Consider the following 144,179-nt stretch of genomic DNA (forward strand, 5'->3'; position numbering starts at 1 on the left):
TTTCAAGGCATAAAGCAAGGTAGAATCAAGGATTTATTTAAGGAATCTCCTAGTTAGCTGAGAATTTTTCATTGTCAAAACAATGAGAGTGGAGGTATCTCATGTTGAAATATTGAAAGCCATGTGCAAGCTGGCTATGGTGGATCAAATACTAGTGCTAGGTTAAAACACACGATAAAGAAGAATATTGTAAAATGATGTATACACACAAAAGAGACAATAATGTTGGGAAAAATGATTGGTTGATTACTTCATAGGCAAGTGCCCTTTTATAGATTCCATACAACTCAATACCACCTAGTGGTTTATTCAAAACAAATGGTTAAACACAAAACTATGTGCTAGAGAAGCTTCACTGTGACCACAAGCTAAGTGACTTGGTCCCTTTCATAGGTACATGATCCATTTGGCCCCATCCTTCTAGAGATGTGTTTGGTGCATATTTCAACACCCCCCTTCAAACACATAATCATTGCAATGGTATTGATGACCTTTGATGACTCACCACAACTTATGCTTACCTAACATCCATGCTAGATGATTTCCCTCTTACTAAGGTTGCTTACCATGACCATAAAAGTTTAGGATGGCAATTTAAGCTTTAGGCTAGTTAGGAGTAGCTGGGCTAGAGGTTTAATGTGGTTGATTTACAAAGATTTACAACACTTATGTAAAGTTGGGCAATAAGAGTTTGGAGCGCCAGGCCCAAGACATGATCTAGAGAAGATATTCACTATGCATTGTGAGGACTTCATGATGCCCCTTGTTGTCCTCCTTTGGTTCTCCAATGCTCTTCTTCTTTATCTCCAAACTCTTCATGCATAATGTAGGACTTTTGAGCCTTCTTTTGAATGAAAAAATCTTTCTTAATGTGTCCAGGTTTGTGACAAAAATCATAAATGATTGAAGACTTGTACTTAGCCTTCCCTTTGTAGCCTTTGTTTGATGTGTAGAGAGCCACTTGATTTGGTGAAGTGTTGGACAAGGTGTTCTGTTTATTGATATGCATATAATGCAAGCTAGGGTTGGGGCATACCCTATCATATTAGGTAGGCCCTGGCTCATTGCTATGAGGTCCAGACGAGACTAGTACAGAGGGCGTATAGACCTATTTGTTGACAGACCCAAGGGGAAAATAATAAGGTATGATTTGAGGGCAGGTAAAGTACTGGAGATTGGGAAGAAGCTGGAGACAGAGAGGGAAGCTTATTCAACTTTTGCTCATGGTCAATAATTTCATGAGGTATTAATTGCTCTTCATCATCGACTAGCTCTGGAGGTTCTTCATAAATAGGATGAGTAGGGATTGGTCCTTTAAAGGGTCTCAATAGACTAATATGAAAGGAGTTATGAATCCTCTAATGGGACGAAAGATCTAGTCTATAAGCCAGGTCATTGATTTTGTTTACTATCTTGAAAGGACAATAGAATCTAGGTGCTAGTTTGACAACAAGATTCTTTTCTACACTCTAAAGTCTCCTCAAAAGTATTTGGTCTCCTTTTTTAAAAGTCATGGGTTTCTTTTCTTATTGGCCTCCTTTACATACTTTTCCTGAGCCTTCCTAATAACCTCTTTAACTTGGTCATGAATAGAGCTAAAGTCTCTAGTAAATTCATCAGCAGCTTCTATAATGCGGGAAACACGAGTCATCGCAGTGGGAAGGGTCTTTCCATACACTATCTCAAATGCTTTCTTAGTGGGCAGAGTGAGAAGTGTTATTGTAGGCAAATTGGAGAATATGTAAATATTTATCCCATTGCCTAGGCTGTGATGAAACATAGGTTCTAAGAAGGTCTAGGATAGTGCTATTGGTCACTTTGGATTCAGGGTGAAAAGCAGTAGAGAAATCTAATTTTATGCCTAAATTATCAAACAATGTTCTCCAAAAATCGCTACAAAATTTAGAATCTCTATCTGACACAATGACTTTAGGCAAACCATGATGTTGCACAAATATATGCTTTAAAAATAAATGAGCAGCTTGATGAGCAGTCAGTTTCTTTTTACATGCAATGAAATGAGCCTATTTGCTAAATCTATCTTCTATCCAAATCATGTCATTCTGATTAGTAGTAAGTGAAAAACCAGTTATAAAGTCCATTGAAATCTGCTCCCATGGTTCATTGGGAATTGGGAGTGACATAAGTAATCCTTGAGTTTTCCCCTTATAGCTTTTAATATTCTGTTGGCAAGTAATGCATTTAGCCACAAACTTGGCTATATCTTTCTTCATAGATTGCCAATAAAAGTCTCAGGCAATGGTCTATAAAGTAGATGATACTCCTCTATGCCCTACATATGGGGGTTGGTGCAACTCCTCCATCACAGACTATCTGAAAGGTCTCGTGATGCATAATCTCCTCTGAAAGAAGAGATATCCATCATGATAAGGGTAATCTAAGTGGGGAGTCCACCCATTATTTCTCATTTTGGTCCAAGTGTCTGAAAAGTCTGGGTCTTGGTCATAAGAGTCTTTTATAGCATTGAAAGTCGAGCTATCTACAGCCGTGATGTGATGAACACTAGGCCGTCGACTAAGGGCATTAGCGACTACATTCTCTTTTCTAGGCTGATAGAAAATAGTAGGCTGGAAACTCTGAATAAAAGCAGCACATTTGATGTGTCGGTCAGATATCAAAGACTGGGTGAGTAGGTGCCTGATACTTTGCTGGTCTATTTTAATGATGAATTATGATCCCATCAAATAGTGTTTCCAAATCTTTAGGGCATGGACTAGAGCAATCAATTCTTTGTCATAAGTCTTGTATTTGAATCGGGGGGTCTAAGTTTCCTACTCTCAAATGCTATGGGGTGACCATCTTGCATTAATAATGCCCCTATGCCTGTACCACTTGCATCAGTTTACAACAATAAAGAAAGGTCTAGCAAAGTTTGTTGGTAATTGCAGAACACTGGTGCTTTAGTGAGTGCTTCTTTTAAAGCATTAAAAGATTTTTCCTATTTATCAGTCCACACATACTTGTTTGTTTTCTTTAAAAGAAAAGTTAAATAATGAGAAATGTAAGCAAAATTTTTCACAAAACGTCTATAGTAACTACACAAACCAAGAAATGATCGGAGTTCATGAATATCTTTGGGTCTCGACCAAGTCACTATAGTCTCTATCTTTTTGGGGTCCACACGAATACCATTAGCAGAAACAATGTGACCAAGGTATTCAATCTTTGAGAATTTTTTGAATATTAATTCCCATGATAAAATTTAAAAATATAGCTCACATGAATTTGATTTACCGAGCTGTAAAATAATTAATTCAAGAACACAAAATATACATGCAATAATTTTAATAACTAATCAAGAGTACGAGTGATGAAAAACTTAGCTCATGACTTATCGAAGTTGAGCTGCAAAAATTAAATTATTTGAAAAATATAGAAAATTAAATTGTTCAAAGTATAAGAAAGAAGGACTTATCTCATAATTTGTCGGGCTGTAAAATGTGAGTATCTCAAAAAAGAAAGCAAAGTTAGAAAAAATAATTTCAACTTTTTCCACATGAATTTTCTATAAAATTTCAAACTTAATTTAGCTCAAGAAATAATTTTAAATATGAATTTTAATTAAATTTTAATTAAAAAATATCTTGTCAGCTTGAGCTGCAAAATGGAAATTTGAAAACATTTTGAGAAAGCAATAATATATATATATATATATATATATATATATATATATATTCAAAATAAAAGAAAAATGAAGAAATTGATACTTAGCCCGTATAGCATCGAGTTAAGCAGTAATAATTCTCCCGGAGTTTCCGAAAGCAATTTGGATTTTTTTTTTCCAAAATAGTCTAAGTTATTCGAAATCTTACTGTAATTTTTCAAGAATTTTTTGCACATCTGAAATTTCTGCAATTCTGAAATTTTCTACAGGCCTTCAGAAATTAGCCCTGGCCCTCCATGTGCATGTGCTCCCTTGGTTTGGCTTGAAAAGTTTTGGAAGGTTTGAAATTGGAAAAATTTAATAGACTTGAGATTTGAATGGTGTAAATAGACTTTATATGATTAGACCTTGAGATTAATTATGCTAATCCATCAATTTGTGAGCCGATTATCTTGCTAATCATTTTGCTAATTAGGATTAGTAGAAAATTATAAATTTTCTCTCTTTTTTCAACTAGTCTCTGCACCCCCATCCCCAGTGGGCGGAGCTCCCTCTCCTTGCACACTAAACCATTGCCCAAACCCTTCTAGCCCAAGATAGCTAACCCAATGGTGCTCCAGCCAAGCCAATCAGAAGCGCAAAACTCACCGGCGGAAGGAGGAGAAATCGTGTTTTTAGCCAGTGCAGTTTTTTCTGAGAAATCTGGAGATCTTGTCTTCATCCAATCAAATTGGTCTAATTCCTCATAGCTCCAGGGGTTTTCAAGCATGCTATACAAGCTGGTGAAGTCAGAATTCAATTTGATCAAGTCTACACTGAGATCCAAGCTCTTCACCAAATCTGCACAACAAGTGACTTTGGTAAAACAGAGACTTTGGTAAAATAGAGATTAAGCATTCAATATTTGGTCAAATCTTGTGTTTATTAGCTTAATCCTCTACTAGACTCATTGCTATTGATGGCCTTGAAAGCATTTGAGCTCATTTGAAGTCTAACGCCTCAGATCTGGACTCCCCGTATACTCTGTTTTTTGCACACAAAATAGAGGATTAATTTACTAATCAGTGATTAATCAATGCTAATCACTATATTTTGGTATAATTGAGGATTCAAATTAACCATTAGGTATCTGATACAGATCCCTATAACTTCATATTGCAATTCGGAGTTGGTTTGATACTCCAACCATTCCGTACAAATTGGTTACCCTAGATTTAATGTAATTTCTGGTGATTTTATGCTGATAAATTTGTTGTAATCATCTCTTAAACACCAGATTGAGTTGTAAAAGGATAGACACTACCCTTGAATCTTGAAATTGGATCAAGAGGTAAGACCCCCTTCATATCATCATGAGTACAGCACAAGAAATAGCCAAATTTAATGGGGAGCAGTTTTACACATGGCAGACAAAAACCATGTATTTGCTCATGAGGAAAAATCTGTGGGGGCTAGTTGAGGGAAGAGATGAATGCCCAGAGGTGAGAGGGGAAAATGAGTGGAAGAGCAAGAATGAAAAAGCATTGGGACTTTTTGCACTCAGTTTAAATGATGAAATCATTCATCACATCAGTTTAAATGATGAAATCATTCATCACATCACAGGGATATAATGGGCAAAATATGCATGGGATGAACTCAATAAATTATTTGGCACACAAGCTAAAAATTCAAAGATAAATCTGTTAATGCAATTCTACAAATTGGATATGAAGGAAAGTGAACCTTTAATCACACACTTGAACAGATATAAAAGCATTAGGCAACAACTGGCAGCTAATTGGCAAAAAGGTAGAAGATGATGAGGCACTAACAGTGCTTCTGAAGAGTGTGGACAAAGGTGAATATGAAAACATTGTAGCAACACTAAAGAATGTACCTGAATTGAAGCTACACGAGATAGAAGGAGCTCTACTAGAGCAAGAGAGCAGAGGCAAAGAGAAGAAATGGCTCGACTCAACAACAGGAGAAGAAAAAGCATTCTTCACCCGAGGAGGATTCTCTCAAGGACGAGGACGAGGAAGAGGCAGAGTAGGAGGAAGGACCTTCACTTGCCACAATTGTGGAAAGCCAGGACACATGGCAAGAGACTGCTACAGCAAACCCAGTGGAGAAGGAACGACATCGGCAAACTTCATGGAGGCTCCAAAGGAAGTGGAGTCGGATCATCTTTTCTGAGAGAGAGAGAGAGAGAGAGAGAGAGAGAGAGAGACTCCACAACCCAATGTAACCTACCCCAACAAAGAAAAACCACCTCTAAGCCACCGACGATGTAGGCCACGTGGTAAATGTATGTGTGAGCACTTTAGTCAAGGTCGTGGGCACTTGTAGTAGCCTTGGACACATAGAGAGAGAGAGTGTCAAGGACTATGAGTTTAGGGACTTGAGGCACTGGTCGCGGGCTATCAAGTAAGAGAGAAACTTGGTACAGGGTCTGGCTGTGCTAAGTTAACTTGAGGGAAGGTATGCTAGACACTGGTCGCACGGACTATCAAGTAAGAGGGAAACTTGGTATAGGGTCCAGGTGTTCTAGGAGTATTCACTTGAGGGGGAGGTGTTGAAATATACAAGTGAATAGGGTGTGTGCGGGAACAAGCCCTTGGATAGAGGCTGTAAATGTGAGAGAACCTGTGAAAAGGTGAGAAGAATCTACTGGGAGAGAATAAAGGGTAGCATGAGAAGATTTAGGAAGTGTGGAGATATTCTGGGAAAAGTGAAGAGGTGGAGAGAATCAAGCAAAAGAGGTGGAGTGAATCAAGGAGAAATCAGTGGGATTAGATGCTTGGATGTAAACTCTATAAATTGAGGCATTGGCCTGATGAGAATTTGCTGGTTTTTGATTATCCATGCCTACATTACTCACTATTACTCACTAATCACATCTTAATTATCATCTAATCACTTTGTTAATAATGTTGATTCTAGCATTTGATCCACCATAGCTCATCACATTGCTCTAATTTGCTGGTTTTTTATTATCCATGCCTACATTACTTACTATTTTGTTGTTAATTACTCACTAATCACATCTTAATTATCGTCTAATCACTTTGTTAATGATGTTGATTCTAGCATTTGATCCACCATAGCTCATCACATTGCTCTAATTTCAACACTAACTTGGCTAGATAACTCATAGGCTCTTTGGCTTGATTACTCTCTAGCTCAAAGGTTACTTTAGATGTGGTCGGGTTGATTTTTCACTCCCCGAGGGTGTTGCTTTGGCTACTCTTAGGTGTTCGAGTGTCTTACATTTGCATCACTTCTCCTAGGTGCTCTCTGGCTACTCATAGGTAGTCAAGTGTGCTCAAAACATACAAATTTGCCTACTCATTTGCTAGCTTTTACAACATATGATTTAGGTTAGGGTAGTGGCTACTAGTAGCTCCTTTATTACTCATGTTGATGTTGATGTCATGGTAGCCTCTTGGTTACTATGACCTTGACTTCACTTCTTATTTTTCTTATCGATGCTGTTTGCTTCTTCTTATTAGCTCTTTGGTCTTTGCTTATGCACACCTATGCTTGCATACTCATTTGGTTGCAGCATTTTTACAAAGGTTGTACTCCTCCTTTTCACACACACTAGCGTGCTCATTTGGCTACTTGTTACAAGCACTTTTGACTCATGATCAAACACAAAAGATTTGGTGAAATTTTCCTTGATGATGATGACATTATTGATAAACTTCCTGATTTTGATGGAGATGGCATGGCTTTAGTGCCATGGTTGGTGGGTATGGACCTAAAACATGCCACTGGTGCCAAAATCTGATGCATGGCCACCATGGTGTTGTGCTTGAGGATATGGGCCCAAGGGATGACTCTATTGCCACGATTAGTGCACATGGACCAACATCATGGCTAAAAACATATTTACATATGTTTACATAGACACACACATATATACATGTATGTATATGCATGCATGTATACATACACACACATATATATATTTATATATACAAATATACATAAGTTTATATGTATAAATTTCTAATAATTCAGTTTTAACAAGACTCTTTACATATGGAGTTTTCAAGTTTGTTTAAAAAATAAAAAATAAAAAATTAATTTTTCTTCCTTTCTCTTTAATATAAATATTTAAACTCTTATTGAAGAACACGAATACCAACATATATAATCGAGTTGGTGTTAATTGGGTTCCAATATGTTTAACAATGTACAAACACACACAATGTGAGAGTGCCATAGTGCATGGTTTATGAGTGTTGTAAAAAGCCTAATATTGAGGGTGCAAGTGTGCAATGGTTGTGATTGAAAGAGGAAGCACATGACTTGTGTCTTTCCAAATCAATAACTATTCAAGCTATGATGGACCTATCTCTTCCCAACCCAACTCTCCATTACTACAGCAAGCTTCCACTGATAGATCATTTCCCTTGATGCTAGTAGCCATCAAAGGAACTATACTGAAAGAGGCCTCTGATGGGGTCCCTTCAATTGTGTGAGGCCATTCCATGAAGTTAGCATCAAATTCAATCACTCTTTGACACATCATGACTCAAAGGAGTGTAGTGATGGATCTTGGAGTCCTTCCATAAATCTTTCGATCAAGGTTTCATTAAATAATTTATTAGCCCCATTAGCACAGTGAGAACTTAGGTATCACACTCAATTAATATAATCATGAATTGATTCCTTCAATTGCTTCACCTACTGCTATAGTTAAGATCCAATGGATTCCATTGGGTCCCTTATTGAAAATACCCAATTGTGAAATGTGGAAGTGGTGTGTATGTTATAGTATTGTGGGGAATATCCATGAATAGCATGGTTGTAATACGGATAGTGAACATCTACTTACGAGTCCCCTATTATTGAAACCTCCAAAACTACTTGTGCCAAAGAGAGCAAGGATATGAAGCCGCAAACTCTAGTGCTTCCTCTAGCTCTTGACCCAAATATTTCAATAGTTCTAAACCCAACGCATCTTGCACCAAAGCTAGATTTGTTGAGATGTAAAGCTCAACATGAGCTGACACTCATGAGGTGCCTGCATGACCGTTCGACATTTACATCACTGGCAGGTTTGGTAGCTAGCACCGACATATCTTCGCCAGAGATTCTATAGCTCGACTACACCAACTAGTCCACACTTACCCACTCCACTTAGCGTGTTCACATTATGGACTACTTGTATATACTCTATTAAGTGTGTTAGTCACTTTATCTTCTTTGTATACGTCTTTTGTTATGTGAAGAAGAAGAAAAAATTTCATCCTCTCACCTTGTGTGTTCTCCTCTAGGGTTTGTGTGTGTGTGTGTGCTTGCAAGAGCTCAAGCTCTCTTCTCCCCTACATCTTTTCATGGTATTAGAGCCTGGTTCATGCTAAGGGGGGTTGAGAGGCAAGCAAGAGAAGCATAGGAAGCGGTACGAGTGTAAGAGCTTCATCTACTCTTCCCCCTTTGTGTTGGCTACTACACCCTTGTCAGGAGCTCTTTAGGAGGCACTGACAAACGAACTCTGATTGAGGAGCTTTCTTCGCGGGAGCATAGCTACATGGCAACTATATTATCCGATGGACCAAAATTTGGCAGCGAAAACGCGTTTCGAGCACGTCTGGACCTCCATTTTTCAGTTTGCGGGCGCTCACACGGACACTGCGCGGGTAAGTTTCAATTCTCTGCAAAACTCTGTTTTTGGAACTACAGGAAGAGAGATTGTTTGTAGACACTGTGTGTACTGCAAAAAGAGATCTTGAAGTTGCCATTGGGTGTATGCATGCAACTTGAGGTCATTGGTTGTGACAATTTAGGTGTAGTATAGTACCTTGCAAAGAATACATCAGTTTGTGCAAGTCAAACAAGAGTGCTGTTTTTGGTAAATTTGTATTGTAGACAAGATATCGAATGATGGAATAAACCAAATTGTTGCAGAGAAGCTTGACAAGAAAAACTCCCATGCTTAGAGGTTTAGATTGACAAATTTCATGATAGAAAAGGGTTATTGTTAGGACTACATTGAAGGTGAACATGAGGAGGCACCAAAGATACCGAAGATTAATCCAACTGCTACAGATGTAAAAGAATTTAAGGATTGGAATCAAGGAGCAAGGAAAGTCATGTATTGCTTTCTATTAGTATACAAGACAACATGATTGGTTATATACAGGATGCCAAGTCACCTAAGGAGGCATGGGACACCTTGGTGAAGCTGTATGAATCCAACACCAAGGCACAAAAGATTAAATTGAAGAATGAGCTTCATATTGTGGAGAAGAAAAATATGTATGTGAATGATTATGCCTTGAAGATCAAGGGGATTGTGGAATCCCTTACATCAATTGGTGTTTCTGTTGATGATGATGATAAGGTGGAAGTGTGTCTACGTGGTCTCATGCGACAATACAAGGCGTTTAAGACATCTATTCAAACTCAGAAGAACATTCCCAACTTCACAGATTTGGTGTCAATGTTGATCATTAAAGAGAAGAATTTGAGTGAAGATCAACAATCTTTACAAAATAAAAACAATTCAGAGTAGCAGGCCTTCTATATAAGTGTAGGTAGAGGACAAGGTAGAGGTCATGGACGTGGCCAAGGTGGTGGCCGAACAGGTAATCAGAATTCTAGTCAGGAGCAGCAACAGTCTCAGGATTCACAACAACAACACACAGGTGGAAGAGGCCAGTTTAGAGGCATGGGGAGTCAACGAGGTCATGGTAATTAGTAAAGGTCATGGTAATTTGGTAAAGGCAACATAATGATACACGAGGATGTTTTTACTGTGGTAAACCTGGACATGTGTAGGCAGATTGCTATAAGAAACAAAGTGGTATGTAAAATGAAAAAGTGCAGCAAAATAACTATGCGTCCTTTAGCAGAATTAATGAGGATAATGAGAGGTTATTTGTTATGCAACATGTAGTTAATGCTGTGTGTCTAGAAATGATGTAGCATCATGTAAGGACGATGTATGGTATGTTGATTCAGGTGTAGCATCATGTAAGGACGATGTATGGTACGTTGGTTCAGGTGCTTCGAACTACATGACAAGTCACGATGGTGAGTGGTTCAAGAAAATGAAGAGTCTTGAAAGACAAGGTTTTGTTGAAACAGAGGATGACACTATGCATCCGATTGCCCATGTTGGAGATGTGCCATTGTCTATGCAGGATAGTAAGGTGAAGTACCTTGCAGATGCACTTCATGTTCCGAACATTACAAAGAATCTGGATTCAATTGGCTAGATGATTGAGTAGGGTTTGTAGGTCCGGTTTAACCCTGATGGCTATTATGTAGAAGACTTTAAAGATAAGTGCAGGTTGGTTGCAAAAGGCAATAGAGTGGGCAGAATGTTTACATTGAATGTAAATATGCGTGAAGTGAGTGTTACAATGTTTGCAAATGATTCAGGAGTTGTTGGCAGATACAGGCATTTGGCATTAGAGAATTGGGAATGTAAATGTGCAAAGAATGAAGTCTATGCAGACTAAAGAAATCATGATAGGACTGCCTAAGTTTAAAGTTGAAGGTATGTAGAAAATATGTGAAGCATGTCAATTTAGAAAGCAAACAAAGCATATATTTCCACACGACAAAAATGTGAGCAGGAATGTACTAGATATTGTACATTCAGATGTATGGGGTGCTACAAAGAGACTATGTCTATGGGTGGTTGCAAGTACTACATAACATTCATTGATGACCACACGAGGAAAGTGTAGGTGTATTTCATGAAGGAGAAGAGTGAAGTATTCACTCATTTTTAGAATTTCAAAGTGATGGCTGAAAAACAGACAGGAAAGCATGTGAAGTGCCTAAGGTCAGATGGAGGGGGAGAATATTTCTCCAATGAGTTCTCTAAATTCTTGCCAAAGAATGGCATTCAGAGACAATTTACATGTAGATACACTCCGTAGCAAAATGGAGTTGTTGGGCAGAAAAACAGGCACATTGCAGAGATAGCACGAGCATTGATGGGGCAAAGAAGAATATGCCACATAGCTATTGGGCTAAGGCTATATCTACAATGGTTTATATTGAACATGACTCTTACTGTAGCCATACATGATGACCATCTATGTAGATGATCTTATTATTGGGGGTGACAACTTGGATGAGATTGAGCATGTGAAAAGTCTTCTCAAAAGGAAGTTTGAGATGAAGGATTTAGGAGATTTGCACTACTTTTTGGGAATTGAGGTCATTCGCACACCTGATGGTATTTGGCTATCACACAGAGATAGTATGTATTGGACATGTTGTCCAAGTATGGGATGGTTAATTGTAAGTCAATCTCAGTGCCATTAGATCAAAATGGAAAGCTTAGTGCAGATGTAGGTTATGTGTTAGAGAATCCCACTATGTTCTCAGGAAGATTATGGGGAGTTTGACCTATGTCACGATCAGCAGGTTATATTTGAGCTAAAATTTTGGCTTAGAGAGCCAGTTTATGCAGGTTCTGTACAAACCACATCTTGATAGTGTGCGACACACAGTTCGGTATTTGAGGGCCACTATTGACTATGTATTATTTTATGGAGCAAGTGTACCATTGGAGCTATATGGGTACACAAATGCAGATTGGGCAGGCAGCATCTCAGACAGGAGATCTACCAGTGGATTTATGTTTTCATTAGGGAGTGCTGTCGTGACATGGAGCAATAAGAAGCAGCCCATAGTTGCCTTGTCCGAGTACAGAGGAGCTGCGGGGCAACGCGTGAGGTAGCTTGGTTACGCAAGCTACTTGTGCTGATTTAGGGTTACATGTGGAGAGAAAGGTTGTCATATATTGTGACAATCTTAGAAGTATACAGTTGGCAAGGAACCCAGTTTCCCATGCACGGGCGAAACACATTAAGGTATATTACCGCTTCATCAAGGAGAGAGTCTTGGTAGGCGACATTAATTTAGCCTACGTTAACACACAGGATCATGTCGCTGACATCTTCATGAAGGCCTTGGGAGCTAAGAAGTGCTACAAATTTCCATATATGCTTGGATTTCATGAGCTAGAGTTGAGCTTGAGAGGGAGTGTTGAGATGTCAAGCTCAACATGAGCTGACACCACTCACGAGGCGCCTACATGACTGTTCGACATTTATATCACTGGCGGGTTTGGTAGCTAGCACCGACATATCTTCGTTAGAGATTCTACACTTGGACTACACGAGTAGTCCATACCTACCTACTCCACTTAGCGTCCTCACATTATGGACCACTTGTATATACTCTATTATGCGTGTTAGTCACTTTATCTTCTTTGTAGACCTCTTTTGTTGTGTGAAGAAGAAGAAGAATTTTCAGCCTCTCACCTTGTGTGTTCTCTTCTAGGGTTTGTGTTAGTGTGTGTGTGCTTGCAAGAGCTCAAGATCTCTTCTCCCTTGCACTTTTCAAGATTGATCCTGGGTTGTAAGCTCCTCAACTGATAAAGCCAAAGTTGATGAATACCATGCCAATACAAAATATGTTTGAGATGTATGATAGTGTTTGCTATTTCCCTATCATACATTTTTCTCCAACAATTTGTAGTCCATGCATGTAGATTTTGGCTCGATAACTCTTTCTTTTATATTTATGGCTATATTTTTTCATTATAATTTAAAACACAAGGCATATATGGGCTTAATATCTAGCGTCTTGCTATTCATATTGATTCCACTTCTTATCTCATTTCCTTATGGAGTTAATTGAGGTGGAGGACCATGGGTTTTATAGTCACCCCCAAAGAAGTGAAAAAGTCTTCTTCTAGAAGGATGGTTCATGGTTCATGGGGTATGAACTTCTTAAAGCTTGGATACATAACCTTTTGCAGATCAAGGGACCATTTAGTATCCAAGTTCTCTACACATGTTGGGCATACATGGTTCCCTTTATCAAGAGACCTATAATATTAGCTTATATGCAATAAGAATTTATGAGAATAGCTTCTCGTTGGTAATAAGAAGACCATGTTTGAAGGCTTTTATTACATCTCCAAGCCACTAACTTAATAGATTTTTTTTAAATTTTGTACTTCTTTATAACTTTTCTTCGTAACATTGTAACTTATATTAAAAATAATGATGTGCATAGCATCATGACTTTAATGCATAAAGTCACAAATATGTGATGCTACTTATGTTGTTTTGCATGTTATCAAATACTACATTGGAAATAACATGACATTTTAAACTTTAGAGTCCTCGAGCATAATTTAAAGTGTTGTTTTTTACTTAACTTGCAATAGTGTAAATTTTTATAAACATTGATTGCACTTTAACAGTAGTTTGGTAATAGGACATAAAAGTGTCCTGTTAACTCACAAATTTATATGATTTTTATTTTCACATTTAAAGCAGTTTTTCTAAATCTCGTGTTTAGAATATAGTTTAAAAAAACTTATATTTTTTAAAATCCCAATCGAATACCTCAAAGAGGTTAAAATATATGAAAATTCCCAATCAAATACCTCAAAGAGGTTTAATTTGATCCAATGACTAAGGGTGCATCTATTTGAATAAACAACCTCCCTTTACTTTTTCTTTTTCTTTTCGTTTTTTGCTAACGTAGGCAAGCTATTAATTTTGATTTGCTTTATACACAAGGGTAATGGAAGGCGTGGAAGGGAAGATGCTAGTTTTGTGGTGGCATAAGAAGGTGTTCGTTTTGTGTATTTGTTGAATTTATGTGTGCGAGATAGCAGTTCCTTGTTGGCTAGTATAATCAACTGTATTAATGTAACTCAATTGAGTTTAATATTTCCTTTTGTAAGCTTCATGCATTTTTGGTGGACATCTGATAAACTGGGCTAGATTTTGTAGATTGGATGTGAGCAGAGTTTCCTGTTTGCTTTTGTAAACTTTATACATCTCTAATGAACATGGCTAGATTGAGTAGATCGGATGTGAGCAGTTGCATCTATATGTGATCTACAACATGCATTTGTTTGCTTCTGAAGCAAGAAGAAAACAAGCACCCTAAACCACATGGTTAGATTCTAAGGCTTTATATATGCCTGAAAGAAGAGCAACAAAATTATTTTGGTTTGAAATATAAATTGAAAATGTGGAATTCCTCAACTAGATAATTACAGTTGTAATTCAATCATTTTTTTCATATGAGCATATAGACCTCTTTTGATGTTGTGGATCTCCAAGGAACTTACAGACACACATGGGGCATACATGCAGCTTCAAAACAAAATGAAGATATACATATCTTCGTAAAGTAGCATCACCTATTTTGAGTAATTTGTTGTGATGTGTAAAGAGTGGAGCTAATATCCGATACTTATGGCGGTTGGATTTTTATAAGTCATTTAATCATCATCATGTCAACATTTGAACCGGAGTTGGAGTTTTCATGAATGAGTTAAACATGATTTGGTTGTCATGATTTAAACTAGAGCTTGAGTTTTTAGACTAGTAATCCTATGTGTTATGATGTTTATTCTATTCATTTGGATAATCTTGAGGTGTTTCTATTTTAGATTTTTAGTCTATATGTGGAATGTTGAACTATCTGCATAATCTTTAGGTGTTGCTATTCTAGATTTTTAGTTTAGGTGTGGAATGTTATCCTATGTTTCTCTTTATAATGTCATCTTGGACTCTTACAACATCTCACTTTGATGGCTAACATAGTTTGACAAGCTTCTTGTCAAGGTTGAAATTCATTAAAGAATCAACTAGAAGGCATGAAATTACTCATTATGCATATCACTCGTCGTTGTTTCTTATCTTAGCTATAGTTTGACCCTTCTTATGATATTTCAAAGTAGCAACAATAATCTAGTCATCTCCTTTTTATGGAAGATATAATGTGTATTTTCACAGTGTAAATTCTAACTCATCATATGTTTCATACAATATTGATTCCTTCTCAAAAAATACATGGACATCCAAAAGACTTTTTCTTTGGTTGTAAAGTGAATTTGTAGATTTTTTTTTTTGGTATGTGCCTAATGTTGTAATGGCCTTTATTGGAGATACTTGTGGCCATTATGCTTGATGGTCTTTTATAAGATTTATTATATTTTTTTGTGTGATGGCCTAGTCATGGATATGGAGTCTAAGAAAGGAAATCATGAGTGTGTTCTTCTCCCTAAAGTAATGATTTTTTTTAACCTATGAAAGGACACTTTTATGTCTTGCATTATTACCAAAACAGTGCTAATTGCTTTTGCGTTAGGTAATATAGACTTCAAGAAGCCTGTCAGAATTTTCTATTGTATCACCATGGTGTACATGATAATGGGTCAATATAATTATTGGGTGTCTAATGGTTGATATTGAACATTATTCAAGATTGATCGAAGCTCCCATCACAACAATACAACATAGGTGTGGGGCTTTGTCATTATTATTATCACTTCAATAATACGTTATTCTTCTCTATCTCTGTTGTTGTGTAATTTGAGTTTTAAAGTTTTGTGTTATGAAAGATCCTACTTCTTGTGAGTATACACTACACATATACTTTTACATGGTGGTGTAGCGAAGTGAAGGGGCTGAACTTTCTAGGGTCCTCAAGTAGAAAGCTTTAAGTAACCATATCTCTCTTTTGAATTTCTCGAGTGAGGGCGTCAATGCATCTAGAGAATTGTAAACTAACTGGGGATCATTTTATTGATATCCTAGGATGCATGAGGAGTTGTCTTTAAGAAATATTGATGCTAAAGTGGAATGTGTTTAGGCTAGACAAAAAACAGTCTTGGGTTACATGTAGGACTCTCTTACTCAACCACTCTCCTTAAAGGAACCAGTCAACCACTTCATTTGCTAACATGGTTTCACTTGCTTATCTTACTAAGGCACTTCACCATCTTACTTCTGTGTAGTGGAAGGCCATCTTTTATAAGGCAGTGTTGAACTTTATAAATCAGCCTTACCTTGAGCTTAATGCTAAATAGGGAAGTCATAAACTTCGTGTACATACTTACTTAAGACTAGAACCCAATGTAACTTTTTTAAGTTCTGTCTAGCCTATTGTAAATGCTAGTCATTTATATATGTCATTTTTTAGACATTAAGCAATACATTCATTCCCTTATAATAGAATACTTGTGAGATATCCCTCTTCTCTCTACCCGGTTACTTGTTCTATTGGATCTTTCTTGCTTGTTGATGGATGTGTGCTAAGAATTGATTTTAGAATCTCTCTTGCATGAGCTTTTTCTCTCTATCCACCACTTGTGTGATTGATCCATAGTGTAGGTAACCTTCTCCTTACCTCAATCGAGGTGATTGAAGCTATCCACACACTATAGCCATGGCAGCATTCCCATGTGACAATGAAATGAGGATGCAAAGGACGGGCTACATGCTAGTATATCCACATTTGGGAAATTGCATTTCCAACTCTAAGGAAAAGATCAAACGATACTTGTTTTGGTAAAGGCGAAGGTAAGCTGTTATCTTGAACATATTTAGTGCCGACGACAAGGGATTAGCTTCATTTTTTTGTCCATTACAAGCTACTAGAATCACCCTTTACTGCCTAGTGTTGATTAGGAAATTAGACATTAAAAAATCATACGATTTTGGAGCCTTGGATGTGTTTGTGTTGTTGTTTTTACGCTTGTTTTTTATTCTTGTTTAAATTAGGTCATTCTATTTACATACTTTGGAAGGGGGAAACCCTTATTTTTACATGATTTTAAAATGTAAAAGGCCTTGATTTTATTGCATTAAGCTAAGAAATAGCATAGTAATTATGATTAGAAGTGTAATCCACCCTTGAAAGCTATGAGTCCATTTTACATAGATTAGAGAAAGGAAGATGTAATTTTTGTTCACTCATGCATTTTATAATTTTTGTTGCATTGTAGAAATTGGTAGTTTAAAGCATGTAAAATCAACCAAAATCAATTAAAAAACACTCAATCACCTACATAAATACTAACACTCAATCGTTTGTAAAAACACCATTAATTAGGATAAGGAACCTTAATCACCCACATATAAGTCCAAAAAAACTTGAAAAACCAAGCCAAACCACCACTTGGTTTGGAAGACATGATTCCAGAATCTCATGGAAAAAAAGACTTGCTAGTAGACTCTCCACCACTAGTAGATGCGAGTCTACTATCGAGTCTACAAGGATGTGAGATGAGAGTCTATAGGGATAGAGAGTCTATAGGGACATGACATGAGCTTGGATGGATGTGACATTAGTTTATCCAATTAAGATGTGGAGAAAGTGGTGGGAGCCTATGGGGAGTTGAACCTAATATCATACCAGAGCCAATTAAAATTACCTTAAAGACTTGTGAGGATACACATGTCCATGTTCTATAAAGATCTTCCTATCATACAATTTGTACTAACATCAAATTCTAAGGAGAATTCTTGTGCTCTATATTTATTAGAGTATTCAGTATAATTATTACTCAATAATTTCATACCAATCCTATCAGTCATGGAGCCCACCACTTGGAATCTGTGTGCAAGTGTACCTATTTCAAACAAACCAAAATCCATGAGCCCATCTAGTCATGAGATGTGAGCTCACCTATCCCCATGAGCCTATATGACGTAAGCCCACGAGGAATGAGAGCCACCAAATATGAGCATACCAAGTGTGACATGAGTTTAGCTCACTAGACGTGCCTCAACCCATTTCATTAAAAAAAGGCGTGAATCCATAGCTAGGCATGAGCCCACAAAGCATGAGCTATGAGCTAATAGATATGGGTCCAACAGCCCCATGAGCTCATTAGACGCGAGTCCACATATGTGATGTGAGAGCCACCCAAAGAAGAAAAAGTCTTTTTTTGTCTAAACCATACATGAACGGAGTATTTAGTGCTAAGACCTAGATAATAAGAAAATTATGCTCATTACTAGCGCAAAAAAAACTTTGACACAACTCATTATTGGTATTAAGAAACTCCGTAGGGTGGACTTACCATGAAAGATGCTCTCTACCAAGACAACCATTTGCCTTACCAACCCCACCACTTACTCCTCAGTCGGCACAATCTCCAGTGTATTTCTACTACCAAACCCCCTTACTAAGAGGTATATATAAATCGCCATAGTTTTCATACCCGCCTATGGTATTACCACCTCAATTGGTTTCTTCAAGAACCATAGTAATATAATAGTACTCGGTGTAGAGTTAAAAACCTAAGAACATGATAGCTATGGAGTCTTATGAGCAACAAGAACCATACGAGCAGTGTGATCCCTATGGGTATATAGAATAGGCTATAGCCATAGACTTTGTCTCCTTGTTGGAAGGTATGGGGCAACAAAGAGAGACCTTAATAATATGGTATGTAGGCCATCGATGCAATGCTTTCGATGTAAATGCCTGCATCATATTGTGGAGTGTTCGTTGCACCAAGTCCCCCAATGCTCCAAGCACTTTGAATCCTAGGTGAAATCTTAATGTCATTCCTTATATGGTGGCACATCTTACAAGTATGACTTTGATCATGCTTTACAAGGATTATTCTAACATAGCAATAACAATCACCCCAGTGGCAAAAGCATCAGCCACTTTGATGAGCCTTAACTTGTTGAGAGTGTACAAGGTGGACTTATTCATATAATCCTCCTTAATGCCATCGTAAGGCTCCAAGTTAGGAGGAGGCCAAGGGAACATCTAAGGCTCTAATCAGTAGAAAGCTTAAGCTTCAACCTCAAAGCAAGCAACAAAAGAGCACGAGGCCACATTAGCCCTTGGAAAGGCTAAAGGACCATAACCAGAGGTCTAAAAGAAGAAAACATCAAAGAGCATACGAAATCATAACACACAAGTAGTTGTTAAGGACAACGATGTTGTTCTTAACCATTGAAAGGGGTTGACATGAGAGCTCCAAAGTTGTCTCCTTGCTGCTTTGCTACCAGAAATAGGGAGGTAGCTCTTGCTCAAACTAGCTCTTCCCAAAGAGAAGAAGCCCATTGACTACGTAAACCTTCCCAAGAAACTCAAATTACCCCAACCTTGTGTTGGAGAAGGAGCAAATGAAACAAGCCTAAGAGCTTGTGAGGAAGATGCCCACTTATCAAGATTGTGTAGTTTGGATGCCGATTCCCTTGTGGTTTGGTTGCATCAACAAGAATGCAATTGTTATAGCAAAATCAACATTCTATGCAATGCTCAAGGATGTGCTCTACAAAAAATAAAATTCCATGCAATTGTTATAGCAAAATCAACATTCTATGCAATGCTCAAGGATGTGCTCTACAAAAAATAAAATTCCATGCAAGCGATCTTTATGAATAATATACTAGGTTGTTCAACACATTTGGCACCATTAACATATTTCTACGGGAGTTAGCACTATCCTCGATCCCTTGAGTGATCATGATCATTAAAGGAAAATTTTTCCACTAAACAACACTCACTAATACGATTTTCACGCAAGAATCATGCTAAAACATTTTCTAGACTAAACTTGTCCTATCGAGGGGCTACACTCAGTCCTAAGAATAAACTTGTCCTATGGGGAGGCTATGCTTAGTCCTAAGACTTAGACAATGCTAATCTAAAAGACACCTTCAAGAAGGGCTTGGCCATTTTAAAGGGTTCCAAATGAGGACTTGTCCATAAATTGATCAATCAAATAACTATGGTCAAGCAATGGAGCGGTCGATTATGAACGCTCCGTGTGGGTCAAGTACACAAACTGAACCCCCTCGAATAGGTATCGTTTCGCAGTGAGGGGTCTAGGTATAAAGGAGTAAGGAAATGAAAAAACAACAACAGTGAGGGCAGCGGTGGTGGTTGGGAGATGCTTAGCTTGGTGGTGGTTGGGAGGTGCTTAGCTTGGTGGAGGCACTCATAACGATTGGGGCATCTGTCTCATTTAAGACAAAATAAAAAGTAATAAAAAATAAGGAGTTCGAGCTCAACACAATATAAGTACGATGTTACATGTTATGCAACGCTATTAAAAAAAAGTCCACTTCCAACACTAAAAGTGTTTTTCTAAACAGGGGAAGGGCACTTGTTCCCTTATGATTTTAAATTTAAGGAGAGAATTGTGCCACATGGTCTTTTCTTTTTTTAGAATAACATTAAAAGTATTGTTCTAAATGGGGGAAGGGCACGTTCCCTTATGTTTATAAATTTAAGGAGCATACAATACATACGATCTTTCTTAAATCAAAAAACACCTTTTTTTTTTCCACACCTCGTACAAAGAGTGCACATAACTTTTTTAAAGTTAATAATAGTTGATGTGAGTTGACATATTTTCTAATGTGTTCTTATCATGCAAGCGTTCTTTGAGAGCAATCTTTATAGTCTTGTGCACGGTCAAAGGTTACGATCGGTTTTTGCGATGTGCATTGAAAAATATTGAATCTTTGAGTTCACTCTACTAAGAAATATAGTACACTCTCACTGATGAAATCCATGAACTCCATTGCAAAATGATGTCTCTTTTATAATTGTTGAAATTTTGAAAATAAATTTCTGCCAAAGGGGGTTTGCTTTAGAACTCATCTAGGTTTTCTTGCCACACTGGTGTCAAATCTAAACAACGGGACCGATGGGATTCTTGAGACCCCTGTGAATTGAGGGCATGTGCACTTGTCGTATGGTGGGACCGCCACGTAGACGAACAGATTCAGCCATAAGGTGGGGTCGCCGGCCGTCGATGGTTGGGGCGAATCGGACGGCGAGGAGGTGTCTCCCGTTAAAGATAGAAGAAGAAGATGCCCTTGCCCTCTCGTTTCCAGTCTCTCTCTCTCTCTCTCTCTCTCTCTCTCTAACAGCGCTTGCCTCCGTCTCTGAGCTTATTCTCCTATCAAGCCTTGGTGCTTCTTCTTCTTCTTCGTCTCCGCCTCCAGGTAAGCTTCACAACTCTGTGTTTTCTTGATCCAGCTCACAGAATCGAAGTTTAAGTTGTCGTGGCTTTCATGTCCATCATCAGATCGGCTAGTATCTTTGATTCTACTTCTGATCTCTTGATACGTCTTTTAATGGTCTTTTTAGCAGCAACCATTAAAATAAATAGGAAAATTCCTTAAATAAAGTTATCGAAGGTCAATGTGAGTGCAATCCTTGGGGTGCTCAGAGTAGAAAAAGAACAAGAAGATATCTTCTACAATGTATAACTGAATATTTGAGCATTATCTTGTTAAAAATTTGCGTTGCCTCTAGCTCAGATATGTGGCTTCTTTTTTCAGCTTATTAAAGTGGTGTTCTTTTCTCCACAAAGTATTCAAACGCTGTTATCAAAGGTCATCATTGCTCAAGGCATGAGCTATCTCAACAGCATTCTTTCCGTGGGCGATCCACCAAGTGGAGAATCTAGTGGCGGTGGCCAAAGGTTGATTACAGTCCTTTGTTGTGATCTTATGTGACCTGTTCATAGGGCAAGAAATTCATGGTTTCTTTAAATATGTAGCTTGTCTTGATTTTGTATCCATCATTTTACTTGCAAAAGTGAGGCCAACTATTCCTTCCTCCTCATTTGACAAAAATTAAGGTGTACTTGACATGATTGAAGTCATTGTTTGTCAATGTCAGCATGCATTAAACATATATTGACATACATTACACATGCCATACTTTCATAAGAATGATAGATTTGATGGGTCAAAGTACCATATATGAAAGGTCAAGATGCAAATAGCTATGTACCTGCTCATGGCTATGTGTGATCTAGAACATAGCTACAAGATCTCTCTTTTAAGTGAATATATGTAAAGAGGATATCTCCCGAGGATATCAATTTTGAGTTGGAGGCACTATGTCATCCAACCCTTGAGGTGAATTTTTACATGCAACTTAATGCACCAGTAGTGGTAGTGGTAGTGGTAGTCATGATTTTCTTTGGAGATCAACAACAGGTCAATATACCATCCTGTTTATTTTGAGAAAAATTTGAGGGATGCTATATGCAATTAAACCCCAAATCATAGGTTATTAGGAGGTTGGAATGTCGAATGGAGATTGAAGAGGGGATAGGAATTTCATGGACTGAGGTTTGTTGCTTTTTCTTAATGGTGGGAATACTTGGTGATTCCATCTTAAATCAACAGAATTGTACTTTCATGGTGACTTTGACCCCCCCCTCTCCTTCCCCTTCCCCTTCCCCCCTCCCCATCCCCTGCTTGCTAAAATAGGAATATGCTTGAATGCCGAATTGGAGATTGAAAAGGGAGTATAGGAAAGCCCAATATGAGTTATCTTCTAGTCATTTCTTTTATAAGTTGCATGTATTGAGCTTGCTTATTCTCTTACAATGGTGGGGACTTGGTGATTCCACCCAAAATGAGCAGAAGTTACTGCCATGGTGACTTTGTCACACGCCCCTCTTGGAATTTTATGTGCATCTGTAGTGTGGGATCTGGACCATATATTGGCAAACATGTATTTTTCCTACTTTATTGTGGTCGTGGGCTGCTGTCGGCCTGTTCATGGTGCAGTCAGCCAGCTACATGACCTCCCTATATTAAGGGCCTCTCTCCCACTTGTATGTAATCAATCATTCCTAGCGCATATTGTCTGAAGCCCATCTGTGGGCTGTACAACCCCTTTGTAATCTCATGCTATGACGATAGAACTTGATCATTGCCTACTCTCTCCCTCTCTCTGATGGTCTACTTTGTCTACTTCTATCAGATGTCTAGGTCCTGGCTGCCATCATCTGTGTTTTGTTCCCTTCCTCTCTTCTCCGTTTTTTGGAGAAGAAGTGTTGCTGCATTTTTTAACAGGTGGCTGCATTTTTCTTCTCCAAAGTGGTGTCTTCCACATCAGTGGTTCTTCTGTGGGCTATCCCTGCTGCAAAGCTTCTGGCTAGTCGTCAGGGTCAAGCTACAAGTGGCTGCATTTTCTTCTGGAGGCTGTGTTTTCTGCTGTATCGCTCCTTCATTAGCGTTTTCTCTTCTAGTGCTCCTGCCTTGTGTTTCCCTCCTGGAGTCCAGGTGCAATATGGGGGGCGTTGTGCTGGTGATCGGTGGGCTGTTTTTACAGTTTTGACAGCAGGGAAAGGTGATTTCTTCACCAGTGGTGCAGCCCGACAAGTGGCTTCAACAATTTCCCTTCTTCCTTGGCTTTCCTCCCTTCCTGTTTGGTGTTTCCTGGAGGTTTTATGTGGACTGTTTTGCTGCTGTCCAGCCCCTTCGTTTCTCAGTTTTCTGGGCTGATTGGTCCTCTTGCTATTATTCGATGGATGTGCTTGAGAGTAGTCGTGGAGTGTTGAGATTCGAGGTTTTCAAGCGGTTTTCTTGCAGCGGTGGTGTTTCTTTTGTTGTCGATATGGCTCCCCTGTGTACAACAAAGGAGGACAAGCTTGATGGGACAAATCTGGTCACCAAAGCTTTCCGATGCCAGGTCTCTACCAATCTTTTAGATTTTTCATTGCTTGGTGTAGCAGAAGTTATGAACTGGATGTGTTCCAAGTTCATTGTTCGAGGTTCTAGAATGTGATGTTTTCATCGTCTAGTGTTGAGGTGAATGGAGTTCACTGCACAGTGGTGCGGGAATTTAGAGCGAAGCAGATTTCTTTGTGGTTCAAGGTGGCATTATGTTTTTGAAGAGATAGGTTGGTAGGTGCATCTTTTGTGGTGTATTCAGAATCCTACCGGTACTAGGGTGTACACGGTCGCATCTTCTTCATTAGTTTTCTTCTTTCGACTTTTGCACACTATGAGCTGTAGAGGGGGTGTTAGAATTTTATGTGCATCTCTAGTGTGGGATCTAGACCGTATAGTGGTAGAAGTATATTTTTTCAACTTTATTGTGGTCGTGGGCTGGCAACTCTCCCACTTGTAATCAATCATTCCCAGCACCATATTGTTTGTAGCCAGCAACCGGTGCCAACCGTCTACGTGTATGGAAACAGCCAGGCGTGCTGCGAGCGCCCAACGGGCTGTGTAGGGTTGCACATGTGGAACTTCAAGGACTGCGCGTACGGGCTACATGTAGCCAGGCGGCTGCGCATAGGTAGCTGCTCCCAACAACGGGAGCCAAGCAGGAAACTCTCTACAGCCAGTCGGGCAGTCAGGCGGGTGCAAGTAAGTGGGCTGCATGTGTGGAAGCAGCCAATGCAAGCATATCAAGGCGACTGTTGGCTAGATGGAAGCGCACAGCTGAACAGTTCTCTCTCTCTCTCTCTCTCTCTCTCTCTCTCTCTCTCTCTTTCTTTTGGAAGGGGCAGAGGACTGCAAGCGGCCACAGAACGCTTGACTCTTGGAAGGAGGCGAGTTGAAGGAGGCACCGAGGGGCCAACAGCCAAGAGGTTTCTTTCTCTCTCTCATCGTGGATTGCAGACCTTGTTCACGAGATTGGGATACAGAGGATCAAGTTAAGATGCACAGGATGATGTTCTTGGAAGAGATGTGTTGTTGCTCATCATCTTCGACTTATGTGTATTCAGGGCTTGTTTGTCGGAAGTGCTGTGTTGTATAGATTGTATTGTGTACATGCGCAAGTCACCTAGGTCGGGAGTGCTATATTGTAGAGGTTGTATTGTGTTCATGCCCTAGACACAGGGGTGGAGAAGGTAGACAAGGTGTTGGTCTCATACTGTGGGGCAGAGACCCCAAGACAACCACTCTCTTTTGAAGAGTCACTTTCTCTCTTGTGTTTCCACTTTCCCTTCTTCCATTGCACATTCTATCATGGTATTAGAGCACCGATGATCTTCAATGTTGGATGCTCCCTCCTCTACATCCTACGTTTCTGCGTTTTTTTTGCAGATGGACAGATCTGCGTTTTTTTTCCTCAGAATTGTTGCTGGTCGCCTGCCCCTTCCAGGTGCTTCTCCATTGCAACCCGAGGTTATCCTTTACAGGTTTGACCCCTGAGATTCCTCCACATATCGGTGCATGACAGCAACAGCCTACATGCTTCGTTTTTTCTTTTACAGGTTTTCTGATGCTGATTTGCTGATTTGAGGCTTGGGTGTACCTATTTCTTATGTGTTTCTAGAGTTTGCCCTTTTTATTGCCCCGAATACCTTTGCGTTTTCAGATTTGCAGCCATGGTGGTTGCGTTTTTCTGAACTGATCTTGCCTGGTAGCTCTACCTTCACCTGGGCTTCATTTGTTGGACCCGAAGGTCCCTTCTCTTCAGCGTTTTTCCTCATAGGAGACGTGGACATTGGTTGGCCTGACTTTTCAGGCTTGTAGCCCTTGTTTGGCTGCGTTTTCTTCTCCAGTGGACAGAGATCACTTGCAGAGGGGGTATCTTGTTTGGATTGTGGCTTTGGAGGCAGTTTGGTACTTGAGGAGGATATTGAATTTCTGATTTCAGTCAGCGTTTTGCTGATTTTGAAGCATCTATACTTGTGTTTTGTTGTTGGCCTACATGGTTTCCCAATTTCATGTTCCTTGCCTTCTATTGGCGGTGGAGTGCTGTTTTTTGTTGGACAGCAGTGTTTTGGTTGCGTTTTGCTTCCCACAGGAGTTTTCTACACTGAGAGGGGGCCCTACTCCAGCTACTTCACTTGAGGATCAGTTTCGGGAGCTGTTTTGTATTTGTGGAGACTTTCTTCTGTGACATGAATTTACAGAGTTTAGAGGAGAGTAGTGATCTTTTCAGAGATCTTGAGCAGAGTTTATTTTGTTCGAGCGTGTGTTCTTTGCAGTGTTTGCAGAACAAGGAGGGTGTTTTGCTTGTGAGGTGTGATCCTTTCACATGGATCACTTATTTGTTGCTGATTCTTGGGATCCGATTCTACTTATGGAACAGTCTACCTCTGCCTCTCTTTGTGATGCTTCTGAGGATGCCTCTCCCCTCGCGAGTTCTGCAGGTTTGTTGTCTTGGAGGATGGTTTTTTGGACTCAGTGGGATGCTTTGGATCTGTGGTTGCTAACCGTGCTTGGGACACAGTGGTACTTTTAGAGTTTTTTTGGATTTGGATCAAAATCAGGTTGGGCTTGTACCAGTCTGATGATATCTTTTTTCAGAGGGGGATGTGGAGTCCTTTCATCTTGCGATGCCCATCTCAGTGGCGTGTACTTATGTACAGCATTAGGCAACTCTGGTATGGAGTTTGAGCAGATGGACCTCTTCTTTTCTACAGTCTTTACATCTTGCGATGCCGACCTTTTCAAAGGATGCTTCTTTTCAGCATTTAGCTACTCTTGGTACAGAGTTGGAGTAGATTGACTCTATTCCTTTTGAGGGTTCCGATGATTGCTCTTCCCAGGATTGGTTATGTACAGGATCTGATCTTGGTTGGTTTTGAGGTTTTTCATATCTTCTCCAGGCTGGATATTCGACATATGACTTTGGGGAGTGTTCTTACACTTGGGTTTGGAATCATTATTTGGAGTAACATGTCGCAACCTATAGCATTGGGTAACTCATGGTATGGAGTTTGAGCAGATGGACCCCTCTCTTCTACAGCGTCTTTACATCTTGCGATGCCGATCTTTTCAGAGGATGCTTCTTTTCAGCATTTAGCTACTCTTGGTACATAGTTGGAGCAGATTGACTCTTTCTTTTGAGGGTTCCAATGAGGAGCAGTTTGCTCTTCCTAGGATTGGTTATCTACAAGATTTGATCTTGGTTGGTTTTGAGGTTTTTCATGCTTTCTCTAGGCTAGATACACGACATACGACTTCGGGGAGTGTTCTTACACTTGGGTTTGGAACCATTATTTGGAGCAGCATGTCGCAATCTACTTGGTTGTTTTCGTTAAGAGGAGCGGTGTACCTAGCAGCTTGTTCTGTTGCTTTTGTAGCTGAGTTACTGAGGAGATTGCTTGTGGAGCTTTCTTGGTACCTGTTTCTGAAGTCTTTCATCTTTGATCGAGGACGGCGTCTCTGGCTTCTTGGAGATCACTCGGCATCCGGTGTTGAGAGGGGGTGTTAGACATCATCTTCTTCTTGTTGGCTTCCTGATTGGTGTCCTATTTTAGCCTCTAGGATTGACCATGTTAGTTATAGGGGCTGGTCACCCCTCATATGTTTTCCCATATTATTTTCCATTTTTATTGTGCCTTGGATATTTATCCTAGTCGTGGACATTTACCGAGTCATGTGGATGCTAGTCGACTGCCTACTTTTGGGCATATATATAGCTGGCTTGCCTCCCTCATTCTTCGTTGCTTGCTTAGCATTGTTTGCTGCAGTCCCTCACATACGAGGTTTTCTCCCCTCTTGCCCGAGACGTGTATTCCTTTGGATGATGATATTGAGAGCAGGTTCTCACCTATGTTTCCTCTCCATCTCTCTCTCTCTCTCTCTCTCAATCTCTCTCTTGTGTTTCCACTTTCCCTTCTTCCGCTGCACATTCTATGAAAAGCTAAATTTGTCAAACAGATGGATAGAGTGAGATAGCAAATTCAACCATGCTAGATCTTTTGAAATGTTACGTGGCTAAACAAAAGACCACATGGGAGAAGTTTTTGCTTTTGGTGGAATTTGCCTACAACACCACCGTGCATTTCTCGACAGGGAAGGCACCTTTTGAAGGTATCTATGTCAAAGTTGTGCTGCCTCCCATCCTTCACACAAAAGATGAGATACTAGCAGTAGGTAGATAAGTAAGTACAAGACTTGGATACTACCTATGCTCAAGTGTGCATGCCCGTCCAAAGATCTCAATAGAAACATAAGAAAGTTGCGGATAAGCATAGGAAACAAATGGAAGTCAAGGAAGGTGATTGGATATTTTGAAAAGGCTCGTCTTAGAAAGAGGCCTAGACAATAAGGAAGTACCCTAAACTCTCAAATAGGTACTAAGGGACCAAGAAGAATGCATTCAGACTTGGGTCGTGAAAAAAAGATGTCGAGAAGGGGATTGGGTTTATCTTCGGATTATGAAGCAAAGGTTGAAATAGGTGGGCAAGCGATGCCCAAAGTTGTCTTTCAGGAGCTTCGGACCTTTTCCCATCTAGAGAAAGATTAATGAGGTTTCAATAAAGTTGAAGCTACCTCTGAGTTGGACTATGCACGATGTGTTCCACGTTAGTTGGTTAAAGCCATATGCAGGTCCGATCCCTTTAGAAGTTAAAGACGAGGTGAAACCAGATATTATTGATGAAGCTGAGGTTATGGTTCCAGAACAGATCCTTTTGCATCGCTTCAAGCATGGCTCAGGCCGAAGACAAAAACAGCTCCTCACAAAGTTTCAGGACCGAGGGACCCACGAAGCGGTATGGCTTGACAAAGAGTTTTTCGACGACTATCCGGCGTCATTGACGGATTATTTGGAGGCTATGTAGCTTCCGTCAAGTTAAGCAAAAGGGGATGCCACGTAGACATATCTGTACAGAAGGTGCAGGACGTGGGATGGAAAACTGGTCCCAGTTCGGGACGAGTCGGCCAAGGTTCCATTCCAGTTGGCCGAGGTCAGGTGTGCATTGTCTTGCACATGCGTCCAAGGTCAGGTGTGCATTGTCCTGCACATGAAACAGTGCTAGTCCGTGTTGTGAGTCTCCCTCTGGGATGTGGTTGTGTATCTGGTATGATACTGGATGCTAGATAGTTGGGCCAGCCCATAGGGCTACCCCAAGAACAGATATGGTCATGGGGAAGGTGTAGAACCACCCCCATAGGGGGCCAAGAAGGCCTTGGTTGTGTCCACCAGCCATGGGATGGCCATGGAAGGGCTGTGGGACAGCCCTAGGGCTCCTAGACAGGCAGCTGACAGCATACACAGCCCTAGATGGCTGTAGGCCAGGTGTGGGGCAGCCCACACAGGCTGCCTAGGAGCCAGAAGCAGAGGTGCCTGATGGCCAGCAGCCCATTTAGGTGATGTGCAGGTTTTCTAGCATTTAATGCTGATTTTCTGGTCGTGGGGTATTTTTCAGTCAGCCAACTGGTGTTTATTCCAGCCGACTAGCATCTTGATGGCCATGGAAGGGCTGTGGGACAGCCCTAGGGCTCCTGGACAGGCAGCCGACAGGGTACACAGCCCTAGAGGACTGTAGGCCAGGTGTGGGGCAGCCCACACAGGCTGCCCAGGAGCCAGAAGCCAGCAGCCCATTTAGGTGATGCGCAGGTTTTCTAGCATTTAATGCTGATTTTCTGGTCGTGGGGTATTTATCAGTCAGTCGACTGGTGTTTATTCCAGTCGACTAGCATCCTAGAGGGGTATAAATACCCATATACCCATTGCATATTTCAGTCCATTCATCTCATAATTCACCAAGTGCTGAAGTTGATCAAAGGGCCAGGATAGGCAAGGACAAGCTAACGCAGAAGGGGTGAAGGATTGAAGGTCAAGGGCAGAGATCTATCTCAGCCAAGAAGATTCAGGTTCAGTCTTTTATTTCAGTTTTGCATCATTCTAATAAAAGCAAATACACCATTCGTGGTGGGGGTCCTATAGAGGGTATTCGAGACTCAATACTATGACCTCTTCTCCCTCCCTCTCTCTCTCTCTCTCTCTCCCTCTCTCTCTCTCTCTCTTTATATATATATATATGTATTTGCACATCTACATTCAGTTTTGTGCATTAATTTCGTCGCGACAAGTGTACTATTTTTTTGAGCATTGAAGTTACCGATCTCCCTCGAAGCTTCCGCATGCTACATGCTTTTCATGTATACGTGGAAACACCTCCAACTGAACAACTCTTGAAGATCCTATGCTCCCTAAATATCCCGTAAAACGTTGCCGAAGCTGGACTAATGGTGAGGTTATCCATGTCCACTGTTGTGTACGTGACAGTTCTCATCCACAAAATACTTGAATGATATCCTCGATCACCTAGTTTACCCTCTCTGTCTGTCCATCCCTCCAATGACTATTTATAGGTCGACTGCAGCTATATAAATGGGGTGAGTCTGTTGTGTATTGTTTTCTATCCTACTGGTGTGGTCGGATGACGGGAAGCTTGTGCCTAGGCTTGGGACATGGTCCACGGATGCCTTAGCCCAAGGAGCTTGGGTTGGTCCGAGGATGTGTCATGTGCACAGATGGACATTGCTGATCTCCAGGCTAATCCTTGGAGTTGGCAGCAAATAAACATAGGTTTAGGGTAGTACCAAGTTCTTGACAAGCATTGAAAGGCATCTTTGTGGACCAAGATCGAGTCAGCCAGGCATATGAAGGATTCCATTTCAGGTTGAAAACATGTAGGTATTTATGTGTCCATAAAACTGTCCGTAGTTGCCAAGAGCCTATAAACGACAAGTTCATTTGTATTCAATTGACCCCTCTCCATTTTAGGTTGAAAACATGTAGGTATTTATGATTTCAGGTTGAAAACATGTAGGTATTTATGATTTCAGGCTGGTCGGCTAGTGCCCAATGAAAATCTTTTGCCAAAGTTGGACCAAGGCGAAAAATTTCCTACTCGTCAAAACCTTGACCATGTAAACATACAAGGATGTGATTAGTAGGTAAGACCTAGTTCTATCCCATAGGGGGAGTGTGGTCTTTCTAAATAATTCCTAAAGCTTATCCTCTCTCCTAAATTTTCAGAATTTTCTCAACAAAAACAAGTTATTCAATCTTTGCTTATGCTTATCTCTGCATATGGTGCTGCTGAATTCTAAAACCCTAAATTTCAAAAATCCTAATTTTTGCAAAAACCCTAATTTTTGCAGAAAACCCAATTTCAAAGACCTAGTGTCATGGCCCTATGAAAATGGAACAGCACAAGTGTGGGCATGGTGGTTGCTGAGTCAAAATATCAAATGATTCACACGTGGGGTGCCCGGACAGAGATAATGGTGTGGTCATCCCTAGGTGTGAAGGGGGGAACTAGAACATTATTATTTTAATGTTTTATGAATGGTTACGCCTAGGCCTTAGTGGCCCCTAGGGAACTTTAATTATTATTAAAGTTGGGACCCTAGGATTAATATGGAGAGGAGGCAACTCCACTTTTGGAGTGCATGCCTCTCTCTCTTGACTCTCTCTCTAGCTTTTGGGCATCGTGCAAGTCTAGGCGTGGAGGAGTGGAGAAGAAGCGTGGGATTGCTGAATACTGTTCTGGCTGCTGTTTTTTTGTGCAAACCAGCCGTACAGTCCACGTGTGCAGCCCGTACAGCCCTGTACGATTGCAAGTACAGTACGGCTGTCTTCTCTGCTGCATGACTTGCTGGTACAGGTGGCGTAGACAGGGGGTTTGAGCAGGTACAGGCGGTGCTGTACAACTGTACGGACAGCAGGTATAGTTACCTGTACGACTGCTGACAGGTGGCTGTACAGCTGGTACAGAACTGTACCATGAGGTACAGTCGGGTACAGCAGGAGCAAGCGCATCAGTACAGCTGTAGGCGGCATACTTTCTGGTACAGACAGAGCCGTACAGCTGCAGGCGGCGCTCTCCTTGGTATAGGCGGAGTTTTTCGTGGTACAGGCGGTGCAGCATCAAAGGGTTGCAGATACAGCACGGAAGTGGATGCAGAGAGGAAGGTACAGATAGGTACATCCACACGTGTGAAGCAGAGTTGTTGAAACAAGTGTGCAAGTACAGACTGGTACAACCACTTCCTCTGGTGCAGATCCATGAGCTGATTTTGGTAAGCTCTGAGTTTGTTCATCTATCTCTCTTTCCGTTGGCTTATGTCTGTTGCAGATTTGAGCTATCTGGCCCCTTGTGAGAGGAGGGGTATGGCAGATTGAAAAGGGTGGAGACAGAGATTGAACAGTGAATGTATGTTTGTGCTAAGATGTTGGATCATGTGCATGAGATATGCCAGATGTATGCTCATGGCTGTCCTGCTGAATAGTCTTGGCTGATCAGAGGGAGGCACAGAGTGTTGCTTTGAGACACAGATCTGTGTGTGAATCCTCTGTGCTAAGAGGGGCATGGCCGGAATCCACACGGGCACCGCCCGAAAGTCCACAAATGTCCTGCCATGTCCTTGGACTCATATGCATCCACTCATATGATCCATACACATGCCCAGGTATAATACATACATGCATCCGCATGTTTCTAGGCCTGACAGGCATCCGCATGTCCCTAGAATATAGGGGTTTGTGACAGCCACCCTCCCACTCTTGGGAGAGTAGGACACTTCGGAAGTGGCCCAATAAAAATCTTTTGCCAAAATTGGACCAAGGCTTATCCTCTCTTCCTCTCTCTCTCTCATTAGATGGGCGTATATGTGAAACCCTAATTTTTAAAACCCTAATTTTCCAAAAATCCTAATTTTCATAATTTTCTCAACAAAAACAAATGATTCAACCTTTGCTTATGCTTATCTCTACATATGGTGCTGCTGAATTCTAAAACCCTAATTTTTGCAGAAAACCCAATTTCAGAACCCTAGTATTGTAGAGATTCTGAATTCAACTGAAACCCTAATTTCAGCCGGGAGTACAATGGAGAATTCTTTCATTAGTACTTCAACCTAAAGCTCGAAGGAATCTGCATTTGGCAACCATTTTTTTGTGCTTTTTTTTTGGTACACTATTTTTACTACTTGTAAGATCTGTATGCGTAGTTTATGGGCAAGGGACACCCGCCTGTGAACTGTGCACATGAATCTGTATTCTGACCTAGCTTATGGGCTGTAGACAAGTGGTAAGTGTGCCTCTAAACTCTATGTTTCTTCATTTAAGAGTTATGGCTAAATTTGTTGTTTTGCAGGTCCATACCTCATTTAAGTGTAGGCGGACAAGTTATAAGTGACTTTCGTTCATACTTCATTAAAGTATGGGCAGACAGCTTATAAGTGGGTTTGGGTGCCTAGCCAAGACTTGGCCACCCTTACACTCTTGGGAGAGTTATGGACACTTGGGAAGTGGAGAAATTACCCCAAATAGGGTTGAGCGCAATCTTGTCACACTCTTAAACTATTAATACTAATAAACAAGATGAAATGGCACGAAACCAAATGAGATAACAATGCTAAAATTTTGAATGACATTGCAATAGGGGCAGAAAAGGCCGACCCCCCTTGTAACTTGATTGTATTATACCAAGGTAGATTACATACAAGCTTCATGGGCATCCATGCATATGAAAACATCTTCAAACAAGTTGTGTCATTGAAGAGGTTGAATCCACAGCTTCTTTCGAAGATGAATCTCACTCCCCAATCCTCTCTATCTTGCCACAAGCAGCTATGCTCCACTAGCATCCAAACACATGCCAATGTGTGTGCTAGGTAGTTACAAGGGGGGTCGGTAGTTACAAGGGCCGACCCCCCCCTTGTAACTTGATTGTATTACCAAGGTAGAGATTACATACAAGCTTCATGGGCATCCATGCATATGAAAACATCTTCAAACAAGTTGTGTCGTTGAAGAGGTTGAATCCACAGCTTCTTTCGAAGAAGAATCTCACTCCCTAATCCTCGCTGTCTTGCCACAAGCAGCTATGCTCCACTAGCATCCAAACACATGCCAATGTGTGTGCTAGGCTATGACAGAGGAGACCTTAATGGTCAAGAACGTGGATGTAGAGTAGATTAAAGAACACAAGAAGCTCTTACCCAAAAATGGTTGTCAAATGCAGATTCCTTCCAGCATTAGGCTGAAGTAGTGATGAAAGAATTCTCCACTGTACTCCCGGCTGAATTTAAGGTTTCTACAAATTAGGGTTTTAGCTGAGTTCAGGATTTCTACAACACTAGGTGTCACGACCCTGTGTATTTCTTTGGACAAGATGCAGGTGTTTTTCTTTGGACAAGATGCAGGTGTGCACGGGGACATGGTGGACAGTGTGAATGGCATCAGGTTGGAGTCAAAAAGTAAACTCATGTGTGTACAACCCCAAGTGTGAAGGGGGGCAAAGAGACTTTAAATTGAAAAGGTTTTATAACCTTTGGTGACCAAAAATTAAAGTTTCAAAAGTTTAAAAACTTGGGAGGCCCCTAAGCAATTTTTAGAGGCTACTCCACTTTTGGAGGCCTATCTCTCTCTTTCTCCCTCTCTCTAGCTTTTTGGAAAAAGGGTGCAACTTCTCATGCGTGGAAGAGAGGAGAAGTGGACTGCTTATGTTGGCTGCGCACAGGAGAACTCTTGCAGATCTGTACGACAGCTAAAGGTACAGCGCACGGACGCTGAAGGTACTGGCGGCGGCTGCAGTTGCTGGTACAGACAGCGCAAGCAGGTACGACAGCAGGTACAATACTGTACGACTGCTGGTACGAACAAGGCAGGTACAATACTGTACGACAGCTGTAGGTACAGCGCACGGATGCTGAAGGTACTGGCGGCGGCTGCAGTTGCTGGTACAGATAGCGCAGGCAGGTACGACAGCAGCTACAATACTGTACGACTGCTGGTACAGTGTACAAACAAGGCTGGACTGCAGGTTGTGCTGGACGGAGAGCAGGTTTTCTCGTGCTTCTGTCTCTCTCTCATGGAAGCAAGCGATGGGCTGCAGGCAGCTGTAGGAAGCGCACAACTGCAGAGGCGTTGGACTGAACAGGGCATGGGAGGCTCTCTTGGAAAGAGGGGACTGCAGGAGAAACAGAGGCGTACACGTGGGGACAGCCAGTACTGGTTTCTCTCTCTCTCTCTCTTTCTTTCTCTCTGCTGAAAAGTGGATAGGCCTGCAGGAAGGTTTGGGCGGGCAGATGCAGCACAGACACGTGCTTTACTAGCTTGGAAGAGAGGCTGGTGGGCTGGCTGCAAAAAGCGCCCAGCCAACAGATTCTCACGCTCTCTTTCTCTTGGAAGGAGGCGGGCAGAAGGAGGCCCATAGCCGGGACTGTTTTGGGACAATTTATGGGCTGTTTTTGTTTGGCTGCAAATTCAGCTATGTGCTTGGGTTTTTGACTGCAAGTACAGGTCATTTGGTTATGTTTCTTGGCATGGGAGTGATGCAAGCTCGCATGGCTACGTGCTCATGGAGCAGATTGTTTTCTTCCTGCTAGAAAGGAACAGAGGGACCTACAGTTATGGGCATCTCTATGTTGCCAGAAGTTTCAAAGGGAAACAGGCCTAAGGGTTTCATGTGGAAACAGGTCGTAGGTTTCTGGAGGAAACATGTATTTGGGTTTCTCCACGAGATAGGTCACATGCAGGCAGAAGGTATAGGAATGGACACATGTTTGGTACAGCCTTGCTACTGATTGGGCAGGGGACAAGGAATCCCATACAGAGATGGATAGTACCCTTGGAAGGTAGAGAGGGTTGGTACAGGTGTGTCGACTGTATGGTATGTTGCGCTGTGATACGAGTTCTCTTTTGAGAGAGAGTTTGGGAGTCTGTTGTGACGCAGAAGCACTGGATGTGTCAAGGTGTGATGCTGTTCATAGGGTGAGAGGCTATGGATGGTTGTGGCAGCCGTGATCATGGGAGAAAGCTTTTGTATGCAGACTCAATGTGAGAGAGCCTTTTGATATGAACAATGGTTGGACTTGTTTGGGGATGCCGTGTGGAGTTGAAGCCATGATGCAGGTTCTTTGCAGGCTTCAGGAGTTCTACTGTGTCGGCTGAGTTCCCAGCCTTATATTGTAATCAAAGCTCTTATAATCAATTAAAGAAATACCGCAAGGGGCGCCACTGCGTTTTGGGGCCAATCGATGTCAGTGTACTGTTTGCAGGAGCACTCTAGCTCCCCCTGTTTGTTTTCCTTTTCTAGGTCCTCAATGGCGTGGAAGTGTTTTATGTGCGAGTGTTTGTTTCACCGCCCGTTAGGCCGGTTTTCAAGGTTCCGTTGCCGGGACATATCGTCGACTTTCTCAAGGAGGCGAGTCCGTGGTTGCTTTGGTTGGGACAATCGCCAACTTTGCTAAGGGGGCGAGCTCGTGGTTGTCTCATGAGAGTCACATCAAAAGCTTCAACATGAGGAAAGTGAAAAAAGAAGTGCAGGACACAGTACAGGATTTTGTGTCTTTGCCTATATGAGGTGAAGAGCAAGAGCTGAGGATGAAGTTCAGGAGAAAAGACACCAAGGACAAGAAGTAGTCGGCCAGGAACAAGAAGCAGTTGAAGTGTTATGGTGCAGGAGATGCGTTGAAGGCTATGGCTTTCAACAGTTTGTCACCGGTGGTATCTTCATAGAGGCTTCATGGGTCCGGAAGACAGTTTCTTTCTATGTTTAGCAGTGGTGATCTACTATGCTTCATCGAGGACTTGTGCTTACCACTTGGGTGGAGTGCAAGCAGGTTTTGGGTGCCTGAGGATGTATTAGATGAGGCTCAGATGGAAGTGGAGGAACTTGACGAGGTTCTTATTCCTGAGCATATACTGGCACATAAGGAAAGAAAGGTACAGGGTAAGGTTTCCCGTCGCTATCCTGTGAAGTTCAAGAGCTGTTCACTGTTGGATACGAAGTGGATGGAGGAGGTTCACTGATGGATGCGAAGTGGATGGAGGAGGGTGACTTAGCAGATTCACCTCAGGAGTTGCAGCTTTATCTTGATGCCTATGAGTTGGAGTCGACTCTTGTTACGGCTCGTTCAGGTTCAGCAGAGCATAGGTCTGGAGCATTGCCTGATGCTCAAGAGGGGGGTAGCACCTCCGCTCCCTTGTTACAGACAGGCTCATTTGTTATCTAGGAGTCGCTTGGTGACATCTTTGTATTCACCCGAAGGTACTGAGGCTGACAGTACATCTGCTTATGGGACTTCTATGATAGTGTGTACTAGTCACATGAGATGGTAAAGTTGGCAGTCGCGCGCACCTTGAACTATAACTGCAACTATGGATAACTCTATGGAGGGCATAAGTCTTGCGAGCAGTCCTAGAGTTGGTTTGGTTCATGGAAATATGGATCGAACTCTATTTGTGCATGTATGCATACACTTTTTTGAGGTAGAGGTATTTTTGTATTCTGGTGCCATTGGATCCTGGTACCATTGAGAATACATTGGGAAATACTCTGCATTGTGTCATGTGCTGCATGTATATTGGTATGATACATCAAGTGCTTTATTATGTTCATGGAAGCACCATTGGGTGTGACTCCTGCGGGATGCGGGATGGCCATGAGACATATGTGGGAAAGTACTTAGTGGATGTAGTGTTTGGATGCATTGAGTGCTTGCATATGCTCATGTTGTACCATCAGTCGTGGGTCTTGCGGGATGTCCATGGGTGTAAGGCTTGCGAGCAGCCCTTAGACTGTTACTTTGGAGTAGGTAGAGCATTTTTGAGGAGCATATTGTTTGCGAATGCATATGTGTGTCATGCATATGTGTGCCATATGTAGAATGATGCATGGTTTTGTTTTTGGCTAACACAATTAACGTGTTTCCATTTGATTTTAGACTTTTGCTGTAGGTTCTAAAGGAACAAGCAAGAGGTGTTTGTCACTTTGGCGTGACAGTATGGCCTATTGTGCAGGATGATTGTTTTATCACCCAGATGCATTGGAGGGCCATTGTTTTTGCCATATGGGGTGTCTTTGCTCATAAGATGCTTTACTGTGCCATTGAGTGCAATCGAGGACGCTTGCCATTTTTCAAGAGGGGGGTATGTCACGACCCTGTGTTTTTCTCTGGACAAGATGCAGGTGTGCACGGGGACATGGTGGACTGTGTGAATGGCATCAGGTTGGAGTCAAAAAGTAAACCCATGTGTGTACAACCCCAAGTGTGAAGGGGGGCAAAGAGACTTTAAATTGAAAAGGTTTTATAACCTTTGGTGACCACAAATTAAAGTTTCAAAAGTTTTAAAACTTGGGAGGCCCCTAAGCAATTTTTAGAGGCTACTCCACTTTTGGAGGCCTATCTCTCTCTTTTCTCCCTCTCTCTAGCTTTTTGGAAAAAGGGTGCAACTTCTCATGCGTGGAAGAGAGGAGAAGTGGACTGCTTATGTTGGCTGCGCACAGGAGAACTCTAAGCAATTTTTAGAGGCTACTCCACTTTTGGAGGCCTATCTCTCTCTTTTCTCCCTCTCTCTAGCTTTTTGGAAAAAGGGTGCAACTTCTCATGCGTGGAAGAGAGGAGAAGTGGACTGCTTATGTTGGCTGCGCACAGGAGAACTCTTGCAGATCTGTACGACAGTTGTAGGTACATCGTACAGATGCTGAAGGTACTGGCGGCGGCTGCAGTTGCTGGTACAGACAGCACAGGCAGGTACGACAGCAGGTACAATACTCTACGACTGCTGGTACAGTGTACGAACAGGGCTGGACTGCAGGTCGTGCTGGACGGAGAGCAGGTTTTCCGGTGCTTCTGTCTCTCTCTCATGGAAGCAAGCGATGGGCTGCAGGCAGCTGTAGGAAGCGCACAACTGCAGAGGCGTTGGACTGAACAGGGCATGGGAGGCTCTCTTGGAAAGAGGGGACTGCAGGAGAAACAGAGGCGTACACGTGGGGACAGCCAGTACTGCTTTCTCTCTCTCTCTCTCTCTTTCTTTCTCTCTGCTGAAAAGTGGATAGGCCTGCAGGAAGGTCTGGGCGGGCAGATGCAGCACAGACACGTGCTTTACTGGCTTGGAAGAGAGGCTGGTGGGCTGGCTGCAAAAAGCGCCCAGCCAACAGATTCTCACGCTCTCTTTCTCTTGGAAGGAGGCGGGCAGAAGGAGGCCCATAGCCGGGACTGTTTTGGGACAATTTATGGGCTGTTTTTGTTTGGCTGCAAATTCAGCTATGTGCTTGGGTTTTTGACTGCAAGTATAGGTCATTTGGTTATGTTTCTTGGCATGGGAGTGATGCAAGCTCGCATGGCTGCGTGCTCATGGAGCAGATTGTTTTCTTCCTGCTAGAAAGGAACAGAGGGACCTACAGTTATGGGCATCTCTATGTTGCCAGAAGTTTCAAAGGGAAACAGGCCTAAGGGTTTCATGTGGAAACAGGTCGTAGGTTTCTCGAGGAAACATGTATTTGGGTTTCTCCAGGAGATAGGTCACATGCAGGCAGAAGGTACAGGAATGGACACATGTTTGGTACAACCTTGCTACTGATTGGGCAGGGGACAAGGAATCCCATACAGAGATGGATAGTACCCTTGGAAGGTAGAGAGGGTTGGTACAGGTGTGTCGACTGTATGGTATGTTGTGCTGTGATACGAGTTCTCTTTTGAGAGAGAGTTTGGGAGTCTGTTGTGATGCAGAAGCACTGGATGTGTCAAGGTGTGATGCTGTTCATAGGGTGAGAGGCTATGGATGGTTGTGGCAGCCCGGATCATGGGAGAAAGCTTCTGTATGCAGACTCAATGTGAGAGAGCCTTTTGATATGAACAATGGCTGGACTTGTTTGGGGATGCCGTGTGGATTTGAAGCCATGATGCAGGTTCTTTGCAGGCTTCAGGAGTTCTACCGTGTCGGCTGAGTTCCCAGTCTTATATTGTAATCAAAGCTCTTATAATCAATTAAAGAAATACCGCAAGGGGCACCACTGCGTTTTGGGGCCAATTGGTGTCCGTGTACTGTTTGTAGGAGCACTCTAGCTCCCCCTGTTTGTTTTCCTTTTCTAGGTCCTCAATGGCGTGGAAGTGTTTTATGTGCGAGTGTTTGTTTCACCGCCCGTCAGGCCGGTTTACACTAGGTGAAACCGGCCTTTGGTAGAAACCAAAGTGCGGTACACTAGCAGTCACCCGTCCACTTGTAGTCTAGATATGAAAACAAAATAGATTGGAGCTAGAGTGCCCAAATCTGAAAACAAAACGACACCTTTTGGCCCCAAAGTTTGGCGCCCGTTGCGGTATTTCGTTATTCAATTTCAAAAGTATGAAAGGTTGAGTACAACAAAATCAGCCAAGAGAATACACCTGTATGTCCCATCTGACAGCCCACAATACCTCTTAGCACAGAGGATTCACACACACAGATCTGTGTCTCAAAGCAACACTCTGTGCCTCCCTCTGATCAGCCAAGACTATTCAACAGGACAGCCATGAGCATACATCTGGCATATCTCATGCACATGATCCAACATCTCAGCACAAACATACATTCACTGTTCAATCTCTGTCTCCATCCTTTTCAATCTGCCATACCCCTCCTCTCACAAGGGGCTAGATAGCTCAAATCTGCAACAGACATAAGCCAACGGAAAGAGAGATAGATGAACAAACTCAGAGCTTACCAAAATCAGCTCGTGGATCTCCACCGGAGGAAGTGGCTGTACCAGTCTGTACTTGCACACTTGTTTCAACAACTCTGCTTCACACGTGTGGATGTACCTGTCTGTACCTTCCTCTCTGCATCCACTTCTGTGCTGTATCTGCAACCCTTTGATGCTGCACCGACTGTACCACGAAAAACTCCGCATGTACCAAGGAGAGCGCCACCTGCAGCTGTACGGCTCTGTCTGTACCAGAAAGTACGCTGCCTATAGCTGTACTGATGCGCTTGCTCCTGTTGTACCCGACTGTAGCTGATGGTACAGTTCTGTACCAGCTGTACACCCACCTGTCAGTAGTCGTACAGGTAACTATACCTGCTGTCCGTACAGTTGTACAGCACCGCATGTACCTGCTCAAGCCCCCTGTCTACGCCGCCTGTACCAGCAAGTCATGCAGTAGAGAAGACAGCCGTACTGTACTTGCAGTCGTACAGGGCTGTACGGGCTGCACACGTGGACTGTACGGCTGGTTTGCACAGAAAAACAGCAGCCAGAACACTATTCAGCAATCCCACGCTTCTTCTCCTCTCCTCCACGCCTAGACTTGCACGATGCCCAAAAGCTAGAGAGAGAGTCAAGAGAGAGAGGCATGCACTCCAAAAGTGGAGTTGCCCCCTCTCCATATTAATCCTAGGGCCCCAACTTTAATAATAATTAAAGTTCCCTAGGGGCCACTAAGGCCTAGGGGTAACCATTCATAAAACATTAAAATACTAATGTTCTAGTTTCCCCCTTCACACCTAGGGATGACCACACATCATTATCTCTGTCCGGGCACCCCACGTGTGAATCATTTGATATTTTGACTCAGCAACCACCATGCCCACACTTGTGCTGTTCCATTTTCACAGGGCCATGACATACCCCCCTCTTGAAAAATGGCAAGCGTCCTCGATTGCATTCTGGTGATACAGCAAAATATCCAAAGTGAAATATACAATATGGCAAGATCAGTGTCCCAATCTCTCTAAGCCATGCACATGTATCAACATCATTCACTGCAAACCAATGGCGTAGTAATAGTCCAAGTTGTATACCACTGTGAACCATACATAACCACAACATCCCATGTGACTAGTACACATATATCATAGAAGTCCCATAAACAGATGTACTGTCAGTCATCAGTACCTTCGGGTGAGATAAAAACTGCACCAAGCGACCTCTAGATGTCATCTGAGCCTGTTTGTATCAAGGGAGTGGAGGTGCTACCCCCCTCTTGAGTATCAGGTAATGCTCCAGACCCATGCTCTGCTGAACCTGAATGAGCCACAACAAGAGTCGGCTCTAATTCAAAGGCATCGAGATAAAGCTGCAAAACTTGAGGTGAATCTGTTAAGTCACCTTCCTCCATCCACTTCGCATCCATCGGTGAATAGTTCTTGAACTTCACAAGATAGCGACGGGAAACTTTACCTCGTACCTTTCTTTCCTTATGTGCCAGTATCTGCTATGGAATAAGAACCTCATCAAGTTCCTCAACTTCCGGCTGAGCCTCATCTGATACATCCTCAGGCACATCCCCACGGAAAGGTCTAAGGAGACTCACGTGAATAGCATAGTGATTCCTCCAGTGATCTGGTAGCTTTAAATGATAGGCTACCTCACCAATCTTTTCCAATACCTGAAAAGGCCCATAATAACGCATGCTCAACTTAGGGAATAAGCGCTCTTTACCCTTCGTCTTCTTGAGTCTAGCCTTTTCAAAGCGCAAAAGAACCCAATCACCCAATGCAAACTCTAAATCACGTCTGTGACGGTCTGCGGCTTTCTTTTGCTTCTGCTGAGTTTTCTGGAGTGCCAACTTAACTCTCCGATAAGCTTCATTCATGTTTTCCACATACTGATCAGCCTCAAAGATCTTATCCTTTGTATGCAAAATGGGTGTACCTTCTTCCCTCCTTTCACAATCTCAAAAGGCGCCTTGCCTGTCGAGGTATGTATAGTGTTGTTATATGCAAACTCCACCAAAGGAAGATACTTTTCCCATTGTTGCTTGTGCTCTGACACACAACACTTAAGAAGATCCAACACTGTAGAGTTAGCCTCTTCTGGCTGACCATCTGTTTGTGGATGAAATGACGATGAAAACTTGAGAGTTGTACCCATGTTGTCAAACAATTCTCTCCAAAACAAGCTCGTCATCCGTGGATCACGGTCACTAATGATAGACGTAGGCAAGCCATGATACTTGAAGATGTTCGCCATGAACAACTTCACCATATGATCCACTTTGATCGTCTTACGCACGGGAATGAAATGAGCCTGCATACTGAACCTGCATATGATAGTCCAAATGCCATCATTGCCTGTTTGTGTCTGTGGAAGATCAAATATAAAATCCATGGCAATGCTCTCCCAAGGTCTATCTGGAATAGGTAAAGGCTGTAATAACCCTGGTGTCTTTTGACGGTCAAACTTTACCTTCTGACATACGATGCATTGCCTCACAAAGGCATCAACATCTCTTCTCAAGGTTGGCCAATAAAAGAAAGTCTCCACTGCTTTTACTGTGGCGTCAATACCTCTATGACTTGCATACGGTGGAGCATGACTTTCAATCATAACCTTGAGTCGCAATGGCCTAGTAACACACAGTTTGCCATGCATCAATAAAAATCCATCTCTGAGAGTATAGTGCTCATGCCGCTGACCCTCAGACATCTGATCATACAACCTTTCAAAGTCCTCATCTTGGGCATACTGCTCTTTCATTTCATCAAGCTCATGATGATAAGCAAGTGAAACTGCAGAGACCTATGGCTTGCGTGACAAAGCATCTGCCACTACATTCTTTTTGCCTTCCACATGCACAATCTGGAAGTGAAACATAGACAAAAAGTTTGCCCAACGCATATGCTTCTCTGAAAGCTTAGTTTGCGTGAGGAAATAATTCAAGGTCTGATGATCTGTTTGCATAGTGAAATCAGCCCCAAGCAAGTAGTGTTTCCATGTAGAAAGAGCATGAATTACAGCCAACATCTCTTTCTCATAAACGTGTAAATGCTTCTCGGCATCTTGCAATATTCTACTCTCATAGGCTATCACATGTCCTTCTTGCGTGAGAACTGCACCAATGCTACTTCCACATGCATCACACTGGACAACAAAAGCCTTTCGGAGGTCCGGTAACACCAATACTGGATCCGAAGTAAGCTTTTCTTTGAGCTTTTTGAATGCTGTAATTTCCCGATCAGTCCATCTAAACAGAGTTGCCTTCTTTGTCAAAGCATGAAGAGGCGAAGCAATTTCAGCAAAGTACCGTCTGTATCGCCTGTAATAGGAACACAATCCTAGAAAGCTGCGTACATCATGCACGGTTCTCAAATCTGGCCAATTAAGAATTGCTTCCACCTTTGCTGGATCCATACGGATTCCATGCTTAGACACAATATGCCCCAAGAAATGTATCTCTTGCAAGAAAAACTCACTCTTCTTGCCATTAACAACCAGCCTATGGTTCCTGAGTTATGCAAACACAATGGCCAAATGCCTTCTATGCTCTTCCTCAGTTTGTGAATGCACAATCATATCATCAAAGAATGTGTCCACAAACTCTCTATGAGGCTTGAAAATCCTGTCCATCATTCTGTTAAATGTGGCAGGTGCATTTGTCAAACCAAAGGGCATAACCAAGAACTCATACAACCCAAATGTGGTTCGGAATGCTGTCTTATGCACATCCTCGGGTCTAATTCGTATCTGATGATACCCGCTTTTCAAGTCAATGCGACTAAAGACTGTGGAGCCCTGTAAGCAGTCTAAAATGTCATCGATCCTCGGTATGGGGAATCGATTCTTAATGGTATTCTTGTTCAGCGCCCTTTAGTCAATACACATGCGCCAAGAACCATCCTTCTTTTGCACTAAGAGTACAGGTGAGCAAAAGGGTGATGAGCTAGGCTGTATCAACCGTTTATTCAAAAGCTCCTGCACCTGACTCATAATCTCTTCCTGTTGGGTTGCACTAACACGGTACGGCGGTCTATTCGGTGGAGTACTACCAAGAATTGTTGGGGTAAAGGCACTATGCCCACCCTTATAGTGTGTACAAGCCCATAAGTTATAGTACACAGTACACTTAGTACTTTTAATGTACTAAGTGCACTATGTGTACTAGTGCAATATACATGTGTGATAGGGGAGTCACACACTCATTCCCATGAGTTGACTTATCCCTCTTCTCTCTGTGTATGTCTCCCACATGAACTCTAACCCTAAATCTCTCCCATTCAGGAATTAGATCAATGGCATGATCTTCTGGCCTCTCAAGAGGAAGTTCTCCTGGCAATGACTCGGAAAAACAATCTTGAAACCCACATAAGAAATCAGTCCTGTCCTTATCTAACATAGACAAATTAGACTTAGACTCATCATCTTGTGCATCCTTTACATAAATCAAGTACGCGGAAAGATGCTTTTTCATTACTGATGAAATCGCTGAAGCGGATACAATAGGAACAGATTCCCCTTTGAGTTTTACATCCAATACATGTTCTTTCCCTCTATGAGTCAGAGTGATTTTCCTATTGTAAGTGTCCACCACCGCATGTACTCTGTGGCACCATGGCATACCCAACAAAACATCACAACCATCAAGAGGCATGATAAAGAACTCTTCGCTGTCCACATAACCTTGCAAATGAAGCCGAAGCTTCCCAATGATAGGAGTAACGTGTTTTGCATACCCTGGACAAGCCATGTTAGCCTCATGTAACGACCCCATCTCCTCTGCACGAATCCCCAATCGGCCAGCCAAATCTGGTGAAATGAAGTTGGCTCTAGCACCTGTGTCAAGGATATCAAGGCATTCTGATCTCTCACTTTGCCCCATGCCCTGCACAACTCTGTCTCTGCACCACCTGGCTGTGTTTCCCCACAAGATCAGGAACTAACCCTGCAGAAGGTTTTGGTTTCTTTGACTTGGGCTCTCCTTTATTATCAGAGTCTTTTTGGGACTTTCTCTTGGGACAATTAAATGACATATGCCCCTCTTCAATACAGTAAAAACATTTCCGAGTATCTCTCAAAGCCTGTCTTTCCTCAGAAGTCCTCTTGGGCATTGGCAACTTCTTATACTTCGTCTCTGAAGACCCTTTAGCATCACGAGAAGCATGCCCAGATTTTTCAGCTTTCTTGCTCAAGTTCTTACTGCCTTTAAACCCAGATGATCCTCCAGTGAGTAACGCATTAGCTGTCATAGCATTTTCAATCATCTGTGACATGTTCGTTACTCTTGTCTTGATACAATAATCTCGCACCTCTTTGGGCAGCCCACAACAATACTTCTCTACCTTCTCAGACAATGGCATTGCACGGTAAGAAGTCACTGGGAGTAAAGCTTCCCAAAATTTCTTGTTATAATCTTCCAAATTTTCACATTTTGAAGCATCCAACTTGTGCCATGCAGTCATAACATCCACCTCAAATGTAGATGTGAGCCATACGGAAGAGAAAACCTGTTTAAATTGTACCCAGGTAGTGGGTGCTATGTCTTGCAAAAGAAGAGTAGACCACCACTGCAAAGCATTGCCCTTGAGAAAAGTGGCAGCTTTCCTCATGTTAGAGGACTCTGTGTAATATTCCCACTAGAAAAAGCAGCATCAAACTGCTGTAAAAAGGTAAGTGCTTTCAATTTATCTTTGGCTCCACTGAATGTATCAAACTTCACTGCAGCTCCCCCTTCCTTGTAATCCTTCGCCTTTCCCATAGGTGCTAGATTATCAAATGGAAGTGGCTTTGCAAGATTGCTGCCCCCAACATTCATGCCCATCATTGGGTCAACATTACCCATTCCCATACCTGGCATACCATACATTCCAGCCATGTTTCCAAACATACTATTATGCATACCTTGCTGCATGCCACCATACATATTTGCCTGCATTCAGGGTGCATGTCCCCAAACATATTTCCTTGCATACCGGACTGCATACCACTATACATATTTCCCTGCATATACCAGGCTGAAAATTTGCTCCAAAAGGCCCTGGCATACCCATGCCTCCCTGAGGGTAACCCCCAGTCATGGATTGGAACACAGAGCCACCACCAAAATAACCTGGATGCATATTTTGCTGAGGAATGGATGGCTGTCCAAAGAAGGAACTCTGTGAGTTTGCACCATAAGCATGCTGCATGTTCGGAAACTGGCCAAGAGATGGATCCTGTGGGATGGCACCACTATGACCCTGAGGAAGATTCTTAGAACGAACCTTCTTCTTCTTCTTTTCGGGCTCTGTACGGGATCTCATAAATTCAGCAAATCTCTCACTCTGAGTGAGCTGCATAAATACATCCATAACACTAGCCATACGATCTTTGAACCGAGCATCATCATCCTCTTTACCAAGTACATCTTCTGGCTGTGTTACATCCTCATAAGGCTCAGCATCTGCAACCTGTTCTCCTGCAAAAATATCCTCAGATACATACATTCCTCTCAGGAGAGGTCTCTTGTTCTTCCTCTTCATGATAAAAGTACTCATCCTCTGTATCAGACATGCTTGCTGAATTTTTTAGCGATGACTTTCCTCGAGGCAACCACGAGCTCACCCCCTTAAGAAAGTTGATGATTGTTCCCGGCAACGGAACCTTGAAACCGGCCTTTGGTAGAAACCAAAGTGCGGTAGACTAGCAGTCACCCGTCCACTTGTAGTCTAGATATGAAAACAAAATAGATTGGAGCTAGAGTGCCCAAATCTGAAAACAAAACGACACTTGTTGGCCCCAAAGTTTGGCGCCCCTTGCGGTATTTCTTTATTCAATTTCAAAAGTATGAAAGGCTGAGTACAACAAAATCAGCCAAGAGAATACACCTGTATGTCCAATCTGACAGCCCATTGGCAGGCGGAATATTTTCAAGTACAAGAATGATGATAGGTAGTTCTCCAAGTTTACATGTGCACAATGCATAAATGATGCATGCCATAACTTTATTTTACTTTGTGTGACATTGTCTTGCTGCCTGGACAATGCTTGTTATTTTGGCTTGTGAAGTCCGAGGGACCGGGGACGCCCGGGCACCTTGTGGACACGTGTGTGCACTCCTGTTTGGGCCTAAAACTGTGGGCTTATGGGTTTTGCAGGTGGTAAGTGCGTCCACACTCAATTTACAGCTTACTTCATTTACTACTAAGGTTTATTGGTTTGCAGGTCCACACTCATTAATAAGTGGCCGGACAACTTATAATGCGTTCGCATTTGGTTGGACCAAAATTAATGAAGTCCGGACAGCTTATGGCCATTTCCCATTTGGTTGGACCTAAACTTATAGAAACAGGACAAATGGAGCACTATGGGCTGGACTGGACACCTATCTGGATACCTTATGGGGACACATGTCAGCCAGCATGTGTACCCACCAGGCCCCTGAGGTGGCACCTGAAAAAGGCGCCTCCCTCAAGAGGTCCTTTTGGACTATTTTACTCATTATTCAACATATCGGAGAGCTGGTTGGAGCTTTGGGAGTTGCTACAGGGCTGGTTGCTTGCTTCCCAGACTCACACAAGCTTGGACAACGATCCCCACACTCTTCTAAAGGGTTGGTTGGTAAATTTCAGACCTGCAATTTCTGGTTATTGCGAGTTTTGGGCTGGTTACAGGTGTCCAAAGTCAACTTGGACAGTACAGGACAGCTCTAGGGACCTCCACAGGGTTGTAGGACCCTTTACAGGTGGATTTCTCGTGACAGAAAGTTGCTGTTTTGGACCGGTTATTGCACAAAACAGGCCGGACAGCAATGGAATATGTGAGCATGGATGTGTCTCAAGGATTCCTGGTATAGCAGGTGCTTAGGGCAAGCATTGGGGACACTTGCTCGCGGAGAACACAGGTTTCTGGATCAGTTTCTCGCGTGGAAACAGGGCCTAAAGATCCATTTACATCTTGTGCAGGGTGAATGCAGATGCCGCCTTTGAGGGCAAACAGGTTGATGTAACTCCGGTCATTGGTAAGCTCCGTGTACATATACAGGACTACCTCGACCATGAGAGCTTTTTAGTGGCTCCTCTTACAGGTTGTGATGTTTTGTTGGGGATGCCCTGGCATCACCGTTTAGAGCCTATTAAGGCTTACAAAGAGAAGAAAATCAGCTTTGTACATAGAGGCCGTGAGCACTCTATAGATGCTGGTACTACTGGAAGTACCATACCTCTTGTAAGCCATGTACAAATTAATAAGGCAATAAAGAAATCAGCTTGTTCTTACTTGGTTTTTGTACGTGATACCATTGAACATTCTAGTGTTGATGTTAGTACATTAGATCAAGACAAGCTTAACTTTTTGAATGAGTTCAAAGATTGTTTTGCGAATGCTTTGCCAGCAAGGTTGCCACCCGAGAGGCCGGAAGATCATTGCATAGATCTAATTCCCGGTAGCTCTCCACCTAATAGGCCACCATACAGGGTGAGTGCTAGTCAACAAGAAGAGATTATGGCACAGGTGAATGAACTTTTGGAAAAGGGTTTGATTCGGCCTAGTTCCTCGCCATATTGCTCGCCGGTACTTCTTGTTCAAAAGAAGGATGGTACTTACAGGATGTGTGTTGATTACCGTGCCCTCAATAAGATAACCATCAAGAAACGGTTTCCGATTCCGCGCATTGATGACATCTTGGACAAGCTTGAAGGTTCGGCATGTTTCAGTCGAATAGACCTCAAGAGTGGGTATCATCAAGTGAGAGTGGCACCTCAAGATGTACACAAGACTGCATTTAGGACAGCCTTTGGTCTTTATGAGTTTTTGGTGGTGCCTTTTGGCCTTACAAATGCACCCGCTACCTTCAACAAGGATGATGGACAGAGTGTTCAGAAAGCATAGAAAGTTCACGGGTATATTCTTTGATGACATTATTGTATTCTCAAAGAATGAAGCCCAACATCGTGAGCACCTGGCTATTGTGTTTAAAGAGCTTAAGGAAAATCAGCTCTACATAAATGCAAAAAAGAGCGAATTCTTCCTCCCAGAGATTCACTATCTTGGTCACATTGTATCAAAGAATGGTGTGCGCATGGATCCCGCAAAGATACAAGCCATGCAAGAATGGCCAAAGCTGAAATCAGTCCATGAAGTGAGGAGCTTCCTTGGTTTATGTGCTTACTACAGGAGGTTCTTCAAGCATTTTGCTTTCATTGCCGCTCCGTTACATGAGGTAACGAAGAAGAAAGCAATCTTTAAATGGACACAAGAAGAGAGAGATGCCTTTCAAAAGTTGAAGAGTGCAATCATCTCGGGACCGGTACTCATTATCCCAGGTTTGCACAAACCTTTTGTGGTGGAATGTGATGCATGTGGGGACTGCATAGGGGCTGTTTTGAACCAAGAAGGACATGCCATTGCCTATGAGAGCAAACGCTTGCAACATGCAAAGCTTCACTTACAGGTTTATGAGAAGGAGTTGTTGGCTGTAATTCATGCCCTTACTATTTGGAAACACTATCTTTTAGGGGCTGATTTTATGGTCAAAACTGATCATCAAAGTTTGAGATACTTTTTGACTCAAAGTAAGCTCTCAGAGAAGCATATGAGATGGGCAAATTTCCTCTTAATGTTTCATTTTCAGATTTTACACACTCCAGGGAAAAAGAATGTGGTGGCAGATGCCTTATCTAGACGACCACAGGTTCATGCTATTACAGTTGCATACCATGAGGACTTATCGGATATGCGTAATACTTGATCATCTGGATGAGGATTTTGCACATGTATGGGCTGATTTGCAAGAGGGTATTGCTGTCCCATCTTATGTCATAAGAGATGGATATCTCATGATGCAAAATCGTATGTGTGTGGTAAAGAACCTTCGCCATAAGGTTATGGATGAGTGCCATGCTCCTCCATATGCAGGTCATAGAGGCATTTTGGTCACAGCACAAGCTTTGGAGAGGTATTTCTTTTGGCCAGATATTCGCAAGGATATTGAAGCATATGTATGTGAATGTATGGTATGTCAAAAGGTCAAGTTTGACCGACATAAAGCACCTGGATTGCTTCAGCCCTTGCCTATACCAAATGAATTATGGGAAAGCATTGCTATGGATTTCATTATGGATTTGCCAAGGACGGCACAGGGAAATGATGCTATTTGGACCATCATTGACAGGTTTAGCAAGCAGGCACATTTCATTCCCGTGCGCAAGACAATAAAGCCAGATCATATGGCTAGGATGTTTTTGGCAGAGATATTCAAACACCATGGCATGCCTAAATCTATTGTGGGGGATAGAGATCCTAGAACCACAAGCTTATTTTGGCGCGCATTGTTTGACAATATGGGTACAAAGCTGAACTTCTCATCAGCTTACCATCCACAGACAGATGGGCAAAGTGAAATAGCAAATTCAGCCGTCCTCGACTTGCTGAAATCTTATGTATCCGACCGCAAATCGGATTGGGAGAAGTATTTACCACTTGTGGAGTTTGCCTACAACAATACGGTACATACTTCTACGGGCAAGGCGCCCTTTGAGATTATCTATGGCATGGTGGTACTACCACCCATCCTTCCTACAAAGGAAAACCTGTCTCTATATACCCGAGACTACATCAAGGAATAACTCCTTCCGAGTACATCATTAGAAAAGAATTTTGAATTATTGGCGCCTTTCTAATGATAACTACCCAAAACATAATAAAGTTAGGGTAGAAAAATAACTCACCTAGATACATAAGTAACTAGGTATCCGAGTTGGAATATATACAAGAGTATAAGAAATATACTCCAAAATTACGTGCAAAAAAAACGAAGGCAAATGCTACCTTCAAAGTACATGTAATTATTCAAAAGATCAAAAGATCCTTATAAAACCATGAATAAAAGCATAGAAGCTCCTTGAATCCATAGAGACCATAGTTGATCATAAAAATCAATGCATACCATCTAATGGACATTAATCATGCCAAAAGAAGCATTAAAATTGGTGGCCAACTCATCAATCCGGAGTCCATCCGTTTGAGGATGATATGCCGATGAAAAATTCAGCTTAGTGGAGGAGCATGGCACTCATCCAAAACCTTTTGCCTCATTTCTGACACCACACATAGGCAATTATCTTTCATAAGGTAATTGTCTTTGATCACATATGTGGCATGTGCATGACCAGCCATTAAATCAGCCCAAATAGAGGCAAAATCAGCATCCGTATGATACAAATATGCATGGCAAACAAAACCCCATGGTTGGAACAGCTCCTACATACGGCTTTCGTGACAATGCATCCGCCACTACATTCTTCTTTTTTGGGGTGTGCAAAATCTAAAAATGAAACATGGAGAGGAAATTAGCCATCCTTGTATGTTTCTCTGAAAGCTTAGTTTGCATCAGGAAATACCGCAAACTCTGGTGATCCGTCTTGACTATAAATTCAGCTCCCAATAAGTAGTGTTTCCATACTGTAAGAGCATGAATTACAACCAATAGCTCTTTCTCATAAATGCCAAGAGAAAGCTCGGAATCATGAAATCTCCTGCTCTCATATGCAACGGCATGTCCTTCCTGATTTAGGACAGCCCCTATGCAATTGCCACATTCATCACATTCCACAATGAATGGTTTCTGCAAGTCAAGAATTACCAAGACTGGCCCAGTTATAATGGCATCCTTGAGTTTATGAAAAGCATCAATTTCAGCTTGTGTCCATTTAAACGTAGCCCGTCTTGGTTAGATCATGCAATGGCGAGGCAATCATTGCAAAGTGAAATATGAACCTTCTATATCATGAGCATAAACCAAGAAAACTGTGAATCTCGTGCACAGATTTAAGTTTTGGCCAAACCTTAATAGCTTGGATCTTTGCTCTCTCTCTACCTGCGTTTTTGCATCAGATGGTGCGTTTTGCATCAGAAGGTTTTCAAGAGTGTTTAGGGTTGGGAATCCATTCCTACGCCATCTTTTAACACTATGTGTCCAAGATAGTGAATCTTTGAAAGGAAAAATTCAACACAAGAATGCCATCGAAAAAGACGCCTGTAAATGCTCTATGATTTTTGAAAATCCTATCCATAATTCAGTTAAAGGTAGCCGGAGCATTTGTGAGACCGAATGGCATAACCAAATACTCATAGAGCCCAAAAGATGTGCGAAAAGCTGTCTTATGTACATCTTGAGGCATGTTTCAGTCACATTGATCTCAAGAGTGGTTACCATCAAGTGAGAGACATGATGAACCATCCAATTTGTCCAAGATATCATCAATCCTCGGAATAGGAAACCGATTTGTGATGGTTATCTTATTGAGTGCCTTGTAATCCACACATACGAAATGTTCCATCCTTCTTCTGCACACAAGAAGAACGGGTGAACAATATGGCGAGGAACTTGGTCGCACTAGACCCTTCTCTAAGAGTTCACCAACTTGCTTCATAATCTCCTCTTGTTGGCAAGCACACACGGTATGCCGGCCTATTAGGAGGTGAACTACCTGGCACCAATTCAATAAGGTGATCCTTTGGCCGTATAGGAGGCATTTCATTCATCAATGCATCGGCAAAACAATCTCTATACTCACTCAGAAATTTCAGCCTATCACAAGTAAGAGAATCTACATGCACATTGCTATGTTCCACATCATTACGTACGAAAACCAAGTACGAAGAAACACTCTTTTTGATTGCTTTATTGATTTATACATGTGAAATAACGGGGATAGTGTCACCCGATTCATGTGCATCTATAAGATGCTTTTGGCCTTTGTACATAAAAGAAAGCTTATTTGTTTTGTAGTTCTTGTGGGGTTCAAGGCGTGCATGCCACGGTTTGCCAAGCAACACATCACATCCATTGAGAGGTACAAATTTACAATAAGGAAGATCTCATGGTCGAGATAACCCTGGATGTGAATTCGCAGCTTTATAATGAGAGGACTAACCTTCACATCCTTCTCAACAAAAGCTGAACATGCTTAAATTTCAGGTCCTGTGTCTCTCACTTCAATCCCCAAGATGGCAGTCATTTGGGTGGAGATGAAGTTATCGGAAGAGCAGTCATCAAACATGAATAGGGCGGGCTGATCCTTGAGTTGTCCCCATGCCTTGCATACCATTCTATCTTTGCTTGCATGACTTGTGTTACCTTGCACACCTGGCACCATATTTACATGCAATTTGGGCTCTTCTTCCTTCTTGGCCTTTGTTATTACATTGAGGCGATATGTGGTGTTTGCTACCACATTTGAAGCACTTGCCTTCACGCATGTATTGCACTCTTTGTTGCGGTGACAAACCAAATGTGCCCTTCTTATGCCAAGGCTTCTTCTCCTTAGTATTTTCAGCTTTTGGGGCATCCTTAAAATCCTTCTTAGGTGGCTGTCCACCTTTATGCAAGTTCGCCTTTGTGCATCCAATACTTGCTTAACTTCCAGATCTTCATGCAAGCTCTTCAATTGGGCATCTTTCTCACGTAGTTGCCTCTTGAGATTTTCCATCTTAGCATGCATAGCATCAAGTACATTGGTATTTTGCACCTTCTCCTTACCGCGGGATGGTTGTCCCTCATTTACACAATCACCACGGTCTTTCCCTTTATTACGGGATGGTTGTCCCTCATGTGCATAATCACCACAGGATGCATGAGATACATTTTCGGCATAGTGTTCATCATTTGCATGAGTTCCATGGTGTACATCTTGGACAACCGATTCTCCACGAGCTTGCCTTCTTGAGTATACATTCACTCCACTACTTGTTTGGCTTGCCAAAGTGTTTAAAAGCACTAACAGTTAGCATATGCAAGATAGGATCGTCTTCCACATAGAAAGGAGGAAGATCCTAGGCTTTGATACCAATGAAATTACCCCAAATAGGGCTGAGCAGAATCTTGTCGCACACTTAAACTATTAATACTAATAAACAAGATGAAATGGCACGAAACTAAATGAGATAGCGATGTTGAAATTTTAAATGACATTGCAATAGGGCCGGGAAGGCCCCCCCCTTGTAACTTGATAGTATTACCAAGGTAGATTACATACAAGCTTCATGGGCGATGCTTGGTAGATTTCCAATGATATCCATGTATATGAAAATATCTTCAAACAAAATGTGTCGATGAAGAGGTTGAATCCACAGCGTCTTTCAAAGAAGAATCTCACTCCCCAATCCCAGTGTCTTGCCACAAGCAGCTATGCTCCACTAGCATCCATACACATGCCAATGTGTGTGCTAGGCCGAGACATAGGAGACCTTAATGGCCAAGAACGCGGATGTAGAGTAGATTAAATAACACAAGAAACTCTTACCCAAAAACGGTTGCCAAATGCAGATTCCTTCGAGCTTTAAGTTGAAGTAGTGATGAAAGAATTCTCCATTGTACTCGCGGCTGAAATTAGGGTTTCAGCTGAATCCAGAATTACTACAACACTAGGGCTCTGAAATTGGGTTTTCTGCAAATATTAGGGTTTCAGTATTCAGCAGCACCATATGTAGAGATAAGCATAAGCAAAGGTTGATTCACTTGTTTTTGTTGAGAAAATTTTGAAAATTAGGATTTTTGAAAAATTAGGGTTTCACATATACGCCCATCTAATGAGAGAGAGAGAGAGGAAGAGAGGATAAGCCTTGGTCCAATTCTGGCATAAGTTTTTTATTGGGCCACTTCCGAAGTGTCCTACTTGGGAGGGTGGGCGAGTCTTGGCGAGACACCCAAACTGACCTATAAGCTGTCCGCCCATACGTTAATGAAGTATGAACGAAAGTCACTTATAACTTGTCCGCCCACACTTAAATGAGGTATGGACATGCAAAACAGTAAATTTAGCCATAACTCTTAAATGAAGAAACATAGAGTTTAGAGGCACACCTACCACCTGTCTACATCCCACAAGCAAGGTCAGAATACAGATTCATTCGCACCGTTCACTGGCGGGTGTCCCTTGCCCATACAGATCTTGCATGTAGTAAAAACAGTGCACATAAAAAAAAACAATTTCGTACATGCAAGTATGCCATGCATAAGAATGTATTGGACAATCTCCCTTTCATTTAGCTTGTAAGAAACGGTCATTCCGGGCGTAGATATTACATCCCTAGGCCAACCAGAATATCGTAATCTCGACATGGGCGTAGACCAAAATCCCCAGCCTCTCATGTCCAGCCTATTGGCCCTCGGTGTAGATATGAGTCCCCTACCATGAAGTGCCAGTCCACATGACCATTGGCGTAGACATAAGTCTCCTGCTGTCATGGCCCTGTGAAAATGGAGCAGGACAAGTGTGGGCATGGTGGTTGCAGGGTCAGAATATTTTATGATTCACATGGGGGGTGCCCGGACAGAGTTTAAGATGTGTGGACATCCCTAGGTGTGAAGGGGGGAACTAGAAACATTAAGTTTTAATGTTTATTGGAGTTTGCCCCTAGGCCTTAGTGGCCCTAGGAACTTATTTAAGTTGGGGCCCTAGGGATTAAATTGGGGAGGAGTTTTCTCTCTCTTCTCTCTCTCTCTTCCCTTTTTGGGGAATCGTGTAGCAAAAGAGGAGTTTTTCTTCATGCGCATCATTCACTAGCGTGGAAAAGCACAGGAAGAAGGAGGCGGCTGTTTTGCTGTGTGCTGTAGCTGTTTTTCTGAGTAGAATCAGCCGTAGAGCACTGTACGGCCAGAACTGGGCAAACACTCTCTCTCTCTTTCTCCTCTGTTGCTGGCGGCGCACAGAACTGCTGCTGGAAACTCTGCGCAGAAGACCTGTACAGGCTGTACAGTTTGTTTTCCAGCAAGTACACACTGTACAGCTGCCGTACAGTGTACGGGCAGCAAGGTACAATAAGTACAGTCGCTGCATAGGTGCTGACAGGTGGCTGGACAGACCTGAATACTCTGATTCAGGTTGGTACAGAAGTGGACAGCAGGCTGTTTATGCAAGTACAACTCCTGGCACGTATCCCGAGGCGGTACAGACGGGTACAGTGCTGATTTTCAGATCTGTATTTTTCAAGGACAGCATAGGAGTGAGCATCAGGAGGAGAATACAGGCAAGTGCAAGCACACGTGTGAAGCAGGGTTGTGGATTCAAGTGCCTGCAAGCACAGATTGGTGCTATTGCTTCTCCCAGTGTTGTTTCACGAGCTGAACTTGGTAAGCTCTGTTTCTGTTCATCTATCTCTCTTTCTACTGCTTGATGTCTGTTGCAGATATGTGTTATCTGGCTCCTTGTGAGAGGAGGGGTATGGCAGATTGACAAGGGATTAAGACAGAGATTGGACAGCACATGTATGTTTGAGCTGAGAAGATGTATCATGCTCTTGAGTTATGCCAGATGTATGCCCATGGCTGGCCTGCTTTGTGATCTTGGCTGATCAGAGGGAGGCACAGTGTGTTGCTTGAGGACACAGATCTGTGTGCATAGATCCTCTGTGCTGAGAAGGATTTGTGGGCCGTCAGATTGGACTTACAGGTGTAAACTCTTGGCTGGTCTTTGTGTTGTACTCAGCCATACATATTATTTTTAATTGAATAAAGAAATACCGCGAGGGGCGCCAAGCTTTGGGGCCAACAGGTGTCGCTGTGTTTTCAGATTTGGGCACTCTAGCTCCAATCTGTGTTTTGTTTCTCATCTAGACTACAAGTGGACGGGTGATTACTCCTACCGCACTCTGGTTTTCTATCAGAGGCCGGTTTCAAGGTTCCGTCCCCGGGACCAATCATCAACTTTCTGAAGGGGGTGAGCTCGTGGTTGCTTTGAAGAAAGCCATCGCTGAAAATTCAGCAAACATGTCTGATACAGAGGAAGAGTACTTCTATCATGAAGAAGAAGAGCAAGAGACTTCTCCTGAAAGAGATGTATCTGAGGATATTTTTGCAGGAGAACAGGCTGCAGATGTTGAGCCTTATGAGGATGTAACACAGCCAGAAGATGTGCATGGTAAAGAGGATGATGATGCTCGGTTCAAAGATCGCTTGGCTAGTGTTATGGATACTTTTATGCAGCTCACACAGAGTGAGAGATTTGCTGAATTTTTGAGATCTCGCACAGAGCCCCAGAAAAAGAAGAAGAAGGTTCGTTCGAAGAATCTTCCTCAGGGTCATAGTGGTGCCATCCCACAGGAACCATCTTTTGGCCAGTTTCCGAATATGCAGCATGCTTATGGAGCAAACTCTCAGAGTTCCTTCTATGGACAGCCACCTATTCCTCAGCAGAACATGCATCCAGGTTATTTTGGTGGTGGCTCGGTGTTCCAATCCATGACTGGGGGTTATCCTCAGGGAGGCATGGGTATGTATGGGCCTTTTGGAGCCAATTTTCAGCCTGGCATGCAAGGGAATATGTATGGTGGTATGCAGTCCGGTATGGCTGGAAATATGTTTGCAGGCATGCAACCTGGGATGCAAGGCAATATGTTTGGTGGCATGCAGCCAGGTATGCATTATGGAATGTATGGAAACATGGCTGGAATGTATGGTATGCCTGGTGTTGGAATGGGAAATGTTGACCCAATGATGGGTATGAATGTTGGGGGCAGCAATCTCACGAAACCACTTCCATACGATAATCTAACGCCTATGGGAAAGGCGAAGGATTACAAGGAAGGGGGAGCTGCAGTGAAGTTTGACACTTTCAGTGGGGCCAAGGATAAATTGAAGGCACTTACCTTTTTACAGCAGTTTGATGCTGCTTTTTCTGGTGGGAATTATACAGAGTCCTCAAAGGTGAGGAAAGCTGCCACTTTTCTCAAGGGCAATGCTCTTCTTTTGCAAGGCATAGCACCCACCACATGGGTCCAATTCAAACAGGTTTTCTCTTCCGTATGGCTCACATCTACATTTGAGGTGGATGTTATGACCGCATGGCACAAGCTGGATGCTTCAAAGTGTGATAGTTTGGAGGATTATAACAAGAAGTTTTGGGAAGCTTTACTTCCAGTGACTTCTTATCGTGCCGTGCCATTATCTGAGCAGGTAGAGAAGTATTGTTGTGGGCTGCCCAAGGAGGTACGAGATTACTGTATAAAGACAAGAGTAACGAACATGTCACAGATGATTGAAAATGCTATGACAGCTAATGCGTTACTCACAGGTGGTTCATCTGGGTTTAAAGGCAGTAAGAAATTGGGCAAGAAAGCTGAAAAATTTGGGCATGCTTCTCGTGATACTAAAGGGTCTACAGAGACAAAGTATAAGAAGTTGCCAATGCCCAAAAGGACTTCTGAGGAAAGACAGGCTTTGAGAGATGCTCAAAAGTGTTTTTACTGTACTGAAGAGGGGCATATGTCATTTAATTGTCCCAAGAGAACGTCCAAGAAGGACCCTGACAATAAAGGAGAGCCCAAGCCAAAGAAACAAAAGCCTTCTGCAGGCTTAGTTCCTGATCTTGTGGGGGAGCAGCTAGGTGGTGAAGCTACAGAGTTGTGCAGGGCATGGGGCAAGGTGAGAGATCAGAATGCTTTGATCTTCTTTGACACAGGTGCTAGAGCCAACTTCATTTCACCAGATTTGGCTGGCCGATTGGGGATTCGCGCAGAGGAGATGGGGCCGTTACATGAGGCAAATATGGCTTGTCCAGGGTATGCAGAACCCGTTACTCCTATCATTGGGAAGCTTCGGCTTCATTTGCAGGGTTATGTGGACAGCGAGGAGTTCTTCATCATGCCTTTGGATGGCTGTGATGTTTTGTTGGGGATGCCATGGTGCCACAAGGTACATGCGGTGGTGGATACTTACAATAGGAAAATTACTCTGACTCATAGAGGGAAAGAGCATGTATTGGATGTAAAACTCAAAGGGGAATCTGTTCCTATTGTATCCGCTTCGGCGATTTCATCAGTAATGAAAAAGCATCTTTCCGCGTACTTGATTTATGTAAAGGATGCACAGGATGATGAGTCTAAGTCTAATTTGTCAATGTTAGATAAGGACAGGGCTGATTTCTTAAGTGGGTTTCAAGACTGTTTTTCCGAGTCATTGCCAGGAGAATTACCTCCTGAGAGGCCAGAAGATCATGCCATAGATCTGATTCCTGGTAGTACTCCACCGAATAGACCGCCGTATCGTGTTAGTGCAGCCCAACAAGAAGAGATTATGAGTCAGGTGCAGGAGCTATTGAATAAGGGGTTGATTCAGCCTAGCTCATCACCCTTTTGCTCACCTGTGCTCTTAGTGCAGAAGAAGGATGGTTCTTGGCGCATGTGTATAGATTACAGGGCGCTGAATAAGAATACCATCAAGAATCGATTCCCCATACCGAGGATCGATGACATCTTGGACCGCTTACAGGGCTCCACAGTTTTTAGTCGTATTGACTTGAAAAGTGGGTATCATCAGATACGCATTAGACCCGAGGATGTGCATAAGACAGCATTCCGAACCACGTTTGGGTTGTATGAGTTCTTGGTTATGCCCTTTGGTTTAACGAATGCGCCTGCCACATTTAACAGAATGATGGACAGGATTTTCAGGCCTCAGAGAGAGTTTGTGGGCACATTCTTTGATGATATGATTGTGCATTCACAAAATGAGGAAGAGCATAGAAGGCATTTGGCCATCGTGTTTGCAAAACTCAGAAACCATAGGTTGGTGGTTAATGGCAAGAAGAGTGAGTTTTTCTTGCAGGAGATACATTTCTTGGGGCATATTGTGTCTGGTCATGGAGTTCGTATGGATCCAGCAAAGATGGAAGCAATACTTAATTGGCCAGCTTTGAGGACCGTGCATGATGTACGCAGCTTTCTAGGATTGTGTTCCTATTACAGGCGTTACATACGGCACTTTGCTGAAATTGCTTCGCCTCTTCATGCTTTGACGAAGAAAGCAACTCCGTTTAGATGGGTTGATCGGGAAATTACAGCATTCAAAAAGCTCAAAGAAAAGCTTACTTCGGACCCAGTATTGGTGTTACCGGACCTCCGAAAGGCTTTTGTTGTCCAGTGTGATGCATGTGGAAGTAGCATTGGTGCAGTTCTCATGCAAGAGGGACATGTTATAGCCTATGAGAGTAGAGTTTTGCAAGATGCTGAGAAGCATTTACAGGTGTATGAGAAAGAGATGTTGGCTGTAATTCACGCTCTTTCTACATGGAAACACTACTTGCTTGGGGCTGATTTCACTGTACAGACAGATCATCAGACCTTGCGATATTTCCTACTAAGCTTTCAGAGAAGCATATGCGTTGGGCAAACTTTTTGTCAATGTTTCACTTCCAGATTGTGCATGTGGAAGGCAAAAAGAATGTAGTGGCAGATGCTTTGTCACACAAGCCACAAGTCTCTGCAGTTTCACTTGCTTATCATCATGAGCTTGATGAAATGAAAGAGCAGTATGCCCATGATGAGGATTTTGAAAGGTTGTATGATCAGATGTCTGAGGGTCAGCGGCATGAGCATTACACTCTCAGAGATGGGTTTTTATTGATGCATGGCAGACTGTGTGTTACCAGGCCATTGCGACTCAAGGTTATGATTGAAAGTCATGCTCCACCGTATGCAGGTCATAGAGGTATTGACGCCACGGTAAAAGCAGTGGAGACTTTCTTTTATTGGCCAACCTTGAGAAGAGATGTTGATGCCTTTGTGAGGCAATGCATCGTATGTCAGAAGGTAAAGTTTGACCGTCAGAAGACACCAGGGTTATTACAGCCTTTACCTATTCCGGATAGACCTTGGGAGAGCATTGCCATGGATTTTGTATTTGATCTTCCACGGACACAAACGGGAAATGATGGTATCTGGACTATCATATGCAGGTTCAGTAAGCAGGCTCATTTCATTCCCGTGCGGAAGACAATTAAAGTGGATCATATGGTGAAGTTGTTCATGGCGAACATCTTCAAGTATCATGGCTTGCCTACGTCTATCATTAGTGACCGTGATCCACGGATGACGAGTTTGTTTTGGAGAGGGTTGTTTGACAACATGGGTACAACTCTCAAGTTTTCATCGTCATTTCATCCACAGACAGATGGTCAGTCAGAAGAGGCTAACTCTACAGTGTTGGATCTTCTCAAGTGTTATGTGTCAGAGCACAAGCAACAATGGGAAAAGTATCTTCCTTTGGTGGAGTTTGCATATAACAACACCGTACATAGCTCGACAGGCAAGGCGCCTTTTGAGATTGTAGAAGGAGGGAAGAAGGTACCGCCCATTTTGCATACAAAGGATAAGATCTTTGAGGCTGATCAGTATGTGGAGAGCTTGGATGAAGCTTATCGGAGAGTTAAGTTGGCCCTCCAGAAAACTCAGCAGAAGCAAAAGAAAGCCGCAGACCGTCACAGACGTGATTTACAGTTTGCATTGGGTGATTGGGTTCTTTTGCGTTTTGAAAAGGCTAGACTCAAGAAGATGAAGGGTAAAGAGCGCTTATTCCCTAAGTTGAGCATGCGATATTATGGGCCTTTTCAGGTTTTGGAAAAGATTGGTGAGGTAACCTATCGTTTGAAGTTACCAGATCACTGGCGGATTCACAATGCTTTTCACGTGAGTCTTCTTAGACCTTTCCGTGGGGATGTGCCTGAGGATGTATCAGATGAGGCTCAGCCGGAAGTTGAGGAACTTGATGAGGTTCTGATTCCAGAGCAGATACTGGCACATAAAGAAAGGAAGGTACGCGGTAAAGTTTCCCGTCGCTATCTTGTGAAGTTCAAGAACTATTCACCGATGGATGCGAAGTGGATGGAGGAAGGTGACTTAACAGATTCACCTCAGGTTTTGCAGCTTTATCTCGATGCCTTTGAGTTAGAGCCGACTCTTATTGTGGCTCATTCAGGTTCAGCAGAGCATGGGTCTGGAGCATTACCTGATGCTCAAGAGGGGGGTAGCACCTCCACTCCCTTGATACAGACAGGCTCAGATGACATCTAGAGGTCGCTTGGTGCAGATTTTCTCTCACCCGAAGGTACTGAGGCTGACAGTACATCTGTTTATGGGACTTCTATGATATATGTGTACTAGTCACATGGAGATTTTTGTGGATATGTATGGTTCACAGTGGTATACAACTTGGACTATTACTATGCCATTGATTTGCAGTGAATGTTGATACATGTGTATGGCTCAGAGAGATTGGGACGCTGATCTTGCCATATTGTATATTTCACTTTGGATATTTTGATGCATCACCAGAATGCAATCGAGGACGCTTGCCATCTTTCAAGAGGGGGGTATGTCATGGCCCTGTGAAAATGGAGCAGGACAAGTGTGGGCATGGTGGTTGCAGGGTCAGAATATTTTATGATTCACATGGGGGGTGCCCGGACAGAGTTTAAGATGTGTGGACATCCCTAGGTGTGAAGGGGGGAACTAGAAACATTAAGTTTTAATGTTTATTGGAGTTTGCCCCTAGGCCTTAGTGGCCCTAGGAACTTATTTAAGTTGGGGCCCTAGGGATTAAATTGGGGAGGAGTTTTCTCTCTCTTCTCTCTCTCTCTTCCCTTTTTGGGGAATCGTGTAGCAAAAGAGGAGTTTTTCTTCATGCGCATCATTCACTAGCGTGGAAAAGCACAGGAAGAAGGAGGCGGCTGTTTTGCTGTGTGCTGTAGCTGTTTTTCTGAGTAGAATCAGCCGTACAGCACTGTACGGCCAGAACTGGGCAAACACTCTCTCTCTCTTTCTCCTCTGTTGCTGGTGGCGCACAGAACTGCTGCTGGAAACTCTGCGCAGAAGACCTGTACAGGCTGTACAGTTTGTTTTCCAGCAAGTACACACTGTACAGCTGCCGTACAGTGTACGGGCAGCAAGGTACAATAAGTACAGTCGCTGCATAGGTGCTGACAGGTGGCTGGACAGACCTGAATACTCTGATTCAGGTTGGTACAGAAGTGGACAGCAGGCTGTTTATGCAAGTACAACTCCTGGCACGTATCCCGAGGCGGTACAGACGGGTACAGTGCTGATTTTCAGATCTGTATTTTTCAAGGACAGCATAGGAGTGAGCATTAGGAGGAGAATACAGGCAAGTGCAAGCACACGTGTGAAGCAGGGTTGTGGATTCAAGTGCCTGCAAGCACAGATTGGTGCTGTTGCTTCTCCCAGTGTTGTTTCACGAGCTGAACTTGGTAAGCTCTGTTTCTGTTCATCTATCTCTCTTTCTACTGCTTGATGTCTGTTGCAGATATGTGTTATCTGGCTCCTTGTGAGAGGAGGGGTATGGCAGATTGACAAGGGATTAAGACAGAGATTGGACAGCACATGTATGTTTGAGCTGAGAAGATGTATCATGCTCTTGAGTTATGCCAGATGTATGCCCATGGCTGGCCTGCTTTGTGATCTTGGCTGATCAGAGGGAGGCACAGTGTGTTGCTTGAGGACACAGATCTGTGTGTATAGATCCTCTGTGCTGAGAAGGATTTGTGGGCCGTCAGATTGGACTTACAGGTGTAAACTCTTGGCTGGTCTTTGTGTTGTACTCAGCCATACATATTATTTTTAATTGAATAAAGAAATACCGCGAGGGGCGCCAAGCTTTGGGGCCAACAGGTGTCGCTGTGTTTTCAGATTTGGGCACTCTAGCTCCAATCTGTGTTTTGTTTCTCATCTAGACTACAAGTGGACGGGTGATTACTCCTACCGCACTCTGGTTTTCTATCAGAGGCCGGTTTCACCTGCCATGAAGTGTCATGTCCACACGATGAAGTCCATCTATAGGTCCTGAAGCATAGAGAATTCCCAATTAGTGACATAGTATGGAAAAGCTGCCAAGAGCCTATAAACAGCAAGTTCATTTGTATTCATATGACCCCCTTTGGAGCAAGTTAGGAGTCGGTCTTTTGGGTGGTCCTAGGATACCTTTTGGAAGGCCAAAGGACCTCATGTTTGTACAATCATATTGACACTTCTTGTACTATCCAATATGAGTTCTTTTCCAAACAGTGTATTAGATGTCACATGGTTGTAACTTTGGTCTCATACGTCACTTTGGCCTTTTGAAGATGTTAATATAACATTTCATTTCATTTCATCTCTCTCTCTCTCTCTCTCTCTCTCTCTCTCTCTCTCTTTGTTGGTGACTTGCAACAAGGTTCCTGTTTAGTTGCTTAGGGCTGAAAGAAGACATACAGAGCTTCTGGGCATGTGATATTGGTATTAGAGCATCACGCTCAGCAAAGCTAAGTTTTGAGGTTTTTCCAGGAAGGTGCACGTGTCGAAGGAGAGTAAGGCAGCCAGGGTAGAAATCCCAAGGGAATTGTCACATGTGGAAGCTCTGGGAGTCTTCTTTCAGCCGTAAGCATTGCATAGAAACACTTGATGCAAGAACAATCAACATAGAGAGAGAGAGAGAGAGAGAGAGAGAGAGAGATGGTTGTATATTCAATATATTCATAGAGTACAGAAAAGGTACAATGTCTGTGGCCTTAGGCTTTCCCAAAAAGGTAAACAAAACCCTAGCCTAAGACCCCACTCCGTAGGGGAGTGTGATAGCTAACAATTGCCCATGGCCTAGCCTTCTATAGGCTCAAACATGTCCAAGAAACTAGCCGACTACTGGTCGACCTGCAGAAAACTCCTTGTCCACGAGTACAGACTAGTACAACGTTTGTGGCCTTAGGCCTTCCCAAAAAGGTAAACAAAACCCTAGTCTAAGACCTTAGGGGAGTGTGATAGCTAACAAAGGCCCATGTCCTAGCCTTCTATAGGTCCAAACATGCTCAAGAAACTAGCTGACGGCTGGTCGGCCAGCAGAAAATTCCACTTATTTATATATTATGCTGACCTGCTCCATATGCAAATCCAGATCATTGGATTAGCCTTGGATATGACTCATGTACATGTGTGCACATGACAGGAATGGCAGCCCTGAGAGTCAGATGCCATTGTAGTGTTCAGCGACAAGGCATGAAGGCAAGGAGACAAAGTGGAACACATGCACAGATCTCAACACCAAATTTGGAGTGGAATTAGAGACATGGCAAGGTTTTCAGTCAAAAGGTTGCCAAGAAGGAGCGATGACAATTTGAGAGTCCATAGCAGGAGGGGACTTTATGTGCACACATGGACATGGCTGATCTCAAGGCTAATCCCTGGAGTTGGCAGCAGATAAACAATAGGTTTAGGGCAGTAACAAGTCCTTGATACGCACCAGAAGGCATCTTTGTGGACCAAGATCAAGTCGGCCAGGCATATGAAGGGTTTCACTTCAGGTCAGCACCATGTAGGTATTTATGTGTCCATAAAACTAGCTGACCTGCAGTCAGCCAATAGGAATAGCTTCCAAGAGCCTATAAAAGGCAAGGCGTAGGCTCATTTGTATTCACTTGACTCCCTTTGGCACAATTCAAGAGTCAGTCTTTTGGGTGGTCTCAGGATACCTTTTGGAAGGCCAAAAGCCACAGATTTGTACAGTCATATTGACACTTTTGTACTACATAATATACTGAAAATACAGCTCTCTCTCTCTCTTTGTTGCTAACTTGTATCAAGGTTCCTATTTAGTTTACTTAGGGTTGAAAGAAGACACAGAGCTTCCGTGCATGTGACTACGTGGACCTACGGTTGGGAGGTAAGCTAGTATGCACCCCTTCTATCTGGTACTTATCTTGTTGCTTGTGTTTAGGGACTAATCTGGGGTAAGGGGACCTCGAAAATAATTGCAGCAAACTTTGATAACTTGGGTTAAGATTTATTATCATGTGACTACGTGGACCTACGGTTGGGAGGTAAGCTAGTATGCACCCCTTCTATCTGGTACTTATCTTGTTGCTTGTGTTTAGGGAGATCTTGGGACTAATCTAGGGTAAGGGGACCTCGAGAATAATTGCAGCAAGCTTTGATAACTTGGGTTGAGATTTATTAATGGTCTCTCGTAAGTTACGAGTCCACAGGTATTTATAGGTTTACTGAGGCTATAAGTGGGATGAGCCTATTGTGTGGACTACCGTATTGTTTTTTATACCCTACTGGTGCGGTCAGATGACGAAAAGCATGTGCCTGGGCCTTGGACATGGTCCACGGATGCCTTAGCCCGAGGATCAACATACTCGAAAACTCTAAAGGGTTAGAGGTAACCCGCATCCAGTCAACATTAATGACTACGATAGATTGTGGCTGGCAGCTCATCACCCAGCCATAGGCTCCATTCAGCCACCCCCAAGACTAAGGTCGAATTGCCATGAGTCCGCTAGGCCCAGACAACCACATACCACCAATGTGTTATCCACATGCAACTACTTTGGCCTTGAGGTCTTGCTTGTCCAAGCAGAGCTCCTCCACCGCAAAGGATCCTCCTCTTTTTGATCATAACGAGCCCAAACTCACTTATACAGTAATAACCTTGCTATAATTGCCACTCTGCTCTTTAATTAAGCTGCCTTGGCTTACCTTTAACCGACTCTAAGCTAATTCAGACCTCATCCTTGCTAGCCCTTAGCCCTAGGGCAGGTCCTATTGGCCTAGTGCCCAGCTAACCCGTAACCCTAACCGCAGGTCAGATCATCCCTTAACCTTGGGTTATTCTAACCTTGGTTAATATTGACCCAATGCCCAATTTGGGACGTAGCATTATCTCCCCCTTTTTTTGATTCACATCCTTGTGATTCCACATAGGATATAACCAACTATAAGTCCAACCTTGAATTCGTAATCCCCAACATAGCACCTACTTAAGTTCCTTGCCCCTTACCTAAGCCAGCTTGGAACTTCTATAGTAGATTTGGATGCTAGAATCATTGAATCCCTATGAGGTGACTCAATTAATCCAATTCTCAAAAAGCAGAATCAGAATTCCTGGAGTTAGATTCATGGCTAGGAAGTGGAATACATATTATGTACCATATAGAAGACAACCTCAAAATAACCTTTGAACTTTAGCACTACATCACCACATAGTTTAGTATATCAACCCAAACTCTATTTGCCTTGTCAGCAATTACAAGGTAACTAAGTGCAACGAGTTCTTGAATCCAGTGTCACGAATAGACTCATGTCATACAATTGGACACGAGAGGTTCTTGTCTAGTTCATTCGAAAACTATCAATTTTTTCTTGGACTCCACTCTATTCCTTCAAATCGAATTGTACTCCACGGGAATTGGGTCTCATGCCCGATACAGTGGAAACGTACTTCAGAAGAAGCTACTTCCATCAACTTACTCACCACACTTGGTGAGTTCCACCAAGTTAATTGGTAGTAAAATACCCATCAAGATCTAACATCCAAGAGATGTGATCAATCAATAAATGGATATCTAATCAACTACTTATTGTGCTAATTCTTTCTATCTTTAGCAGTGCATTTGCCCTATCAACTACTTATTTGCTGTACTAATTCTTTCTATTTGCTACTTCCCTTAGTGCTAGGCTTCGTTTTGGCTGAGTCTGCCCTGCTGCATCTCCGGAGGTTTGACAGAAACTTAGTACGAAGGGCTGTGTGTGAATATATGCTCTTGTGTGTGTGTGTGTGTGTGGAGTGTGTGTGTGTGAGAGCATATCTTGATACAAAGTTCTACACCCACTATTGGGCATTGATGACATTAGTGGGGATGTCGTAGTATCTAGTCCATACTATGCATAATGGAGTTGATAGTTATATAGTCTTGTGGATTGACTACCATGAGTATATAACATGCACGTTCCTAAATGGTGAATTTGGGCATGTTCCTGGATTCATCTAGGTGTATATATCTAATCAACTCCTTGTATGAGTACTCACCACACTGGGTGAGTTCCACCAAGTTAATTGGTAGTAAAATACCCATCAAGATCTAACATCCAAGAGATGTGATCAATCAGTAAATGCATATCTAATCAACTCCTTGTATGAGTACATACATACATCGAGCTATGGGTAAACAAAATAGTCAATACAGGTCTTGTGTAAGGCTTGGGGTCATGCAGGGCAACCTAAATCAAGGGTTGAATTGAGATCGAGTTTCCAATCGATTCATCAATCAATGGATTTTTGTTGCTTATCCACATCTTTCGGCCAAAAATCTCTCTTTCACCAGAATTGGCCCTAGTTACTGCGAGGCCAATTTTATGAGCTAAAGAGCTTTCCTCGATAAAGATGCTTAAAGCAATCAATCCCTCATCTAAGTCTCTCAAGAAAAATCCCAATTCACTTCTAGTACGGGTGAGACTCAACCGTCAGCCTTCTATTCTTGTAATCTCCTCACTTCCACCAGAATCTGTTCTCACATAGATCTGTTTCTATGGAAGTCTCTAGTGGAGATCCCTCGGCATGAACTGGAAAGCTCGCACCAAAAAAGAACTCCAAACGCCTCATGATGCTAGACTTCTATCTGAGATTTCCTTCATTTTACTTCTAAGCTCAAGGCTTGTAGAAGAGGATTTCCAACTAAAGTTGATATTGTGCTAATTCTTTCTATCTTTAGCGGTGCATTTGCCTATCAACTACTTATTTGCCTATCAACTACTTATTTGCTGTACTAATTCTTTCTATTTGCTACTTTCCTTAGTGCTAAGCTTCATTATGGTTGAGTCTGCCTTGCATCTCCAGAGGTTTGATAGAAACTCAGTACAAAGGGCTTTGTGTGAATATATGCTCTTATGTGTGTGTGTGTGTGTGGAGTGCGTGTGTGAGAGCATATCTTGATACAAAGTTCTACCCCACTATTGGGCACTGATGGCGTTAGTGGGGATGTCGTAGTATCTAGTCCATACTAATGGAATTGATAGTTATATAGTCTTGTGGGTTGACTACCATGAGTATATAACATGCACGTGCCTAAAAGGTGAATTTGGGCATGATCCTAGATTCATCTAGGTATATAATTCAACTGTATTAGCGGACATGCAGATTTCACATTGTGAAGTTTTCATTCGAGTTGCGGCCAGTTGATACTGTGCTAATTCTTTCTATCTTTAGCGGTGCATTTGTCCTATCAACTACTTATTTGCTGCACTAATTCTTTCTATCTTTAGTGGTGCATTTGCCCTGTCAACTACTTATTTGCTGTACTAATTCTTTCCATTTGCGTCTTCCCTTGGTGCTAAGCTTCATTATGGCTGAGTCTGCTCTGCATCTCCGAAGGTTTGACAGAAACTCAATACGAAGGGCTTTGTGTGAATATATGCTCTTATGTGTGTGTGTATGGAGTGCGTGTGTGAGAGCATATCTTGATACAGAGTTCTACACCCACTATTGGACACTGATGACGTTAGTGGGGATGTCGTAGTATCTAGTCCATACTATGCATAATGGAGTTGATAGTTATATAGTCTTGTGGGTTGACTACCATGAGTATATAACATGCACGTTCCTAAAAGGTGAATTTGGGCATGATCTTGGATTCATCTAGGTATATAATTCAGCTGTATTAGTGGACATGCAGATTTCACATTGTGAAGTTTTCGTTCGAGTTGCAGCCAGTTGATATTGTGCTAATTCTTTCTATCTTTAGCGGTGCATTTGCCCTATCAACTACTTATTTGCTGTACTAATTCTTTCTATTTGCTACTTCCCTTAGTGCTAAGCTTCATTATGGCTGAGTCTGCTCTGCATCTCCGGAGGTTTGATAGAAACTCAATACGAAGGGCTTTGTGTGAATATATGCTCTTATGTGTGTGTGTGTGTGGAGTCCGTGTGGTGTGAGCATATCTTGATACAGAGTTCTGCACCCACTATTGGGCACTGATGATGTTAGTGGGGATGTCGTAGTATCTAGTCCATACTATGCATAATGGAGTTGATAGTTATATAGTCTTGTGGGTTGACTACCATGAGTATATAACATGCACGTTCCTAAAAGGTGAATTTAGGCATGATCCTGGATTCATCTAGGTATATATATAAAGTAACTCGCTTGCAGAGAATGGACATTCTTCCAAGTTACGTTCATATCTTGGCCTAAATGGACTGACTCTTGCTCTCTAAATACAAACCATAAATAGCCTATCTCGACCCTGTCGGACAAATTGGGTTCAAGGCAAACTTTTCAACATAAGCTTCGTCATGTCATTGGTTACAGGAATCTCAACAACACTCGGAGACAATGTCTAGGACTACGAAAGACCTTACACCGAACACAAGATTTTTAATTAGCGAAAGGTTTAACCTTCAACCTAACCCTAGGTCCCAATCCACTATGTGTTCTTATATGTCTCTAAAAAAAAACACAAAACATCCTCAACAAGAGGTTTACTTCCACCCTATATCCATGGTGTGCACCCCATAAGATACGTGGATTTTCCTTTAACTACTAGAATCAAAGGACTGGGTGCCTCCGTGTATTTCCATCCACCTATGGAGCACCAGATGCATCCATGGAACTACACCTCACACAAAAAGCTTCACAATGTTGTCCCAGAACATTGGAGACAATGAAATAGTCTTTGATCCAAGTTCACCGACCCAAAAGTTCTCAAGCTTCTTATCGTTAGACTCTCTCATGTACAACCGGTCCAAGAATCATCTTAACTAGAGTTCCTTGTGGTTCACACAACCCTGGTGAATTGCCATGCTTAGGATGACACCCAAGAGGTGTTAAATATTATTAGTGACACTGTGGAAATAAACAAGTGCTAGGTGGTTGAGTAAACTAGCAGTGTATGTAGGCTTTAAATAAAGTGTTTCCAATGTGTGTGAACAATCGCTAGAATGTATAAGACTTTTGTGTGGGCATTGGGAACAGTCTCTTAGAAGGCATATGTCATGGCATCATGTTTGGCATATGTAGTGGTATCATATTTGGTGTATGTGGTGGCATCATATTTAGTAGATGTGGTGGCATCATATTTAGCATATGCTTTAGAATATGTAAAGGGGTCTCTCCTTTAAAAAGGACCTATGCTATAATGAATTTATGCTTTCCACTAGTCTTGTACTCCCTCAATCCCTTTGCCCTTGTGCTGACTATCTTGTTGATCATCGTCTCTCTCTCTCTCCCTCTCTCTTCTCCCTATTAGCTGTGTTTGCACTTGTCAACATTTGGTATCAAAGCTGTTAGCTCTCCTTGCCAAGTTGCAATCTGTGGAGCGCCACAAGTCAGAGAGTGCCGCTGCCTCAGAGCCCGTGGCCACCAACTGACGCTGCTAGTGCCAAGCCAACCGCCTGCCAGCTGGGCGGCACTCTTGTAGTTACGGGCGGCTTGTCTGCGCCACCCTGCTTGGCGCCTGTGCCCACTAGCCACCTGCGCTTCTCTGCTCCGCTGCCGTGTGCCACTCAGTTGCTGGTTGTGCCGCCTCAACCAGTTCTAAGACCAATCCGCTTACTGTTTGAGATCTCTGCTGTTGCCTCGCCCACAGCTACTCCTCCAACTCATTCCTGTTCTCAGCTCATAGCTCAGCCTTACTATGCCTTGTGTGTTTGAAGGAAAGAGGCCAGATCTTGTTCACAAAGAACATAAATTTTGGGGCTATCCTTAATCTTGCTGCTCCCATGTAAACTCAAGGCTTGAATGAAAACTTGATGTGTAAGAAGGGAGAGTTGGCAAACAAAGACTATGGTCCAGGTCATAGTTGTAAAAAGACGCATTTTTTTTGAAAAAATAAAAAACGTGTGTTTCAAAATGTTCGAGTTTTTGGGACGCATTTTTTAAATAAATTTTAAATTTTTCTTTTTTTTTTTGGGATGCATTTTTTTTGTACATGAATGGTTAATGTTGAATGGTCATTGGTAAATCAATATGAAAGGTAATGTTGAATGGCATTGTCGTCACACCAGACCCATGGAGGTCCTTTGCCATGTGAATGTATTATCATTATGATATAATGAATTATGATAGCCATATTCTTTATAATAAATTATGATAGTCATATTCTTCAATTTTTTCACTCTTGAGTTTTTATGCACGAGTTTAACTTTTAAACATGAAATCTGTGGTTCCTAGGCTTAAAAACCATATATACAGTTCATAATTATAGTTAAAAAAATTAATGAATAAAAAAGTTATTTTAAAAACTTTTCCAAAAAAAAAAAACGTTTTTAAAAGTATAAAACTCCTATAATACTTTTCGTTTTAAAAACGTTTGGCAACTATGGTCCAGGTGTGCTCTCAAAATTGTGAGCTTTTGTAAGAATGTGTTCTTGCTTCTCTTGGTCTTCAATCTCCCTAGGGTTGCGCTATAGCCCCTTACTAAAGTAAGGGGTTCTCTAGAGGCGTTTACCAAAAACCAAGGCATGCACACACAAATTCACACAAAAAAGCTTTCTCTTTTAGTACTCTCATTGCTCAATTTCGGCGCACATGGTTGTGGCCCCGCCCTTCAGGACCACGCTTTTTTCTCCAAAACAATCTATACATGTGTGCTTTTTCACCTCCCAAAATATAAGGATCGCATGCGTCCCTTCTCTCCATGCTTAAAAAAAAAAAAATCAGGCATAACTTGTGTAACTATTTGGTCCTCCTAGCTCTATTTCATATGCCCAGACACCCGACAAGTGGAAGAAGACATGGGGATAATAGGGTCCATGAGGTTTGATTAAGTAAAAGCACCGTTCTTGGTCAAAAAGCAAGAAAAAGCAAAAAGTCAAACAAGGTTGACCTCGAGCCAAGGGCACCATTGAAAAGAGGAGACTGATCCGGACCAAAAAGCTAAAAGGTGCTTTCTCAAAAAGCAGCTCTAAGGCCAAAAAGCAAGGCCTTAAAGCCAAAAAAAGCAAAGCACCAAAAGTTGAGTAATATTATTAATGTCACGACCCTGTGAATTTGTGTAGCGGAGGTGTAAGCATGGTGGACAGTGCCCCAGACACAAGTGTGTAGGACAATGGTTATATGTTCACACTTGGGGACACTTATTTTGAAGTTTCCCTTTTATAACTAAAAACCTTAGGAGGGGACAAAGGTGTTAAAACAAAAGAATACTTTTTGGGGCTATTATTGGCAAAAGGGCTTCTTTTGGAGGAGTCGGGCAGCAGCCAGGGGAGCGCAGACAGGCGGGCTGGATTGGACTGAAGTTACGTAGGTGCTTTCACACTCTCTCTCTCTCTAGCGACAGACTGGCTGTAGGGTTATTTGGCTGGATTACAGCTACACACAGGAGGATTAGAGCTTGGGAAAGCTGCCGACTGGCTGGGCTGCACGCTGAGGACACGAAGGACAGAAACGATCTTCTCTATCTCTCTCTCTTTGGCAACGGCTGGACTGCACGTGGACTGGGCTGTGGAGAACCGGCAGGTGTGGACCGTACTGCACGTGGGGGGACAGGCTGTAGGAGAACAGCTCTCCCCTTTGTGAGTGAGCCGGTGGCCAAGACTGCAGGACAGCAGGTGGAGGTGTGGGCTGAAGCCTTTCTTTTCTCTCTCTCTCTCTCTCTCTCTCTCTCTCTCTCTCTCCCGGTCTTGGTGAAGATAGAGAATGAGATAAGGATGATGGCTAAGGAGTATGTAGCTTCTCTTTCTTCCAGTCAGAGGGCTGTTTGGGGGTTCTTCTCCCGGTTCCTTGTGAGAGGACGAATTTGCAGCCCAAGAGGGTAGAAACAGGAGCAACAATTGAAGGTTTCAGGAAGGGTTCATGGACTGTTTCATGGCTGTGTTTTTGGCTACGTGCATGAGCAACTTGATTGTGTTTAGAGGGCCTCATGAATGTACTATCTTGGCTGATTAGAGGTGAATAACAGTGTGGTGTTTTGGGGCACAGGGCTGTGTGAAACCTCTATGCGAAGAGGTCCAGAGGACTGGCAATTTGGACATGCATATATGATGTATTCAGTTAAACTCTTCTATTGAATTGAATAAAGAAATACCGAAAGGGGCGCCAAGCTTTGGGGCCAACATGAGTCGTTGTTCTTTTTGTGTAGGAGCACTGTAGCTCCCTTTCTGTCTGTCTTATTTGCTGGATTACAATTGTGTTTGGGTGATTGCTAGTCTACTGCACTTTGGTTTCTACCAGAGGCCGGTTTCAAGGTTCCATTGTCGGGACATCACCAACTTTCTTAAGGGGGTGAGCTTGTGGTTGTCTTGAGGAAAGTCGTTGCTGAAAATTTCAGCAAGATGTCAGACTATGAGGATGACTATGACTATGATGATGACGAAGAGCAGGAGACCACTCCTGAGAGGATTGAATGTGAGGATGTACTTGTAGGAGAACAGGTTGCAGAAGATGCACGTTATGAGGATGTAATGCAGCCAGAAGTTATGCCAAGTAAAGAGGAAGATGATGCCCAATTCAAAGCCCGTTTGGTAGGGGTAGTGGATGTGCTCATGTAGCTCACACAAAGTGAGAAGTTTGCTGAATTTATGAGGGCTCCTTCTGAGCCTAGAAGAAGAAGAAGAAGAAGAAGGTGCGTTCTAGGAACCCACCTCAGGGCAATAGTGGCGCCTTCCCATAGGATCCTGCTTTTGGACAATTTTCCAACATGCAGAACACTTATGGTGCAAACCCATAGAGTTCCTTTTTCGGGCAACCACCTATTCCGCAACAATTGATGCATCCATGCTATTTTGGCGGTTGTTCCAATCTATGACGGGGGGTTACCCTCAAGGAGGCATGGGAATGCAAGGGAATTTTGGAGCTAGAGTTTTCAGCCTGGCATGCAAGGCAACATGTATGGGGGCATGTAGCCCGGAATGCAAGGAAACATGTATGGGGGCATGCAGCCCGGTATGCATAGCGGTATGTTTGGAAACATGGGAGGATCAGCAGGATTGCACGGTACGCAAGGTGTGGGAACTGGCAATGTTGACCCTAGTATGGGCATGAATGTAGGGGCTAGCAATCTTGTGAAGCCACTTCCTTACGATAATCTAACGCCTATGGGTAAGGTGAAGGATTATTATGAAGGGGGATGCAGGCCTTTGAAAAAGAGATGTTCTCTTGTGAGTTCATCCTTTCTAGTTATAACTTTGTGTTTACGCGTAGCAAAATGGCAAATCACTCCAATGCTTGAAGGTGGTGTAACACTTTCACATGCAGAGATTGTCAATGAAGATGCTACGGCCAGGGCAAAGACCATTCTTCATAGCTACTATGAGCAGGACTAAGGTAGGGGGTTGTTCAAGGTTCTCCACTGGGGCTCTCTTTACTTTCTGAAGGTATATGAATTGGTCTCCCACATCGCATGTCTTGAATGTTCAAGCACAATTTGAGGTCCTTGACCTTCACACCCTTGGGGGGCATGTAGCCCGGAATGCAAGGAAACATGTATGGGGGCATGCAGCCCGGTATGCATAGTGGTATGTTTGGAAACATGGGAGGATCAGCAGGATTGCATGGTACGCAAGGTGTGGGAACTGGCAATGTTGACCCTAGTATGGGCATGAATGAGGGGCTAGCAATCTTGTGAAGCCACTTCCTTACGATAATCTAACGCCTATGGGTAAGGTGAAGGATTATTATGAAGGGGGATGCAGGCCTTTGAAAAAGAGATGTTCTGTTGTGAGTTCATCCTTTCTAGTTATAACTTTGTGTTTACCCGTAGCAAAATGGCAAATCACTCCAATGCTTGAAGGTGGTGTAACACTTTCACATGCAGAGATTGTCAATGAAGATGCTACGGCCAGGGCAAAGACCATTCTTCATAGCTACTGTGAGCAGGACTTAGGTAGGGGGTTGTTCAAGGTTCTCCACTGGGGCTCTCTTTACTTTCTGAAGGTATATGAATTGGTCTCCCACATCGCATGTCTTGAATGTTCAAGCACAATTTGAGGTCCTTGACCTTCACACCCTTGGGATAGATGGCTTCCTTTTTTACTTTTTGCCAAGGCTTTGTTTGTTGTATGTCTAGCAAAGAACGAGAGATTTTCCTTTTAGGTTGATTATTCTTTAATGGGCTAATGTTCATTGGATTCCATTAGAAGAATGCAATTTACTCGCTTCTCCTTAGATTTTCATCTTCTTGGAGATCTAGGGGGAGGTTAGAGTCTTCTTCATTTGTAGGGTCCCCAACCGTGGCCACAACAATTAGCATGTAAACATGAGCTTCTTCTATTCCATTTTCCATAAACAAATTGAGTCACTAGTCTTTGTTTATATTCATTGATTGTATTGATCCTGGCCAGCGTGTCCGTGGATTGTTCTTGAATAAATTCTTGAAAGGGGGCGGGGCCTGTTCCCCGCTCAATGTGGTGTATTGTGCAAGATCCCTATTCCCTTCTCTCTCTCCTCTCTCTCTCTATATCTTTATCTCTTGGACACATGGTTGAGTCTGTCAGCGCACGCCCTGTTGAGATTACAACTTGCTTGGTTGGACACCCATTGTGATCCATGCTTTCTTACAAGCCACGCCTACTTTGGAAGGCATCCACACAGCCTAGCTGTACTCTCTATGGCTTGTGTTGAGGCCTGCTCGTACACTACTTCTTGTAGAAGATTTTGGCATGCTGTAGTGCTTAAAGATGTGAGAAAGAAACAATCTCGCCATATGGTTTGGCTTGATGTTCTTCCTCACAGGAATGAAGTGTGACATGTGAGGGATTGATCGTAGTAATCACAACCTTAGGCTAACTAAACTTCACTTAATGATGCTTAAGAGATAGACAAATAGTGTCAATGCAATGCAATGCAGCTATATTAGATGAATGGGTTACAATGAGATCTAAATAGATCTATGATGCTGTCCTAGATGAAGATCCTTCTCAGGATGAGAGGGATAGGCTGAATGCTGATGATGAGGACTGTTCCTTGCTCCAATGCTGAGGTCCACCCTTCGATGCCGGCTTCCCTTTATGTAGGAGGTAGGAATGATGAACTATGTGCTGAATATGGTGGTTTAACTGTTGATCTGCTGTCTCCCTTGCTCCATGGATAGGAAACACTGAAGAGAGATGAGATCATGGATTGAATATGCTGCGTATGATGACTATATGTTGAGTGAACTGCTGTCCTGTTGACTTCCCTTGTCTCCTGGGAAGGAAACGCTGAAGAGAAGCTGAGATGATGGACTGAATCTGATGCTTGATGATGATGATAAGTTGGAAATTGCCTTAACGTTGACTATATGCTGATGCTGGAGACTCCCTATGCTCCCAAGGTGGAAACGTTGAAGGGAAAGATGCCTCTATTGTGCTGAAGAATAATGCGCTTCTATATATATATGTTGAGATGTTGCTGGTCGGCCACCCTTGCTGCTGTCGGCCAGCTCCTAGATGCTCACAACCTGCCATTAATACCATAAATGCTGTCGGCTGCCCATAATATGTTGTTGGCTGGTCATAATATGGTGTCGGTTGGTGCTAACAGCCTCGACCTGATGCAAATAAATGCCTTACATGCTCATGAAGACTAAGGTATTGATGGTGGTGCTGAAACAGTCCCATATACTTGCTTATGCTGATATATGCCTGAATAATACTTAAATGTCCTGATTAATGCTTGATGATGCCATGCCACTTGTACACCTGATGGGTGTGCACGTGACATTCCCCTCCGCTAAACTGTTGACTCCTCTGGTGATCCTTCTCCACTGAAACCACTGCCCCCTTCTGACTTCTCTCTGCCGGGATTGAGGTCGACTGTAGGAGTTGAATCCTTTGAGCCATAGACTTGTCTACTGCGGGAACTGAATGGCAAATGCTGCTAAAACTGCTTGGAAATACCGGAGTCACCCCTGACTTGTTTGTGGAATCCTTTCACCCACCATCTCCGTCGTTCTTGAACCTCTGAACCTCCTGAGGCGATGTTGGAGCAAACTTCCGTCTTCTTATGTGGAAGAGAACCCCCTGCTACTACGAGTCGAAGCCCAAAACTTTATGTACTCCTTTGATGATGGATGTCATTCTTCCCCAGAGAATCCATGGGCAAACATGTATGCCTTGCAGATGCAAGATGCAAGACTGACTGCTAGGATGTGTGCTATGCAATCCATGTGCAACCCTATATGCTGTGCAAGAATGCAGATGGATGGGTTACTAATGCATGCCTAAGGGAAAATCCCTAAGGATGGCTTGCAAGATTGTGAGAACTGGATTTAACTGTGCGGAAGCGATTAACATGATGACTGACTGAATGACTGATGGAATAAAAATGATCTAAGGCTGGTTACCTTGTAACGCTCTGATACCAATGTGACATGTGAGGGTTTGATCGTAGTAATCACAACCTTAGGCTAACTAAACTTCACTTAATGATGCTTAAGAGATAGACAAAGAGTGTGCAATGCAGCTATATTAGATGAATGGGTTACAATGAGATCTAAATAGATCTATGATGTTGTCGTAGATGAAGATCCTGGATGAAAGGGATAGGCTGAATGCTGATGATGAGGACTGTTCCTTGCTCCAATGCTGAGGTCCAGTCTTCGATGCCTCCTTCCCTCTATGTAGGAGGTAGGAATGATGAACTATGTGCTGAATATGCTGGCTAAACTGCTGATCTGCTGTCTCCCTTGCTCCATGGATAGGAAACACTGAATAGAGACGAGATCATGGACTGAATATGCTGCCTGCTGAGTGAACTGCTGTCCCGTTGACTTCCCTTGTCTCTTGGGAAGGAAACGCTGAAGATAAGCTGAGATGATGGACTGAATCTGATGCTTGATGATGATGATATGCTGGAAACTGCCTTAATGTTGACTATATGCTGATGCTGGAGACTCCCTATGCTCCAAAGGTGGAAACGCTGAAGGGAAAGCTGCCTCTACTGCTGAAGAACAATGCGCTTCTATATATAGCTGAGATGATGGACTGAATCTGATGCTTGATGATGATGATTGCTGGAAACTGCCTTAACGTTGACTATATGCTGATGCTGGAGACTCCCTATGCTCCCAAGGTGGAAATGCTGAAGGGAAAGATGTCTCTACTGCTGAAGAACAATGCGCTTCTATATATATATATATGGTGAGATGCTGCTGGTCGGTCAGCTCCTAGATGCTCACGACCTGCCAAATACTATAAATGCTGTCGGCTGCCATAATATGGTGTTGGCTGGTCATAATATGGTGTCGGCTGGTGCTAACAGCCCCGACCTGATGCAAATAAATGCCTTACATGCTCATGAAGACTACGGTACTGATGTTGGTGCTGAAACAGCCCTATGTACATGCTTATGCTGATATATGCCTGAATAATACTTAAGTGTCTTGATAAATGCTTGATGATGCCATGCCGCTTGTACATCTGATGGGTGTGCACGTGACATGAAGTGTGCTTGCATGTTGAACCTATCAATGATAGTCCAAATGGCATCATTGCCAGGGTTCATGAGGCACGTGCAAAGGTTGGAGAAGTTTAGGTGCCTTGTGCTTGTCAAGCTTCACCTTTGGCATGTTATCCATTCTCGTACATTTGTTCTATTACCTTCAAGGGAGTAGGCCAAAAGAAATATCTTTCTAAGGCCTGAGTTGTAGCTAGATTTCACTTGTGTCTTGCATAAGGAGGTGCTTGTGATTCTTCCATGACTTTAGGCCTCGGATCCTTGACCACACAAGAAGCGGACTTGCATGTATAGATACCCATATTTAAGGCATAAGAAGGGACTGTTTGATCAACTTGCAAATCAGTCCATGTATCTTTGAAATCATCATCAATTACATACATCTAAAATATGCCACACGGGTCCTCCAAAAAGAAGAATAACAATAATTAAGCTTTAACACGCATCATCAAACGAAAAATATGTATGACTAATATATCTCAGTAGTGATGGCACACTTTGAGGCTTTCTTGACAAGGCATTTGCCTTGTCAAGAAAAATCTGAAAAAGAAAATTTGCCCACCGCATATGATTTGGGTAAGAAAATATTTTAAAATTTGATAGGTTGAAGCATGAATGGGAGTTAGCAACTCTTTTTGATTTGCATTCTTGTATAGTTCTGCATTTTGCAATCGCCAGCTTTCAAAGGCAAGTGCATGAACTTCTTGATTTAAAACTGCTCGTATGCAATTACCACATGCATCACATTCTACCACAAAAGGTTTAGAGAGATTGGTGGTATGGGACACTAGGATCCACTACACGCAGGGTTTCTGGATACATCTATATTCCTATTTGGTGGATTTCTAGACTGAGGGGAAGCGGTACGTGAATTGAGAAATCAATTACACGAAGGAAGGAAGAACAAGATTCAGATGATCGGAGAGAGAGTGTTATGTAGCTGCGTAGTATTTGCTACTATGATTGTGGGCCTATGTTTTGGGTAAAGCAGTTATGCTTTGCTAGGTGTAGCTTCTATGCTGGGCCTATGTTTTGGGTAAAGTAGTTATGCTTTGCTAGGTGCAGCTTCTATGCTTCGCAGATGTGTTTGGGTGATGAGAGTGTTCAGATATTTGATAGTTCTATGGTTCTCATAGAGGGAAGGTATATCCCTTGTGTATGAATTACCCAATCTTGATAGGATAGGTAATTTGATTGGCTATGTCTCTGTGATGTCAGATTGTCCGATTCCTCTAGAGTTGGATTGAGGGATTGTTGTCTTTCTCACGACTCTAGTTTGAGTTGGTCTATTTTTAGTTCCACGGAGATAGTTGTAGGGACAATGGCTGCAAATTTAGGCAGTTCCTATGGTAGAGTTATGAGTGAAAGTGCATGAATGGTGAACCAGATTATCGAGTCAGTTGTCTGATGTAGTTTGAGTTCCCATTATTTATTTCCAAGATAGGCACTTCAAGCGGATAGCCAAGGAGCAAGCATGAAGATCTTGCAAATCTGGAAGAAGAAGAAGAAGAAGAAGAAGAAGAAGATGTAGATGTAGATGTACGAGAGACATCCACAACATCGGAAAAAGCTGTCACAGTTGTGACTAATGTTTCTCTTGAAAAGGAAGACGATGATTGGGCTTGTTGAATTCCTACTTTGTGCTCGGGATAAATAATCTTGTGTGTTTCTTGTAATAAGTCTTTTTTTAATAAAAGGCTCCATGTTTTTCACATATCCTAACTTATTGAGGCAGGGGGATTGTTCAGGGTAGACTGATGTAGGCACAATAATAAGTGGTCAAACTCTAATATTTAGCCTAACAAGAGTGTTGGCACAGTGTGTTCTTTTGTATCACATCATGTTGTTTAGAGCCCAAACCACGATGGCTATAGAAGGTCTCCACATTTGCCCCGAAGGGGGATTTTGCTGGATATTCAGAGTCTAGTAAGTGGGAATGCTCTCTTAGGTGTGAACACCCTCTATATGTGTGCTTGTTATGAGCATGTTAACACTCCCTATGAATCATAGGATAAGCGTGCCATGTGTCATTAGTGTGTCTGTGTGTGTTTAGTATGTTGACATGCGTCCAGCTATGTGTCAAAAGATAAGGCTAACATACTTCCCTCTCTTAGACGTTTCCACTCTTGGAAACAAAATCTGTCTAAGAAGGAAAATTGGGAAACCTATGCTATAAACTAGCAACTAGCTCCTAAGTCTTAAGACATTCCCAGTATTTTTCTTCGCCTTTCGTCTACATGAAGACTTTATCTAAGCAAGTCTAGCATCTACAAGCTCTTTGAGACAACAGTCCTCATCAATGAGGATGGCGGCCATAACCTAGTATGACATCTCATGGGCCACCTTAAGAGCAGTAAGGGTCTTTGTGTACTTGGGAATCTCTTCTATACTGGATAGAAGTACCGCGTCCTCATCAACTTGCACCTTGAGGGTAGCGAGTTGTTGAAGAATTGTGCCTAGATTGCTCAGTTGTTCTTGCTTATGCCTTTTGCAGCATATAGTCCTTAAATGCATTTGACATATATTGACCCCCTTGATCTCAAGGGAGGGTCTGCACTTTGCATCCCAAAGCATTTTCAGCCATTGCCACAAAGTGTTAAAAGCAAGCTAATACATCTGACTTTGCTTTTTTGAGGATACACCCAAGCAAAGCGCGAGTAGTGACAATGTAAAGATGTCCTCCCATGGATGGTGTCTCCATTGGACCACATCCAAGCATGCATTGAACCACACCCAAGCCAAGCGTGAGTAGTCATCAATAAAAGCGACAGAGTAAAGATGCACCCCCCATGGATGGCGTTTGCATCAGACCACACACATCACTGTGTACGAGCTGCGGTTTATTTTCAGCCCAATCCCTGAAAATGGTTTATAATGCATACTTCCTAAAATACACCCCTCACATGCATCCTGCAAGACGTTCAAGAGGAGGCATATAATTAACCAGATGATGATGCTTCTGCAAAAGCATCAAACTGCTAAAATTCACATGCCCAAAACGAGCAAGCCATAACTCTGCATCATGCATAGCAGGTGTATGAGCAGCCACTACGTGTGCATCATGTGGCGCCAATCATAGCTGTCCAGCATGTACAAACCATTGAAAAGTGTCAAAAGTGAGATGTGTAGGAACAGATGTGTGGTTGTACATGATAAAACCTTGAAATTTTCTGGTCTCCCTGTACCTCAATTTTGAAGGAGAATCAATTTTGAGTGCACAGAAACTTAAATGTTGTAGGTACATCTGGTACAGTACATGCAGGTGGGTACAGCAGGTACGGATTACACAGGTGGGTACAGCAGGTACGGTACATGCAGGTACAATAAGTATAGTACACGCAGGTACGGATGGCTGCTGATAGAAGGTGCGGGCAGTTGATATTGATAACTGTACGGACAGAATGTACAGATGTATGGGAACAGATGTGCAGCTGCAGGTACAACAGTGCAGGAGACCTGTATGGTAGCATGTGTGTGTATGGATGGCATGTACGGCAGCTGTACGAACAACTACGCAATCTACGAATGGGTACATGCTCACACGTGTGTATGGCTAAGTAAAGGGGCTATGATACCAAATGCTCGATTTTCATAGGCTGAAATTAGTGTTTTCTGCGGAGTAGGGTTTTTGTGCAGAGAGTGAACAGAAATGCAGAGAGAGACAAGTACAGCTTGTGTTGGAATATGTGCAAGAGTGTTCTGTCTTAGATTTTTCATCACTTATACACAAGATAAGTCATATGTTGACTTTTTGTGCCATGTTTTATCACTACCAAATGTGCATAAATCGTGTCGAGCTCAATGCCACTCCCTAAAGCGTATAATTTGGTTGGACTGCTTAGTGAGAATGCAAATTGTAGCTATGGATTTTCAAGCTTGCGGGGAAAGAGAGCCTTTATGGAGGATTTCTACGAAGCTCGGTTTGCACAAGTTGAGGACCTCACTGTTGGCTTGTTTGGAGTATTTGATGGTATGGATGCGTCTATCAAAATTTTGGAATCTTCTGGAGGATAATCATAGTGCCCTCTTACCATGATATATACGGCATGTGCCTCTTTCAGGTCATGGTGGCTCTCGTGCTGCAGATTATGTGCAAAAGAACCTCTTTGGAAACCTGATTAAGCATCCCAAGTTCCTAACCGACACAAGAAGTGCAATAGGTAAAATGTATATGCAGGCCATGTGCCATGCCAAGTTGGTGCAATAGGTAGAATGTATATGCAGGCCATGTGCCATTCCAAGTTGGTGCAATAGGTAAAATGTATATGCGCCATGCCAAGTTGGTGGGTATGAGTATCAGTCAGTTTGATCTCTATTTTTCCGTGCATCTGCTAATAGAGCTAACTGGTACTTGGTTGTAGTTGAAACATACCAACAGACAGATTCAGAGTATCTGAAAGCTGAGAACAGTCAACACAGAGATGCTGGCTCAACTGCGTCAACTGCTGTGCTAGTGGGGGACCGCCTGCTCGTTGCAAATGTGGGTGACTCAAGAGCAGTTATTTGCAGGGCTGGCAAAGGTAAGATAAAGATTTCTGTTGGTTTTATAAGTCCAGGCATTATTATTGGATTGCACATGTTCATGCATACATGCAAAGGCATACAATATATACAATATAAGTATGGACATGAGCATACTTAGTGCATGTACATCTATGTATGTGAACACAGTCCTTGTTGGTTGCCAAGTATGAGGATTATGAGCATTCTTTTCATTGCAGCTATCGCTCTATCAACTGATCATAAACCCAATCGCAAGGATGAGCGTCAGCGTATCGAGAAAGCCGGAGGAGTCGTGATGTGGGCTGGTAATATCTTTCTTCTGTCAAAATGTGTGGTTGCTATCGTCTTCAAACTTGTAGGAAGGAGTATGAATTTCATTTACCTGGTTGTGATTTTAGGCACTTGGAGAGTAGGAGGTGTCCTTGCGGTATCACGTGCTTTTGGAGATCGGTTGTTGAAACAATACGTGGTAGCAGAGCCCGAACTCCAGGTAACAGGTCAAGTGTCTTCTCGTTGCAGTGAAAGACTGTGACTTAAGATTCTACTTGGAGGGTCAAGATTTTGCTACTTGCAAGAAAAAATTATGCTATGTGCAAGCCCACAAGTGATGGTAAATTTGATGTCATGCAGGCCTTTTTTTTGTTCTATTTTGACAACCAAAGCTTTTAGACAATCACAAGCATAGCTACAATGGCGTGCATGTAGGGGCTAGCCACTACATGCAGGCCTGTTTTTTTGTTCTATTTTGACAACCAAAGCTTTTAGACAATCACAAGCATAGCTACAATGGCGTGCATGTAGGGGCTAGCCACTACATAATGTGCATATAGGCACATTTGAAGTCATGCAGGCCTGTTTTTTTGTTCTATTTTGACAACCAAAGCTTTTAGACAATCACAAGCATAGCTACAATGGCGTGCATGTAGGGGCTAGCCACTACATAATGTGCATATAGGCACATTTCTACATAACAGAGTCTTATGATCTCACACAGCTTTGCAATCAAAAGTAAACAGGATGTGAGCATCTTGATAGGATTGTTGCAGGGTTTGTTCTGTTAACTCTGGCTACTTTCACTTATATCGTACTCTTGGCTGATCTTCTAGGAGGAGACCATCAATGACGAGGTTGAATTTTTGGTCCTTGCTAGTGATGGTTTGTGGGACGTTTTCACCAACCAGGTCTGAAATCAATTTTCACCTTCTATTTTTTGGCATTGTACCAGCCTCACCTCTGTTTGTGTGGTCTTGTGATTGTTCTATGGGATGTATGATTGGCCATCCAGGATGCGGTTTCAATGGTTCAATCCATCCCTGATGCTGAGGAAGCAGCAAGAAGGCTAACTGAAGAGGCCCTACGTAAAGGAAGTGCAGACAACATCACTTGCATTGTTGTGCGGTTCCATAATGATGCAGCCTAACTGAAGAGGCCATATGTAAAGGAAGTGCAGACAACATCACTTGCATTGTTTTGCGGTTCCATAATGATGCAGCCTAAGAATCGAAGTGCTTCCAGCTTTCAAGACCATATGGGGAGGCTACATTGGAGGTATTTGAGTTGGTAATGTCTATAGATATAATGCTTCACTGGAGGCATTGGAATGTGTAATTTTTGGATTGTTTACATATAACTTATTCATATTGAATTATTTGATATGCTTAGACAGACCTTCCCTTTCTAGGAAAGTTGTCAGCCAATTCACAACCGATTATTTATAGTGCAATGCTGGTTGTAGTAATACGCGATGCAAGGTTTAGGGGGATGGCTTTTCTGGGCAGGCCAAGGAATGCTGCTTGTAATTTCTATTTTATCTACTTTCATGGATGGCGTTGTAGGCATTGAAATGCATCAGGTATCCTGGTCATGTAATGTGAGGTTGCACGGTAGAAGCACACAGCACCAACAAAGAAAGGTATGCCTTGTACTGGTGGGTCATGGGCTGGTGGCGGCCTTCTGGAAGGTACCCTTGGAGCAGGTTATGCTGTACAGTTGACTAACAGCCTTCCGGGACGAGAGGTGAACAGGCTGCTCTCTTGAATGTGAATATGGCAAGGAAAGTCGGGCTGCTTTTTTGATTGTTGACATGGCAATGCAAGGTGGTGGTGGCATACTATGGACTGCCAGCCTCATCTTACACCAGGTTTGGAATAACTTCTTTCTGTGAATGCACTCAGCAGTCCATGTCTACCAGCAGTTTTCTATGCCTTATTTCTAGCGTAGGTGATTCAATTTATTATCCATGTGTTGAGAAACGCTCACATTTAGTTGAGTAACCTTTGATATTAAAGTGTTGGGGAAAAATCATTGAGTAATGAAAGGGTGCAGTGTCTCTCTCAGACCCCATTGGGGTTGATTGACCGTAGGAGACACTCAGCTTCAAATGTCTCTCGTTCCCTCTCCCTGCACCGAACAAGGGCACTTGCATAAGCGTGAGTAGATGTAGTGCATTGTGTTGGTGAGGGGTGTCGCTTACACAAGCTCAATGCGATTCATCTCAGAAACCCTAATCTCAGACTGTCTCAGGGTTTTCGTTGTGTTTTTGTCCATAGGAATTTTGCTCGTTAAAAAAAAAAAAAAACTCTGGAGGCGGATTCTGCGGGGCTTCAATTACACTTGGGAGCTGTGAATTTTTTCCATAAGAAGACCCAATAGGGGTTCATTAATCAATTAATTGAGGAACATTAAAAAGCGCAAGGAATATTAGTAAGATTAATAACGGTTGGGAAAGCAAGAGCGAACTAATGTAGTATCCCTTCAGGTATTAAGTTACACGTTGTTTTTGAGGTTTCATGCATTTTTCTGAGAACTTTTTTGTGTGCGCTCTGATAATGGTTGGGAAGCAAGATTATGAACGTATGTAGTATCCCTTCAAAATTATGTTGAAAGCTACTACATGTTTAGGAAGTTTCATCTGTAGTATGACTCTAGGGTAAGGAGCGATTGAACCTAGTGTAACGACCTGATGAAAAGCCATTAGACAGGGTAGAATGAAACACATGAGAAAGGGAAAAGAATTGATGAATCTAGAACAAAAAATTCCCTTACGCACTTTCACTAGAAAAAGCAGCCCGGATTGCACGTTCTTTGGTCCCTCTTATGGCTACAAATTCATTCCACACTTTGTTGCTATTTCCACAGGTAACGTTAGACTAGGAACCCAGGGCATTCAAGTGATTCGAGACATCGGTGACCCTCCCTTCTGTGGGAGCTCCAGGCAAGGCGGGTGATCGGATAACGGGAATTGAACGAGATAGATCACCCATAGTGATCACCCATAGGTGGTTTGCCTCCTATAACAGATATTTCACGGATAGGTCCTTAGCAACCTCCACAAGGTTGCTTCATGCGGAGGCAAGACTGATTAAAAGGACTCCTCGGCCATCAACCCGCAACCCCCTTCCGCCCATCTGTTTATTGCATAAATGTCCATGCTAGAAATTCCGATTCGGAAATTAGCCGAGAGAGATCAATCGCGGGGTGGAGTTAATGGCCAACTCCACAACTTTAGAGCATAAACTACTGATGGTGACTCTAAGTCATGGGCACCATAATTTCTCTCATGCGTTCTGAGTTTTATGGATTCATAGGCTACTGCATGACCTTCTTGCATAAGTGCACCTCCTAGGGTAAAACCACTGGCATCTGTTTCTTCTCTAAAGAGTATAGAAAAATCTTGCAATTTAAGGAAAGGGTTGGTTACTAAGGCTGTCTTCAGCTTATCCAAAGCACTAACACAAGGTAGTCCACTGAAGTAGGGTACTCTTTTTGAGAAGGTTAGTCAAGGGGGATGCTATCTGAGCATACACGGGTATAAAGATTCGATACCACCCAGGTAACCCTAAGAATCTTTAGGGTTGGTTACTAAGGCTGTCTTCAGCTTATCCAAAGCACTCATGGTAGTCCACTGAAGTAGGGTACTCTTTTTGAGAAGGTTAGTCAAGGGGGATGCTATCTGAGCATACACGGGTATAAAGATTCGATACCACCCAGTTAACCCTAAGAATCCTCGGACTTCTTTTATTGACTTGGGCTCTGGCCAATCTCTGCATCACACTCACTTCAAGGTCATTCCTAGTGTTGCACACACAGCCTCTGTTGTAGACAAGGCTGATATGCGTGAGAGAGGAGAGGAGAATGTAAGAATAGGGAGGTAAACGAAAGAAGGCTCTGATCTGTGTTGTTGCACGGTTCATACAGTACGAAAGAGCAAGAGACAAGGCTCTAATATGACAGAGAGAGAGAGAGAGAGAGAGGGGGGAGGGAGGAGAACGGCACAAGACAAGGCTTGGGAGGCTTGGGAGAGAGAGAGGGGAGCATGAGACGAGGTTGTTTAGACTAAGTTGAATTTATTGAAGGTTGGCTAAGTTATTTTTTTGAAGGCATTGTGTTTGTAACATTCTATTTGGGTGCATGCTTTAGTTATTTTAGTTGTGTTCGAGTTAACATTTTGACAAAAAGTTAAGAGGTTCGTTATGTCTCTCACATAAGTGTAGCGATGAGTGAGGACTTAAAGTCGTGTGAATTTATATATATATTCAGCATGAATAAGTTGTGCGACATGTTTACAAGATGTTCATTGCTAGATCTACAAGTCAAATCTTTTAATATAAGGTGAAAGTATAAAGGATATTGCAAATTAAATACCCACTACACAATCTTCAAAGACCTTCCACGAGTCATCAATGTCACCATACATTTGGGTTCCGTAGATAGTGAGGGGTCCTAAAACCTGTCCCAACAAGAAAAAAGAGGTGTGTGCATGGGGTTTATATGGTGTGAGGCAATATATGGAGCGGCTTTTCTCAAACATCATTGATAGAGAAAGAGCTCATTAACAAGCAAATAATTCGAGGAATTGATGAGATTATGTGAAGTTCCCATTGGGAAACCATAGCTGCTTGTCCATCACCCACCTAAAGTTAATAAGCTTAATCTTGCACGATTTTTAATTCTAAACCTTGCTTTCCATGCTATCTCGTGTACGATCACAGGAAGGGAGAGAAAGAAAAGAAAGTTCCATTAATGTCCACAAAAGACCAAAGGGTCTATGAGACCAGAAGTGTTACGGGTATAAAAAAAAGACAATTAAAAAACCCAACCAGAGGTGAAAGTCTAAAAACAACAACGTAAGTGCCAATAATACACTGCGACAATGATACAATGTGAGGGGATCAAAGTAGGCCTTGACATCTATGATTGTTTAGAGGCTCTCCACATCCACTGCTCCACATCCACTGCTTGTGGAGGGGCACTCGTATGTTAAGAGGATCTCTTGTATCTGGAGCTACTAGGTGAAGCATTCCCTTGGACCACATGTAATGGGTCTAGGGGGACTGGGTCTAGGCCATGTAGCTCATTGCACTTGGATCCTTTCGTTTTTGGAGACACCTGGTGGTCGTTAGCGAGGGCCTTAATCTCGGGTTGGATAAAAGAAACTCGTTATGGTGGGCTTTGAGGCTTACCTCTGTGCATAGTTGATCTTTGTGGTGACGACATACCTCCATAGTAGAGTCCCATGCATCGCTCGTCTGGGAAATCAATGACCCTAGATAGTGGGCCAAATCCCTCCTTAAAGAGGCCATGCAACCTCTCTTGAATCGTATAGTATACCTAAACAGAGAGTTAAGAGAGTTTTTGATGGTGAGTGTATGTTTTGCTAGAGAGTGTATGATTTTGATGGTCAGTGGCATGTTTTTCTAGAGCGACCATGAATGTGGCATGTTATAAAGATAGAGAAAGAGAGAGGTTGCATGTTGCAAGAGGGAGGGAGGGAGAGGGGAAAGAGAGAGCTCCACAAATACACCAAGATATATCTATCTATCTATGCGTTGGGGTGTTCTATGCGTTCTTTGCGTTGAAACATTGGCCGTGCACTCTTTGTGCTGAAAAGGTGATGATGTGGTGCTCTCAGCGCTCTCTACAGTGAGCACTCAAGGGTCTTAGCGCATCATCACCTGTGAGAGGGAGATCAACATGGAGATCGAGGAGGGAGTGCATCATCATTAAGGTGCCATTAAGCTGCAAAAACGTGACTTCAATTTAAAAAATAAGTGTGTATAGTATGTGTGTGTGAATATGGAGTGTGTGCATGTGTGTGTGCCCATGTTTTTTATTCAAAAGTGTATATAGTCCATAATTTAAAAGATTATAATATATAGTAAAAGATTATAATGTGTTAGGGATTTATGAAAATAATGTATTAAGGGGTTCACATAAGGCCCATATTTTTTCATTTAAAAATGAATGTATATATCTATGTGTTCTTATATGTTATGTATGCGTATAAGTATATATATGTTATATATGTGCATATATATATATTTGAAAGGAAACTTATGTATAATAAACATATATCTATCAAGGATTTTTATATATTTGAAAGACAACTTACGTATAATGAACATATATCTATTTGAAAAAAAACTTATATAATATTAAGAATTTTTATATGTTAATTTATGTTTTTTTAAGAAAGTTGGGGAGAGAATGACATGTATGCATGTATGTAATCTTCTATCTTGTATATGAAAAAAAGTTAACTATAATGAATATATATATATATATATATATATATATATATATATATATATATTTGTGTGTTCTTCCTTATTTATAAAACTATGTATATGTTATGTATATATATATGTATGTATTCTTATATATGTATATGTATGTTTATCTATGTGTTGTTATATTTGAAAAAAACTTATACATAAAATGGAATGTATAATATCACGAGTTTTTAAACGTTTTTTTTAAGTTTTTATGTATCAATAAAAACCTTTTATCTATTCATGTGGATACTTTTTTGAAGTTCATTTATGGTTTTTTAAAAGAAAAATAGAGAATAAATTTCTTTAGAGAGAGAGAGAGAGAGAGAGAGAGAGAGAGAGAGAGAGAGAGATTTCATGAGTCATGAATATATAGAATAGAATATATAATGTCTTGATGTTCTATTTTATTATGTATTAATATATGTTTATTTAAAAATGTTTTCTTTGTAGAGAGAGAGAGAGAGAGAGAGAGAGAGAGAGAGAGTTACCCTTTGACATAGACCTACTAGAACTTTTGAGCCTATTGCTTAGGTTGTCACGTAAGATATAAAAGAATGTTGGATTAAATAAATAATTCTTTTACTTGAGCGTAGTTGGGTCTTAATCTTCTTTAGGTATTTGTGATTTAGTTTGTGATTCATTGTTTGGATTATTTTTGCAACCTATAATTTTTTATAGATTAAAGAGAATTTTAAAAAATGTTTCATTAATATTTCTTAATGATGTATAGTATAGATATCGAGGAAGTCATTGTGAGGTGTTTCGTGGATGTTGAGGATAGAAGCCATTGTGTCGAGTATTCAGAACCTCAACAATTTGAGGCAAGAGTAGATAATGAGAATACTCAAGAAATAATGGATGCTTTTAAGCGATGTCAAAGGAAAACTAAAAACATCTGCTTAAGTGGATGGATGGTAAGAAGACTCGAAATGGGAAGAAGATACTCACTCCATTTGGCCAACGACACAAACTCACGTATTAAATGTGGAGAGATTGATTCTTGATCTTGGTCAGTGCATAAGTAATCATGAAAGTGGGACAAGCAGTTCAATTGGTTTGTGTCATTGTAAGTGGTAATCACGAGTTCAAGGATATTGTCGAAGCTGCCTACCTTCGTGTAATGGATATATGCGGTGCTTTTGGAGAAACACACCGTGTAATGGATATATGTGGTGCTTTTGGAGAAACACATCTTTGTGATGTTGGTTGTCGAAAGACAATTGATGTTATAAAAGAGCAATAAGACAAGTTAACTGTCCATGTTGATAGGCCTATAATGGAAGTAGCAAGTCTTAAAGTAACATTAAATAGGTTTGGGGCTTTACTTACCAAAATGTGTCGTAGATTACAAACATGTGAAATGTAATTGTTGGTTTGGTTTGATCCTTTTATAATGCTTAGGACACTATTATCTTTTAGCTTTGGGCTCTAAGTACTGGAATGATAATGATGGTCCTTTTGGTCTCTCGGATAGTACGTGGAGAGAGAGAGAGAGAGAGAGAGAGAGAGAGAGAGAGAGATAGATTTATATATGTGGATATAATCTCTGAGTATTTTATATGGAGAATTTCTCTTTTTATGGTTTTTATAGAAATTTATCTTTTTATGGTTTTTTTTCTCTTATATGTACGTGGAGAGAGAGAAAGAAAGAAAGAAAGAAAGAAAGATTTTATTAACGTCTTCCAAAAGATCGAACTCGGCCTATGAGACAAATCGGTGTACCTGTATATGGAGTATCCTTTGTCATCCCAACAAAATGAAAAAGTATTGAACTAAAAAGCTGAATCTGGGTGTCCAATAAGTACAATGAGAGAGAGAGAGAGAGAGAGAGAGAGAGAGAGAGAGAGAGAGAGAGTAATAAAGAGAGAAATTTTTAATCTTGGTTTGGTCGTATATGTATATTGAAAGGATGTTAGATGTTGATTTTATAATGTTTTTGTAATATTTGTAACACTGAATCATCATGGATGTGTTGCTTTTTTATTGATGTAGTAGGCTTTCATGAGGAATATGGGACCTATGGTTGGCATTTGAAACATTTTGGTACTACTAAGATGATGACGACGATATATGTATGTGGGGGAAGAGAGAGAGAGAGAGAGAGAGAGAGAGAGAGAGAGATGTGTGTGTGCTATACATATGTAATGTTTGAGGATTATAGATTTTGTGTGTTGTTCTTATATATGTAAGATTTAAGGATTAGGAACCATAGATTTTGACAAATGGAAAGATGTGAAATGAAGTTGAGAGGGCGGAAAGAGCTCTCATCTGTTCTACTTTGTGGAGGTACTTTATCTTTTCATAGGGTTGGCATATTATTGATTTGTCGCGCCTGCCTTGTTCTTTTGAGGTAAGCTACCAAAAATTTGCTTTATTGTTGTTTTTCTTCTTAATTCTAGGTTTATGCAAAGCTAAGAGCTTTATCTTTCGGAGATTTTTAAATACGAATAGTCCGTTATAGTTTGATAAGACAATAAGGATGTTTTTGACATATGTAACTATGCAACTATATTTCTGAAATAAGTACAACATGAATTTAGAAGATGTTGATTGGAAATAGTGGCATTTTTAAAAAAGAACTCAAATATATCTCGAAGCAAATTGAGTATTTTGAATTTTTTTTTCAGCGTAAATAAACACGCTTAAGTTCTATTCTAGTGTATTCTCATGAAGTTATGGTGGTTGTCATTGGACAAGTTTACCTCATTCAATAGCCACTCTTCTCCATTCAAATCTTTAAACTCTCAAGGAAGCCTCTAAGCTTTCACTTGAATTTCCTCTTTCCTCACATACTGTTTACGTATGGACAACAATAAAGAGAGATTTGACTTTCTGGTGAGACTTCAAGTGGAACCAAAAAGTCATCTTTGCCTTAATTGATTTTTTATACCCGATTATTTTACTACCAAGAAGTGTTATTGCATGAAGAATTGTTGCTATAGTGCTCAATGGAGGTATGGATATGTTTAGAGGGTATTAATTTTTATGTTATTTGAAACGCAAGTGTCTGAAATTAATGATAATGTTTTTAAAACGTAAGTGTTTGAAATTAATGATAAAGTTTTACTGTACTGTATATTTTTGCAAAGAAAGGAGTTAATTACAATTTTAGTATTGTTTTATGGTTTGTAGAACATCAGGGATAATTCTAAGAAGCGATTTATACATGTGCACCTGGATGATGAGTATGCTCAAGAACAGAGGCTTTTAAGGTCATATGTAATGTAATAGGCTAGGAAATTAGGGAGAAATCATGTTGATATATGGGTGGAAGAATTAATTTACCCACCTGATCCCTTGATCCAACAACCACCTAAAATTTCAGGCCTAACTTCTTTGATTAAATATGTTTGTGAGGGCAATGCTGGCTTGCTTGGGTACAACACAAGGCTTGCTAGTCAGGTGCAAAACGTTTAGATATCACCACAAAGGATGCTGATGATGAAGGAAGCTCAAATCAAGTAGTTAAATGCTTGACTATCTAACAAGAAGAATGAATACAATGAGTTGGTAGAAGTTATTCATGCTCATCAGCATTTGTAGAACCATGAATTGGAACAAAAAGCAAAGGATCTAGAGGCCAAGAATAACAAATTAGAAGGGGTATTAGAGGAAACAATCAAACATGGGTGCGCCTCTAATTTGGATGCATGTGAACGAGTAAGAGAACAAAGACTACTTACTGCATTATCAAAAAATAGTGGAAACTACAAACTTTGTATACATGCCAAGACTGATAAGTGGAGGAACCTTAAAAAAGACAATGGTGCACTCTCACAAGTCTTGTCAAGACAGATGGTGAAGTCTACACTCTCATTCAAAGTTTAGAACAATTAGTAATATTCTTGTGCATGCACAATTGCAAGATATGAAGAATGCATTTATTGCAACTGAAGCTCAAGCAGGTATTTGTGACAAAGTTGGTTTAAGTAGAGAATCTTATGCAATGATCTGCATTGCATGGAATATGAATACTAGGTAGGATGGTGCACCGACTCGTGATCAATTCATATGGGATGGTAAAACAATGGTTAGGGTGGATTCAAAGTGGGACCCTATACTTGACATTCCTTTAACACGAGTCCATCCTTGTACACTACAAGCCGTCTGTAGAATTGTGGAGAATTTGGTTTATGAATATATATGTTTTGCATATAAGGTGCAATCAATGTTAGAGTCCCAAGCATTGTGTAAGAGAGTGTCTTTCATGCGTGGGTCTACACAAAGGGAAAGTGAAAATCAAGAAAGATTAGAAGAGCTCAGGTGCAAGTGGAAATGTGTCATGCAAACCAGGTATTAGGGTAGAAATTTTTTGTCACCACCAAAGAACCATGAAGGCCATTTATTAGTTCTTCAACCATGGAAGTATGAGGCATGGAGGAAGTTACATATATTTCTCCCAGATCTTAGTAACAATGGCAAGACTAGAATTGAAAATGTTAGTGTAAGGATTGCCTTTGATAAGGTTGCTACACTTCTACAGAAAATGGCATTCAACGAAGAAGATGCCAATGACTTTAAACAAGCTATGACCACATTTTACAAGTACATGGTGGAAGCATGGATATCAAGGTTTATAACATATTATATGGTAAGATCTCCAATTTTGTATGTTTCTATGTTGCTTAGTGATTCTTATGGAAAATAACCATTGTGTAGATGATGCCATTTTTATTTCAGCATATTTTGGAGGCTCATGGGAAGCTTAGCGATCTGGTCTACCCAAGGCATGGAGTAGTCACACTGGCAAGCTCGTTGGCGGGTTTCAAAAGGCCACCTTGCATGGTGGTGGAATCCATGAAGTCAGTGCATTTAGTCAATCACTCATGTGGTTGTATAGGAGGATTTGTAGTTAGGATAGAGGAGAAAGAAGCCAAAGCCAATAGAACACATGGAATTCACGTGGCTTAATGCTTTGGTTATTGAAAATTTGATTCTTCAATAAACTTCACGATTATAAATCAGTGACTCGAATAAAATTTGATTTGTTTCAATTTATACTTCACTATATTCACCAACCACCTCCCATGGATACTTTCAAACTTTTAGACTCTAAAAACATGGATATAACAATAGAGCCAAATCAAAAAAGCCCATACTCCAGAAGTGTATTAAAAAAATAAATTTTTACAATGGATGATAGTTTACTACGACTCCTGATCCTGCCGACTATCATCCTCTGGTGCATGAAGCTTTACCCTCTTTGAAGATGGCTCGGCATCATCGCGCAACCGTAAAACTGGTGGAACTCTCGATCTTTCGAATCCGAGAAGCTCCCTTTTGCCATATTCACTTAGCATCTTGGGATCCCTGATCCCACATGTTAATCCATATGCGTATATGCTAAGTAATATTTGCTTCTTAGAGCATACACTGCGGGGCCCTGGTCAAAGATTCGCACCACTACCTGCTTCTTCAGAAGCATGATTTTGTCTGCATTCCACCTGATGGGGTATCCCCCAAGATATCTAGATAATGTTTTGATTTGTAAACAATGAGGAATCACAGGTATGAGCAACACGGGTGTGTCCTTTATGAACTACATAGGATGCTTAGGCACATACAAAGTGCCGTTCCAAGGCGACCATTCCAGTCATTGTTAGATCCATTTGTGATATTATTGAATCAAAACCAATACAATGTAAGAAGGGAACCCCCTACAACTGTATGCCAACCTCCTCACATTGTAGTGATTTAACCCCGAAAACAATCTTATATCACGTAACTTGCAACAAATTAGTACAAATCGAGGGGGAGGGGGGGCTCATGTGCTCAATGCATTACAACGTGAGAAAGGGGTCCCTTTGATGTGACCCCACCCCTACTCGCGTTGTTGTAATTCATTGAGCACATGAGGCGCCCCCCCTTGATTTGTATTAATCATAATATAAGATTATTTTAAGTGTGAAATCACTACAACATGAGGAGGTTTGCACACAGTTGTTGGGGGTATCTTCCTTCTTGCTTTGTAGTGATTTCACACTTAAAATAATCTTATCCTATGTAACTTGCGACAAATTAGTATAAATTGAATGGGAGGATGGGGGGCCTTCATGTGCTCAATGCATTACAACGCGAGGTGGGGTTCCCTCTGATGTGACCCCACCTCTCGCGTTGTAATGCATTGAGCACATGAGCCCCCCCTCTCGATTTGTACTAATTTGTCGCAAGTTACATAATATAAGATTATTTTAAGTGTGAAATCACTATAATGCCGAGAGGTTGACATATAATGTTTGGGGATACCGTATGGATAGACCATCTATCTAAGAGCAAGCCCCTATCTCTCCCACACATTTGCAGAGAAGCCTAGCTTCAAGCCTCTGTATAATAATCATGGGAAACACAGTCGGAAGAACCGCAACTCAGGGTGAGAGGTATGGACCAACCATAAGAAAGCGAGCCCACTCCGTCTTTAGATCCTAGAGTAGAAGTAGGGCAAAGTGAAAGCCAACAGACCCAAACTGAACCACCAATCTGAAGAGCCGTCCTTATCCCAGGTGTGGTTGATCCTTATAGGGCCCAAAGACCTGTACAAAGCCTAGGGCCGAGTCCATCATCTCAAGGACTAGAAACATCGCACTAAAGGGAAAGGGTCTACCCAGGCCCTTCACAATAGCCCAGTTCACCTATATACCAGCAATACCCACCACAAGGAGTTTACCCTGGGTACCACATGGGACCACAAGGTGTACATGCTAATCCACCTATTAAACAAGGGCCTCCAATGGTAGATTATTCCCCTAGCCCTACTCCTCCACCAACCTCTCCCCTCAAACTACACTTGCTCCAGCCATGGGCAAGGCGGCTGACACCAGAAATGTTGAGATTGGCCATGGAAATAGGGAAGGGGGTGGCTGTGGATATCACACCCCCAACACTAGTGCAACCTACACTTGCACAATTATTAGAGTGAAATAAACCCGCTAACATCTCAAAACTTATCACTAAGTTTGATGGGACTGGAGATTTGATCCCACATTTGGAGATGTTTAATCAAATTTGCGAAGCCTTTGGCCATGTAGAAGATCAAGTCAAGGTGAGTGCCTTCGGCCTCACCTTGATGGCAAGACATGCCAATGGTTTAGGTCCTTGAAAGCTGAGGACAAGGCCACTTTTGAAGCTTTGAAAGAAGCCATCAAGGAAGGATATTCTCACCAAGGCACCAGATGGAGCCCAGTGGAGCAGCTGCATAACGTAAGACATAGGGAAGAAGGCACCAGATGGAGCCCAGTGGAGCAGCTGCATAACATAAGACATAGGGAAGAAGAAATCATCAGAGACTACATCAATAGAGTTAGATATCTCCACTCACATTGCAGTGCTAGAGATAAGTTCTCTGACAAAAGATTGACAGGGAGATTTCTAGAGAGTCTTGATGATGTGCCCTTATAGAACTCATTGTATGATCTGGGCCATTTTTCCTTTGAGAAGAGTGCTATGGATTTTGAGGACAATTTCAAGGGAACACGCTCTCGAGAACTCCATGAAGGCACATCAGAGGCTTCCTTCAAGACGACCAGCACAAAATGTGATGGAAAAAGTAAGGAGTCTATGTCAAGATAACATGTAGAGAAATTGGCCGCTGCATTAATGTAGAAAATGATCCAACAATGGAGAACTGACCAAGGTCGAGATTGGTCTCGCCAACCCTATATTTATCCAAAGAGAGACCTTGTATGTGTTGAAATATACAAGTGAATGGGTGTGTGTGCGGGAACAAGCCCTTAGCAAGAGGTTGTAAAAGAGAGTCTGTAAATGATGGGGTAGTAGTGAAAAGGTGAGTGGAATCTACTAGGAGAGAATAAAGGGTAGCATGAGAAGATCTAGGATGTGTGGAGATATTCTGGGAAAAGTGAAGAGGTGGAGAGAATCAAGCAAAAGGTGTCCCCTCAGATGTAGGGGAGGTGGCACAAATCAAGGAGAGATCAGTGAGATTAGATGCTTGGCATCTTGTGGATGTAAACACTATAAATTGAGGCATTGGCCTAATGAGTATTTTTTGGTTTTTGAGTATCCATGCCTACATTAAGCTATCAGTTAATTGCTCACTAATCTCATTTTAATCATCATCTAATCACTTGCTAATGATGTTGATTCTTGTATTTGATCCACCATAGCTCATCACATTGCTGAAAATTTAACATGGTATCAGAGCCTAGCTTAGGATCCATCCAATTTTTGAGCCTAGTTATCTTGCTAATTATCCTATTAATCTTAATTAGTAGATAATCTCATTTTTAGTCTATTTTCAACATCTTTCTGCACCCCTAGTCAGTGGAGGGACTTGATCTCCCTCCAGGCTTAACATTAGGGTAAATGCTTCTAGGCAAACATAGCCACCTTGCCCACAATTCAGCCCATCTAATAATTGGTGCACCAAATCGCTGCTTGTAGGGCTGCTGAATTTTGTGAATCTGCACAGCAGGTGCCTATTTCTAGAAGAAAAACCTAGATCTACACTTGAACAAGGTGAATTGGTCTAATTCCTCTTAGCCTCAAGGGTGATCTCAGATTTGTGAAATTCCTCAAGGAGAAGTGGCATTAAGCTCTGCATCAAATCTACAAGTGACTTTGGTAAAACAAAGATTAAGCATTCAATGTTTGGTCAAATCTTTTGTTTCTTGGTTTGATCCTCTACTAGACTAACTTCTATTGATGCCTTTGAAAGGAGTTGAGCTCATTTGAACTCTAAGGCCCTAGATCTGGCCTCCCCGCACACTCTATTTTTTGCACACAAAATAGGGGATTATTTCACTAATTCATGATTAATCACAACATTTATTATTATATTTTGGTGCAATTGAGGGTTTAAATTTACCATTGGGTTTCTGATACAGATCACTATCACTTTAGATTTCACTTCGGAGATTTTGTCACCCCAACCATTCAGTACAGATCAGCTACACTTGGCTTTATGTAATTTTTGGTGGTAAATTTATGCTGATAAATCTATTGTAATCATCATTTAACACCAAATTGGAGTTGTAAAAGGGTAGAAGCTACCCTTGAATCCTTAATTGGATCAAGAGGTAAGACATCATGAATGAGCACGGCACAAGAAATAGCTAAATTTAATGGGGAGCAGTTTCATACATGGCAAACAAAGACCTTGTATTTGCTCACGAGGAAAATCTGTGGGGGCTAGTTGAGGAAAGAGATGAATGCCCAGAGGTGATTCGGGAGAATGAGTGGAAGAGCAAGAATGAGAAAGCATTAGGACACTGCACTCAGTTTAAATGATGAAATCATTTAAACTGAGTTGTTATAACGGCAATTTCATATTGGGTGTGTAAGTGGTATGCCTACCTTAAATTTTGCTGGAAGTGCCGGCTAGGGGGCCTGGGAACTCTTTTCCTCGGTATCCAGGCAAAACATAACCAAATTTTTATAAAGGAATCCCACCAATACAGTAGTTGGGGACGGTTGGCTAACCCATGGGCCAGTTGGGGTGAGGCTGGATCGGGGAATTCCTACGATACAAATAGTTACGATTAAGTTACGTTAGTTAGATTAAGTCCTAGGAATACTCTTGTTCTGTGGGAGGGAATTAGCGGTTGTGCCTCGCTAAAGGAGAAAAAAAGTGGTGACTCTATGGACCAAGTGCAAGTCTCTTCTTTGATCTGACCGTGTGACTTTAGGGTTCGGTCGGATCAGTTTGGATAATTAACTTTGACTCATTAGATGATTTCCCTGGTGGAATCGCCCGTGCCTTTTGGGCGAGGGAAGTTTTTTCGGGCTCAGTTTTGGAGGAGCAACCACCGAGCTAGTCTCTTGTTCGGATATCCGTGTGGGCGAGGCCCCGAGTGTGGATCCCTGCCCCGCGCGAGAGGCTGACGCTGCTTCCGCCACCACCACCAGTGCCCTCAGAGGGGGCATCGCGGAGGGGGTGGGGGTCTCACAGCTGGTATCATAGCTTTGTTGAAAGCTAATAAGAAAAAATAAATTCTTATAAAAAATTTATAATAAAAACTCAAAAAGAGCATTTATGTATTGTATTTTTATTCCTTAAGCTTCATTAATGAAGATTTTCAATCAAAGAATTTGGTTTTATAGATGAAAGTTCCACACTTATCCGGTATTCCCAATCTCACCCAGTCACAGGATATGACTGCCTTCGCCTTCGAGCGTATCGTCTCTTCCGCTCTAACGACTCAAACGAGACGAGTTAGACTCGCAAGCCATTTCGAAGATTTATATTTCCCAGATCCAGCGGATAGACGGTAGCACAAGTGGCATGGAGGGAAATATGTCCATGCCTCTTGCAATCAGTGCATGATGCTGAGGGAGAATATCTCATTGGCCATGGTCCTGTTGAAGTTAAAAGTGATTCATGGTGTTATTTTGTATCACCCCACGCCTCAAGATTTTTTACTTTCCTACCATATCTATAGACTTCTTAGATGTTTATCCCAAGTTAGTAAGATAGTAGCTCCTTTGGCATAGTAAGGGAACATTTATATCAGGGCATGCCTGTAGCCCAGTATCGCTGTCTTATGCATTTCCCAAGGAGGTTTTGACTTTCTGGAGCCGAGATGCTCTATGTACATATTACAACCTTTATATAAATAAAGAAATGTTTTGTGAAAAAAATTCCCTATTATATAAGTGATTGTTTATTATATGATGAATTGAAGAAGCAAGATCTATTACTCAGACATATGTCATAGATCTCCAATAAGATCGTTTATCTTGTTTAGGCAATTATTTTTCGAACCTCTTAAGTCTTAGGATCTCATTGACGAAATAAAAATAAAAATTTAATAATGTATCATTTTTGGCAGAATCATGAGGCGAGGGAACCGTGGTCGACAGTTAGGCCCTCTCACTGATGAGGAAGAGCTTGACCCCGATGTTCGCAAGGCTCTTCACAGAACTCAGCCAGGACCCTTCAAAGATGAAGGGGAGAACCTGGGCGAAGCTGTGGAGAAGTGGGTTAAAGCCATGGATGAATATTTTGATGTCACCAGATACAATGAGAGGAGCAAAATGGCTCTCGTTAGGCTAAAGATTATGGAAACAACCAAGGTGGCATGGAGAAACCATTGCGACACTAACCATCTGGATAGGAATACCCAGTCCTGGAATGATCTCAAAGCTTATCTAAGAAAGTGATTTTGTGCCCTTGGATTTTTAGAAACCAAGATGAATGAATTCTTAGAGCTAAACCAAGGGAGAAAAACTATTGAGGAATATCATCAGGCATTTGCTCTTCTCCTCAAGTACTCACCACCGCTAAACAAAGAGCAACTTATGGCCAGGTTCATTCGGGGAATGAACGAACCTTTAGACACCTTGGTCAAGAATGCCAAGCCAGTTTCCATGGCTGAAGTTGTAAGAATGGTGAAGGACTTTGCCAAAGCCTTCATCGTCGTTAAAGTCCCGCCAAAGCTATCTCCCTCATCCTTCAAGAGATTCCAGACACCGGGAAGTTCTTCCAACCTTCTGCCTCCAAAGAGACACCAAGGTCCCAACAACCAGAATCTAGAGTCAGGAAGTTTCAGGAATGAAGGAAGACCTTTTCCTCGAAGCTCTTTCTTAGGAACTCCGGCTCTTTCAAGAATGCAGAGGGAAGAGATTCGAAGTGAGAACATGTGCTTCGGATGTCAGGGGTTTGGGCACCAGCTCAAGGATTGCCCATCTCCTTCTGTGGACCAAGGAAGCCAGGGTCCCAGAGTTTAGAGACAGACTCCTTCGTATGAGTCCAATCAGGGTCCCCCATGCCAAAATCAGGGCGCCCCAGAAGAGCGCCATCTCAGCCTGTAGCCTCCATGCAAAGCACTCTCCGAACTCCCTCCCAGAATTGGGGAAACCAAAGACAGAGAGTTCTACATCAGACTGCAGCAGCTAGAGCCGTCACTATAGTTGAGGAAGTGGAGGAAGAAAAAGGACAGATCTATGCCGCAATTGAGCATCAGGGGAATAATCAATCAATTTTCAGTCCTCCAGATTCCAGTAGAGTACCAGGGTAAGCAATTCAAGATTTTGATTGATTTAGGTAGTACTCATTCTTTTATTTCCCCAGGATGTCTACGTAAGTTAGTTCTAAATCAAAAATCAAGGAAACCTATGCAAGTGGAATTGGCCAGTGGAAAGATTCTTTTCACACACCTTGAGATAGACCTTATTCAGTTTAGTCTAGATGGAAATGTAACAGAGTGCCAGTTCAGAGTCCTACCCTTGGGAATCTATGATGGAATCCTTGGAATGGATTGGCTCCATAAGAATCAGGCTGACATTCATTGTCACAATGGAACCATCTCTTTCCTTGACCTTCACACGGGAATAAAGTTCAAGGAACTGGAATTTTCGGATCCCCAATGCTGCAATTAGTCAAGGCTTCTAAATTGTTAAAAGGGCTTAGAAAGAGGCAAGCTATTTATGTCGTTAAGATGAATCCGGTAGATATAAAATGCAAGGCTAAAGAACCAGAGTGGTTAAGTGAGTATCCAAATGTGTTCCTAGAAGAGCTGTCTAAGATGCCTCCGTCTTGCGAAGTAGATCATGACATCGAGTTAACCCCCTAAGCTCAGCCAGTAGCCCAACGTGCATACAAAATGCCAATCTCTAAAGCCATAGAACTTAAGGAGCAGTTAAGATAACTGTTAGAGCAGGGATTCATAAGACGCAATGTCTCTATAAGATTCCTCAGTTTTAAAGGTGTGCAGGTGTAAGAACCTCCCCTTCTAATATTATAATTATTCATAACTGTTAGAGCAGGGATTTATAAGACCCAATGTCTCTATAAGATTCCTCCCTCCAGTTTTAAAGGTGTGCAGGTGTAAGAACCTCCCCTTCTAATATTATAATTATTCCCCTCTCTGAAATAAAAGAAAGATCCTGTTTTACCCTGTTTGGCGAGAGAGAAAATGTCTAAAGGGAGGTAATTCAAAATTGAGGTATTTTTTGATATAAAAATCCTCCTAGTGTCTAAAATGGTTTCCCTTGAAACAAAAATTCAAAAAGAACTTTCCAATGTGCAATTGGAATTAATTGAAAATAGGTATAAAGGACCTTAGCCTAAGGGTCGAGATTTTCAGAAATTTTTGGATTATGGTCCAATTAAGGTTCCTATGGGCCAATAGGATCAATCCAAGTGTAGGGAGGAGATAAATTGAAGAATAAAAGAAAAACCTCACAAAAATGAGTAAATTCTCACATAAGATGAAGAGTGGACTAAGGACCACAGAAAAGAATTAAAAAATTGAATTTTGACACCTCAGTGTTGGTGGGGATCTCTCCTCATGAAGTAGGTGACTTCTTCTCATCATTACCCCCAATTTTTAATCAATAAAATGAGATCTTTTCATCTCTCCTATTCGAGAAAATTTACTTCAACATTAAATAACCCTCGAAAATATTAAATTATCGAGAAAAAGAATTATCATAGAGTTATACTCATCCTGCATAGCATGCATCCAATGATCATCATCCTGTGCTTCCTCAAAGGAAAAAAGTTCCTTCTGAGCTTACAAGCTCCATGTAAGCTAATTTTCTTACTATCTATGGTTTTCTTGATTTTTATGTTTTGCAAATGTTTGAATTAAATTCAAATGCTATGCCTTTAATGAAAAGGCCACCCCTTCTCTCCCCTTCTCTTCTTTACATTCCAACCTTTCTTAATCCTAGAAAGTTTGATTAATTAAACTCTTCTTATTGTTTACTCTCTTGAATTTAGAAAATTGTGTAGATTAGAGTTCTATAATTCTAAATTGGGTTAATTAAGTTAAGTGGAGAAAGATAAAAATGAGAAATGGTCAGCCATACAAAGGAGGTTATGGCAAAAATTTCCAAAATTTTGTGAAAAAGAAAGTTTATTTTTATGTTATTCCAAAAGAGTAATTCCCACCATTTTTGCATCTTAAAGAAATATTCTAATTACTCCATGTACATATTCACCTATGAATATGCATGGATATCACTGATATTAATTATTAAATTTGATTTATATACATAGAAAGATACATAAAGAAAAATTTTTAATTATAAAAGTGTTATTCTTATTAAATTTGATTCTATGCATAGAAAGATGCATAGAAGAATTTTTTAAATTATAAAAGTGTTATTCTTATTAAATTTGATTCTATGCATAGAAAGATGCATAAAGAAAATTTTTTTATTATAAAAGTGTTATTCTCATTAAATTTGATTTTTATGCATAGAAAGAAGCATAAAGGAAAATTTTTATTATAAAAGCGTTATTCTTATTAAATTTGATTTTTTATATATAAATAGATGCATAAAGAAAAAAAATTTATTATAAAAGTGTTATTCTTATTAAATTTGATTTTTATGCATAGAAAGATGCATAAAGGAATTTTTTATTATAAAAGCGTTATTCTTATAAAAATTAATTTTTATGCATAAATAGATGCATAAAGAAATTCTTTTTATTTTAAAAGTGTTATTCCTATTAAATTTGATTCTATGCAAAAATAGATGCATAAAAGGATTTTTATTTTATATAAAAGTGTTATTCCCATTGAAGTTGATTTTTATGCATAAATCGATGCATAAAGAATTTTTATATCAAAATTAGAAATTCTCTTAAATTCTATGTTTAAATTCTATGAGTATTTGATAAATGAATAATTAAATACTCTAAGAGAGAAATTTCTATCGTTTTATATTCACACAGATTGTAAAAAGAAAATTTAGGAAATCTATCGAGATCGAAATATTTAGATAAATGATTAATTTTTTCCTCTACTAGACTATAAAACTGCCAAAATTCGCCTAACAGTTAGCAACTTTGGGAGAAATTCTGATCATCAATGAAGTAAGGGATTAAGAAATTAGTTACATGAGTGGAAAGAGCATATAAAGAGCTTCCTAGCCATATGATCAATTTTAGAAATCAATACCCGAGTGATGAGTAATTACCGGTTGAAATTTGGGTATTGGACCACAAAAACTGCACTTCCCTCTCTTTGCATGAAACCTCAATTTTCACATAGCCTCTTGCTTCTCATCTCCTTCATGATTCAAGCTAGAGGATAAGGGTTAACATTGCTCAGTGGACAATCGTAAAGATTTACCTATGGTCCCCAAAGTCTTTCCACATGCTCATTACCGCTAAAACCATTGGTACCTCCAAAGGAGGGCGACAATAAGGCAAGGGCTACCTTGAGAAGTCACAGGCCCACCAAGATAATAACTCCTTATCCCACTTATCATGAATCATCAAAGAGGTCCAAAATTGGGTTAAGCATGAGGAGCTAATGCTAAATGAGATATTCACATGTAAAGAGAGTGTTTGAATAAGGGTTTGAAAGATAAGAGAATGGCAATGACACAAAATGCTCAATTGAGGAGGCTTCATTCATTGATTTGAAAGGGAGAGGAGGGCTCCTTTTATAGGTGGAGAATCACCCTCTCTTCCATTGTTACAAATTACAACATAAAAATCTTCAACTCTTCAGTGACATAAGGGTAGATGTCACCATCAATTGTCCTCTTAGGCTAAGTCTTCTATTGATTATTAAATTGAAGACTTTTTGACTTTGAAAGTGTGATGAGAAAATATCCAAGTATAAGTGGCATGTAGGTGGAGATCCCACTTACACATGGCGGAATTCTCCTCTTCCATGTAGGCATTCTAGAAGAATCTTTCCCAATTATGCACCTACACACACTCCTCCACATGCCTTCCACACTCCCCAACTTGTAGCCTTATGGTGAATACCATATTAATAATACAATAAAAATCCATGTGAGCATGAAGGCCCACTTTTATTTTCCACATCACTAGCCTATCTACCATACCAAAGTATTTATCAAGCATACTTGTGGCATTTACAATGTGTGCACGCTAAATCAAGTAAAACCATTATATTTGAAGATAGAATGCTGTTATACACACTCCTCCACATGCCTTCCACACTCCCCAACTTGTAACCTTATGGTGAATACCATATTAATAATACAATAAAAATCCATGTGAGCATGAAGGCCCACTTTTATTTTCCACATCACTAGCCTATCTACTATACCAAAGTATTTATCAAGCATACTTGTGGCATTTACAATGTGTGCACGCTAAATCAAGTAAAACCATTATATTTGAAGATAGAATGCTATTATCGGGGTAGCCGCCAAGCCGCCGCATGACCACGCCGTTATTCCATTGTGGGTGGGCGCTGCAATCTTCTTGGACAAGCTTCCACCTTATTACCATTGAGAAACCATCAAAATATGCACAAAATTGAAAATGAAAGATATCAATTTTTCATGTCACAATACTATAGTTTCATTAAAATATTGTTTTAAAGACTGCTGAATTTGTGAAAAAGGCAATTTCATATTGGGTGTGTAAGTGGTGTGACTAAGTTCTAAGTTTGCATGAATATTCGGCTAAGGGGCATGGGAACACTTTTCCCTGGTACTCGGGATAAAACCTAACCAAATTCTTAAATGGATCTCATCACTACAGTGGTTGGGCGGTTGGCTAACCCACGGGACTGGATGGGGTTAGGCTGGAGCGATGGATCCCTAAAATGGAACTCAATTCCGTTATGGTACGATAGATGAAGTAAATCTTGGATAAAAATTGTTCTGTGGAAAAGAATCAACAGCTGTGCCTCTCAACAATGAGGAAAAAAGCGTTGGTCTCTATGATCCAAGTGCAAGTCTTTTCCTTGATTTGACTATGGGACTTACGGGTTTGGTTAGATCAGTTCAGTTAGTTAAGGCTCTTGACTACGTTAGAGTAAAAATATCTTGGAGGAATCGCCCATGCTTTTCGGGGCGAGGGAAGTTTTTTCGGGTTCGGTTTTGGAAGAACCGAGGGATTAGTCTCTTGTCCGGATATACGTGGGCGAGGCCCCGAGTGAGGGACCCTGCCCCATGCAAGAATTGCTACTTCCATTGCTAGCACCCCAGAATTCGTTGCGCTGAGGGGACAGGGATCTTTCATTCTCACCTTGGGGTATGCCTGTTCTCTTTCAAAAGAAGAAAGATGGAACGTCAAGACTCTGTATTGACCACAAAGGATTGAATCAATTAACAATTAAACATAAGTATCATATCCCGAGGATTGATGAACTTTTGGATCGGTTAAGTGGGACCCAAATGTTCACAAAGATAGATCTCAAATCTAGGTACTACCACATCAAAATCAAGGAACATGACATCTCAAAGACAGCATTCAATACTCGCTATGGGCATTATGAGTTCACAATCATGCCGTTTGGATTGACTAATGCCCCGGTGATGTTTAATCATCTTATGCGGGATATTCTCAGAGAATACTTGGATGATTTTGTTCTTTGATGATATCTTGATATAGTCAAAGAATGCTGCAAATCATGAAGATCATGTGCGCAAGGTCTTGGAAATCCTAAGGAAGCACCAACTCTTTGCAAAAAAGAGTTAGTGTTCTTTTTCTATTGACCAGGTGGAATACTTGGGATTCATAGTGTCTAAAGATGGGATTTCTCGTGACCCCACAAAGATCCAACCAGTCATAGATTGGCTGGAACCCAAGACGATGAAGGAAGTCAGAGGATTCCTAGGATTAACTGGATGGTATAGGATCTTTATACCCAGGTATGCTCAGATAGCATCCCCTTTAACTAACCTTCTCAAGAAGAGTACCCTATTTCAGTGGTCTGCTATGTGTCATAGTGCCTTTGGATAAGCTAAAGATAGCCTTACTAACCAACCCTGTCCTTAAATTGCTAGATTTTACCAAACCTTTTGAGGTAGTTACTGATGCCAGTGGGTTTGCCTTAGGCGGTGCTCTTATGCAGGAAGGTCACACGCAGTGGCCTATGAATCCAGAAAGCTCATAACACATGAGAGAAATTATGCCGTCCATGACTTGGAGTTACTCTCAGTAGTTTATGCTCTAAAGTTGTGGAGACATTATCTTTTGGGACAGAGGTTCACCTTGATCTCAATACAGCCTATCACCCCAAAACAGATGGCCAGACTGAAAGAGTGAATCAGGTAATAGAAGATATCCCTCGGTCATGCTAGCAGGGAAAACAAGAAGTGGTTAACCCATTTGCATCTAGTTAAATTTGCTTACAATGCTTCTTATCATCGAAGCATTGGGATGAGCCCTTTCAAAGCTTTATATGGACAAGATTGCCTTAAACCATTGACTTGGTCTGACCCATTGATCAGAGTCGAGATCTCCAGACAAATGCTTGATGACCTAGACCAGAAAATGCAATCAATCCGTAAAGATATTAAGGCAGCCCAAGATAGGCAAAAGCAGTATGCAGATAAAAAGAGATCAGAGAGAGAGTTTGAAGAATCAGATATGGTCTTCATTCGAGTACAACCAAAAAGAAGTTACTTATCTTTAGGGAAGTACAAGAATCTCTCTCCCAAATATTGTGGACTGTATACAACCAAAAGCAGTATGTAGATAAAAAGAGATCAGAGAGAGAGTTTGAAGAATCAGATATGGTCTTCATTCGAGTACAACCAAAAAGAAGTTCCTTATCTTTAGGGAAGTACAAGAATCTCTCTCCCAAATATTGTGGACCGTATGCTGGTATAAAGAAAGTAGGCGATCTAGCTTATAAACTTCTTCTGCCTCCCCATCTCAAGGTACATAATATATTCCATGTCAGTTTGCTTAAGAAATATGTACCCAGCCCGAGTCACATGCTTGATGATGAACAATTGATTTCTTCAACTCAAGGCCAGATGGTGCTCCAACCTGAAGAAATCCTTGATGTTCGGGAGAAGATTCTCATGAAAAGAGTCCTCAGAGAGTTTTTAGTCAAGTGGAAGTTCTTCCCTCTAGAAGACGCCACCTGGGAGAAAGAAGAAGAGATGGTAAAAGATTACCCTAACTTTGCGAGATGAGGACACCTTGCGTTTTTCAAGTGGGAGAGAATGTAAGATTCCTCCTCAGCCTGAATAATGATTAAGCTTTTACCTCAATCCCATGTAATCATTTCCAATTTCAAAATACAAGAAAATATTATTTTTCCTTGTTTTTGCCTAGACAGAACAAAAATTCTAGAGAGAGGCAATTCAATATTGAGATTTTTTAGATATAAAAATTCTCCTAATATCAAAAATATATTTCCCTCAAATAGAAGTTCAAAATAAATTCTCCAAGGTGCATTAGGAATCAATTAAAAATGATATAAGGGACCTTAGCCTAAGGGTTTAGATTTTCAGAAATTTTTGGATTATGGTTCACTTAAGATTCTAGTGGGCCAATAGGATTAATCCAAGTGTTGGGATGAGATAAATCCAATGAATAAAAGAAAATACCCAAAAATGAGTAAATGCTCACATAAGATGAAGAGTTGACTGAGTACAAGGTTTATTAGTTAAAAGATATTACTAAAAAAAAGAGATATTTTGGAGAAATGATGAAAATTTGACACGTTGGTAAGGAGAGGGAGACCTTTGAGGTAGGCACCTCCTTCACATGTGTGGAAGGGTTTTTAATTCAAAAACATTGTGATATTTTTATCTCTCCTCTCTCCTTGATCAAACTGGATCAAAAAGGGGAGCTAAACTGGTCCAAATCTTGTCCAAATTCAGTCAAAAAGGGGAGCCAAACTGGTCCAAATCTCTTGGATCAAAAAGGGGGAGCCAAACTAGTCCAAATCTCCCGGATCAAAAGGGGAGCCAAACTGGTCCAAATCTTGTCCAAATTCAGTCAAATTGAAGTTGGAAAATTCTAGAACCCAGGTGGACTCAATTAGTGGCCTCCCTCACCTATAAATAGACCCTCATTCTTTTGTATTCTCATCTGTGAGAGAACTATACCATGCCAGTATTACATTAAAATAATCATATTTTCTATTATCCCTTAAAAATCCTCTACTTTTGGGGAGCTTGGAGCTTCTCTCTCTCTCTCTCTTCAACAACTCTTGGAGCTCTCTTCTCCACTTGCTAAACCAATTGATTGGTTTAGGGCTTCACTTCTAGAAAAAGAAGCAAGCTAATCCTCGAGGTAAGAATGAATTTTATAGTTTTTTTATTTTCTCAAATGACTTCTCTTCTCAACCCCTCTCAAGCTTGAGAAGTTTTCTAATTGGTTGTTTGAAATTTAAATCAAGCTTTCGCTAAGAATTTTAATGTGTAATCAAGAAAAAGTTAATCTTTATGCTTATTTAGAATGCTTTCTTATGTATATCTCTCTCTCTCAAAAAGAATAGTCATTCCTATGGCTAATTCTTTAGCAAAAGAATGCTTCTCATTGATAAATTCTTATTTCAAAACCAAACTCTAAGCTTGTTAAGCTAGAGAATAAGAAAATGGTATTTTTATGCTTTTATGTTAACAAAATAATGGTTAAGTAGTTAAAAACTACTTTAATTGATTCTAAATGAGAAAGAGATAATCCTATCAATTTGGAAAAAAGAGGAATAATGGAAATAGCTTAATCTAGTGGAATAATCATAATTACGTTTATGATTATGGTTTAAATTCATATTTTAGATTTAAGCTTAAGAATAGATCTTCTATCATATTTGCATTACAATGTTTTATTCTTTTAAGAAAAATTAAAAATTATCAGTAAAAACAGCGAAGCTATGGAAAAATTTTCAGAAAATAATACGTATCTTATTTTATGCATAATGCTAAAAGAGGACTTCCTACCATATTCTAGGATTGGACATCCTATGTAAAAAGAATGATTTTCATCATATTCATGGGATATAAATTTTTAGTATTTATGCATAGATATTTAATTAAAAGAATTTTTTTGGTAACTTTATTTTATGCATAAGAAATTTTTAAATGATAAAAGAGAAATTTCCATGACATTTGGAATTCAATCATTTAAATGTAAAAAGAGAAATTTTTCATTTATTCTAAATAATGGATATTTTTATTTAATTTAAAAAAGAGAAATTTTTGATAAATTTATTTTATGCATAAGAAATTTCTAAATGATAAAAGAGGAATTCCCATGACATTTGGAATTCAATCATTTAAGTGTAAAAAGAGGAATTTTTGACATATTCAAAATAATGGATATTTTTATTTAATTTAAAAAAGAGAAATTTTTTATTAAAAAATTATAAGAAATTTTTAAATGAAAAAGAGAAATTCCTATGACATTTGGAGTTCAATCATTTAAATGCAAAAAGAGAAATTTTAAGTATATTCAAAAAATGGATAATTATATTTAAGTAAAAGAAGAAATTTTATGGTATTTTAATTAGAGAAAGGTTTAAATTAAATTTTGGTGATAAAAGAGAAATTTTCACCATAATTCCACATAGAAAATTAGGGTTGATAATTAAATTGGTAGAAAGAATATTCTTAGATATTTTAGGTGGATAAATCACCAAATTGATATTTACCCAAAATTAGATTAATGGAAGGAGAGTATTTTTATAAAAACTGGATATTCTCATATAGAATCATTTCTTAATCTATTATGGTTAGGAAGGAATGAAATTCTTAAAGTTAGAATTTTCCTTGCGGTTAGAAGTTCATTAGATTTTTATCTGAAAGAAAATCCTTAGGAATCAAAGTTACAAGTAAACCGAATAATTTTGGTTAGACCATGACTGTGAGAGGGGCAGCCAGTAAACTACTTGCCCATCTCTCAAATCTGAATCAAGCAAAAACCTCATGACCAATTCCAATTCTTGACACAAAGAACAGACTACGGTTGAATTAGCATAGTTTTACCTTAATGGAAATCACCAAGAATCTAGCATAGTTTTACCTTAATCGAAATCACCAAGAATCTAGTTGGAAATTCAGTCAAATGACGGGTAGATTACCCTGATGAGAGATCAATGATTCTCATTAGAAAATCTGGATTACAGAAAAAGGGTTTTGTGGAACCAATCTCGAACCGGGAATTCTACTTGCATAGAACCTATGTTTTCTTTTAAAGGACTGTTTTACGCCAAAATGCTGGAGGAAGCATTTGGTATGTGTTTAACTAAGAAGAGACTCATTTTGCAACCGCTGGCGGGGAGTCGTCGAGGGACCTCACTCGCGGCAAAGCCCGCCGAGGTCTTGACCAGCCTCGGTATGGTTAAAATGGTGCACTTCCGGTACCATGGGCGAGGAGCGACGAAGCGGTCCCTGAGTGAAGCGCTAGGATACCTAAGTAGGATCCTAGAGGATTCTAACCAGGCGATGCTGCACGGGCTCGCGGTTGCTAGGACACCCATGTGTACGTCGAGGAAGATACGGATGAACTGAAAAGAATGACTTTTGTGAATTGAATTTTGATATTGGATCTCATTGATTGACGAGCTGCGAAGAGTCCGGATGATATATTTTGTAAACAATGGACTCAATATTTTGGAGGATTATGATAAGTAATACTATGATTTCATGGAAAGATTGTTTTAAAGACAATTGAATCTGTTATAATGGCAATTTCATATTGGGTGTGTAAGTGGTATGCCTACCTTAAATTTTGCTTGAAGCGTCGGCTAGGGGGCCTGGGAACTCTTTTCCTCGGTACCCAGACAAAACATAACTAATTTTTTATAAAGGAATCCCACCAATATAGTGGTTGGGCGGTTGGCTAACCCATGGGCCGGTTAGGCTAGATCGGGGGATTCTGCGATACAATAGTTATGATTAAGATACGTTAGTTAGATTAAGTCCTAGGAAGACCCTTGTTTTGTGGGAGGGAATCAGCGGGGCTATGCCTCGCTAAAGGAGGAAAAAAGCGATGATTCTATGGACCAAGTGCAATCTCTTCTTTTATCTAACCATGTGACTTTCAAGTTCGGTCGGATCAGTTTGGATAACTAAGACTTTGACTCGTTATAACAATTCTCCTATTAGATGATTTCCCTGGTGGAATTGCCTGTGCCTTCAGGGCAAGGGAAGTTTTTTCGGGCTCGGTTTCAGAGGAACCGCCGAGCTAGTCTCTCTTGTCTGGATATCCATTGGGCGAGGCCTCGAGTGTGGATCCCTGCTCCGCAGGAGAGGCTGATGCTGCTTCCGCTGCCCAACGCCCTCGGAGGGGGTGGGGGTCTCACGCTAAGATGGTCCGAGAAGATATCGATAGACTTATTGATGCTAGATTCATCTATGAAATCAAGAATACAGAGTGGGTATCACCCACTGTGATAATGCCCAAGAAGAACGGAAAATTCAGAGTGTGCATAGACCTCAAAAAGGTCAATGCCGCCACCATCAAGGATCATTATCCCTTACCTTTCACAGAACACATGCTAGAACGAGGGGCAAGAAAGGAAGCCTACAGCTTCCTTGACAGATTCTCCAAAAACAATTAGGTGCTGATTGATCATCCAAGGATCAACACAAACCTTTGCCACGGAATGGGCACATATGTATACCGAGTCATGCCCTTTGGGTTGACCAATGCCGCTAGTACCTTCCAACGTCTCATGTGCATGGATTACTAAAGAGAATGTGGGGGAGAGAGAGAGAGCTTCAAACCCTAGCAAAAAGCAAACACACACACACACGAGAGAGATGGATGGTTGAATTTTCTTCTATCTTCTTCTTCTCTACTCAACCAACATAACATAAACATAAGAGTACACACAATATGGGCTAGTACTCAACTACTACAACATACAAAGGTCGGTCCATAATGTGAACCTCACTAAATGAGCTGGCACTATAACTATGCCAGTCTCTGGTAATCCAAAATGGCTGTCACACAACTTGTCATCCCACTGACTGCATATCACCTTGTTTAATGGTTACACAGCCAAGCAGTTAAGCAGATACAATTTCTCCACAAGAAACATGTTGATTAGGCGAAAACAGAGATTCAGACATAGCAAAAACGTAATGCACAGACAGAACTTTGACAGAGCAAAGTCACACAAGAAGATAAACCCTAAAAATTTACTTCATTCTCCTCTCTTTTTTTCTCTTCTCTCTCCCCATATTACATTGCTTCCCCTTCTTTTCTACGTTGCTCAAAAAACGTTTCTCTTTCCCCAAAACGTTATTCTTGAGTAACCTTGTACATATCGTAACTTCCAAGATCCCAAGAAATTCATCATACATTCCTACCACCTTATAATTCCGACTTACCAAATATCCGACTTAGCACATATCCGACTTACTAAATATCTGACTCAGCAAATATCCGACTTAGCACATATCCGACTTAGCACATATCCGACTCAGTAACATTCTAACTTAAGAGAACTATGCCCATAATCTCACCAACCATGCCAGTGGTATAGATGCAAAAGCTATCACCTAGGCGGGTCATCAATGTCCGCCGTAGCACTACTTGAGCTTGATATCTCAACACTCTGCCATAGCAACAACCCTGTACTCTGCCATAGCAGCAACCCTCTATACTCGACAAGGCAACTGTTGGTTGCTTCTTATTACTGCTCCAACTCATAGCAGCACTCCCAAATGAGAACATAAAACTACTGGTAGATCTCCTTTCTGCAATACTACTAGCCCAATCAGCATCTGTGTATCCATGCATCTGTATCTCAGTACCAGCCTCATAGAAAAGTCCATAATTAATTATGGACTTTACATACCTGAGGATCCATCTAGCCGCATCCAAGTGTGGCTTCCTAGGGGCCTGCATAAATTGACTCACAAGTCTAACAGCATAGCTCAAGTCTGTTCTCGTAATGGTCATGTAGATCAAACTACCCACTATGCGCGTGTATGTAGTGGGGTCCTCCAAAAGCTCACACGTATCTATGGAAATCTTTGTGTTTTGCTCCAATGGCACTGAAATAGGCTTACAACTTGTCATACCATACTTGGACAACATGTCCAAGCCATACTGCCTCTGCAATAGCAAAATGCCATAAGGTGATCTCACCACCTCTATGCCCAAGAAATACTGCAGCTCACCCAGATCCTTCATCTCAAACTTCTGCTTCAAAAGCATCCTGACATCATGTATGTATGCATCACTATCACCAATGATAATCAAGTCATCCACATAGATGACTAATAGCATGATCCCTCTATCTGTCTTTTTTACATATAGTGAAAAATTTGCATTGGATATTTGAAATCCAATGGTAACAAGATACTCCCTGATCTTGTTTGGGTGCCTACTTCAAGCCATACAAGGCTTTGCATAACCTGCACACAAAATCTGGATGTGCATCACTCTCATAACCTGATGGTTGCATCATGTCACTTCTTCTTGCAAATCACCATGCAAGAAAGCAATTTTTTACATCCATTTGATGTAAAGACCAACCCTTTGGCAGCCATAGCAATGACAGCTCTCACGGTTGCCATTCTTGCAACCGGGCTAAATGTCTCCTCATAGTCTATGCCATAAGTCTGCACATAGCCCTTGGCAACCAATCTTGCCTTGTACTTGCTCACTGAACCATCAACATTGTGCTTGACTTTGTACACCCACTTACATCCAATTTCCTTCTTTTCCTTAGGCAAAGGCACTAACTCCCATGTTGCATTTGCATCCAATGCTGCCATCTCCTCATCCATGGCATCTTCCCATTTCTTATTTCCAATTTCTTGCTCAAAGAAAGTGTGCTCAACCTCATATATTTCTTTTACCATGTAAGCATAATGATGGGCTATATATCCATCATATCTCAACCTGTCAATAGGGTACCCTCATAGACCTGCGTAAACCTAGATCACTGTCAGGTGTCCTCAAACAGCCCTAGTTCTCCTTACACCAGGAGTAACCATAGACAGAATGCCAAGCTCCTCTCATCAAGGCTCTGCTCGGAGCCACTAGAGTCACCATCCACATATGAGAGTGACATGCTGACAGATTAGGCACAAAAGGTTGATCTACCTTTTCCTTCCCTTTCTATGATACATGTGTACTTGCATCATTCCTCAACCTGCTTGACCATGGGCTAACATTGGATCCACTGCTCGAGGACTCCCCATGTCCACTCAGCACCTGTGATTGTTACTCTACATGTGGTGCAAGATCAGCACTTCTTACATCTGCATCTTCTTTTGCCTTCACCTACTACTGGTACATACCAGCTACTCATCTCATCGAAGACAACATCTCTGCTTACTCACATCTCACGAGTGGTAGGGTTATAGCATGTATAACCTTTTTGCTCCATAGCATAACCAATGAAGATGCATTTCTTTGCCTTTGGATACAACTTTGTTCTCACTTCATCAGGAGCATGTACATAGCAATACACCCAAACACTTTTAAGTGTGACACATCCGGTCTTATGCCTGTAAACTTCTGTTCAGGAGTCATACCATGAACAACTGCAATGGGAGTCCTGTTCATAATGTACACAGTAGTTGCTACTACTTCTGCCCAAAAGTAATGTGGCATATTCTTTTCAGCCCCATCAAGGCACGCGCCACTTCTGCAATATGCCTGTTTTTTCTTTTTACAACATCTGTTGTTGCAGAGTGTTCCTGTACGTAAACTGCCTCTTGATTCCTTGCTTTTTCAGGAAATTGCTGAACTCATTGGAAACACCATATTCGAGAATTTGGGAATCTCCCAATAGTTTGGGAATTCCAAATCAAAATGAATCCGGTGAATTTGGGAATTTCATTAATTTGGAACCTTGAATATTGGTGAAGTATATTTATTGTATATGTCGAAGATATTGATAAAATCTTAAATAGGTGGTGTTAATAAACACCTTATCTTTGGCAATCTCTCCAGCATGGAAGTCTTTAGCCCAATGATTCTTGTAGATTGGCTTTAGCCTTCAAGACAACCTTTGGAGGGATTTTAAATTTTTTGGAAACTTTGGTAGCTTTTGTTATCCAAGAGAAAACAATTGTATCCACTCTCTCCCAACGTTGAGGGTCTTTCTTATTGCACATCCAGTATTTATCCCAGCAATTCTGATATACCTCCTCATCTGTAGCATTTTGTCGACCACAAACTGGTGCCCAATATTGTATACAGATCTTTTGATAGTTGCTTGATTTTTTATTTGTATCAACCTAACTTTGTGCAACACCAAGCCATACTGGATACATTGGATCTGAAGGTCGAACAAGTACAAAGTCATCTTTCTTGACATCTATCATTGGTTGAAATGCATCTTTTGGTCTCTTGCTGAGAGGACCACAGTAGTGGTCATTCAACTCCTCCAAGCCAAGAAAGTCATCCACATCATCTATGTCTTGAAATAATGTATCACCTTGTGTCCTTGGCCAAAAGTCCATGAATACTCTTGCTTCTTGGACATTTGGAGCTTGAAGTGCATCAAGCATGGTTTTCCAATAATCAATCACTGGTGTTATGAACTTTGTGTACTCCGCTTCAGGACCTTGTACACGACCATCTTTCCCAATACTTGAGATAGTCTTTGATTCCACTTACCACCTCTTGATGATCTTTAATATACTCAGACATGAGCAAGGTTGGAAGACCCTTTGGAAGGGTAGGCTTTCCTGTTGTTGAGTCTCTTTTCCATAGTTCAATACCGCCTTCTCTTGGCAACCATTCTACTGACTTAGGATGGATCTTGTATTGCATTAGAGGTGTATCCCCTTGCATGTAGAAACGAAAGTGAAGTGGTTTTGAAGTGCATCCTTGGAGTCACATAAGTATCCTTCAATGTAACTCTTGAAGTCTGGTACATGTGTCAACAAAAAAGGAGAAGGCCTTGTTGACTGGCACAATTGAAAATGCCGCATAAGGTGAGGAAAAGTGAATGTCATGCTTGTTCTAAGCTTCTCTGAGAACTTGCTGAACATTGCATCAATGTCTTCATGTGTGTGACCCACCATGAGAAACCCAACTTGGATCATCTTGAAGGTCCCTCGTGCCACAAGCAATGATAAATATGCAAAGAGATAACGGTTTTTGTTTTCTGATCCACAATTATCTAGCTGTAGCAACAAGTTCTCTGGTAGTCGTCTAAAACCTTGTTGTCCATCCTGTAGTATTATGTCCTCCATTTGTGTAGTAGTATGAGAACCTTGTTGATGGTAGTCTAGTGCTTTCCTTGAGTTTAAAGCATTTAGCAACAAAGAGCTTGATCTTGGCATTCCATCTAGTTGTAGATCACCATCTTCATGCCTTTCAAGTCGCTCCAAGTTCTTGAAACACAGAGACAATGAGGCAACTGTGAAGTTAGGATCATGGGGCCAAAGATCAATTGCAAAGTGCCCATATCTTCCTTCTCCATGCCCATGTGTGATCATGCCTGTCAAGGAAACTGGTAGTTGAGTGGATCTATCTGTCTCTTTTGATCGAACTCTCAACCTCGGGATAGCTGTCTTTTGTTGGTCCATCTTGTCATGTATGATGCACAAGTTCTTTTCAGGATTTAGCAGTGATGCTAGACGCCATCCATAGTATATGTTTCGACAACTTTGTTGTTGCAGCATGTGACTTCGATGCTTCCTCAATAGTATGTTGCGTTCTTCAAGGCATTTGGTTGCTGCAAGTTGTTCTTTGATCTCTGAGCAGACACTACATTTGGAGAACTCGCTTGTCTTTGCTAAGGTGACATGCTTGAACTCTGTATTACAAATTCGATTGAATGTGGACAAAGACATTTGCTTACATCCAATAGCATCTAATGTGGCATTCACTTCTCCCCATATGTCTATTTGCTTATAAACATCTGGGATGACCAATTGTGTCTCTCTGGAACCATCCTGCATGGTTCTACTTTTATGTGGCATTTGCTCTGCATTCTTCTCAATAAAGTCTCTCAAGATTGCCCTGCCCATTTGTGTGTGATCCCAAGCTGCTCTAATTGCTCCTTTATTGCCATGCATTGCCCTCCTTACACCATTCTCAAAATGCAACCTATACCTATAGAAAGATGTTTTGGGGATGCCATGCATCCCATACCATGCCCTACCGCATACAACTTTCCCATTGAATATAAAACTATATTTTCGTGTACCCATATTGTCAATGCGACATGATGACTCCAAAACATCATAAACATAGTTGGTACGTTCTTCCAAACATAACCCCTAGAAGTGCCTGTGCAATTGGTGTACTGCATCTCTATCAGCATATTGACAACACTTTGCAGGACAACAATCAATTGTAGCAACAAGTAAAACTGATTCCATTGAGGTTCTCAAGTTCGAAGCTTTGAGAGCAAGAATTCTAGGCCTTCTATTGATCATACAATATGATCTCTTCTGTAAGAAAATGGATTTTGAACCTGAAATAAAGTCCTCAGTTTCCTCACACACATCTTTTATGCTCTCATTTGGAGATGTGAAAGCTTGTGTTTCCTGTTCATGTAGCAGTGGTGTACCATCATCAAAGGTGACCTGTTTGATAGGCCACCTAACCAAATTGACGCACTGAAGCATGTCACATGTGTCTGTCCCTGTAGTTGGATCAAGGATCCGATCTACCACCACACCCACATCTTCTTCTCCTAATAGATCAAAGTTAATCACATCATATGGAAATGTTAAGAGAATAATCCCTGTTCCAACATACTTCTCATTGCCTTCTGTCCAGAGCATCACTTTACGCTCTTACCAACTTTCACGGATACTTGGAGTGTCCTCATCTCCAACAGCATTAAAATCATTAGAAGGTGGCACCGCATGATCATTATCAACAATCATGATGGCACCTGTAACAACCACCACATCTTTCTTTTCCCACTTTACAAACTACCCACTGCCTGAATGACCTTTGTTGCATTGTTGTTTGGAAATGGCAAGCAAGCTACATCATTTAGGCAGTTGTCGATAGAAACTGACAAAAATCCATCTCCAAGGACTTGCCCATGGCATGTGTCAGTTGGACGTATTGCACATACTGTTCCAAGTGCAACAACATCTCGATCCATCATCAAATTGACACAATCCCCACAATGAAAGTCTTGGTCCATGTTGCCTGAGTAAGTGAAAAAATTTAAGATTTAATCATAAGCGATTGAGTGATCTTATATTCATCATAAGACATTTAATCATAAGAGATTGAGTGATCTTATATTCATCATAAGACATTTAATCATTAGAGATTGAGTGATCTTATATTCATCAAGTAATCACATAGCATTGATAATGAAAACATGCATTAATAGATGACAAGCTGAAGTATACATTGCAAAATTAGTGCAGTATTCCATTTTCCAACATCATAAGAGAGAGAATAAATTTGACCACATGGCCAAAACTAGTTTTCTCAATGAACATGGTAGTGTATCCTTGATCTAGATTACTTGAGTTACTAGATAAAAAAGGTCTATGTAGTCATCATTGCTTAGTTGAAATGGATGCTTTGACCATATGGCCAAAACTTCAATAGCCTATAATATATGCACATCATATCTTACTTTAGTATATATGCACATCATATCTTACTTTAGTATAAAAAGTATTCATGGTGTGTGTGATGGTCTACATAATGTTTTAGCCACATGGACAAATTCTCGCACGGCTTATCATTCTTAAGACATGGGTAGATCATCTGTTACTTTTCCATGGGAAGACAATTTATTGTGTGCTAGTGTAGAGAATGTTTTAGCCACATGATCAAATCCTATCAAAGCTTATTGTTCTTATAATATGTACAAATCATATGTTACTTTTCCATGGAAGACAGTATATTGTGTGCTAGTGTAAAGAATGTTTTAGCCACATGGTTGAATCCTCTCAAGGATTATCATTCTTAAAACATATGTAGATCATATGTTACTTTTTTGCAGAGGACACTTTATTATGTGCTAGTGTAGAGAATGTTTTAGCTACATGGTCCGATCCTCTCAAGGCTTATCATTCTTATAATATCTATAGATCATATGTTACTTTTTCATGGAAGACAATTTATTGTGAACTAGTGTAGAGAATGTTTTAGCCACATGGTTGAATCCTCTCAAGGATTATCATTCTTAAAATATACTTAGATCATATGTGACTTTTCCATGGGAAGACAATTTATGGTGTGCAAGTTTAGAGAATGTTTTAGCCACATGGTCGAATCCTCTCAAGGCTTATCGTTCTTAAAATATTTACATGCCATATGTAACTTTTCCAAGGAAGATAATTTATTGTGTGCTAGTGTAGAGAATGTTTTAGCCGCATGGTCAAATCCTCTCAAGGTTTAATGTATTGCAGGCATAGTATGAATAAGATTTGGTTGGTGCAAAGTTTATGTACACGTGGTAAGTAGAATAGTTATTAATATATTGGGAAGCACAAATGTTAGTGCATGCACAAGCAATAATTTTGGATGCAAAATTGAATAATCATATACCAATAGTTGGTATTATGGCCTAAATGTAGTGCACATTGTCAGTAATATACATCAAGAAGTAACTAATATGAGTTGTGTCAAATTAAAAAGTAGATTTGAAAAGAGTAGATTTATCCATATAATGAAAAGTAAAGGTCGTGAAAATAGAATAGCAAGATATGAATCTTATTTTATATGGCATTAATATTAGAATAGCCTCAACACCTCTTGAAATATCTATGTAGACATAGGAACTCTTTTAGCAAAGCAATAAATGATGCAAAATGAGTAATCCTATGTAACTAACTTATTACTTTCTATGTTATCTTATAAAAAATATATCAATAAATTAATATTATATTTAATAACATAATATTTTAATATTTATTATTTAATATAATATTAATAATATAACTTATTACCATAATATAAAATAATATTATATTATAATAGTATATTTTAGAATATAATAATATTATAATATTGTTCATTATAGTGGTGGATTTCTTGGAAACTCTAAACGACATTTGAGGCACTAGTTGCTATGGGCAATGATCCCTAATGGGGGTCTAGGAGGCAGCACCCTTGGTGGGGGTCTGGGGGCAACGTCCCCAGCCAGGGGTCCGGGGGGCAGCGCCCCCCGGTGGGGGTCCGCCGGGGGCAACACCCCCAGTGGGGGGTCCGGGGGGCAGCGCGCCCCGGTGGGGGTCTGGGGGGCAACGCCCCCAGCGGCGAGGTCCGGGGGCTATGTGTGATATGAAAAAAAATCGATTGCTTAATTCTTATTACGAACTTTGATAAAAGTGATTTTTTAAAGATAATTCTATTTATTGTCAAACGTCCATTTTTTATAAACGTTCTCATTAAATGTGATATATTCTTGAGAATATATGCTTCATTAAAGAAGATATCCTTTAATGATGTGAACCTAAAAGTGATTTTTTTAAATAATTTTATTTATTGTCAAACGTCCATTTTTTATAAACGTTCTTCATTAAATGTGATATATTCTTGAGAATATATGCTTCAGTAAAGAAGATATCCTTTACTAATGTGAACCTTTTCTACGAATTTGAATTTGGCCCTCTCTTTCTATCTTCTCTCTCTACGATTTCCCTCTTCTCCTAAAAACGTACTCTTCTTCTTGCTCACACTTTCGACCCTGGTTTTTGTTCTTGCTCTCTCTGTGATGTTTTCTTTGCATTACGCCTCACCTAAGCTCTCTAATCAAAAGATTTAGTTGTGCTTAAGCAAGATTTTGACCCTTCATGTATGTTTCATCTGCATATCTACTTCTTTTTATCTTCTTGTTTCTGTCTTCACACGCCAATCAGACGCTAATCAGAAGCGACTTTTCCAGCAAGCTTCGCAACAACAATAGTCATTCACAATATTGACACTAATCAGAACTTTGCCAGCAAGCATCGTAACCATAGCCATTTAAAGGTAGGCTCTTTGCCTCATGCATGTTCTTTGTTTTCTTGATTTTTTGGTTCATAATACTTAATTACATAATTAATCTTTCTTAATCATAATTAGCCTAGTAAGATAAATGAGATCATATAGTACATTCACGACATAAAAATAAAAATATGGTTAACTTCACACCCAGTTTTCTTAAAATCGAGAATGTTTCTTGACTAAGAGCCTACTTGAAAAAACAAACAATGCAGAAATAAGAAAACAAGTATGAAACTAACCTTCATCAGTTTTTCAACACTCTTGTTATGGCAAAGATGCGACCTTGTCCCTTGAGAATGCTTCTGTCTTGCTGATTCTTCTTGTATGCTGCGTTGACCTTGCTTGTATAAGCGTACTTCTATATACTACTTGCACATATGTGTAATCACTCGCTAAGCAGAAAATAGTGATCTATCCATGTAGCACAATAGAGACTAATTGGACATTGTAGAATAATTCTCTGTATATGTATGCATTTCACATGAAATGACTTTTTCAAGACACACATATACTTGTGCTTACAAAAGAGGTAACAAAAATATACTTCTGGTTATATGATGCTTCAAACAAAAGTGACTGTGTGGCCAAAAGCCATGGTCAATATGAAAGCTTCTTTCTGAAATAGCCATAGGATATTGCCTTGTGGTCAAATCTTTGTACCTCAACTATTAGACGTAACATGTTGTGTCTCTATTGCATATCAGACTAAAATCGGATTAAAGTAAGAAAATCATGCATACTTTCAATGTCACATAATAATATGGCTAAAATCCATGGGCACCTATGTTTGATTGTTACATGGAATTATGGTTAAAATCCATGGACACCTAGGTTATTAAGATGGTTCTTTTTGTGTTCTAATTTTTTTTAATCATCTTATATCCAAGATCACTTGTACATTGAAAGGATTTAAGGAAGTTGGCCAAGTAGAGCTGTCTTCTAAGAGTAAAACCAAACATAGCAAAGTTTTTACCATATGGTCAAATTCTATAGAAGACATTTCCTTCAAAAACCCATGCTACACATAGAATATAAATTATCAAATGGCCACTTTCATGACAATATGTCCACGATGAATCTATGACGATGTCTACATGAAATTTGGTATTACAAAAAAACCAAACATTGTGGCATGAGAGTATGGATAAAATCCATGCTCACTTCTGTATATCCATTAGTGATCTCTAACATTAGTGCTCTCCATTGTCACAAGATTTGTTCATATGGTCAAATTTTACCTTATAATTATTACATTCAACATTTTGGACACATAGGCTTTTGCCTTGTGGTCAAATCTTTGTATCTCAATTGTTACATGTAACACATTGTCTCTCTATTTCATGTCAAACAAAATTTAAAATTATGGAAAAAAAGTAAGAAAATCATGTATTCTTTCAATGTTGCATAATAGTATGGCTAAAATCCACGAGCACCTATGTTTGATTGTTGCATGGAATCATGGTTAAAATCCATGGACACCTAGGTTACTAAGATGGTTCTTTTTCTGTTCTAAAATTCTTTTTCAATCATCTTAATTACAAGATCACTTGTATATTGAAAGGCCTCAAGGAAGTTGGCCAAGTAGAGGTGTCTTCTAAGAGTAAAACTAAACAAAGCAAAGTTTTTTCCACATGGTCAAATTCTATAGAAGACATCTCTTCAAAAGCCCATGAATATGAATTATCAATTGGCCACTTCCACTATAATAGGTCCATGATGAACCTATGACCATGTTTACATGAAAATTGGCATTACAAATAAACCTTTCATTGTGGCATGAGAGTATGGATAAAATCCATGCTCACCTGTGTTTGATTGTTGCATGAAATTATAGCTAAAATCTATGAGCACCTAAGTTACAAAGATGGTTCTTTTTGTGTTCTAAAATTGTATATGGATCAAGATCACTTGTATATGGAAAAGCCTCAAGGCTAGGTAGAGATTCCTTCTCAGAGTAAAACTAGAAAGAGAAAAGTTTTTGCCATATGGTCAAATCCTATGCATGCATATTATAATCATAACACTATTGAATAAAGTTTTGGCCATGTGGTCAAAACCTAATATTTCTATGCAATATCTTGCCATATGGTTAAATTCTAACTTAAACCCTTTCTATGATGATATTTGGACATACATTGGTTAAATCCTATGCATGCATATGGTAATCATAACACTATTGATTAAAGTTTTGGCCATGTGGTCAAAACCTAATATTTCTATGCAATATCTTGCCATATGGTTAAATTCTAACTTAAACCCTTTCTATGATGATATTTGGACATACATTGGTCAAATCCTATGCATGCATATGGTAATCATAACACTATTGATTAAAGCTTTGGCCATGTGGTCAAAACTTGAGATTTGTTTCTAATATATCTTATTTTTTGTACTTATGTAGGTTTATTCAATGGCAAAGAAATCTACTTCGGCAAGGAAGGAGAATCAAATCATTGATGGAGTTAGTGGGGATTTTGTGTGGCCTTGGTTTATGGATGTTTATGACAAAGAAGGAAAAAGGACAAACAATGTCCTTTTATATGCTTCAAAGCTTGAGGATTCAACATATGATCAAGTTGAGATCATTGAGGGGTTGATGGATGGATGTGCTGGGAAGGAAGGGATCCCGTGTATTGTAGTAAAGATCAAGGAAAAGAACATTGAATACAACCTGGATCCCGTGTATTGTAGTAAAGATCAAGGGAAAGAACATTGAATACAACCTGGATCCCTTATCTTTTCAATCTACATATATAAAAGAGGATGAAGTATACTCTTTGAGAGCAATGGGTTGGAGCCTCCCAGAGGAGATATCAAGCACACAGGACATAATAGCTACATTTGAGTCTATCAAGCATAGTGAACTTCTTTTTCCTACAAAACATGGTGTTTGACCAAAGAAGAGGACAAAGATTCAAGATGCACAAGCACAATCAATAGCTTCAAACTCACATGCTCTTGGTGTGAGTGTACCTCCTAACACTCCTCTAGACAACACAAACCAATCTTCAAAGGCACAAGTAATCCAAGCAACACCTTTGGTGTCACTTGAAGTCAAGGGTGTTGAAAGAACCTTTGACTTTCCAGACATGGTTAAGAAGAAGGGTAAAAAGGATGGTTCAAGATTTCACATGTTTGAAAAATACTTTCCATTTGGCTCAACCACACAGTTTCCTATTAATGTTGGTAGATGCTATGAGGCACCACCTTTATATGCTTATAGAACACTTTGTTGGGATTATGTGCAAAAGTTGACATCATCTTTTGTAAAGAATCCCATGAATCCAGCAACAGTAGCATACCTCATGCCCTTTTTGGAGGAGAGTGATGTGAAGCGACCCATGCATCGTGACGAGGTGGAAGTGGATAAGCTACATTCTTACTCCTATTGGATCATATCAGGTCTTCACTCAATCCATGCGGCAAAGATCTATATCCTAAGTAGCACTCATCGATGCCTAGCAGCCAAACATCTATATGCCACAAGGAATGCAAGAATCTTGGTGGACTGTCTTGCTGAAATGTGCATTGAGCTGTCTAGGATGACAAATATGGAATCCCACAATGTTATGAAGAATGGTCCTTATCTTGAGCAACTTCAACAAGTAAGTCAATGGATAGCATTTGGGTCTCCACCAAAACCTCAACAAGGGCTTCCAAAGGGTAGTCCTCAAAGAGTACCATGGGAGGTAATGATGTACAACCTTAGCTTGTCTTATTCAAGATGCATTGGTGTTTTCTTTCTCATTTCATATTTTTATTTTTGATAGAGATTTATAGAATACATTGGAGAAAAGTATGCATCACGTGATTGTCATATGATAGTGAGCACACGAGATATTTGATGGTTGGATTACCATCATGAAGAGATACTCAAAGGGGGAGCTTTCATCTCAAGAGGATACCACCACAAAGAAGGGAAGGCAGCCTTCTCCCGCAACTTTTCGTTGCCTTATGGGTCTAAAGGATGGGGACATCCTCACATTACAAAAGGAAGTTAATGATGGACACATCGTCTTTCTTAGAAACAAATGGGACAAAGAGGATGTTGTTGACATGGAGACAAGGGCAAAGCAAATCAAGCAAGATAGGGTGCTCCATGAGGAGCTAGTTTCTCTCTTCAATGCCTCAACTCATGCTAGCAATAGTATGATGAAGAGTTGGGAAGATCTTGTTGCTGAATATGACATCACCAACGATGTATACACAAAGATTTTAGGTGTTTGCAGTGATTGGGTGTCAAAAAAGCTCACACGTGGGGCTGATGCACGACCATTGCCAAATGGTGCAAAAGACATTGTGAACTTTCTTATTGTGAAGAAGCAAGATCCTCTTCATTCTTCTACTAGCTTACCTTGGCAAGTATATATTGTGGGGTGCAACCTTGAGGCATTCGATCTTATATACAATGTGTATAAAGATCCTATTACCATTGGTGTGGTTGTCCTAGAAGTGGCACATGGAGTTGGGGGCATGACATGGGATTCTATCATGTTTGGAAAGGTGGTCTTCACATTGTTAAAAATGACATGTGAGCCTAAACAATTCATTTTGTTGTCATTTCTCAATCGCAAACAAATGGCAGCTATGGAGGAGGCCCTTGAGAATCTTTCATGCAAGTACCATATGCAAGTTGGAAGTGTTGACTTCCTACCAATGGCCAAGAGTCTTGCTTTTTAGGGCCATGGATTCATTTGTTGTGTTGACACTTGTGACCATGGAGAAAAGCTTCATCAATCTAGATTGATATGTTGGAAATTCCAACAAGCCATGCATTTTGGATAATGAATCCATTGAAGCCATTGACAAAGAAGGAAAGGATGGAGAGCTTGAAGAAGAACAAACTATTGCAAAGGCCATATTTATAAAGAAAAAGAAGGTCATCAAGGCTACAATCAAGGCATTCAATGATGCACATGAGGTTGTATGTGATATATTCTCATGTGGTGTTGCATCAACGCTCGCATTGGAACATCACATGAAGACTATTGCAGTGGTTTGCAATAGTCAAGAGCAAAGAGAGATTGAAGCGGCAGGTTGGAGAGCCCATGAGAGCGCCAACCCACCTACAAGTGCTCAAGAGGTTCCTCCCATTGGTGCTCTAGCTCTTGACCTACCGCCGGAGGGTGTGGATGAATCAAGCCAAGACATAGCAAATATTATTATGAAAGAGAGGTTGAAGGCTTCTTCAGGTGTTTGAACCTCTCTATCTCTAACTTTTGTCAATGAGAACACTATGGTGTAAGGTTGAACTTGTGTTTTGGAGGATGATTTCATGACATAACATTTCCTACATATTTTCTCATTTTGTGGTGCTATCTAAAGCAAGCCTTACAAGCCTATTTCTCTCAGTTTTGTGTTTATTGTTTAAGAGTCCTTATTTCTAGAAATATTTTCATCATATTGTACCTAAAATTGGTTGCAAAAAGTTTGTGCTTCTGTATTAAAATACAAGTATGGAGTACATGATAATGTTGGAAGAAATATTTTCTTGTATGCTATAGCTAGAATGCTTCAATCAATTGCTATTACATTACTTTGATCCAAATGTTGGTATTGGTTTTCTCTAAAGTTTTGTGTCCTTCAATATTTTGCCATGTGATCAAATATATTAGAAGAAAATGTTTTGTGTCATACAACTACATTGAGTTTTTCAATTTCAATTGCAGTGCTTTGATTGAAACATTGGTATGACTTGTATTATCAAAGGTGTCAATGTAGTGTCTATTGATATTAGGCCACATGATCTAATATTTTTTCTCTTGAAATATGTTTTTCTAAGTATGCTCAACATGAATGTCCTACATGCACATCAATGTGGAATATTGTAGCATGTGTGTATCGAAAAATATTCTAAAATGTTCATTGCAACTATATACATTGTTTTATCTTAATTCAATAGTCATATAATATTACTTTTTGAGATTTTTTTGCCACATGGTCAAAAATATATTTTGATGAAGTATCTACCATCCATGCATACTATTTGCATATTAAATTTAATGTCTTATACAATGTACATATGGAATAGTACAATAAACTTAGCCCTATTGAACTATATATAATGTTTTTATCTTAGCTTACTAGCTCTAAAATGAAAAAAAAAAACTTGTAAGAGACTAGATGTCTATTTTGTTCTTAACCTTTGTGTTGTATGATAGAATGATTCAAATTTGACTAAGAATAGTCTATTTGCATATTTGGCAGATTTGAGCAGAGAAAACAAAGTAAGTGATGTGGCCTTGGTGAAAAGTGCTACCAAACTATGTGTGATACTTGATCTCAATGGTCTTCTTTTACAACGTTGTTTTTCCACATCAAAGAGGTTCCAAAGTTTTCGAGTGGGCAAGCAATGGGTTGTTCTTCGACCAGGATGCATTGAGTTTCTTGAAGCTACATTTGCAAGATTCTAAGTGGGAGTTTGGTCTACAGCTTCACACAAAAATGTCATCGCAATAATCAATTGCTTGGAGAGCTATGCAAAAAGGAGATATTCTTTTTTCATTATTTGGGGACAGGAGAAATGCCATACGCATCCACTCAAGATCATCTATCGGCCAGACAAGATGGGGGTGGAAGCAATGTTCAAGCCCCTTCAGTATGTGTGGAACAAATATGGCAATGTTTGTGAACATAGCAAGACTATTTGGATAGATGATAGTCCCTACAAGGGGTGTCCTAACCCTCTTGAGAACTGCATCTATCCACAGACATTTGATGTTAACCAAGGAGACTTAATCTTGATTGAGGAACTTCTACCCTACTTGACTCGCTTAAGTGGATCCCATGATGCACGTGAAGTCATAAAATTTGATCGATATGGACTTGAGCCAGTTCAATATGGACATGAGTTGTACACACAATTCAAGGTTGTGATTGACACATGGCTTAAAGGAGATGATAATGCTATGTCATCTTCATCATCAGTACAACCCAAGAACATCAATCGTGGAGATGGAATATATATGAAACAATCTTCAATCACTTCTTGCTTGAAGAGATCATCAATTGTACAAGGATCATCTCATCAAGAGTCTCAATTCATCCAACCCATCCATTGGGTGTCTCACAAGTATCGAGGTTAAAGCGGATTCCTTTGGTTTCTACTCTAAAGGATATGGAAGCAATGCAACTTGCTCATCAGCTAGGATATAAGGACAACTACATAAATGGTCGCGTAGCTAGACACTTCATAAAAAACCTTCAAAAATTGTACTTTCCATGAAAATGATGTGACACAAAAATAATACACTCTTTTCTACAACTTGTACCTTGGTGTTTATAATGCGTTCAACATCAGAGAGACTAGCTCAAGATTTCTGGATTGTGATTTCATGGAAGAATTCATTGTATTATATACAAGCTCCTCAATGAAGAATGATATTCTAAATGTAATTTGATGGAGAAAATGTGTTTTTATGAAAAGGTATACTAATTGTGCTTTGATATTAAATGAATGCGTGCATGAATGCAAAATATACTAGAAAAGTTTAAATCTCAAATTAGTCTCGGTATTGTTGTTTTGAATTTTATTTTCAAGTATATTGTTGAAGTTATATTGGAAGAAGCAATTTCTTGTATGGTAGCTAGAATGCTTGAATCAATTCCAATTGCATTACTTTGATCCAAATATTTGTCTAAAGTGTTGGATCTTTTGATGTTTTACCACATGGTCAAATATATAGGAAGAATTTTTTTTGTATCATATAGCTACAATGCTTTTGCCAATTGCAATTGCACTGCTTTGATTGAAATATTGGTATGACTTATATTATCAAAGGTATCAAGTTGGTGTCTATTGATATTTGGCCACATGGTCGAATATTTTTTCTCTTAAAATATGTTTTTCTAAGTATGATCTACACATATGTCCTATATGCATATTAATGTGGGAAGTGTTGTAGCATGTGTGTATGGAAATATATTCTAAAATGTTCATTGCAACTATATACATTGTTGCTTCTTAATTCAATAGTCCTATAATATTGTCTTTTGTGATCTTTGGCCACACGGTCAAAAATATACTTTTATGAAGTATCTTGTGGTCATGTAGCTAGACACTTCATTAAAAAACTTTAGAATTTTACCTTCCGCAAAAATGATGTGACAAGGCAACAATACATTCATGTCTCTAACTTATACCTTGGTGTTTATAATTGGAGACTGGCTCAAGGTTTTTGGGTTGTGATTTCATAGAAGACTTGATTGTTTTGTAAACAAGATCATCGTGGAAGAGTGATATTCTAACTATATTTTAATGGAGAGAACAGGCTTTGATGAAAAAATATACCAACTGTGCTTTGATATTAAATGATTGCAGTATGAATGCAAAGTATACTAGATATATTAAATCTCAAATTAGTCTCATTATTGTTGTTTGGATTTTTATTTTCAAGGGTAACATAGATATCCTTTTTCCAACTTAGAAACATTCAGCACAAATATAGACAAAAAGAATATAGTGTGCTTTGATCTCAAATAATTCTAAGTAATATTTTTTGGGATTTTCTTTTCGAGACTATTAACCACACATACATATTCTTTCCAACTTACTAGAAAGAGCTAACCAGAATTATAACCATACTATTATATTGTATGGTGACTATGCATATGTAGTCAAAGGTCAAGGGTTGGAGAGAGAGAGAGAGAGAGAGAGAGAGAGAGAGAGAGAGAGAGAGAGAGAGAGAGAGAGAGAATGCATTGATGTCCAAGCATCATGTATTAATATAAAGTGAAGTAAAGAAGAAATTCCTTAGGAAAACACACATACTCTATAGTTTTCTAGTTATTTTTTCAACATTTAATTTGCTTTATTCTCATAGATAAGGTAAACTTTTAGGTTTGGCTATAAAAATACAAATATTTCTATACAAAATGCACAAAAAATAGGTCTATTTCTCAAAGTGGGACTTAGGAAATTCCCAAATTCCCCAATATGGTGTTTGGAGAAATATTCTCCCCCACCATCTGATCTTAGGCATTTTATTTGCATGCCTTTTTTCTTTTCGACCAAGGCTTTAGATCTCTGAAAGTGAGCAAACACCTCACTTTTCTCCTTTTTATGAAATAAACCCACACTTTCCTAGTGTGGTCATCAATTAATGTAACATAGTACCTGCAACCTGCAATTGTTGCAGTCTTGGTCGGTCCCTATACATCTGAATGTATGACATCCAATGGACTTGCACACTGACATGCTTTTCATGTGGGAAAACATGTTTGGCATGCTTACCAAGTTGGCATGCTTCACATACCTTATGCATACCGTCAACCTTAAACTTTGGCAAATCTGCAACAATATTTTGGCCTGCATAGACTTCAATCTCATTGTACATTCACATGACCAATGCGCTTGTGCCATATGTCAATATCAATGACACCTGTTCCATGCACAAACATGGTTGCCTTTATCTCAGGCATGTTCACATCCAAAATAAACATCCTGCCATTTTGTTACCCTTTGCAACCAAGCGACACTTATTTTTGAAGTCTTCCACAAAACATCCTTGAGGATTAAACCTCACTTTGCAGACCCTACTCAACCATCTGTTCAACAAAAACTAGGTTCTTTGTAATATTTAGAACATGAAGTACATCAGCCAAGTACTTCATTTTGCCATCCTGCATAGACAATGGCACTTTACCAACATGTGCAATGGGATGCGCACTATCATCACACCTGTTTCTACATAACTTGGTTTTTTTATTTTTACATCTCTAAACCACTCAGCATGACTGGTCATGTGGTTAGAGGTGCCAGAATCCACATACCATATATCTTGAGATCCTGACACATCCCATGTTATGGAACTAAGCATATGCTGCATCACAAACAGCTGCTCACTTCTGTCATCACCTCCATGTTTGCTAGATGATGCATAGTTGCCTTGCTACAACTTCTGACTTTTAATGTCATTCTTCTTTTTGTAGCAGTCCTTTGCCATGTGTCCTGATTTGCCATAGTAATAGCACTCTATGCTATTTGCATTTTGATTTCTTTGCCAGCCACCACCTCAGCCTCTTTGGCTCCCCCTACCTCTAGACTAGCCTCCTCCACTTGTGTATGATTGTTGTTGTGAATCATTAGACTGTTATTGTCCAGAATTCTGATTTCCTTGTCGGCCACCACCTTGGCCTCGACCACGACCTCTACCTCTGCCTCTACCTGAATTAGAGTAGAAGGCCTGTTTCGATGTGTTCTTGCTTTATGAAGAAGAATCCTCACCTAAAGCTTTTTCTTCTATGATTAGCATAGATATCAGGTCCCGAAAGTTGGGAATATTCTCCCTAACTGTAATGGAGGTCTTGAATGGCTTGTACTCTTTGCCAAAACCATTCAAACAGACACTCACCAAATCATCATCCTCCACTCATACATTGATAGACCCAAGGGATTCAACAATTCCCTTGATCTTTAAGGCATATTCATTGATGGACATGCATTTCTTTTCCACAGTATGCAACTCTTGCTTTAACTGCAACTTCCTTGCCTTTGTGTTAGTCTAGAACATTTGAACCAGATTTTGCCATGCAAGTGCTGGAGTGTTTGCATTGTGTATGTGTCCTATCATAGTGTCTGTGACACTAATTGAAAGCCAGTACATGACTTTTCTTGCACCCTGATTCCAATCCTTGAATGCCTTTATATCTGCAGGAGTGGCATTCTCCTCAGATAACTCTAGAGGCTCCTCATTGTCTCTTTCTACATAATCCCAAAATCCTTTACCCACATTAGAAAATTGGTCCTTCTGAACTTCCAAGCATGGAAGTTATTCTTATCCAGCTTCGCACTAACAATGTGATTAATTCTGTTAGATATGTTTTCCTGCAGCAATCAAATAACCTGCAAACAGACAACTTCTATATGCAACCTATGATACAGTAGTATCTCCTATAATACCGCTGCAGAGCAGCGGTACTTTAGCATAGCCTGTGTGTCACCAAATGTGACCAGAGTACATGTACATACACCCAATATCAACAATACATGTGAAAACCCTATCTGCACTTCCAAAATGCACTGCTGCATTGTAATAACCAAATTTTGGGTAGAAACAATTCTCTACCAGAACTTCCAGAAAACTGTCGAAAATACCCTGTAGCGACAAAACGGGGCTCGTAATGCGCCCGAAACGAGATTTTGGCCAAAAACTTTCTATCCAATACCCTGCAATGATAAAACGGGGCTCGTAACAGTATACCTGCACTCTATAGCTCCGGTCTCGCGGAAAGACAACTCCTCAATCGGAGATGTGTAGCTCCTAGAGCTATTAAGAGGGTGTTGTACCTAAACCAAGAAGGGAAAAGAGATGATGGTGCTCTTACCCATGTAGTACCGTTTCCTTCCTTGCTTGTTCTTGCCTCTTGTTTGCCTCCTTAGCTCTCACACGAACCAGGCTCTGATACCATAAAGAGAATGTGGGGGAGAGGGAGAGCTTCAAACCCTAGCAAGCAAACACACACACACAAGAGAGAGCAAGACACAACAAAGAGATGGATGGCTGAATTTTATTCTATCTTCTTCTTCTCTACTCAACCAACATAACATAAAGATAAGAGTATACACAATATGGGTTAGTACTTAACTACTACAACATACAAAGGTCGGTTCATAAAGTGAACTTGACTAAATGAAGTGGCGCTATAACTATGCCAGTCTCTAGTAATCCAAAATGGCTATCACACAGTTTGTCATCCCACTGGCCACATATCACCCATAATCTCACCAACCATACCAGTGTGGTGTAGATGTGGAAGCTATCACCCAGGTGGGTCATCAATGTCTGCCATAGTACTAGTTGAGCTCGATATCTCAACAATTACAATGAATATCTTTGGAAATTCCTTGACCTTTGTGTCAATTCCTCCTAGAAGGATCACCTTGCATGTTTGCGCAAAAGTGTAGGTTGTACCACATCTCGTTGAACCCACTTAAATGTCAATTTTGGGTTCGACACAGAGTGATCTCGAGGCATATTGTATCTAGGTAGGGAATCTCTACTAATGATAGCAAAGTGCGGTTCATCCTATAGCTGCCCCCCATCCACTAACTTCAAAGGAGTCAAACACTTCATGGGGCACGTCAGCTACTATTGTCGATTCATTTTTATGTACGTTAATATTTCTCGACCTCTATATGGACTTCTCATCGTCTTTGAGTGGACTGAAGAATGCCAATGGGCTTACACCATGCTCAAAAGAGCCTTGGCAAGTGATCCAATTCTTAGGTCCCCCAACTGGGATATTATCTTCCATGTCCACATTGATGCCTTAGCTTTTGCTATAGGATGCGTGCTGGCCCACAACCAGGACAACACAAGATGGATTTCCCCATCATCTTCACTAGTCGCCAACTCAATGATGAAGCTGAGAGGAACTACACCATGACTGAGAGAGAAGGATTAGCCATGGTCTACATCATCAAGAAGTTTTGCCCGACTAAGTTCGTTTTCTTTGTAGACCACCAAGCCCTTCTGTACCTAGTTAGTAAGCCCTGCATAACACGTAGAATCACCCGATGGCTGCTTATATTGCTCGAGTTTGACTTCACCATCACGGTAAGGAAAGGCTCTCAACATGTCCTAGCAGACCACATGTCAAGGATCCCCAATAGTGAACTACCGGTGGAAGTAGATGATGATTTACCAGACACCGTCCTATCTCAACTATGCTTGATTCTTGAATGGGGTGAGGAGGTAGCACACTTCTTAGCTAATGGCTTACCTGTAGATCCCCTCCTCAACAAAGAATGGGCTTGTTGCCTAATCAAACAAGTGGCCCCCTACCAACTCATTGTAGGCCAACTTTATAAGTAGGGGAAAGATAAAATTCTACAACGTTGTGTCCGGGAAGACGAGTATGTTTTCCTTCTTGAACAAGCTCACTCTGCCTGTGATGGGGGGCACTTTATAGAAGATATCACTGTGCAAAAGGTCCTCACAACTGGGTTATGGAAGATGTAGCAGAATACATCAAACGAAGCAATGAGTGCCAATGTACAACAATTCCTTCAAGGACCACATGCCCCTGAACCCAATTATGTCCTTACAACCATTCAAGAAATGGGGTATAGATTTGATTGGACCCATCAGCCCAACAACTAAATACACTCGAGATTGATACATAATAGCTTCTATAGACTATTTCACCAAGTGGGTAGACCCACAGTAAGGCAGATGTAAGATGCTAAATGTTTTTACAAATCAGTCATTACACACTTCGGTTGCCCCCTTGAGCTTGTCAGCGAGACAATGGGACACATTTCATTAATGAGGTAATCCAGTTCCTCTTGCAGAGTTTCTTATCACTCATCACAGGAAGTCCTCCCCCTATTACCCACAGCAAATGGCTAGGTGGAAAGCACGAATAAAATCCTGTGTACCATTTTGACTAAAACTATGGAGGCCGGCCATAATGATTGGGAACATAAGTTCTCGGCTGCACTTTGGGCCTATAGAACTTCTTACAAGGCAGCAAACAATGCCACCCCCTCTTCAGTTTGACCTATGGTACTAAAGCGGTTATGCCTATGGAGTTCTTAGTCCCCAGCTTATGTGTCCCAGTGCAAGAAAAGCTCACTGGAAATGACTTAGGCTGTCGCCTTTTTGAGCTTGAAAAGCTCAATGAAACATGCCTTTTAGCAGTTTGCAACATGATTGTTAAGAAGTTAAGGCGTAAACAATGGCTCGATGACCAACTTAAAGACAAACAAATGAATGAGGTAAGATTCCTCCCCCATCCCCTCAAGATGTACAGTTTCTCTCCCTGTAATCAATCCCTTTTTCATAATAATAACAGATCTTGTTTCTATCGATTTTGGCCTAGAGAGAGAAAATATTCTAGAGAGACGTAATTTAGTTTCTAGATATCTTTGGATGGAAAAATATCCCTTCTTATTAAAATGATTTTCCCTGAAACAGAAATTCAAAAAGAACTTTCCAGTGTGTGCAATTGGAATAAATTGAAAATAGGTAAATAGGACCTTAGCCTAAGGGTCCAAATTTTCTGAAAATTTTGGATTAAGGTTCCTATGGACCAATAAGATTAATCCAAATGTAGGGAGGAGATAAATTGAAGAATAAAAGAAAAATCCCCCAAAAATGAGTAAATACTCACATAAGATGAAGAGTTGACTAAGGAAAAGGTTTATTAGTTAAAAAAGAAGAGATATTTAGAGGAAATGATGCATTTTTAACACCTTAGTGTGGGGAATTCCCCTCATGAAGGAGGCGCCTATTTCACATGTGTGGATCAGTTTTAAACTCACAAATAATGAGATATTTTCATCTCTCCTCTCTCCTGTTTCAACTAGATCCAAAAAGTAAGCTAAACTGACCTAAAAGTGACCAAACTGATCTGGAAAATTCTAGAATCAGTTTGCTTGGTTAGAGGCTCACTTTTTCCTATAAATAGAAGCCTCCCCCTTGTAAAAGGTTAATAGTGTTTATGCACTATTACTCTACTCCTCAATAGAGTTAAATACATTGAATTCACTTGATAATTCAATTGTTTTTTACTAAATCCTCTCCAAAAGAACTAGTGGCCACTCTTGCTGTAAACAAGAGTAGAACCCTCAATCCCTCAAGCCAAAGAAAAGCTTACAAACTCCATGTAAGCTTAATTCTTACTTATTGTGAAATTTAAATCTATGGTTTCTCAAATTTTATGCTTTGAAAATGTTTGAATTAAAATCTGATGCTATGCCTTGATGGAAAGGCCACCCCCTTCTCTTCTTTACAATCCAACCCTTCTTAATACTAGAAAGTTTAATTAAATGATTGATTAAACTCTTTTCATTGTTTACTCTCTTAATTTTTTAGAAAATGGAGTAGATTAGAGATATTAGAATTCAAATTGGATTAATTCAAGTCATAAATTGAATGTTAAAATTGAGAAATGGTCAGCCATACAAAGGAGGTTATGGCAAAAATTTTCTTAAATTTTGTGGAACTAAAGTTTATCACTAGGTTATTCTAAAAGAGTAATTCCTTCCTTTTGTGCATTCTAAAAAAGTTATTTTTATTTCAAAAGTGTTATTCCCATTAAAATTAAAATTATGCATAGATAGATACATAAAAGAATTATTTTTTTATTTCAAAAGTGTTATTCCCATTAAAATTGAATTTATGCATAGAAAGATGCATAAAAGAATTATTTTTATTTCAAAAGTGTTATTCCCATTAAAATTGAATTTATGCATAGAAATATGCATAAAAGAATTAATTTTATTTCAAAAGTGTTATTCCCATTAAAATTAAATTTATGCATAGAAAGATGCATAAAGGAATTTATTTTTATTTCAAAAGAGTTATTCTCATTAATTTTGATTTTATGCATAGAAAGATGCATAAAGGAATTTATTTTTATTTCAAAAGAGTTATTCTCATTAAATTTGATTTTATGCGTAGAAAGATGCAGAAAGGAATTTATTTTTATTTCAAAAGAGTTATTCTCATTAATTTTGATTTTATGCGTAGAAAGATGCATAAAGGAATTTATTTTTTTTTCAAAAGAGTTATTCTCATTAATTTTGATTTTATGCATAGAAAGATGCATAAAGGAATTTATTTTTATTCCAAAAGCATTATTCTCATCAAATTTGATTTTATGCATAGAAAGATGCATAAAAGATTTATTTTTATTCCAAAAGCATTATTCTCATCAAATTTGATTTTATGCATAGAAAGATGCATAAAAGATTTATTTTTATTCCAAAAGTGTTATTTTCATTAAAATTGATTTTATGCATAGAAAGATGCATAAAGGATTTATTTTTATTCTAAAAGTGTTATTTTCATTAAAATTGATTTTATGCATAGAAAGATGCATAAAGGATTTATTTTATTCTAAGTGTTATTTTCATTAAAATTGATTTTATGCATAGAAAGATGCATAAAGGATTTATTTTTATTTTAAAAGTGTTATTTTCCTTAAAATTGAATTTATGCATAAATAGATGTATAAAAGGATTTTGTTAAAAGTGTTATTCCCACTGAAGTTGATTTTATGCACAAATAGATGCGTAAAGAATCTTTATATCAAAAATTAGAATTCTCTTAAATTCTATGTTTAAACGAATGTGATGCGAATGGATGTGATGAGAATCAGATAGATGTGAATGAATGGATGGATGGATGTGATATGAATAGAAGTGATGAGAATGTGATGTGGATAGATGTGATGAGATGTGATGTAAATCAGATAGATGGGAATGAATGGATGGATGGATGTGATGTGAAAAGATGTGATGAGAATGTGAGGTGGATAGATGTGATGAGATGCGATGTGAATCAGATAAATGTGAATGAATGGATGAGATGTGATGTCATGTGAATCAGAATATAAATGAATGATATGGGATGTGAGTGAATATATGTGATGATAATGAATGTGAATGTGTATGTGAAGAATGGATGTGAATGAGTATATGAAAGAATGGATAAGGATGTGTATGAGAAGAATGGATATGAATGTGTATGTGAAGAATGGATGTGAATGAGTATGTGAAAGAATGGATGTGGATGTATGTGAAAGAATGGATATAGATGTGTATGTGAAAGAATGTGATGTGATGTGACATGAATATATATGGATGTGAAGTGATAGATATGAATGTATGGATAGATATGAGTAGTCGTACATGTGAATGATTGGATGGATGTGGATGAATGAGATGAGATGTGTATGAATGAGATATGATGTGGATAGAAGTGATGTGATAAATGGTGATGAGAATGAATGTGATGGATATGAATGAATGTGATGTGATGGGATGTAAATCGAGATAGATGTGAATGATTGAGATGTGAGGTAAAATGAATGGATGAGTTGTGAGTGAATGTGATGTGGTCTGAATGGATGAGATGTGAATGAATATGATGTGATGAGATGTGGATATGGGTAGATGCGAGTGGATGAGATTTGATGAGTTGTGAGTGAATGTGATGTGATCTGAATGGATGAGATGTGAATGAATGTGATCTGATGAGATGTGGATATGGGTAGATGCGAGTGGATATGGGTAGATGCGAGTGGATGAGATCTGATGAGTATAAATTGAGGAAAGATGTGATGAGATGAAAATGATGTGATTGGATGAGAATAGGAATACTTGTGAAATGGTTGTGGAATTAAATAATGTGGTTGATGTGGAACAATGTGGAAAGACGAGAGTTTGTTATAGAAACTGTATTTATGACCTGTTTTATGTTTTATGTCAAGAATGCTTGGGAAGCATTTTGACCATCTTGTGAATGAGGTCGTGGAGACCTAATCTAATAAGTTGCAACAGCTGACGGAGAGTCAATGGAGGACATCTCGCGTAGCAAGATCGGTCGAGGTTTTGACCAGAGCCTCGGTTTGATTAAAATGGTGAGCTTCCGGTACTGTGGATGAGGGACCAAGGAAGCGGCCTATGAGTGAAGCGCTAGGTCACCTGGGAAGGATCCTAGAGGGTGCTGACCATACGGTGCTCGGGCTCTGGGTCACCGACGATACCCACACATGCATCGTGGAAGATATTGGAACAAGAAGTAAGAGTTGTTTTCTGAATTCGGGCATAGATCTGGTTGATAGATCTTGCTGGTCCTCAATGGTTGAGTTCATGGCCCTTTTATAAGGATCCATTGGTTGATCTTGCTGATTTTTAATGGAGTTTCCATTTTGATATGTGAATATATTGCCCGTTATTATGAGCTAGGAACTATCGAAAAAGGCTCGTAAGTGGATAGGTGGTGAGCGTTCTGGTTGCCAATGATACTATAGGTACACCGATGAAGGAATGATTGGAAATAAGGATCTAACTGGAGATTTTAAGGATTAGGATCAATGATTCAATGGTTTCATTAAATGATTGTTTTTAAAGATAGTTGATTCTGTGAAAAAAGCAATTTCATATTGGGTGTGTAAGTGGTGTGACTATTTTTAAGTTTGCATGAATATCCGGTTAGGGGGCTTGGGAACTCTTTTCCCTGGTACCCAGGAAAAAACCTAACCAAATTCCTAATTGGATCTAATCACTACAGTGGTTGGGCGGTCGGCTAACCTATGGGACTGGATGGTGGCTGGACTGATGGATCCCTAAATTGAGACTCAATTCTGTTATGGTACGATAGATGAAGTAAATCTCAGACAAAAATTGTTCTATGGAAAAGAATCAACGACTGTGCCTGTCAATGAGGAAAAAAGTGTTGGTCTCTATGATCCAAGTGCAATCTTTTCCCTGATCTGACTATGGGACTTATGGGTTCGGTCAGATCAGTTCTGCTAGATAAGGCTTTTGACTACGTTAGAGAAAAGTTATCCTGGAGGAATCGCCCGTGCTTTCCGGGCAAGGGAAGTTTTTTCGGATTCGGTTTTGGAAGAACTGATGGATTAGTCTTTTGTCCGGATATCCGTGGGTGAGGCCCCGAGTGTGGGACCCTGCCCCACGCAAGAAGTGCTACTTCCGCTGCTAGCACCCTAGATAGTGTGGAAATGGCTAGTTATTTCAATGGTATCAAATTCAAATGCTACTATGGCCCTCTTATTGAGGCCACCTTAAGAGCCATCCATGATAAAAACAGTGCAAAAAAGATCACGACGATATGAAATGAGATTCACAAGAAGAGGCCAAAGCATGTCAAGCCTGAAAAGATGCAAGGGAGAAGAGAGCTTGAGCTCTTGCAAGCACACACACACTCACAAAACCCTAATAGAGAACACACAAGGTGAGAGGCTAAAAATCTTCTTCTTCTTCACTCAACACTCAACACACCATATACAAAGATAAGAGTACACACTATATGAAAAGGTACTCAACCAAATACATATTAGGGTTCTCTATAGTGTGAACCCAACTAAATGAGCTGGCGCTATAACTATACCAGTCTCTAGAATGGCTGTCACACAGCCTCTCATCCCACTGGCCGCATATAACCCATGATCTCACCAACCATGCCAGTGGTGTAAGTGTGGGGCCTATCCCCCATGCGGGTCATCAGTGTGTCCACCGCCTCACTAGATGAGCTTGATATCTTAACACTCCCTCTCGAGCTCAACTCCATCTCATGTACACCAAGCGAAGCCCTGAATCTACGGAGCTTCTCTATACCCAATGCTTTGGTGAAGATGTCAGCTACCTGATCCTGTGTGCTGACATAAACAAGGTCAATGTCTCCTGCCAAGACCTTCTCTCTGACAAAATGGTAGTGGACCTCTATATGCTTCGTGTGAGCATGAAAAACTGGGTTCCTGGCCAACTGTATACTGCTAATGTTATCACAGAAAATGACAACTTGTCTATCCACTGATAGACCCAAATCTGCAAGTAGCTTTCTCAACCAAGCTACCTCACATGCTACCATAGAGCAGCACCTCTGTACACTCGGCCTCTGTACTGGATAGAGCAACTGTAGACTGCTTCTTGCTGCTCCAAGTCACAGTAGCACTCCCCAAAGAAAACATGAAGCCACTAGTAGATCTTTTATCTGAGATACTGCCAGTCCAATCAGCATCTGTGTACCCATGTACACATATCTCTGTCCCAGTTTCATAAAATAGTCCACAATGCAAAGTAGACCTCACATACCTCAGTATGTGTCTCAATGCATCCAAATGCGGCTTTCGACGAGAAACCTGCATAAACTGACTCACCAACCTAATAGCATAGCTCAAATCTGGCCTGGTGATCGTCATGTAGATCAAGCTTCCTACTATGCGTCTATACATAGTAGGATCCTCCAAAATCTCCCCTGAATCTGCACTCAACTTGCCATTCTAATCCAATGGCACTGAGATAGGCTTACAGCCTGTCATACCATACTTGGACAACATGTCCAAGCCATATTGTCTCTGCTATTTCTATAGTTATTATCCTTTGTAACTTTATATATTATATATTACCTATAAAATAATTACAAAGGATATATATATATATAGGTAAAATATTACCTATAAAATAATAATATATATTACCTATATATATATTACTTATATATAAGTAATATATTATATATTTCTTATATATAAGTAATATATTATTACTTATATACAGGTAATAAATTATTATTTATATATATATATATTACCTATATATAAGTAATATATTATATATTACCTATAAAATAATAATATATATTATATATAAAATAAGTAATATAGTTATTATCCTTTGTATATTTCTTGTATTGTAAGAACTAGCTGCCTACTTACTCCCCTAGCCACTACCTCATCTACATTGCTCCTAGCACATCCACTCCTACAACTACCACTACTAAGATTTTAGAGTGTTGGTATTGAGGAAAAAAGATTCCCAACACATCTTTTTGCTAATAGAAGTTCCTAGAAAAATTCCTTGGCTACATGATGATTCCATATGGAGTGGGCTTTGCAAGCTTATGGTGGCTGGCCACATGGAGCTTTGAGATTCTTATAATGAACTCTAAGTTGCCAAAAGAAACCCTCCCAAGAACCCATTTAATAGCAAATGGGTGGAAGGTTTTTTAAGCCTTGCATTTAGAATAACTTAATCCATTAAGGTTTCGAGAATTAATATAACCTTATCTTCTTCTCTCTAAATAACTTGATAGCCTAAGAACCAAAGTGCATGGTGTCTTATCTTTCTCTTTAATCTAGTCATGGCCAATAAATGACTATCTCTAAGGAAATAAGGCAATCTCTAAATGCCAATTATGCAATAATCACACTCTTAAAATACTCATACTATGATTGATATTTTGTTACTATAACTACATATTAAGGAGGCCAATATATGAACATCAAGTATATCTCTAAATGCCAATGAATATATCAAGTTTTATCTTCCTCATTTCATTTGTATGTAAGTGGAAAGATGCAATTATTTGAACTTAGGATTTATGCATGAATCATCCATAAGGAGAGTGTTTTTTTTTTGTTACACATGTTCTTTAGATTTTTCTAAACATAGTATAGATGCATAAATATTATTCCTATGTTTTTTTATATGGGCAATATATAATAATGGAAAATATCAAATTTTTGACCCCACACCATAAAGAATCTCAAGGGACATGGAATTATGTTTTGTAATGTCAAGAGAATCTCCTCTACGTTCTTCAATCTAGCTATAGACTAAATTCCCAACTTAAAATATTGAATTATCATCTTTACTGCAACATAACTATGCCTAAGAACTATCCACTCCTTATGATTCCTCGTAAAATAACATGTAGATTTGATGATATTTATGGAATATTTCATTTCTATGCAAAAGCCTCTACTCTTTACCTCTCTCTCTCTCTCTCTCTCTCTCTCT

General features: G+C 40.6%; 1 protein-coding gene across 1 annotated transcript; it reads left to right on the forward strand.

Annotated features, from left to right (window-relative positions):
• The first annotated feature begins 21,238 nt into the window (after positions 1-21,238).
• On the forward strand, positions 21,239-85,480 carry LOC147617259 (putative protein phosphatase 2C 59). The gene is made up of 9 exons (XM_086776897.1): positions 21,239-21,378; positions 21,718-21,860; positions 83,161-83,288; positions 83,380-83,478; positions 83,680-83,838; positions 84,040-84,126; positions 84,220-84,311; positions 84,928-85,002; positions 85,107-85,480. Exons 2-9 carry the CDS (start codon positions 21,790-21,792, stop codon positions 85,239-85,241), a joined length of 846 nt encoding a protein of 281 aa, XP_086633023.1. The 5' UTR covers positions 21,239-21,378; positions 21,718-21,789; the 3' UTR covers positions 85,242-85,480.
• Positions 85,481-144,179: the final 58,699 nt, after the last annotated feature.

This window comes from Cibotium barometz, chromosome 37 (genome assembly GCF_041138505.1).
Source record: "Cibotium barometz isolate CiBa-2024 chromosome 37, ASM4113850v1, whole genome shotgun sequence".
Classification (NCBI taxonomy): Eukaryota; Viridiplantae; Streptophyta; class Polypodiopsida; order Cyatheales; family Cibotiaceae; genus Cibotium; species Cibotium barometz.

What these genes read in the sequence shown, in the direction of transcription:
- LOC147617259 (XM_086776897.1), top strand. Translation starts at nt 21,790, where the DNA reads ATGAGCTATCTCAACAGCATTCTTTCCGTGGGCGATCCACCAAGTGGA. An exon ending in CTTGTTTGGAGTATTTGATG is followed by an intron (nt 83,289 to 83,379) that starts GTATGGATGCGT and finishes TGCCTCTTTCAG; the next exon opens with GTCATGGTGGCTCTCGTGCT. An exon ending in CGACACAAGAAGTGCAATAG is followed by an intron (nt 83,479 to 83,679) that starts GTAAAATGTATA and finishes ACTTGGTTGTAG; the next exon opens with TTGAAACATACCAACAGACA.